Source organism: Lolium rigidum, chromosome 7, assembly GCF_022539505.1.
Source record: "Lolium rigidum isolate FL_2022 chromosome 7, APGP_CSIRO_Lrig_0.1, whole genome shotgun sequence".
Taxonomy (NCBI): domain Eukaryota; kingdom Viridiplantae; phylum Streptophyta; class Magnoliopsida; order Poales; family Poaceae; genus Lolium; species Lolium rigidum.
Genome location: NC_061514.1, coordinates 19,617,089 through 19,761,267, shown reverse-complemented (window position 1 = coordinate 19,761,267; position 144,179 = coordinate 19,617,089). Strand labels below are relative to the sequence as shown.

At 44.3% G+C, this 144,179-nt stretch overlaps 4 protein-coding genes and 1 long non-coding RNA gene across 5 annotated transcripts; 2 read left to right on the top strand and 3 right to left on the bottom strand.

Annotated features, from left to right (window-relative positions):
* Window positions 1-44,790: 44,790 nt before the first annotated feature.
* Window positions 44,791-50,398, bottom strand: LOC124670990 (probable inactive receptor kinase At5g67200). The gene is made up of 2 exons (XM_047207443.1): window positions 48,844-50,398; window positions 44,791-45,789 (listed from the first exon to the last, which is right to left on the bottom strand). The coding sequence occupies exons 1-2, from the start codon at window positions 50,396-50,398 to the stop codon at window positions 45,227-45,229; spliced, it is 2,118 nt and encodes a 705-aa protein (XP_047063399.1). The 3' UTR covers window positions 44,791-45,226.
* A 15,860-nt stretch (window positions 50,399-66,258) lies between these two features.
* On the top strand, window positions 66,259-67,503 carry LOC124677066 (protein IRX15-LIKE-like). The gene has a single exon (XM_047213062.1). The coding sequence runs from the start codon at window positions 66,266-66,268 to the stop codon at window positions 67,241-67,243; it is 978 nt and encodes a 325-aa protein (XP_047069018.1). The 5' UTR covers window positions 66,259-66,265; the 3' UTR covers window positions 67,244-67,503.
* Window positions 67,504-76,613: 9,110 nt separating this feature from the next.
* On the top strand, window positions 76,614-77,996 carry LOC124678664. The gene is made up of 3 exons (XR_006994570.1): window positions 76,614-76,724; window positions 77,757-77,815; window positions 77,895-77,996. It is a non-coding gene; the product is annotated as an uncharacterized LOC124678664 (long non-coding RNA).
* A 2,510-nt stretch (window positions 77,997-80,506) lies between these two features.
* Window positions 80,507-84,296, bottom strand: LOC124670397 (oryzain alpha chain-like). Its single transcript, XM_047206905.1, has 5 exons — window positions 83,809-84,296; window positions 82,480-82,715; window positions 82,249-82,389; window positions 81,012-81,470; window positions 80,507-80,886 (listed from the first exon to the last, which is right to left on the bottom strand). Exons 1-5 carry the CDS (start codon window positions 84,263-84,265, stop codon window positions 80,788-80,790), a joined length of 1,392 nt encoding a protein of 463 aa, XP_047062861.1. The 5' UTR covers window positions 84,266-84,296; the 3' UTR covers window positions 80,507-80,787.
* A 44,867-nt stretch (window positions 84,297-129,163) lies between these two features.
* LOC124670398 (oryzain alpha chain-like) lies at window positions 129,164-131,854 on the bottom strand. The gene is made up of 4 exons (XM_047206907.1): window positions 131,377-131,854; window positions 130,939-131,177; window positions 130,713-130,850; window positions 129,164-129,886 (listed from the first exon to the last, which is right to left on the bottom strand). Exons 1-4 carry the CDS (start codon window positions 131,825-131,827, stop codon window positions 129,581-129,583), a joined length of 1,134 nt encoding a protein of 377 aa, XP_047062863.1. The 5' UTR covers window positions 131,828-131,854; the 3' UTR covers window positions 129,164-129,580.
* Between the last annotated feature and the right edge of the window lie 12,325 nt (window positions 131,855-144,179).

Here is a 144,179-nt window from a genome sequence, read left to right as displayed (position 1 = left end):
ACACGACGTACCCAGCTTCGGGTCCCCTCGGTGGAGGATCCCTACGTGCTGCTAGCAATCCACTATATGATCATATGTATGTTTACAGGGTGCCGCCGTAGGCGGAGATGTGTTGTCTATATTCTGTCTATCTGTCTGTCCTCCTTATTTCGGGTGCCACCGGCTAGCTTTATATATGCAACCAGCCTAGGGTTTTACAAGAGTCCTAGTCGACTACTTCTTCGGGTTGCCTTGTTGGGCCTTCTCCATATTGAGTCTTCTCTATATTGGGCCGAGCCGGGTATACTAATAATGGGTACCCGAAGGGTATGCCCATGTCGATAGCCCCCGAGTTTATAGGGAAGTCGAAGACTTGCGTAGAAACTCCAAGCATAACCATCTCCGAAGTCGAAGAAAATACAAGGCGAGGTCCATGCCGTAGATCATGTGTAGCGTAGATGATGTCGACGATTCTCGAAGTTCATTTTCTATCGGGTGCGCGGCAGCGCTCCCGATGGGAGTAGCCCCGAGTCTATGGGCAAGTGCTTGCACTTGGGCATAGACTCAAGTTGTACTACTCGATGAAGAACTTAACTATATTTCTGGAAAACTTGATGAAATCCATGTGCTCCCGATGGGAGTAGGCTCCACTCGAGTCGTAGAATCGAGTTGAGTCTACAAACCTTAATTGTCGTAGATGCTGTCGAAGTTATCTTTCTATCGGGTGCGCGACCAGCGCTCCCGATGGGAGTAGCCCCCGAGGCTACATCCAAGTGTTTGGACTTGGGTGTAGGCTCAACTTGCTTTTAATCGATACCACAATTTTTCCTCTTTCTTGTATCTTATCGGGAGGGTGAACAATACTCTCGATAAGAGTAGCCCCCGAGCCCATGGGCAGGTGCTTGCACCTAGACATAGGCTCAAGTTGTACTACTCGATAAGGAACTTGACTATATTTCAGGCGCAGCCCTCTTTTTATCGACTCCGGGCCGTTGCTATTTTTATTTGACATCCATATCTATATTGTACAGGGATAATGGTAATTGGGGCTAGTTCATCCGACGGATCGGGTACTAGTTAATCTGCTCTAGTGGCAATCCGCAAAAACCTACTTCAAGATCACGTCCCTAGACATGATCTCGGGATACTGGTGTTAACTCGACAGGTGCCGCTTAAGGTCTTACCATTCTGTCGAGTCCCAGTCATGTTTTATCGGGTACCTAACGCGTCCGTTAGGATTTTTCTTCGTATCTGTTGATACGGAAAAAAGTAGCAGAGCGCAGTCTTTGGCGATGCCACGCCACACAGGACGGACCCGGGGTCTTACCTTCGCAGAGTGTTGCGGCATTCAGAGATTATTCGCGACTTTGGCGCTCTGAGAATATTTTTGTAAGTGCCTTGTTTGGCTGATGCAATGACCCATTTTGCGGGTTCTTCTATTTTTCTCTCGGACTTGATGAGACAGCCGAATATATTGGATTCTTCTATATTGTCGGGTTCATCACCGATGCTCTTGCTCGGATGAATATGACGAGTCAATGGACCCGAAGATTTGTCCATCTTTTTTTTTTTTTTTTTTGGTTCCTCCTTGATGAAAATTTCGTCGAGTTCCTCCTTCAGGAAAATTTCTTCGAGTCCTCTTTGAGGATAATTCTTCGGGTCCTCCCTGAGGACAATTCTTCGGGTCCTCTTTGAAGATAATTCTTCGAGACCTCCTTGAGGATAATTCTTCGGGACCTCCTTGAAGATAATTTTTCGGGACCTCCTTGAAGATAATTCTTCGGCACCTCCTTGAAGATAATTTTTTGGCACCTCCTAGAGGATAATTCTTCGGCACCTCCTTGAAGATAATTCTTCGGCACCTCCTTGAGGATAATTCTTCGGCACCTCCTTGAGGATAATTCTTCGGCACCTCCTTGAAGATAATTCTTTGGCACCTCCTTGAAGATAATTTTTCGGCACCTCCTTGAGGATAATTCTTCGGCACCTCCTTGAATAAGATTTCGTCGGGTTCTCTTTTGAAGACAATTTCGTCGGGTTCTCTCAAGATTTCGTCGGGTTCTCTTTTGAAGACAATTTCGTCGGGTTCTCTCAAGATTTCGTCGGGTTCCTTCCTGAAGAAGATTTCGTCGGGTTCTCTTTTGATTTCGTCGGGTTCCTCCCTGAAGAAGATTTCGTCGGGTTCATCCTTGAAGACAATTTTGTAGGCACAATTATTCTTTCTGTCGACCTGAGACGTAAAGTGAAGAAGTATGGCGCAGCCCCCGAATGTCGGGTGCGGCGGAAGTGAACGATAATCAACTTTGTGCAAAATAAAAGAACACTTAGCTTATTGGACACGATGAAGTCGATGAGTCGAGTGTAGATAAGAAGTCTAGCCAAAGTAGAAACCACCAAATAGCAAAAAATGGATGCCGCCAAATTGTTGATGAAGAAATAGCTGAGCCCCCGAGCGTTGCTAGGGTGATATCATGATTGTTGCTTAGACACGGTACCGCAGTTATAACCCAGGGCAAAGTCATTGTCGAGCCCCCGAGTGTTAGCCTTGATGTCGGAAGAGGTTGATGGAGTCGCGGCGTCATATTTGGTAAAGCCATTTAGGATGAAGTCATAGACAATAATATACGAAGATGAATCCCAGATGAAGTATTTGAGATGAATCCATATTGAAGATTATGCCATTAAATATAGAGCATATATTGAAGATAAATCCGTCGATATCATAGAGGATGAATTCATTGGCCCGAAGAATCCAGTAATAGTCATAGAAGATGAATCCGCTGATATCATAAAAGATGAATCCATTGATCCGAAGAAAATAGTTCTAGTAATAACCATAGAAGATGAATCCATTGACCCGGAAAAGCATCGGGTAATATTGTATAAGTGAACCAATAATAGCCCAAAGAAAACCGATCCAGTAATCCGAAGAAAATAAATCCACTGAGTCGAAGAAGATAAATCCACTAAGTCGAAGAAAATGATTCCACTAAGCCGAAGAAAATAGTTTCACTGAGACGGAGAAGATATTTCCAGAGCCGAAGAAAATCCATTGGTGTATTTGCGGTAATGATGTAATGACGCAGCTTCGAATATCGGGTGTATTTGCTGTAATGATGCAAAAGCAGAACCCCAAGTGTTCGGGTTTGGCGGAAGTAATTAGTAATTGACTTGGAAGAAAAACACTTAACTTTGAAGTAAGTCGTTCGTCAGACGGAGTCGGAGAAGAAGATGCAACCGATGCAGCGGAGCCGTGCGGCGTTTAGCCGAAAATATTCGACACGATGGAAGTACTCGGTTGGGAGGACAGAATCGTCGAATCCGCGGCGGTGAGCTCCCAGGCGAGGCGGGTGCGCATTATCGGGTTCATGGCAGGCGAGCGTGACAAGGGCACGATGTCGAGTGCGCGACGGCGGACGCGTGATGGCGGAAGTACTCGGACGCGTGATGTCGTGATGGCGACGGCGGACGCGTGATAGCAAAGTAGTCGAAGCTTAGTCCCAATCTGTAATTATATTACGGCGCAAAAAATTTCGCGCAAATAATAGCACAAACCGAAAAATATTTTGCAAAATAAATTTTACGTAATTGAAAATATAGCACCTGATGATCTTTGTGTCGAATGTCTGGTCCGCAACAAACGAGTCCGCGACCCGCGGGTGCACACTGAAGGATCCGTGTACCATGTAACATGTATCCACGCTCCAATATCTTCACGTGATGAAGACAATGATTTCCCATTCAGGATGTGACCGGATCCTCCACGCCTCAAGAAATCCCAATGTACACGCTATATGAATCATGAACCCGTACGCACTAGCCACGCACTCTTTTCCTTGTAGAACTTCAATTCGATTTGGTGACCTTCTTTCGTGTACCTCGTGGACACGAGACCTTCCTGCTTGGATTGGGTCGTTCCACGTTTTGTTTGCGCGACGTGCTTCTCCAGGCTATCTGTACTTTTTTCGATTGTCCGCAGCCGCGAACTACCGACGAATCGGCCGGCCAGACGAGATCTGATGATTGTTGATGACGCGAAAAAATCCGGCCCGCCGGCAGATGTAGTAGTTGATGACGAACCGAGAGTTATTGATGATGAACTCGACGGATCCCGCCCGGATGACAAAATCCAGTCGTCGCAGTTCCCACAGACGGCGCCAATTGACGAGGAATCACCTCGGCAATGCCTACGTATTGTAGACTTGGGTTTCGGGAGAGAGCGACGATGGAGATTCCGGGAGCGAGATTAGGCACACGACGTACCCAGCTTCGGGTCCCCTCGGTGGAGGATCCCTACGTGCTGCTAGCAATCCACTATATGATCATATGTATGTTTACAGGGTGCCGCCGTAGGCGGAGATGTGTTGTCTATATTCTGTCTATCTGCTGTCCTCCTTATTTCGGGTGCCCTGGCTAGCTTTATATATGCAACCAGCCTAGGGTTTTACAAGAGTCCTAGTCGACTACTTCTTCGGGTTGCCTTGTTGGGCCTTCTCCATATTGAGTCTTCTCTATATTGGGCCGAGCCAGGTATACTAATAATGGGTACCCGAAGGGTATGCCCATGTCAGCCACCAAGCTCAAGCACTATTTCGAGGAGCACCCCATGAAAGTGGTGAGTGAGGCACCCATTTCAGATATCATGGGCAACAAAGATGCCAGCGGCAGGATTGCAAAATGGGCAATTCAATTGTCACCATACGTGCCGGTATACGAAAGAAGAGATGCCATAAAATCACAGGCTTTAGTTGATTTCCTGGTTGATTGGGCAGAAATGCAGTACAAGCCGCCGGAACATAAAGTAGAGTACTGGAAGATGCACTTTGACGGATCCAAACTCAAAGAGGGTCTTGGTGCCGGTGTGGTACTTACCTGACCAAAGGGAGATCATCTCCGGTATGTTTTGCAAGTGCATTTCAGGGCATCAAATAATGTCGCTGAATATGAGGCTCTGATCCATGGGCTTAAGGTTGCAAAAGAAATCGGTGCACACCAGATCATTTGCTACGGCGATTCGGATCTTGTGGTGCAGCAGTGTTCCGGAGATTGGGACGCAAAAGATGCCAACATGGCCTCATACCGGTTTCATGTGCAAAAGATTGCCGACTTCTTCGAAGGGTGTGAGTTTCACCATGTGCCGCAGGCTGAAAATGAAGCCGCGGATGCTTTATCCAAGCTAGGTTCATCCAGGCAAGAAATTCCTCCCGGAATAGCCTTGGCACATGATGGCGTGTAACACACACGTTCGTTGGGAACCCCAAGAGGAAGGTATGATGCACACAGTAGCAAGTTTTCCCTCAGAAAGAAACCAAGGTTTATCGAACCAGGAGGAGCCAAGAAGCACGTTGAAGGTTGATGGCGGCGAGATGTAGTGCGGCGCAACACCAGGGATTCCAGCGCCAACGTGGAACCTGCACAACACAACCAAAGTACTTTGCCCCAACGAAACAGTGAGGTTGTCAATCTCACCGGCTTGTCTGTAACAAAGGATTAGATGTATAGTGTGGATGATGATTGTTTGCGAGAAAATAGTAAAGAACAAATATTGCGATAGATTGTATTCGATGTAAAGAATAGGACCGGGGTCCACAGTTCACTAGAGGTGTCTCTCCCATAAGATAAATAGCATGTTGGGTGAACAAATTACAGTCGGGCAATTGACAAATAGAGAGGGCATGACAATGCACATACATGATATGATAAGTATAGTGAGATTTAATTGGGCATTACGACAAAGTACATAGACCGCTATCCAGCATGCATCTATGCCTAAAAAGTCCACTTTCAGGTTATCATCTGAACCCCTTCCGGTATTAAGTTGCAAGCAACAGACAATTGCATTAAGTATGGTGCGTAATGTAATCAATAACTACATCCTCGGACATAGCATCAATGTTTTATCCCTAGTGGCAACAGCACATCCACAACCTTAGAACTTTCGTCACTCTGTCCCAGATTTAATGGAGGCATGAACCCACTATCGAGCATAAATACTCCCTCTTGGAGTTAAGAGCAAAAACTTGGCCGGAGCCTCTACTAATAACGGAGAGCATGCAAGATCATAAACAACACATAGGTAATAGATTGATAATCAACATAACATAGTATTCTCTATCCATCGGATCCCGACAAACACAACATATAGCATTACGGATAGATGATCTTGATCATGTTAGGCAGCTCACAAGATCCAACAATGAAGCACATAAGGAGAAGACGACCATCTAGCTACTGCTATGGACCCATAGTCCAGGGGTGAACTACTCACTCATCACTCCGGAGGCGACCATGGCGGTGAAGAGTCCTCCGGGAGATGATTCCCCTCTCCGGCAGGGTGCCGGAGGCGATCTCCTGAATCCCCCGAGATGGGATTGGCGGCGGCGGCGTCTCAGTAAGGTTTTCCGTATCGTGGCTCTCGGTACTGGGGGTTTCGCGACGGAGGCTTTAAGTAGGCGGAAGGGCAGGTCAGGGGGCCACACGAGGTGGCCACACAATAGGCCGGCGCGGCCCAAGCCCAGGCCACGCCGCCTTGTTGTGTCGTCGCCTCGTGGCCCCACTTCGTTTCCTCTTCGGTCTTCTGGAAGCTTCGTGGCAAAATAGGCCCCTGGGCGTTGATTTCGTCCAATTCCGAGAATATTTCCTTTGTAGGATTTCTGAAACCAAAAACAGCAGAAAACGAGCAAGCGGCTCTTCGGCATCTCGTTAATAGGTTAGTGCCGGAAAATGCATAAATATGACATAAAGTATGCATAAAACATGTAGATATCATCAATAATGTGGCATGGAACATAAGAAATTATCGATCCGTCGGAGACGTATCAGCATCCCCAAGCTTAGTTCCTGCTCGTCCCGAGCAGGTAAACGATAACAAAGATAATTTCTGGAGTGACATGCCATCATAACCTTGATCATACTATTGTAAGCATATGTAATGAATGCAGCGATCAAAACAATGGTAATGACATGAGTAAACAAATGAATCATAAAGCAAAGACTTTTCATGAATAGTACTTCAAGACAAGCATCAATAAGTCTTGCATAAGAGTTAACTCATAAAGCAATAAATCAAAGTAAAGGTATTGAAGCAACACAAAGGAAGATTAAGTTTCAGCGGTTGCTTTCAACTTATAACATGTATATCTCATGGATAGTGTCAATGTAAAGTAATATAACAAGTGCAATATGCAAGTATGTAGGAATCAATGCACAGTTCACACAAGTGTTTGCTTCTTGAGGTGGAGAGAAATAGGTGAACTGACTCAACATAAAAGTAAAAGAAAGGTCCTTCAAAGAGGAAAGCATCGATTGCTATATTTGTGCTAGAGCTTTTATTTTGAAAACATGAAACAATTTTGTCAACGGTAGTAATAAAGCATATGTATCATGTAAATTATATCTTACAAGTTGCAAGCCTCATGCATAGTGTACTAATAGTGCCCGCACCTTGTCCTAATTAGCTTGGGTTAACACGGATTATCATTGCATAACATATGTTTCAACCAAGTGTCACAAAGGGGTACCTCTATGCCGCCTGTACAAGGGTCTAAGGAGAAAGTTCGCATTGGATTTCGCGCTTTTGATCATTCTTCAACTTAGACACCCATACCGGGACAACATAGACAACAGATAATGGACTCCTCTTTTAATGCTTAAGCATTCAACAACGAGATAATATTCTCATAAGAGATTGAGGTTTTATGTCCAAACTGAAACTTCCACCATGATTCATGGCTTTAGTTAGCGGCCCAATGTTCTTCTCTAACAGTATGCATACTCAAACCATTTGATTGTGAAAACCGCCCTTACTTCCGACAAGACGAACATGCATAGCAACTCACATGATATTCAACAAAGGTAAAAGTTGATGGCGTCCCCAGAAACATGGTTATCGCACAACAAGCAACTTAATAAGAGATAAAGTGCATAAGTACATATTCAATACCACAATAGTTTTTAAGCTATTTTGTCCCATGAGCTATATATTGCAAAGGCGAATGATGGAAATTTAAAGGTAGCACTCAAGCAATTTACTTTGGAATGGCGGAGAAATACCATGTAGTAGGTAGGTATGGTGGACTCAAATGGCATAGTGGTTGGCTCAAGGATTTTGGATGCATGAGAAGTATTCCCTCTCGATACAAGGTTTAGGCTAGCAAGGTTATTTGAAACAAACACAAGGATGAACCGGTGCAGCAAAACTTACATAAAAGACATATTGTAAACATTATAAGACTCTACACCGTCTTCCTTGTTGTTCAAAACTCAATACTAGAAATTATCTAGACTTTAGAGAGACCAAATATGCAAACCAAATTTTAGCAAGCTCTATGTGTTTCTTCATTAATAGGTGCAAAGTATATGATGCAAGAGCTTAAACATGAGCACAACAATTGCCAAGTATCAAATTATTCAAGACATTTTAGAATTACTACATGTAGCATTTCCCGATTCCAACCATATAACAATTTAACGAAGAAGATTCAACCTTCGCCATGAATACTATGAGTAAAGCCTAAGGACATATTTGTCCATATGCAACAGAGGAGCGTGTCTCTCTCCCACACAATGAATGCTAGGATCCATTTTATTCAAACAAAAACAAAAACAAAAACAAACCGACGCTCCAAACAAAGCACATAAGATGTGACGGAATAAAAATATAGTTTCAGGGGAGGAACCTGATAATGTTGTCGATGAAGAAGGGGATGCCTTGGGCATCCCCAAGCTTAGACGCTTGAGTCTTCTTAAAATATGCAGGGTTGAACCACCGGGCATCCCCAAGCTTAGAGCTTTCACTCTCCTTGATCATATTGCATCATTTCCCTCTCTTGATCCTTGAAAACTTCCTCCACACCAAACTCGAAACAACTCATTAGAGGGTTAGTGCACAATAAAAATTTACATGTTCAGAGGTGACATAATCATACTTAACACTTCTGGACATTGCACAAAGCTACTTGGACATTAATGGATCAAAGAAATTCATCCAACATAGCAAAAGAGGCAATGCGAAATAAAAGGCAGAATCTGTCAAAACAGAACAGTTCGTAAAGACGAATTTTAAAGTGGCACCAGACTTGCTCAGATGAAAATGCCCAAATTGAATGAAAGTTGCGTACATATCTGAGGATCACTCACGTAAATTGGCATAATTTTCTGAGTTACCTACAGAGAATTAGGCCCAGATTCGTGACAGCAAAGAAATCATGTTTACTCGCGAGTAATCCAAATCTAGTATGAACCTTACTATCAACGACTTTACTTGGCACAACAATGCACAAAACTAAGATAAGGAGAGGTTTCTACAGTAGTAAACAACTTCCAAGACTCAAATATAAAATAAAGTACTGTAGTAAAAACATGGGTTGTCTCCCATAAGCGCTTTTCTTTAACGCCTTTCAGCTAGGCGCAGAAAGTGTGTATCAAGTGTTATCAAGAGATGAAGCATCAACATTCTTACCAGGGGTGTTGGGAGTTTTCTCAACTATGCATTTTATCTTATCTATGTGAGTTTCAGAGGCTCCCTTTTCATTATTCTTAGGTTTGCTATCATCGTCAAACAAATTTTCAGGAACAATCCAATCATAATTCTTTTCTAGTGCCTCGAACATTCCTGCGAGCTTGCAAGGTATTGATGTCTTAATATCCCCTGCATCATTCATATTATTAGTGTACTTTATTCTATCAATGTCCATCTTTTCAAGGATACTAGCAAAATTGGTATAAGAGCCAAGCATATTGTATTTAATAAAGACCTTTCTAGCCTCTCTTGCCACACCACCAAATACTTTAAGAAGGGTTTCTAAAACAAAATCTTTCTTTTCCCCTTCCTCCATATCACCGAGTGTGAGAAACATGTGTTGGATTATAGGATTGAGATTAATAAATTTAGTTTCCAACATGCGAACTAAAGAAGCAGCAGCAATTTCATAAGTAGGAGCAAGTTCTACCAAGTGTCTATCTTCAAAATCTTCAACTTTACTAACATGAGTGAAAAATGCTTCTATATTATCTCTTCCAATGATAGACCCACGTCCTACCGGTATGTCTTTTAGAGTGTAATTAGGAGGAAACATGGTGAAATAAACAAAAGGTAAATAAAGTAAATGCAAGTAACTAATTTTTTTGTGTTTTTGATATAGAGAACAAGACAAGTAAATAAAGTAAAGCTAACAACTAATTTTTTTGTGTTTTGTTTAAGTGCAGCAAACAAAGTAGTAAATAAAATAAAGCAAGACAAAAACAAAGTAAAGAGATTGGATTGTGGAGACTCCCCTTGCAGCGTGTCTTGATCTCCCGGCAACGGCGCCGGAAAAAGAGCTTGATGGCGTGTAACACACACGTTCGTTGGGAACCCCAAGAGGAAGGTATGATGCACACGGTAGCAAGTTTTCCCTCGGAAAGAAACCAAGGTTTATCGAACCGGGAGGAGCCAAGAAGCACGTTGAAGGTTGATGGCGGCGAGATGTAGTGCGGCGCAACACCGGGGATTCCGGCGCCAACGTGGAACCCGCACAACACAACCAAAGTACTTTGCCCCAACGAAACGAGTGAGGTTGTCAATCTCACCGGCTTGTCTGTAACAAAGGATTAGATGTATAGTGTGGATGATGATTGTTTGCGAGAAAATAGTAAAGAACAAATATTGCAGTAGATTGTATTCGATGTAAAGAATAGGACCGGGGTCCACAGTTCACTAGAGGTGTCTCTCCCATAAGATAAATAGCATGTTGGGTGAACAAATTAAAGTCGGGCAATTGACAAATAGAGAGGGCATGACAATGCACATACATGATATGATAAGTATAGTGAGATTTAATTGGGCATTACGACAAAGTACATAGACCGCTATCCAACATGCATCTATGCCTAAAAAGTCCACTTTCAGGTTATCATCCGAACCCCTTCCGGTATTAAGTTGCAAGCAACAGACAATTGCATTAAGTATGGTGCGTAATGTAATCAATAACTACATCCTCGGACATAGCATCAATGTTTTATCCCTAGTGGCAACAACACATCCACAACCTTAGAACTTTCTGTCACTGTCCCAGATTTAATGGAGGCATGAACCCACTATCGAGCATAAATACTCCCTCTTGGAGTTAAGAGCAAAAACTTGGCCGAGCCTCTACTAATAACGGAGAGCATGCAAGATCATAAACAACACATAGGTAATAGATTGATAATCAACATAACATAGTATTCTCTATCCATCGGATCCCGACAAACACAACATATAGCATTACGGATAGATGATCTTGATCATGTTAGGCAGCTCACAAGATCCAACAATGAAGCACATAAGGAGAAGACGACCATCTAGCTACTGCTATGGACCCATAGTCCGAGGGTGAACTACTCACTCATCACTCCGGAGGCGACCATGGCGGTGAAGAGTCCTCCGGGAGATGATTCCCCTCTCCCGGCGAGGTGCCGGAGGCGATCTCCTGAATCCCCGAGATGGGATTGGCGGCGGCAGCGTCTCGCATAGGTTTTCCGTATCGTGGCTCTCGGTACTGGGGTTTCGCGACGGAGGCTTTAAGTAGGCGGAAGGGCAGGTCGGGGGGCCACACGAGGTGGCCACACAATAGGCCGGCGCGGCCCAAGCCCGAGCCGCGCCGCCTTGTTGTGTCGTCGCCTCGTGGCCCCACTTCGTTTCCTCTTCGGTCTTCCGGAAGCTTCGTGGCAAAATAGGCCCTCGGGCGTTGATTTCGTCCAATTCCGAGAATATTTCCTTTGTAGGATTTCTGAAACCAAAAACAGCGAAAAACAAGCAATCGGCTCTTCGGCATCTCGTTAATAGGTTAGTGCCGGAAAATGCATAAATATGACATAAAGTATGCATAAAACATGTAGATATCATCAATAATATGGCATGGAACATAAGAAATTATCGATACGTCGGAGACGTATCAGCACACTTAAGAGTTCCATCAATCAAGCCAAGTCCGGAGTCGGAGTCAATTTTCGTACCGGAATCACATGTGGTGCCAATGGATATTGATGAAGGAAACCCGGGGACTGCTCCGGCAAACTCGGGGACTGCTCCGGCAAACCCGGGAACTGCGACGTCCATACCGGAGGAAGCAATGCTTGCGGATAGCATGGAGATAGACGTACCGGTGTTTGTAGTTAGAGAGGCACCATCTTGGGTTAAACCTATTAAGGAATTCCTGATCAACGGAGCCTTGCCGGTTGACGAAACTGAGTCAAGAAGGATCCAGCGGAGAGCCAAAGTATACACCTTCATCAATGGCGAGGTGTACAAAAGAAGTGTTTCCGGTGTCCTTCAAAGATGTGTGGAACCGGAAGAAGGAAAAGAGATGCTGGCAGAGATTCACCCAGGGGAATGTGGGCACCACGCTTCGTCGAGGGCGTTGGTAGCAAAAGTATTCCGGCATGGGTTCTATTGGCCCACTGCTTTGGAAAATGCAGAGGATTTGGTAAGAAAATGCAACGGGTGCCAGAGGTACGCCAAGCAAAATCATACCCCAGCATCCGGTCTAAAGACTATACCGCTAACTTGGCCGTTTGCTGTTTGGTGCCTTGACATGGTTGGCCCATTCAAAACTGCAAGGAGCAGCATGACACACATTCTAGTAATGGTGGATAAGTTCACTAAATGGCTCGAGGTGAAACCTATCGCAAAGTGTGATGGACGCACAGCGGTGAAATTCCTAAAAGATGTCATCTTGCGGTATGGGTACCCGCACAGTATCATAACTGACAATGGCTCGAACTTCGCTCAAGGTGAGTTCAAAAGATTTTGTGAGGATAACAACATCTGGTTGGATTTGTGCTCAGTGGCACACCCACGGGGCAATGGCCAAGTGGAAAGAACAAATGCTTTGGTGCTTTCCGGTATCAAACCAAGACTCATCGATGCGGTGGAAAAGACACGGGATGTTGGCTCGATGAGCTACCATCGCATCGTGGAGCATAAGAACGACTCCAAACCGGTCTACCGGGTACACTCCATTCTTCATGGTTTACAGAGCAGAAGCGGTCATACCAACCGACATTCTCCATGACTCACCATGGGTGCAACTCTATACCGAACAAGAGGTAAAAGAGGCCCGATAAAACGATGTGGACTTGCTAGAAGAAGCAAGAGAGCTGGCGTTGGCAAGAACAGCCATTTACCAGCAAAACCTCAGACGCTATCACAGCCGGAAGGTCAACCCGAGGGTATTCCGGGAAGGAGATCTGGTGTTACGCTTAGTGCAACGCACTGAAGGCCGGCACAAGCTTTCACCTCCATGGGAAGGACCTTTCATTGTGAGCAAAGCTCTCCACAATGATGCCTACTACCTAATTGATGCACAGGAATGGAAAGAAGGAAAGGCGGACAAATCCGGAGATGAGACCAAGCGTCCATGGAACATAGCTTTGTTGTGTCCTTTCTACTCCTGAAGTTGTGGTGTAAGAAGTTCCTTTTTGTACCTTATTTATTATGAATAAAAGATGTCGGAACCTCGAATGAATCTCGGGGACTGCCCCACTAAGTTGCATGCAATATGTTTATTTTTTCAGTTTGCCGGTTGCTTGTGAACATTTTTTCTTTCCGGTTTAGTAACGTGCTAAACCTACCGGAGTCTTCGACTCTGCTGCTGTCCGCAACCCGGCTTCATGGCAAGCAAGATCAACCGGTAGGAATTAAGCACGTGAACCACGAAGAGAGGGAGTGGGAATAGGCAATCCAGAAAAATTTAACTAACCCCGGTTATACCGGTTTTTTGTGGAAAATTTCGAGTTTTTTCCTAAGTTCAAGAAAGTGTTCGCTTGGCAACAGAACTTTGTAACTCGTACGCCAAAACACCCAAAGAGGTAGGCAGAGGCAAAGGGAAAGAACCAAGTGTGCATCAAATTGGATGCAGAAACAATTCCGGAATCTTCACAGTGCAAGATAAAGGCAAACAATGAGCAAAATGCTAAGTCAACAAACAAACACAAATTAATAAGCTACCGGCATAACATACCGGCAAATAACATAGTAGCACAACCAAAAGGATAAGTTATATTTTTACATCATATGACCCCGGCATACCGGGTAGAATTTAACGAGCATTGTTTTGAAGTAAGCAAGAGCAGGCAAACATGTTACAGCAAGTACTTAAGCAGCAGGGGCTTCGGGAGGAGCAGCACCGGCCTCTGGACCTTCCGGAACGGCGTCGCCTTCTCCGGCGTCCTCATCTTCCTCATCCTCTCCTTCCTCTTCGTCACTGAGGTAGTCCCTGACATCGGAGGGAGGGGGGATGAAGGTGCGGACCGAGGCGTACTCAGCAATCCGATAGGCGCGATCCTGCCGCTTCGCGGTGAGGACCGGATCCGTATCGGTGGAAGCATTTTCGCGCACGCCGTGGAGGGCATCCAAGTCCAAGTCCGGGTACCAGGAGCACGCGACGCGCAGCGCTGCATCGGCTCCGGCACGAGCTGCGGAACACTGCCGCTCACGGATTCTCTGGCCGGCACCCTTCAGGCAGTCGGAGGTAAGCGTCAAGCTTGCCGGCACCTCCTCTTCAGGCCATAACACCTTGAAGAGATGGATCGCCACGTCGGGAAGATCCGCGAGGTTCCGGTCCACCACGCGCATGTGGGCGACCCGCGCAGAAAGTGCGACCAGATGGTCATAAGGGTCCCAGGGCGCATCAAGGTTCTTGAATGCTTGCTGAACCCGGCGCTCGGCCACCTTCTTCTGCGCGTGAGGCTGCGAATCCGGGAAGAGCCCTACGAGGCAAAGAAAAAAGATAAGGAAATGCTACCGGAAAATATAAGCTCATAAGCGAAAACCGGAAAAGAAAAGAGAAAAACTTACGGAAGGCAAGCGCGTCAGTTTGCATGACCAGTTGGTCATACTCCTTTTGCTCTGCCTCTAGGCGGGCGGCCCAATCCTCGGCTGCTTGCCGCGCTTTGGCTCCCTCCTCCAGCTCGGTCCGCAGCACCACGGTGGAGTTGTTGGCATCCTGTGGTGACCCAGCGTACCACTGCATGGTGTAGTACACAAGTCGTTGACATAACACAAGTGAAACACCGTTCCACTCATATTACATCCCTCAGAGTGGTACAACAGAAACATATGCGAGTCCAAGGTATGTCTATAGAAGGATACACAAGCTGTTTACGGAAGATCAACACAGCCTCCTACTTTACGGTGAGGTAAAACTTCAAATAAAGCTCCGGAAGAACGACTCGTCATCTAACTTATTGCTAACACTCGTCTCCGGAGATACTTGGGCTTGCTATAGAATTCTAGCTACTTAGGTTCTAAGATTAGGGAAAGGCTCCCTTCTATTACTAGTCTAAGTTTCCACTTAAGTTGTCTGCAGCAGATTGACTTCATTGACTTCTTTGCTTGGATTCTCCATCTTGTTGCGAGTTGACTCCTTTGTCTTCGAGTTCCACGGTAGTTCATCCTCCGGTGCCTCCATAGCTAAGCGGGGATTTAAGAGTGGGATGAGTACGAGCGTACTCGGCAAGTTCATATTAGGGAATAGGTGTATCATGCACTAGCTACAGCCACGGACCGGAAAGTCATAGGCGAATGCAAGTTTTCATAATCATTTCTTCAAAAGGTTTATTTTATTCCGAAAACTATGCCGTCGGTCTTCACAGAGTTGACTAGAACTTCATGGAGTTCCTTTCTGCTGCGTTCGCAGTTCCCTTCCCGAACGAGGAGTGACAGTCACAATTCGGTATCCTCCGCAGAGGTGCGTTACTTTTCCCATAAGAGAACTTATCCTTGATACCTTACCGAGACGCGTTTCTCGTCCACACTTCCTTGGTGTGGGGCCGGGTGTAAGATCCAAGCCAATCACCTGCCTTCTCCGCGACCCCGCGGACCCACCCTTTTGTAAGTCCTGTCCTCTCCTATATCTATGGGTAGACTAACACAGGCACTTGTTCTCTCCTATATCTAATGGTAGACTGTGCGGGACCACATGTCCCCACCTTTACCAAAGATAGACCGATCCGAACAACTTATGTGCCCTGTTCTATACACCATAGATAGATCGATCCGGACAACCCTTACAATCCTTCATAGACCGATAATAAGTCTACCCTCTCCTATATCTAATGGTAGACTGTGCAGGACCACATGTCCCCACCTTTACCAAAGATAGACCGATACGGGCAACCCTTATTACCAGTCCGTTGGCATGCGAGAGGGAAAAGATACAGCTGACTTCCCCAGAGCCATTATAGATCTTATGGTCAACGCGGTATGTACGGCGCTAGAATCATTGGACGGCATTGGTACTTAGTCCTAGATGAATAGTACCCGTGCAATGGAACCTCCACCAATCAACACATACCATGGTTCCATTGCCCACCACATAGTCATATTCATAATTGTAAAATAATATTTGCTTTTCAATGCAAGAGTGATAAGTATAGTACTTTGCATATAATTTGATAAAAATAATCAAATGACATGAGCAAGCGATGAACTTGCCTTTCTTGACTGCAAGATTATGCGAGGCAAAAGCTTCGATACGTGAGAACTCCAAATTCTGAAATACCATCATTGTCCGGTAAGGACAATGTTTAAAGAATTGGCAAAGATGCTATAATGCATAGTATGAGATGCAATCGTCCCGAGCGTAACCTAACCTCGATGATTTAGGATGAATAAATTGTAAAGATTTCTTTAGTGTGTGTTGCACTTTTATGATGGTTCTCAAACAAGGTTCTTATTAGGGTTGGTGATATTAATAGCATAAACAAGTGATATAATGCATCCTAACAATCATACACATAAAGAATAGTGGTGGAACAATATGTAAAGAACAGCTTGTCAATTTTTAAGTTCTATGATACATGGTTGAGGATTATATGTATTATACTTTAAAAGAATAACTTTTGAAGAACATGTTGATTAAGAAATAATAAGTATTTCAAATAAGAACTATGGCTTCTATGGTTTGATTGACATCCGTACTTCAAAAGAATAACTTTCGAAGATCAGGCTAAACAAGAACAAGAATTACTACGAATAGGAGCTATGGGCTTCTAGGGATTACTAATGGGTTTATTTAGTTTACTAATAGGAACTAGTTGGTTCTTAACTTGGCATGGGTCTATATGTAGCAAATATTGGTAGGGTTATTATTATGGTTTCCCATATACATCATATCTAAGGATGGTTATTAAGATGGTTCCATAGGTTTGTTATTAGGTTTACTATGGTTTCACATCTGCTTCATTAAGTGATCTCTAATTGCTTATAAACTAAATGGTTTATAATTTCTTTAATAGGGTTTAGTTGGATAGGAGCATGTAATGTGAATTACTACACAAGGTTGATACTAGGGTTCATCATTATAGTTCTACTAGGTTTTGATAGTTGAGATTGATCCTAATGGTATGATCTATAGGATAGTGGTCAATGGTACTAATTCAATAAACAAGTTAGGGTTTATACCTAGGTGGCACTAGTGGGTCATATAGGTTTTAAATAGGGACATGAAATGATAATCTCATGTGACTTGGTTTTATGCTAGTGGATCATAAGCATGCATTCAATTGTTACTTATTCAGGTTCTATATGCATAGATGAATCTTACATGATCACATGTGACACATAACTAGGGTTTTAGAATTACTACTAAAGTGGAATGATCACATGGTTAAACCTTTAGGGTTTTTAGAATTGAAACAATTTGAGATGAGCACATGAAATAATGGAATCCAGATTCTAACTTATATTGAAATTAGGGTTTCTAAATTATGATACAATTCTTAAAATAATAGTTGGTACTAGAATTAATGTGATTAAGTAATTTTAACAAAATTAATATTAGCCTTAGCATTTAATTATTTCAAAAGGTTTAGAAATTAAGACATATATTATTAGGGTTTAATTTCCGAGTTAGGGTTTTATAATTATGATTAGGTTTTAGAAATAATAATTTGCTAATTAAAAATGTTTGAGTTCACAATATTTAAGCTACCAAATTAATATTGGTTTTTAATATTTTCTTGATTTATTATTATAGAAATTTAGAATTTTCAAATTAGGGTTTATGAATTACCACTAATAATTAAGTTAATGCAAATATGATAAATAAAATTAATCTTAACATTTTACTTAGTTACTGAATAGTTAAAATTTAATTTTTAAACTTAACTATTTATTGAATTCAAATTGTATTTTAAATATTTGAAATGGCATAATTAATAAAGAAACTAAAAATAAATGAATTTTTATTTTGACACACATTTTTGTTTTATATTTTATTTGAATAGAGTTTATTTTTGTGAGCATCTTGATATATTATTTATATTTTTCTGAGTTGAAATGAAATTTCTATGATTTTGCAAAGTTTCATCTATTTACTGGTTTTTTTGAAATTAAAACGAAAACACTAAACGTACTTGGTTCACTTCTAGTCCCGGACAACGACGAGTGGGACCAAGTTACACGTCAGGTGCCACGTCGGCAAGGTCTGGTCAAAATTGACCGTGGCCTTTGACCTCACCGGCGTTTAAACGCCGGCGGCCAGAGCACGGTGGCGCCGCCGATTTAGGGTTCCCCGGGACGCGTGGTTGGTACCAATCGAACGAGAACGTCGAAACAAAGCTACTGGTGGTGATGGTTTGTGCGGGGACTCACCGGAGCTACGCCGGCGACCATGTCCCGCGGCGGTGCTCTCCGGCGAAACGGCTAAACGAGAGCTACGAGAGAGATCTAGGAAGCGAAACTTGGTTCATTAGATGCGCGAGCTCACCGTGAAGATTATGGTGTGGTCGGCGACGTCGATTGCTGACGGAGACGACGACGATTGACCATTACCCGGCGAACCCGACGGAAAGGGAACGCCAAAATTCTTCCTCGAATGGACTCCCCTTGATGCTCTGCTCCTCCAGGGTGATCTACGCGGCCAGGCGCGTCGACTGAGCCACGCCATGGGCTCCGGGATGGCTTATATCTTCGAGTTCATCATCGACGCCGGCGACAGTACGTGGAAGATAGCGAGAGATAGAGAGGGATAGAGAAGAAATGGTTGGGCGGTGAAGCTTTAGGGTTTCCAGGAGATGCTCAAGACATATTTATAGAGCTGGATAGGGGCTAGTTCGTCATCTCACCGCCGGTGACGACGGAGATGCTGCGGCTATTTTGACACGGCCAACGGCACGAATCGGGATGCATTTAGGAGTAGACGGACGTGAAGAGGATTGGACACGGTTCTGAGATGATGGGCGATGTCCGGGCCATCCTTATCGTCGGCGAGGACGTGGCCGACGCTCTCCTGCTCGCGCTGTCGACGTTGAGGAAGAAGACGAGAGGGGTGACTCTCTTCGCACGATTTCTAAAGCAACGAAACGGTAAGGGTTGGGCTGCCTTCGTTCACGGTCTGGGCTGCTCCTAGGCCTTGGTTTTGGGCTGCTGCGGCCTGCCAGGTAGGTTTCCCTCTCTTTTCTTTTTTCAAATTTCTGTTTTCTTTTCTGTTTTCTATTTTGCTGTTTGAATTCAAATTTGAATTCTGTTTTGTTTTGCAGGTTATAAAGTATTTGAATGTCAAAACAATTTGATAATGCTACCTACTGTATTGTTTTGTTTATAAACAACCATTTTATAATTGGTTAATTTGGGGTTCTTATGAGGCACAAGTTAAAATTAAAAATAGATATAAATTTTAGGGTTCAACCCAATTGCTTTTAATTTTAGAATCAAATCTGTTTAAATGATTTGAAATTTAGAACATGTGCATGGTGAACATATTATACTTTTATATTTCTTAACCATAGTGATTACTCACATATAGTTAAATTATGGCTAGGGTTTAACAAATGGAAAAGGTATGAAATTGGTTCATGATTTTATGTGTATGATAGTTCTTAGGGTTTAAGAAGATAGTTTGATAAACTCTATCTTTAATAATCTTGCTTAGCAAATTCTAGCTTGGATTACTTAAGCTAAATCCTATGCTCATCATGGTTAACTTACTTGTTTAAATGGTGTTTCTTCTTTATAAAATACTATTTCCTTTGGTTCACTAAACAACTTACTTGGAAGGTAAAATATAATTGGATATTGGTTTCACTCTTCTCACCAAATGACATTTAGTTCTAAAGTATATATGGATTGGTTTATTACTTGTGATCCATGATACACAAGTTAGAGCATAATATTTTATGTAGATTAGTTCCATATGACAAGGTTTATGGTTTTGGTAATACTTCACTAATTGAAGTATTAAATAGGCATGAGGCATGGCAGGGTTCTACTTATGATCCAAAGTAATACTTGGATTGGAATTCAAATATGGTCTAGGGTTTAAGTAGTGATCACCAATGTGATACACCACTAAGATCGGTATGAGCATAAGCTTTGGTTATGTTTCACTAATAGAACATGGCTCTCACCTCCAAGATTAAAGGTTGTTTTGAACCAGTAGGATTTAATACTACTCTAATATTCTCTAGGATAGACATGGATATGGTTAGCATCTATAATCTCTCTCACTTCTAAATGTCTTTTAATAGCCTAAGGTTCTACTCAAGAGATGATGATATGATCCTATAAATATATGGTTTGCCTAGGAATTCTACCTTGGTATCTTATGTAGCTTGTTCTTCTGGAAATCTGATAAACCTGCATCTTGTGGTATGCCTCCACCTCCTAGCTTCTTCATCTTGATCCTAGCTAATTCATATGGAAGGTCTCAAGTGTTTGGTTTCCTTGTATCATTCTACAAGGTGATCATATGGATGAAGGGTGTGGCTCCTTTTATAGGCTTGGGCAAGCTCTAGTATCATGGCACATAGGTGGTGACTCTTGTGTTGGTTTGATGAGTAAGGTGCTTGGGTGTCATGCCCTCATCCATAGCAATCCTTTGAGCATGAGGTGGCATAGCTTGGAAAGCAAGTCATGTAGATATTTTCATCCTATGTGGCAAGATCATTATCTTCTCATATGAATTATACTTAGATAGCCAAGTGGCATTTGTTACTAAATATCTTGTGGATGGTTTTATTATTGTGGATGAGTCACTATATCATATTTGATTGGATTTATATTATAATATTGGTCAAAAGTCAAGGTTGAAGGTTATTCCTCAATTTTGAATAGTTGGTGTTTGATTGCACCAAGGCATGATCATATGAGTTTCCAAATACTCCTGAGTAGTTTTATTCAAATAGTTTGAACTATAACTTGTAATGTAAATGGATTCAGTTTTATGATATTCCATATATTTAATAAGTTATGATTTAAATAAGAATGTGTGGCCTTTATGCACTTTAGACCTCGTGGTTTACCTTATTTGGTAATAAGTTTAGAAGTGAATTAATTTACACACAAAGGTAGTTGCTAGCTTTTAAGTGTTAATAAGTTAGGGTTTGATTCTTAAAGAATGTGTTGTTGTAAATATAATTCCATTTGATCTAATCCATAGATCAAATCATCTCTACCCAAAACAAGGTTTTAACAAAGATCACAAGTGAAGTTTATAGCGCTTGACTTGATGATCTACTTCAATTCCAGCAAGTCAAGTGAAACTTCGATTCATTGTGGTAAGTTTTATTTGAAAGCGCGAAAATTCCCCGGATTTTCTATGCATGAATGCAATGCACACTTTGGTGTTCTCTCATTTTATTGCCTCTAAACCTGGGATATTACAGCCTCTCCCCCTTAAACCGAACTTCGTCCCGAAGTTCGAACGCTCTCATGTTTCGGAACGTGGAACTGACTTGAACAGATCACAATCCTTTCAAACGCCATGGTGATCTCATTAGATATAATTGGATATATCCCTTGTCCAGATCCTTCCTGCAGTCTTCTGATGTCTGGCACTGATACTATCTTATATTCTATGATTTCTTCCAACACTCTAAGCTTATAGTCCCGTTCTCCAAAGATTCTTGGATTAGGACATCTTCTTATGCTAATGGACTTTACTAATGGTTGTGGTGACATCTTCCTATTTGGGTACTCAAAGCTTGGTTCTACCAGCTGCGGTAATCCAGCTGCGGTGCCCAAACCTTAAGTCTAAAGGATTGGTTTAAAGTAAGGTATTGTTTTTCCCTTACTACCATAACGAATGTAATGGTACTTCGTAAGGTATTTATGATAGGCATGGTCCTGGTTGTTTAGTCCTACGAATGGATTAGACTCATTTAGTCCATCCAATCATGGCTTCTAGTTCATACTAGTTATCTTCCTTTTGGTTTCTTTAGGTTCCATGAAAGGAATCTTTCTAATTAACATTAGTTTTGGTTTGGTCAAACCCTTCGGTATTTGAGCTTCTCAAGCTTTGATTGTCCTCCGACATCTTCTTCATCCAACTTCATTATCTTAGACTTACTTGAATTCTTCTGCTTCTGAGTAATTATTAATTACCACTCAAGTTAAGGTCTAACCCCTTACTTCTTCGAGATATGAACCTCGGCTTCTGATCTGACATCCTCCTGAGAGTACTATTATATGGATACTTTCCAACAACCTTATGAAAATAAGATCGGACTTCCTCTCAGTTCAGACCTTCTACTTCGTCTATTATTCTCCAAATATTATATCTAGATACTTCTCCTTCAGCCTTCCTCTCCCCCTTGGAGTTTACTAATGATCTTTAAGCTCCTTTTCTTCTAATCATTAAACTCCAAGGTTAGATAGTTGGTCTAAGTCTAGTTTAGGTTTGTACTTTTCTAGAGTCTCACGAAGAATTCCTTGCGGTGTATCCACACAGTTGTGGGTATCCGATGTGAATCCTCCGACTAAATGTTTACCCGCTATGGAATACCAGCTGTGGAATACCAATTTGCGGAATCCCTCTTTCTTTTAGAACAAAGGAATGTTCAAGCTCGCTGGACTATCCGGTACCAACTTGCAGACTAACTAGCACTCGGATGTGACTTATTTGATACTAGCTGTGGTTATGTTATGGTTCTAATTAAGATATACCTCACTTTACATACTTTCTCATCATGATTATCCTATATCAGCTGCGGTCTTATTATACCAGTTGCGACTTTACTGGTCCATTTTCCTTCTTCTAAGGTTTGTTTTGCAATATAACCACTTGTTGACACTATGAAAATAGTATTGTAAGTGACTTCACTTGCATTCCCTTCTTCCATAATGAATATAGCTCCACTTCTACTGCTCATATTCACTATTTTTCTCACTTCCATGGTACTTCCATGTTGAAGTACTCCTCAATTGAGGATAAAAGTGAGTTTTGATTGGTCCTTACTTTGAAGTATTTTGGTGACTTCCCACAACTTTACTTCCTTCTTCTAGTGAACCTTCATCTTGTCTTCAAAATCTTCAGAGTTCGTCACTTCCTCACACGAATACCTTTCCCCTCTAGATCTATAACATCAAGTAAGAGCTTGATATTGCAACATGCATTTGCATATCAAAGTCAAACTTCATGTATGGATCTAGTCAATCAATGAAGATTCAAGAAAATCCAAGAAAATCCAGCTTTGTGCATACAATACACATCTTTATATGCCTGACTATAATAGTTGGGTAAGACATCCCTAAACATCAAGCTCAGATGTGTAGTATATACACCACATAAGATAGGTTTAGGTTGTGATACTTAGCACAAATACGTGAATTTCTACTATTTGTCTCAACATTTATCTTAATTGCACATTTGCAATGAGACAAACTTGAAACAAAATGGCTTGGGATAGTTGAAGTTAACCTAGTTTCTTTGGAAGTACTAACAAAATAGGATACCATATATATGTGCTATTGAGGACTACTTCCTGTAATACAATTAGTTCTAACATGTCTACTCTAAACACATGATTGTTTAGAATATACCACCTATAACTCTAGGATTTTTCTATGTGATATGCTCTAAATAAGCCTTCTTTAAATTAAAGACTATGGTTCTAACATACTTAGTACCGTTATTAGGATTTTAAGGCCTAAGCTTTCAAACTATTCCTTAAATCCTACTCCTCATCATACTTCTGTTAACTCACTTATGATGTTCTACTCCCTCACATCATGATTCTCAAGGAAATCATATATGATTACCAACTTTACCATGAAAAATAGACTTAAATACTCCTATCACTCTTCCTTAGCTCCTATGATTGACTCATCATAGACATATACTACCTTATATAACTTATCGCCCTTACTTAACATCAGTCAGTTGACGTTTTAAATGACTCTTACTTAACTATAACTTACATTGGTATACTTCTTCCAATAGGATATCTTCCTTATGGTTGTATCCTCTCTTTGGACTACCAAGTATTGTATACCAACTGTGGTCTACTACCACCCAATTATCTTAAGCTCCAATGGTGTTCTAGTTATTTGGAATGAAGCAAGATAACTAATCAACTGTACTTAAGAAAGATAGATAAGAAAGATTGACTCAAGTGTGTCAGGATTATTCTCAAGTGAATACCCATCTCAAGTCAAAATAATAGTTGGTTTAGCATAGTTGGCTTAACTAATTGACTTCCTATAGACACTACCAAACCTATAGGTCTCCTTTAAAGGGTTTTAATCCTAGGGTCAAAGCATTTGCTCCGATACCAGACTGTGGTGACCCAGCAGTACCACTCGCATGGTGTAGTACACAAGTCGTTGACATAACACAAGTGAAACACCGTTCGACTCATATTACATCCCTCGGAGTGGTACAACAGAAACATATGCGAGTCCAAGGTATGTCTATAGAAGGATACACAAGCTGTTTACAGAAGATCAACACAGCCTCCTACTTTACAGTGAGGTAAAACTTCAAATAAAGCTCCAGAAGAACGACTCGTCATCTAACTTATTGCTAACACTGTCTCCAGAGATACTGGGCTTGCTATAGAATTCTAGCTACTTAGGTTCTAAGATTAGGGAAAGGCTCCCTTCTATTACTAGTCTAAGTTTCCACTTAAGTTGCTGCAGCTAGCTTGACTTCATTGACTTCTTTGCTTGGATTCTCCATCTTGTTGCAGTTGACTCCTTTGTCTTCGAGTTCCACGGTAGTTCATCCTCCGGTGCCTCCATAGCTAAGCGGGGATTTAAGAGTGGGATGAGTACGAGCGTACTCGGCAAGTTCATATTAGGGAATAGGTGTATCATGCACTAGCTACGGCCACGGACCGGAAAGTCATAGGCGAATGCAAGTTTTCATAATCATTTCTTCAAAAGGTTTATTTTATTCTGAAAACTATGCCCGTCAGTCTTCACAGAGTTGACTAGAACTTCATGGAGTTCCTTTCCTGCTGCGTTCGCAGTTCCCTTCCCGGAACAGGGAGTGACAGTCACAATTCAGTATCCTCTGCAGAGGTGCGTTACTTTTCCCATAAGAGAACTTATCCTTGATACCTTACCGAGACGCGTTTCTCGTCCACACTTCCTTGGTGTGGGGCCAGGTGTAAGATCCAAGCCAATCACTGCCTTCTCCGCGACCCCGCGTACTCCACCCTTTTGTAAGTCCTGTCCTCTCCTATATCTATGGGTAGACTAACACAGGCACTTGTTCTCTCCTATATCTAATGGTAGACCGTGCAGGACCACATGTCCCCACCTTTACCAAAGATAGACCGATCCGAACAACTTATGTGCCCTGTTCTATACACCATAGATAGACTGATACGGACAACCCTTACAATCCTTCATAGACCAATAATAAGTCTACCCTCTCCTATATCTAATGGTAGACCGTGCAGGACCACATGTCCCCACCTTTACCAAAGATAGACCGATACGGGCAACCCCTATTACCAGTCCGTTGGCATGCGAGAGGGAAAAGATACAACTGGCTTCCCCAGAGCCATTATAGATCTTATGGTCAACGCGGTATGTACGGCGCTAGAATCACTGGACGGCATTGGTACTTAGTCCTAGATGAATAGTACCCGTGCAATGGAACCTCCACCAATCAACACATACCATGGTTCCATTGCCCACCACATAGTCATATTCATAATTGTAAAATAATATTTGCTTTTCAATGCAAGAGTGATAAGTATAGTACTTTGCATATAATTTGATAAAAATAATCAAATGACATGAGCAAGCGATGAACTTGCCTTTCTTGATCTGCAAGATTATGCAGGCAAAAGCTTCGATACGTGAGAACTCCAAATTCTGAAATACCATCATTGTCCGGTAAGGACAATGTTTAAAGAATTGGCAAAGATGCTATAATGCATAGTATGAGATGCAATCGTCCCGAGCGTAACCTAACCTCGATGATTTAGGATGAATAAATTGTAAAGATTTCTTTAGTGTGTGTTGCACTTTTATGATGGTTCTCAAACAAGGTTCTTATTAGGGTTGGTGATATTAATAGCATAAACAAGTGATATAATGCATCCTAACAATCATACACATAAAGAATAGTGGTGGAACAATATGTAAAGAACAGTTGTCAATTTTTAAGTTCTATGATACATGGTTGAGGATTATATGTATTATACTTTAAAAGAATAACTTTTGAAGAACATGTTGATTAAGAAATAATAAGTATTTCAAATAAGAACTATGGCTTCTATGGTTTGATTGACATCTGTACTTCAAAAGAATAACTTTCGAAGATCAGGCTAAACAAGAACAAGAATTACTACGAATAGGAGCTATGGGCTTCTAGGGATTACTAATGGGTTTATTTAGTTTACTAATAGGAACTAGTTGGTTCTTAACTTGGCATGGGTCTATATGTAGCAAATATTGGTAGGGTTATTATTATGGTTTCCCATATACATCATATCTAAGGATGGTTATTAAGATGGTTCCATAGGTTTGTTATTAGGTTTACTATGGTTTCACATCTGCTTCATTAAGTGATCTCTAATTGCTTATAAACTAAATGGTTTATAATTTCTTTAATAGGGTTTAGTTGGATAGGAGCATGTAATGTGAATTACTACACAAGGTTGATACTAGGGTTCATCATTATAGTTCTACTAGGTTTTGATAGTTGAGATTGATCCTAATGGTATGATCTATAGGATAGTGGTCAATGGTACTAATTCAATAAACAAGTTAGGGTTTATACCTAGGTGGCACTAGTGGGTCATATAGGTTTTAAATAGGGACATGAAATGATAATCTCATGTGACTTGGTTTTATGCTAGTGGATCATAAGCATGCATTCAATTGTTACTTATTCAGGTTCTATATGCATAGATGAATCTTACATGATCACATGTGACACATAACTAGGGTTTTAGAATTACTACTAAAGTGGAATGATCACATGGTTAAACCTTTAGGGTTTTTAGAATTGAAACAATTTGAGATGAGCACATGAAATAATGGAATCCAGATTCTAACTTATATTGAAATTAGGGTTTCTAAATTATGATACAATTCTTAAAATAATAGTTGGTACTAGAATTAATGTGATTAAGTAATTTTAACAAAATTAATATTAGCCTTAGCATTTAATTATTTCAAAAGGTTTAGAAATTAAGACATATATTATTAGGGTTTAATTTCCGGAGTTAGGGTTTTATAATTATGATTAGGTTTTAGAAATAATAATTTGCTAATTAAAAATGTTTGAGTTCACAATATTTAAGCTACCAAATTAATATTGGTTTTTAATATTTTCTTGATTTATTATTATAGAAATTTAGAATTTTCAAATTAGGGTTTATGAATTACCACTAATAATTAAGTTAATGCAAATATGATAAATAAAATTAATCTTAACATTTTACTTAGTTACTGAATAGTTAAAATTTAATTTTTAAACTTAACTATTTATTGAATTCAAATTGTATTTTAAATATTTGAAATGGCATAATTAATAAAGAAACTAAAAATAAATGAATTTTTATTTTGACACACATTTTTGTTTTATATTTTATTTGAATAGAGTTTATTTTTGTGAGCATCTTGATATATTATTTATATTTTTCTGAGTTGAAATGAAATTTCTATGATTTTGCAAAGTTTCATCTATTTACTGGTTTTTTTGAAATTAAAACGAAAACACTAAACGTACCGGTTCACTTCTAGTCCCAGACACTGACGAGTGGGACCAAGTTACACGTCAGGTGCCACGTCGGCAAGGTCTGGTCAAAATTGACCGTGGCCTTTGACCTCACCGGCGTTTAAACGCCGGCGGCCAGAGCACGGTGGCGCCGCCGATTTAGGGTTCCCCGGGACGCGTGGTTGGTACCAATCGAACGAGAACGTCGAAACAAAGCTACTGGTGGTGATGGTTTGTGCGGGGACTCACCGGAGCTACGCCGGCGACCATGTCCCGCGGCGGTGCTCTCCGGCGAAACGGCTAAACAGAGCTACAGAGAGATCTAGGAAGCGAAACTTGGTTCATTAGATGCGCGAGCTCACCGTGAAGATTATGGTGTGGTCGGCGACGTCGATTGCTGACGGAGACGACGACGATTGACCATTACCCGGCGAACCCGACGGAAAGGGAACGCCAAAATTCTTCCTCGAATGGACTCCCCTTGATGCTCGCTCCTCCAGGGTGATCTACGCGGCCGAGCGCGTCGACCGAGCCACGCCATGGGCTCCGGGATGGCTTATATCTTCGAGTTCATCATCGACGCCGGCGACGATGACGTGGAAGATAGCGAGAGATAGAGAGGGATAGAGAAGAAATGGTTGGGCGGTGAAGCTTTAGGGTTTCCAGGAGATGCTCAAGACATATTTATAGAGCTGGATAGGGGCTAGTTCGTCATCTCACCGCCGGTGACGACGGAGATGCTGCGGCTATTTTGACACGGCCAACGGCACGAATCGGGATGCATTTAGGAGTAGACGGACGTGAAGAGGATTGGACACGGTTCTGAGATGATGGGCGATGTCCAGGCCATCCTTATCGTCGGCGAGGACGTGGCCGACGCTCTCCTCTGCGCTGTCGACGTTGAGGAAGAAGACGAGAGGGGTGACTCTCTTCGCACGATTTCTAAAGCAACGAAACGGTAAGGGTTGGGCTGCCTTCGTTCACGGTCTGGGCTGCTCCTAGGCCTTGGTTTTGGGCTGCTGCGCCTGCCGTGTAGGTTTCCTCTCTTTTCTTTTTTCAAATTTCTGTTTTCTTTTCTCGTTTTCTATTTTGTCTGTTTGAATTCAAATTTGAATTCTGTTTTGTTTTGCAGAGTTATAAAGTATTTGAATGTCAAAACAATTTGATAATGCTACCTACTCGTATTGTTTTGTTTATAAACAACCATTTTATAATTGGTTAATTTGGGGTTCTTATGAGGCACAAGTTAAAATTAAAAATAGATATAAATTTTAGGGTTCAACCCAATTGCTTTTAATTTTAGAATCAAATCTGTTTAAATGATTTGAAATTTAGAACATGTGCATGGTGAACATATTATACTTTTCTATTTCTTAACCATAGTGATTACTCACATATAGTTAAATTATGGCTAGGGTTTAACAAATGGAAAAGGTATGAAATTGGTTCATGATTTTATGTGTATGATAGTTCTTAGGGTTTAAGAAGATAGTTTGATAAACTCTATCTTTAATAATCTTGCTTAGCAAATTCTAGCTTGGATTACTTAAGCTAAATCCTATGCTCATCATGGTTAACTTACTTGTTTAAATGGTGTTTCTTCTTTATAAAATACTATTTCCTTTGGTTCACTAAACAACTTACTTGGAAGGTAAAATATAATTGGATATTGGTTTCACTCTTCTCACCAAATGACATTTAGTTCTAAAGTATATATGGATTGGTTTATTACTTGTGATCCATGATACACAAGTTAGAGCATAATATTTTATGTAGATTAGTTCCATATGACAAGGTTTATGGTTTTGGTAATACTTCACTAATTGAAGTATTAAATAGGCATGAGGCATGGCGAGGGTTCTACTTATGATCCAAAGTAATACTTGGATTGGAATTCAAATATGGTCTAGGGTTTAAGTAGTGATCACCAATGTGATACACCACTAAGATCAGGTATGAGCATAAGCTTTGGTTATGTTTCACTAATAGAACATGGCTCTCACCTCCAAGATTAAAGGTTGTTTTGAACCAGTAGGATTTAATACTACTCTAATATTCTCTAGGATAGACATGGATATGGTTAGCATCTATAATCTCTCTCACTTCTAAATGTCTTTTAATAGCCTAAGGTTCTACTCAAGAGATGATGATATGATCCTATAAATATATGGTTTGCCTAGGAATTCTACCTTGGTATCTTATGTAGCTTGTTCTTCTCGGAAATCTGATAAACCTGCATCTTGTGGTATGCCTCCACCTCCTAGCTTCTTCATCTTGATCCTAGCTAATTCATATGGAAGGTCTCAAGTGTTTGGTTTCCTTGTATCATTCTACAAGGTGATCATATGGATGAAGGGTGTGGCTCCTTTTATAGGCTTGGGCAAGCTCTAGTATCATGGCACATAGGTGGTGACTCTTGTGTTGGTTTGATGAGTAAGGTGCTTGGGTGTCATGCCCTCATCCATAGCAATCCTTTGAGCATGAGGTGGCATAGCTTGGAAAGCAAGTCATGTAGATATTTTCATCCTATGTGGCAAGATCATTATCTTCTCATATGAATTATACTTAGATAGCCAAGTGGCATTTGTTACTAAATATCTTGTGGATGGTTTTATTATTGTGGATGAGTCACTATATCATATTTGATTGGATTTATATTATAATATTGGTCAAAAGTCAAGGTTGAAGGTTATTCCTCAATTTTGAATAGTTGGTGTTTGATTGCACCAAGGCATGATCATATGAGTTTCCAAATACTCCTGAGTAGTTTTATTCAAATAGTTTGAACTATAACTTGTAATGTAAATGGATTCAGTTTTATGATATTCCATATATTTAATAAGTTATGATTTAAATAAGAATGTGTGGCCTTTATGCACTTTAGACCCTGTGGTTTACCTTATTTGGTAATAAGTTTAGAAGTGAATTAATTTACACACAAAGGTAGTTGCTAGCTTTTAAGTGTTAATAAGTTAGGGTTTGATTCTTAAAGAATGTGTTGTTGTAAATATAATTCCATTTGATCTAATCCATAGATCAAATCATCTCTACCCAAAACAAGGTTTTAACAAAGATCACAGTGAAGTTTATAGCGCTTGACTTGATGATCTACTTCAATTCCAACAAGTCAAGTGAAACTTCAGTTACTGTGGTAAGTTTTATTTGAAAGCGCGAAAATTCCCCGGATTTTCTATGCATGAATGCAATGCACACTTTGGTGTTCTCTCATTTTATTGCCTCTAAACCTGGGATATTACACATCCTCAAGGGCGTCGTTCAGCCTAGCCTCAGCGGCAGCGTGGGCAGCCTTCATCTCCTCGTTGTGCTTGAGCCCAAGTTGGATGAGCTAGTCCTTCAGCCCCCTGGAAACGAGTTTCTGGGCGTCCAGAGCCTCGCGATGCTCCTGGATAAGCTGCTCCTTCTCACCTAGAATCCGGGAAAGAAATCTTAGCAAAACCATAGTTGGTGCAACGCAGAAAAGCAAGTTAACCGAAAAAGAGAGAGTACCTTGGAGTGCGGCGAGCTGAGTCTTGAGGGCTTCGAGGGAAGCTTCCGGGATAGCTGTTATGCAAAAAATTGTAAGTACTAGAAGAGAGAAGCTTCCGGTAAGAGGATGCCGGAGGCAGGAAAGCTTACCTTGGCACTTGCTGTGCGCCTCAGAAAGGTCCCGATGCTCCCACAGAAGCTCCTCGAAGAGGCGCTTCCGGGCGTCCGCCGTGCTCTGTTCAAAGGAAAATAATTATGAGAAAGGTGCCGGTTTCGAGAATTTTGGAGGAAGTTTCGCGCTCAGAGCTACGCTCTCAGCCTGAAACTCGGGGACTGGGAGGATATATGTAAATCCGGAAAGAATAAAACCTGCATCAATTGAAAAGTTGCAAAGAACTTGGTGAAACTTACCACCACGTTGTTGGTGGTGTCGTGCCACGCGTTGTCAAATTCCTTCACTGCGCGCCGGAGCCACATGAAGTGCTCTTCCGTGCACCGGGGGCCAGCGGGGTCGATGGCAGGAAGCCGGTCCTTCCCCAGGCCGCGCGTAGCCGCGGACACATCTGCCTGATTCCACTTTTCAGCGTAATCAAGCAAGTGCCCCAACTCGCGGCCATCGCGCTTCAGCTCCGTGATCCGGCCTAGCAGGCCGGTAGCTTTTTCTCCAGCCACGGTAGCGGCGGGGCCGACGTGCAGCACCATGGACTGCGGGCCGGCGGCTGAAGTGCCGGAAGCCGTGGCCTTCCCCTTGAAAGGTTCCGACACGCGGAGCTTGGCGCCTTCTGGCGGCGGCGTCGGCTTAGCCGCAGAGGGTCCTTGGCTTGGCGGCGGCGTTGGCGCGGCCCCGGTGGGCTTGGCGGTAGGAGCTTCTGGCGGAGGCACATGCGAGGCCTTGGGCGATGAGTGGGCGTCAGGAGCGTCCTGGCCCGGAGTGGAGCTTCCCGGCGCGGAAGAGTCCGGCACGGGCTTGGAGGGGGAAGAGTGTGAGGTCGTCTTCTTCTTCTTTCTTTTCAGGGCGGGAGGAACCTGAGGTTCCGCCCGCCCGGCAGCTTCAGAATCGGTGCCGGTGTTGCTGGCGCCAGTGTCTTGTGTGTCTGGAGGGGGGACGAGGTCCTCCTCCGCGCGGTGATCAGGAGGTGTAGGGGCCGCGCGCCCCGCACTTGGTGTGCCTCCCAGAGGGGAGGCAGAAGGGTTGCCGGTACCAGGAGGTACCGGGCTTGATCGAGGAGGAGGTGAGGTCCTGGCTGTTCCCTCGGAGCTCTCCGGAATCATGCCGGTAGCGCTCTTGGAAAGCTTAAGCGCAGGGCTGAAAGAGAAAAAGATAGAAAGGATAAGAAAAAACAACCAGAAGGGAAAGTTTGTGAAACGAAGCAAATAGAAAAACAAAAACTCACCCGGAAGAAACCGGCATTGTTTTCCCCTTGTAGCGCCTCTGGCCTACTTCTTTTCCCCCAAGGACTTCCGTCCGGGAGCGTTTGGCGGGAGGGGCCTGGCTTGAACCGGCATCTGGTGCCGGGGCCTTGTTCTTCTTGCCCTGGGAAGCAAGCTTCTCCAGGAACTCGTGGCCAACCTCGGCCTGCAGAGGAGCCACATGCTCATGAACCTGTGGTTTGGGACCAGCTGAGGGAGCATCTACAGAAGGAAAATAACAATAAAGCATGAGAGACCGGAAGAGAAAACTACCTCAAGCACAGTGAGATCATCACTGGGACCGGGAGCTTCAGACGAAAAGTTACCGGGGCGCGAGGTGTGCGTGCGGCCAATCTTGAGCTCGGTCCAATGGATATAAGGGTCAGGGTCCACCTTATCTAGAGGGCGCTTCCGGCAAGGGCCTCGCTGATCCGCTGTGATGCAAGGGAAGCGCTGCTTAGCCTGATAAGAAACAAAAAAATAATTAGCCGCAGCGCAAAAGTTACCGGTACAGCAACCCAGGTTGCGCAATCTCTTACTTCTTCAGTCGGAGGGTTGGTGGAGCTGAGAGGCAGGAAGCCCCACTCCCAGTCCATAGGCATAGCAGTCTGGCAGATCTGCCTTGCGTTAAGAACTATGTCCTCTTTGCTTAGAGGGAGGCCGGTGATCTTGGTGGGATCGCCAGGGCCATACATTTCGCTCATCTTGTGAGCCCGCCGCTTGAGGGGAAGTACCCGGCGTGAGATGAAAGTGCGAATGATGTCGTCGGAGAAAATGTTGGTTTCTTTCATCAACTTCTCCATGAAGCGCACAACCCGGTTCGTCTCGATGTGATTCGTCCCAGGAAAGAAGCTCTAGTTGACCTTCGTGGGCGGCGCCGGATTGAAAGCCGGAAGATTAATGAGATCTGGGGCGCCGGTGTTCTTCACGTAGAAGAAGGTCTCTTGCCATAACCGGCATGATTCGAGACCGGAAAACTTGAAAAAGGGGCTCCCTTGGCGGGAGCCGATGATGCAAGACCCGCATTGAATGGGGGGTTTGGGCCTAGGAATTTCCTTTCCCTGAACGGAATTAATTCGAAGGGAGAAGAAGCGAGCGAAGGTCTCGCGAGTGGGACGGACGCCGATATATCCCTCCATGAAGGTAGCATAGCAAGAAAGGTAGAAAACGGCATTGCCGGGAAGATGGTGAGGCTGGAGTTGGTAAAAATCCAAGAATTGGTGGAAGAAGTCAGAGGCAGGAAGGCCGAAGCCACGCTCGAAGTGAGCAAGGAAGACAACGAACTCACCGGGTTCAAGCACCGGTTCGATCTCGTCGCCAGGAAGCCGGCAAGATACACCTTCCGGTATCCTTCTAGACCGGTAGAGCCAATAGATCTCGTGCTGCGTGACATCGGAGCCTTTCCAGGCTCCGCGGGTAATACCGGACAAATCTGCTCCGGGAGCTTGGCTAGAGCTGCCGGCCTCTTGATCTTTGCCGGTGTCGGCTTCCATCCAGGCAAGATCTGCTGAAAGTCCGTCGGATGCTTCACTCCGGTGGCTACTGGAGGGTGACTCGGAAAGAGACTCTTCACTAGACATACGAATCTACCCAAAAAACAGATTTCCCAAAGAGCTACCCTTGCGCGAAGATCTACGAGTAAGAGAAAAAGCAAAAGAAAAGAGAAAGTAAATGCCCTACCGGTTCAAGATCTGAAGAGCAAAGAGGAGAGAGGTAAAAGCGCATTGAGCCTAACCTGAGGCGGCGGAGAAGCTGAAGGAGAAGGTCGCCGGTGGCGCGGCGATCTCACGGTCGTTGAGGAAGTCCGGCGACGAAGAAGGAGAAACGAGGTCGCCGGAGGACGAACGGCGCGGCAGCAGCGGGCGCACTGCGATGAATCTCCGCGCAGCGAAGCTTGTCGAGGCTTGGCGAAGTAGCGGCGGAGGTTCACCGGGCGGCTAAGCTCTGGCGGCGAACGGAGACGGCGAGGGCGCAAGAGGGCTAAGAGCTCTGTGCGCGCGAGGAAGTTGAGAGTGCGAAGAAAGGAGGAAGAAGGAACCGCTCCCCCTTATATAGGAAGAAGAGATAATGGGCCGGCAACCGCTGGGCCGCGGCGGTTCAGTTCGTGGGCCGCCACGTGGCACAATGATACACGCGCGGAAAGTAACATGCCACAGGGAGGCCACACGGATCCGGAACGGCAGCAGGGATCCGGTGCGGCGCCATAAATGTTGGCGCAGAAGCCGAAGGGAAGTGACCCCTGACACTGGCGCGTCAGGCACAGTGCGCATGTCACTGACAGGCACTGTACCCGAGAAATTCTCGACTTCGCCGAGGAGGGATTTAATGTCAATGGTGCCGGAAGAAAAGACACCGGGGACACTTTGTAAAGAAAGGAAGATGTGAATTCGACAAAGATACCGGAAGAATCCGGAAGCTAACAGAAAAAAGCTAAGGCAAAGACGCCGGAAGAGCTGAGCAGGGTGCCGGAATGATTAAACCGGTACCTTGCAATATGGGAAACTGGCATGGTCCGTCGGATGAGATCCACCAGACTATACCAGCTTCGGGGACCAATGTTGGGGGGATGACCCCCGGTATGCCAAAGGCATGCCAAACCGGATGGTTTGAGCCATCAAGATACCGGTTTGATATTCATTCCGGAAAGCAAAGTTAAGCGTTTGGCTAAGTAAGTCTATACCGGTATCCCCAAAGAGAGGCATACCGGTATGGGCTAAGAAGACACCGGGCTGCCGGTAAGAAGTGCACTGTAGCACGTTGGCAGGACTGGTCAAAGATTCTCTCAAGAGCTAGAGGACAAGGATGACCTAAGCAAAGTAACTTTAAACGAAGCCCTGGCGCCAAAGAAGAAGGTGACGCCGAAAGCAACCGGAGGACGTCAGCCTCCCCGATTCAAGAAGATACTCGCGTCACCTATGATAAAAGTAGCTTTGTAAAGTAGCTTTGTAAAGTAATTTGTCTGTTCAAAGATGCCATTAGGGTTTCTTCCCCTGTAAGCCACCCTCTCCCTTATATAAGGAGGGGGGCACACCCCCATCGCGGGTACGTAGAGTTCATAAGCTACCTTGTATCCAAAAAAACCTGTATCCTGTTGAAGTTAATAAAGAGAAAGATCTAGAGCAGAGTTCTTCCTTGTGTCTCTCTTCTTCTACCTCTGGCTTAGGCCAAGTTCTTGAGTAAAGCACCCGGAAGTTCGTCCAATCTAATCCAAAAACCCTCCCCCGAATCCTCTAGCGTCCAACTCGGCCCCAACTTAAGCCATCCTATGGCATCTGTCTGTTAACCATGACGACAGTACCTCCCCCCAAGCTTAGGCTTTTGGCCTAAGTGGAGATCAACCCCAGCGAGGGTCAGGGTTCCACGCCGGTGGATCATACATGGCGTGGTCGTAATAAGATCCCTGTGCAGAAGAAGAGGATGAAGGTTCCACATGCCCAAAATACTGATGTGAAGAACTTGCTGCGTCGGATCACAAGTCGAGGGGGTCCTCGGCCTCCTCCATGCCGTCCCCTGTGTGATGGCCGCACCTCTCTATGTATGCATCAAGTTCATCTTCTGTGACCGACCAACTTTTCCTGGAATCAAGGTTAAACAAAGCAGGTGCATGCAGTCCAACTAGTCTTTCAGATTTAATTACACTCCACTTTTTCTTGAAAAAGGTTATCTCATAGGAAAAGTTATTCAAGTTAGACCAATTAGAAACAAAGTCATGTTTTATCATGGAAACAATATCAAGTTTCTCTACAGAGAGCTGAACATCAAGAGAGTGAGGTTCTACACCATGCATAGCTAGCAAACGAGAGGCAATGAGACCTCCACAAATTCCTCCTTTATCACGGTTAGTAGCAAGCCTAAAAGCTATCAAAGCACCCAAATTATAAGTTCTATCACGTTGCAATGCAGCAGCTAAGAAAACCAAGTCATGGATGGATAACTTATTTGCATTCTTTCTAGCAAGAACGTACTTGGTGATAAATTAAAGTAAGCAAAATAGCGAATAGATGGGAGTTGAATACTACGAATTTTACCACTCTCATCCGAGAAGCTTCTCCCTTGACAGATCATCTCGTATAGATTCAAGAGTTGCGGTGGCAGCCCCCTAATCTTCTCACGTGATCCCCGTTGTGGCACTTTAATAGCTGCACAAAAATCATCAAAGGGCAAGTTGATAGTTTTATTGTAGATTTTATATTGAACCATGGGGTTAGGTTGGGACCAATGGTATTCAAAATCCTGCACCACTGACATGGTTAGTTTTGCATATTGGTAAGGTTCAGCAACAACAAAATCTTCTAACCCTGCATTAGAAATTAGATTTTGAACATCCTGAAAAATTCCTGCACTCTTCATGAAATCGGTGCATGGGTAGTAGGAGGGGAATACCCCCTCTTCACGGTGGACTCTCATAACTTCATGCACCTCCAATTCATGTTGGTTGAGTTGGTGTCTATTCCACTCCATTTTCTGAAATTTTTCAACAATCATTATAAAAGTTGATTTTGAGACATATAAATGAGGGAGACTACTATAGGAACTTGATAGAGTACTAAACATGCATCAAAACTAATTTTTACAACTTAGAACAAGCATGCAAACTCACTTAACATGTCACCTACAACAGCAAAATACTCAAGATATACTCAACTAAACAAAATTATATTTGGATAATCGGAGGAGTCACATACCGGAGAACAAATGCTCCAAATCTCAGCAGCAAAGATGGGCTGAGCAAGGAGATCAAAAATCTCGAGCAAGAACAGCAAGAAACTCGGGTTTGAACAATGGTGTTGTGTTTTCCCGTGTAAGAGAGTGGAGTGGTAGGTGGATGAGTGAGTGGGGGGCCAGGTGGGGCCCACACCACAGGGCGGCGCGCCCCCCATGCTGGCCGCGCCAGCACATGGGGTGCAGCCTTGGGGTGACCCACTGGTCAGCCCCAGGCACTCCCAGGTTGCAATTTAAAAAATAGGACCAGTGGTATAATTTTTGTAAATTTTTTAAAACTTCGAAAAATGCACATTTCTGGGTGTTAAAATAAGCTAGTTTCGGAGCGGAAAAAGATTTTCAAAATTTTAAACAACTAAAGCATCTTGCAAAACAAGTAGTACTACAGAAAGTAAAACAAGTGTGGAGAAAGAAAGAAATGTTGTTTAGCTCTTCCATGCATTTAAAATGTACTTGTTGCCAAGGTTGATCAAGTCTTGCCACCAAATAAATTTTACATGACATAAGAAGAAATAAACCTCAAATCAATCATGTTACCTTATATTGTATTGATATGGATCCAATCATAATATTTTGATATCCTTCTTTAGGCTCATATATAGGACAATCAATAACTCCCACTTTGATAGTTCTCAAATTAGAAATTGTATTAACTCCATATACTTTATCAATCTTCTTGGGAAAATAAATAGTATGCTCCTTGTCATCAACATTGAAAGTAACTTTTCCTTTATTGCAATCAATAACAGCCCCTGCAGTGTTAAGAAAAGGTCTTCCAAGAATAATAGACATATTATCATCTTCAGTCATTTCCAACACAACAAAATCAGTTAATATTAAGCAATTATTAGCAACTTGAACAGGAACATCCTCACATATACCAACAGGAACAGCAGTAGATTTATCAGCCATTTGCAAAGATATATCAGTTGGTATCAACTTATCTAAATAAAGTCTCTTGTAAAGAGAAAAAGGCACAACACTAACTCCTGCTCCCAAATCACATAGAGCAGTTCTAACATAATTATTCTTGATGGAACAAGGGATAGTCGGTATACCTGGGTCTCCCAGCTTCTTTGGAACCTTGCCATTGAAAGAGTAATTAGCAAGCATAGAGGAAATCTCCTCATTAGGAATTTTCCTTTTGTTAGATACAATATCTTTCATATACTTTGAATAAGGAGGCAATTTAATAGCATCAGTCAAAGGGATTTGCAAGAACAAAGGTTTCATCCAATCACAAAATTTATTATAGTGTTCTTCCTCCTTTGATTTTAGTTTCTTAACAGGAAAAGGCATTTGCTTTTGAACCCAAGGTTCTCTTTCATTACCATGTTTCTTAGCAATGAAATCTTCTTTAGTGTACTTTTTATTTTTAGCATGCTTTTCGGGTTCATCTTCAACCTCTTCTTTATCGAAACATCATTCTTATCATTATCTTTATCATGTTCATTACCACTTTCAGTTTCAGCATCACAAATAGAAATACTATTAGGATCATTAACAGGTTCAGAAGATTCTACAACAGTTTTATGTTTCTTCTTCTTTTTCTTATAAGGAGCACTAGTTTCTTCAGTTCGTTGAGAATCTTGTTCAACTCTTTTGGGATGCCCCTCAGGATATAGAGGATCCTGAGTAGAAACACCACCTCTAGTTGTTACTTCATAAGCATGTTTTTCTTTAGAAGTATTTTTTAACAAGTCATTTTGCACTTTAGTGAGTTGATCAATTTGAGTTTGAACCATATGAAAATGTTTAACAAGCATCTTAACATCATTGGAGGTTCTCTCCACAATATCATGCAATTTACTAATAGCTTGAGAATTTTCCATTAAATGATTCTCTACTCTCATATTAAAGTTATCTTGCTTAACAACATAATTATGAAATTCATCTAAACATTGATCAGGAGGTTTTGAGTAAGGAATGTCTCCTTTATCAAAGCGTTGAAGAGAATGTACCTCAATTGTGGATGAAGGGGGAGTTATCTTACATAAATCTTCTATGGGAGGTAAATTCTTCACATCTTCAGATTTAATACCTTTCTCTTTAAGAGATTTCTTTGCTTCCCTCATATCTTCATCATTTAGTTCAATCATACCCCTCTTCTTCAATATTGGTGTTGGGGTTGGTTCAGGTGTAGTCCAATCATCATGATTTTGGCGTATTCTAGCCATTAATTCTTCAGCTTCGTCTGGATTTCTTTTCCTGAAAACACAACCAGCACAACTATCCAGGTATGCCCTAGACTCAATGGTTAGTCCACTATAAAATATATCAAGTAAGTCATGCTTTTCCAAATCATGTCTAGGCCGAGCTCTAAGAAGAGAGCAAAACCTTGCCCAAGCTTTAGGCAATTTCTCTCCATCTTCCTGGTCAAAACTATAAATTTTCTGCAAAGCAATATGTTGAGCACTAGCAGGAAAATATTTTCAAAAGAAAACATCAAGCAAACCAATTGGACTATCAATAGAATCAGGAGGCAAACTATTATACCAAGTTTTAGCATCATCCTTTAATGAGAAAAGAAAAATTTTAGCAACAAAATAAGTACGCTTCTTGATATCATCAGAAAACAAGCTACTCAAAGTAGAAAGCTCATTCATGTGCTCTACGGCACTTTCTTTTTCAGTACCACAAAAAGGTGTTTTCTCAACAATAGATATATGAGATAAATCAAGAAAAAAATCATAATCCTTATCCTTAATGTTTATAGGAGATGTGGCAAATTTACGATCAGGAGACAGTTTATATCTACCAGCATGTTGTGCAAGAAGCTTTTTAATGTTACTTGCACCAGTAGTAGCATTACATTTATCAATAAAATCATCATCAAGTTCCACATAATCTTCATCAGGATCATCACTAGAGTGTTCAACAGACTCAGGTGGATTAACGAGTGTAACAGTATTTTCATTAGGAATTTCAGTATTTTCAATTTGTCTAGACCTAGCAATTGTAGCATCTAGAAAAGGACCTAATGAACCATTATCATCAAGCACAGTAGAAGCATCATCAAAATTATAAGAGGAATTTTCAGATTCAGCGAAGTACCAACACGTGAAGCTTGTGGTGGTGAAACAAGTTGACTTATCACAGATGGTGAATCAAGAGCAGCAGAGGTACTCAGAGTTGTACCTTTTCTTGTAGTGGATGGTAATATGGCGACTTTAGCATCGCGAGGTTTACCCATGATGGAGGATTTGCAGTGAACAATATCAATTCAGGTGAACTTGCAAATAAAGCTATGCTTCCCGACAACGGCGCCAGAAAATAGTCTTGATGACCCACAAGTATAGGGGATCGCAATAGTCTTCAAGGGAAGTAAAACCCAATTTATTGATTCGACACAAGGGGAGCCAAAGAATATTTGTAAGCCTTAACAGCGGAGTTGTCAATTCAGCTGCACCTGGAAACAGACTTGCTCGCAATAGTTTATCAGTAGCAACAGTTTTATAGCAGTAGCAGTAGTGAAATATAAGCAGCAGTGTAATAAAGACAGCAATAGTGATTATAGTAAACAGCAGGATTAAAATACTGTAGGCATAGGGATGGATGAACGGGCGCTGCATGGATAAGATAACTCATATAATAATCAAGACTAGGCATTTGCAGATAATAATAAAACAGTATCCAAGTACTAAATAACCATAGGCATGTGTTCCGTATATAGTCGTACGTGCTCGCAATGAGAAACTTTCACAACATCTTTTGTCCTACAGCCGGTGGCAGCCGGGCCTCTAGGGAAACTACTGGTAATTAAGGTACTCCTTTTAATAGAGTATCGGAGCAAAGCATTAACACTCCGTGAACACATGTGATCCTCATATCACAGCCTTCCCCTCCGGTTGTCCCAATTTCCGTCACTTTGGGGCCTCGGGTTCCGGACAGCAATATGTGTATACAACTTGCAGGTAAGATCATAAAACAATGAATATTATCATGAATCAATAACATGTTCAGATCTGAAATCATGGCACTTGGGCCCTAACTGATAAGCATTAAGCATAACAAGTTACAACAATATCATAAAAGTACCAACAACGGATACTAGGCATCATGCCCTAACAATCTTATGGCTATTACATGAACAATCTCATCCAATCCCTACCATCCCCTTCAGCCTACAGCGGGGATTTACTCACACATGGATGGGGAAACATGGATGGTCGATGGAGAGGCGTCGGTGGCGATGATGGCGATGATCTCCTCCAATTCCCCGTCCCGGCAGGGTGCCAGAACGGAGTTTCTGATCCCGAAATAGGGTTTTCGATGGCGGCGGAGTTTTGGATGTCTTCTGGAAAATTGGTCGAACCCCCGTGCGTTTTTAGGTCAAGGGCTTTAAGTAGTCCATAGGGGAGCGCCGGGGGCTGGCCGAGGTGGCGTCCCCATGTGGCGGCGCGGCCATGGGCCCACCGCGCCGCCACGTGGTGTGCGCGCCTCGTGGCCCCCCTTCATCACGTCTTCTGGCTCCGTGGGTCTTCTGTAAAAATAGGCCCATTGCAATTATTTCCGGGGATTTTCCTGAAAGTTGATTTTCGCACAAAAATAAGACACCGGGGCAATTCGCTCGAAAACAGCGTTAGTCCGTGTTAGTTCTATCCAAAATACACAAATTAGAGGCAAAACAATAGCAAAAGTGTTCGGGAAAGTAGATACGTTTTGGACGTATCACTTGGCAAGGTAGTTCCTTAGCCAAAGGATGCGGTCTAGGTCGTTCATGCCCACAAAGCTTGAACCCTAGGCCTTGTGGTCGACAAGGTGGCCCAGTGCCACCATGAGATCCTCTTCGGTGAAGCCAACCATGTCCATGACCGTCTGGTACAGCTGAGGGTGCATGTCTATGAGCTTTGTCCCGGATGGCCTGTGTGACGTCCTTCACAGCAAAACTCATGTTGGTCAAGGCCACCAGCTCGTCGACGACGAAGGCACCTCTCTTCCTCTTGCCGGTGTTCGCCTTATCAGGCGCGTCAGCAGCCTTGTCAGGTGGCCCGTCGAGGATGGCCGTGTTAGACTCCTGAGTGTCATCATCCTCAGCTGAAGGCGCAGCTGGAGCCGTGCCTAGGAGCCACTTGATTCCATGGCGTACTTGCCGGTGGCGAGGCCAAAGGAAAGGACGGCATGCGCATCTCGTCATAGTTCGCAATGGGCACATTCGGGAACTCCGCGTCCCTTGGGTGATCCTACCATATGAAGGGCAATGTTACTTGTGCAGGTTTGTGATGAAAAAAGTTAGTGAGGTGGACAAAGCATGCTCTGTGACGTGCCCGTGGTAGTGCTCAGCCTCAAGGATGATGCATTTGCTCTCGTCGCACCACTGAGCTCCGCTTAGATCGTGAAGCCTGTTGACGATGAGCCACCTCTGCCGCCACTTCCTCAGGTGGTTGTACACCTGAGTGGAGCTAATGTTGACACCACAGTATTCAAAGAGGGCCTTCGCCACAACAGTCAGATGGACTTACTTGAATCCTTTGTCAGCTGTCACTCCGCTCTTGATCAAGGCGCACATCTTCTCAAAGACGAAGCTATACATGAAGGGGGCAATTTCATGGTCACGTTCCCCTTATGTGAGGCCTTCACGGCCTTGTCCGATCAGTGTGGTTCTTGCCATTGTTCCTCTTTGTGGCTGCCATCCTAACCGCCACCTCTGCCACTACATGAGCCACGAGATCAGCCACAGGCCCATTGCCGGTCGGCAAAGGGGTGACCGACACCTTGGCCTCATAGGGGAATGTGAATCGGCAACTTGTGACGGGATCCGGGAGTCCCCGATGCAGACAAGAGACTGGCTAAAGTCATCACATAAGGATTCCTACACAGATCGTAGTACACAGCACAAATCCTAGCAAAATCATGATAATTCACCCCATTTGGGACAAACAAGGAATGGAAAATGTGGCCAACACAAACCCTAGCAAGATCATGATAAATCGCCTTATTTAGGACTAACCCTAGCAACAAGATCAAACCCTAGACAAGATCTAACAACTCCTAACCAAGATCTAAGCATAACCGAGTAACCGGGGTGAGGGATTCCTAACAGTCATCGCCGGAGGTGAAGAAGTGTTGCACGAGGAAGAACATGAAGTCGAGATGCAGTCGCCGATGCCGCCGTCGCCCACCGGACATCTGTGTGCCACTTACCTGCTAGCCGACGGGAGGTGGAGCTCGAAATTTGGGGGGAGAGTGGAGGATGGGGTAGAAATAGACGATGGGGAGCGTCGGGAGATGTCAGAATCCTTCCCGCCCCCCTTTTTCGCTTTTCTCCGATGCACGCCGCAGCTCGCACCATCTCCCTCCTCGTCCACGCTCGTGCATCAGCTCCATGCGATATTTGGGTGGTTTGCTGGAAACGGCCGATTCGGGCGTTTCTGCCGGGTTTTGTCCAACGGTATTTTAAGAACCGTGCGATGCAACAACGCGGAGGAGCTCAGTAAATCAAACAGGCCAAAAACTACATTCCACATACAAGCCAATTGGAACCCAGATTACCAAACAGACCCTAATATGCATGTCATGTACCTACCAACTAGTACAACCAGATCTTAGAATATGTAGACACATTTAGCACAACTTAGCCAGTAGTACAGTATTGGTGCATAAATAAAGATCTTTTTTGAACGAGCATAAATAGAGATCGAGGAGTTATATAATAAAGCAAATCAAAGTTAACAAGCCCAAGAAATGAAAGTCAAACAATTCTACGAAAGTCGTATGTCTCTCGATCTATGGATGTTCTGGTATAGTAACGGGTAACGACGTAACGTATGTAGGATTGAGAAGCATCGGTAATCAGGTGATTGCAGTATTGTGATCCTTCATAATCTTCAGCCCCGACGAGGGAACCTCGAAGGGTCTCAAATTCTCTTCTCAATAGGGGCAAGGTCGTGGTGGTGTGCCGTGATAATCTGAGCGACGGCCTTTTTTGGGCGTTGATGTTTGAAGGCCTCATTGATCTGGCGTCATTTGAAGCCTTGGCTCGTAGAGAGGCTCTAAAGCTCAAAGATCAGTTGCAGCATAATGTCACCTGTTGCTCCTAGCACCACATGAAGAATTTTGTATCCCACAAAACGGCGTGAATGGAGAGCGGAATCTTCAATAACAAAATGTGTGGTGGGCAATTCTTGCAACGGTGCAGGACAACTCTGCAGCGTGACTGGGCAACTACATGGTGCCCAGAAGACACTTTCCGAGTAACCTTGGCACCATGCAACTAAAATATCTGAAACAAAACTGGCAATAGAGTTGATCAATACTCCCTCCGTAACATATGATGTACTGATGCAGAACAAGAGCTAATTCTTAACACACTACATTACTTTGGTCTTTACCTTTCTATTAATCCCCGCATAGAAGACTGGTGCTAAAAAAACAAATACAACTGGCTAATTGTTAACACACTATTACTTTGGTCTTTAATCACTATTACTAACATAAGCATTATAGATGTCCACACTTAAGATTGGTGCTAAAAAAACAACAGCATGATCACAACATCCATAAACTAGGAAAAAAACCTAACATATGTTACAGATTTTGGAGCTCAAAAGATACCAGTCAGAGAGATCATGACCCACATCCATGCTCTTACACCATTGACACTCTTCCATTAGCTTTTCTAGGCAGAGGAAAACTGCATTTAGCTACTATTCATGCTTGGGATGATGCATCCACCGCTCTGGACATGGTCGATTTTATCCATAACATGACTAGGAGTTGCTAGTAAGATCACTGTCCTCATTGTCAACAGTTGTATCTGCTTCCTTCACCTCCTGAATCATCTTGAGGACCTGCCATGCAGTTGGCCGACTCTCTGGTGAGGACCGAACACAAGCAGATGCAATGTCAACAATCATGGAGAGGCGCTCGCTATCCACTCCTTCGTCTTCCCTCGCCGACAAGGCATAGGTCTGGAGATTGGTTGCCACCATGACCGAGTGCTCAAGCGGTGTCTTGCCGCTAAGGAGCTCGAGGAGAAGGACGCCAAAAGCATAGACATCTGATTTGGGGGTTAGCCTTCTGTTGGAATTCATATTTTCAGGTGCTCTGTAAGCAGCGTCGTCTTTGACTTCTGATGATTCCAGCAGGAATGACAAGCAGTTGTCAGTAAGGCAAGCCTCAAAGTCTGAACCAAGCAGGACATTGGAGGACTTGATGTTTCCGTGAACAAGTCGAGATGCCTGATGAATGTAAGCAAGGCCTTGTGCAACATCTTCAGCTATCTTTAGGCATGAAGTCCAATGAAGTGGTTTTGCCCGGGATGACCTGGAACCTGCAATTGATTTGAGCTTGTTGAGATAATAAGCACCACTGGATATTTTCTAGTCCCACTAGCTACGACATTACTACTTACTATCCTATGAATGTGTAAGCGACATGTTGATAATATCTTGATATCTTAACCTGTGAAGAGTTATGCATGACATGCTTACCTGGAGTATAGATAGCATGTTACATAAGTGTATGGATGTTCATAACCAAAGCAACCAGCATATCAGACGACTAAACCTACTATATCACTACATCGAAAAACATTTACACAATTTTACTGCTATAGAAAAAGGGACTAGTGCCTTTTTGTTTTTTTTTCTGTTTGCTCGACTTGTTTCGGATGTGTGCATCTTAGTTATGCAGAGGCAGGGTGTAATGCTTAAACCTATTAAGTCATAAAGAACCCATTATCCACACAAAAAAAGAAAAGGCATAAAACTGTTTCCATTATGCTCTTAATGGTGACTGCAAGTTCAGTAAACAAACCCATGTTCTCCAAATTTACTTTTCTGAAATCAAATTTGTTATCTCCATTACCTTTACAGACGTGTGCATCATCATGATGCAGAAGCCGGGGTCTTAATCCCCATTTCGAGAAAAAAAAAATACCTTTACAGAGTTTGTGAAGTTAAAACATTACTACTTACTGTCGCAAGAATGGGTAAAGGTTATACTAATATCCTGATATGTACTAGCTTGTGAAGATTTGTGCAACATGCTTATAAGAAATTGTGTTATTTGGGCATAGTATGCATGGCACGTTCATGTTTCGATAAAGGAAATATATTAATATCTAGAAGGTACCAATTACATAGCACGTTCATAACTGGATGAAGGTTCAAAGACAGAGCAACCTACACAGCCAAAGAATAAAACTGCTTTCACTGCATTTTGAAACACTAGTGCTAATTTCTACTGCTGTAAGAAAAGAGAAAACCGCCACAAGTACGTACTATGTTGGTCCCAAGAACCAGCACACATTGCAACCGCCACAAGTATGAAGCATGTACTCGTACTCTATTGTTCCCTAAAACCAGTATTGTGGAAGATCAACTCGTCAATTTGTGCATTTCTGTCTGCACCAAATTCAACAATTAGTATATAGTTTACTATTATGCTCTTCATGGTGATTCCAAGTTCAGTAAAGCCTGTAAAACATCACACAAGGAGTTACCAATTGCTATTTGGTATCGCATGTTCTTCCAACTGCCCTTTCTCAAATCAATGTCGGTGAAACTACAAATACCCTGCTTTGTTATCCCTCCACTTGACATTACATAGGTGCTCTGTATTCATTGCTTCCCTCTACTGAATTTAAACCAATGTTTAGTTTACAACTGTTATGACATGTTACTAAGAGAGGCCCATTCCATACACAAGATGAGGCCCCTACTAATATTCAAGCCCACCCCGCTTGATCATGTGCTAGATTGGTGAACACTTAATGGATGTTTAATTATTTCGTTTAATAGCTTCAAACAAAAAACCGTGGCAATGAACCCATAAAGCACGAAGCTAGCAAATCATAAATAGGTCCACCCAAGGTACACTCATTGTGCTGCAGAATTTTCACATGGCCAGTCTTTTGAATCTCAATTCGTGCCATGTAAATGTTAGGATGAACACTGTGTAGTCTAAAAGTAATGACAGCCTAGCCCACTCTAGCAGTAATCCACTAGAATTGCATATTCAAACATAATTGCAGCAACCCGTTCCAATGAAATTATGAGGTAGCATGCTAAATATTAATAAGATTCAGAGGAGCAACAAGTGAAGCAAACCAGCTTAATGGCTTTATTATGAAACGAAGAGAGTAGGATAGTAACAAAAATAAGTGAGTTCACAAAATAAAAAATGATTTAAAATGTTTCCCTGTTTAATCTACCATACATACGATAATCAAATTAGGGATTCAATAGTTCCATATCATGACAACGACAAGCTTGGTTTACCTGAATTTAAACTTCAGCCAGTATCTTTGTATCTCAATCACAAATACTAATAAAATTAAGATGTTGCCCTCGCATTTGCGAGGGCCACACTGCTAGTTGTTCCCTAAAACCAGTATTGTGGATGATCAACTCGTCAACTTGTGCATTTCTGTTTGCACCAAATTCAATAATTAGTATATAATATATCATCTAAACCCACTAGGTTGTAGTTCTTTCTGCTGCAGGGGTCTTCTCTCAAGTTTATGGGATGATGACACAGGGCTCCGGAGATCTTCATGGGTTATGGTGGTCTTAGGGTGTTCTAGGTGTTCTTGGTCCTTTGTGTTTGTGTTTCTCTGTGCTTGTAAGGGTCAACAACTTTGTATTTTTTCGTGATATGAATGCAGAGAAATTCTCAAAAAAAAAAAAAGCAATTGCTACTATTATGCTCTTCATGGTGATTCCAAGTTCAGCATTGAGCCTGTAAAACATCAGACGAGCTGTTACCAATTGCTATTTGGTAATCAGATGTTGTTCTAATTTCATTTTCTCAAACCAATGTTGGTGAAATCGCAGATATTTCGCTTTGTTATCCCTCCACTTGACATTATATAGGTGCTCTGTATTCATTGTTACCCTTTACCGAATTTAAACCAATGTTTGGTCTACAACTGTGATCACATGTTACTAAGAGGGGCCCATTCCATAGACAGGATGAGGCCCCTACCAATGTTCAATCCCACACGACTTGGTCGTGTGCTAGATCGGTGAACACTTAATGGCTGTTTAATTATTTCGTCCAATAGCTTCGAACAAAAAAGCGTGGCAATGAACCCATAAAGCACAAAGCTAGCAAATCATACATAGGTCCACCCGGTACACTCATTCTGCTGCAGAATTTTCACGTGGCCAGTCTTGTGAATCTCAATTCGTTGCCATGTTAGGATGAACAATGTCTAGTCTAAAAGTAATGACAGTCTAGCCCACTCTAACAGTAATAATCCACTGGTAGAATTGCGTATCAAACATAATTGCATCAATCTAGTCCAATGCAACTACGAGCTAGCAGGCTAAATACTTATCAGATTCAGAGGAGCAACAAGAAGTAAAGCAAAGTAGCTTACCATGGATGAGAGAGTGCAGACTGCCATTGGGCTGGTAGTCGTACACCAGCAGCCGCTCCTCCTTGGCCTGGAAGAAGGACCGCAGCGGCACGAGGTTAGGATGCCGCAGCCGCCCAATCACATCCATGTTCTGCTCGAAGGTCTCCGGCTCGGAAGCCGCCGGGCCAATCTTGGCGGCGTCCAGCCTCTTGACGATGACCACGAGCCGGCCATCGAGCACGGCCTTGTACGTGGTGCCGACGCTCCCGCGGCCGAGCACCTCGGCGGACGCGCGCATGAGCTGCTCGAGGTTGTAGCTGGTGGCCTCGCCCGCGCAGAAGGTGAGGCAGCCGCTTCGGCCGAGGCGGCGCGCCTTCTCCTCCGGCATCATCATGGCCGCCGCCTGGTCGTCGTCGTCCCGCACGCACTCCACGTAGCCGATGTCGGCGTTGTCCAGCTCCCGGCTCACCTGCGACGCCGCCGCCGCCGCGCTCTTCTTGGGGCTCGGGTACGGTGCCGAGCTCGGCCGCCTGTGCTTCCGCCTGCCCCTCCTCCTCGCGGCGATTACGGCGCAGACGAGGAGCGCGGCCACGAGGGATGACAGGGCAGCCGCGAGAGCCAGTGCGGTGGTCCTTTTGACTCTGTGTGGGCGTGGCGCGGATGAGTCTGGCTCCGGCAGGCTGTTGCCATCGTGCGGCGGGGTTTGGTCGGTGGTCTGGCCCGGGGTGGTGGTGGTGGAGCCGTCGGCGTGGAAGAAGAGGAGGTGGCACTCGCGGCGTACGACCTCGCCGCAGAGGCCCGGGTTGCCGGCGAAGGCGGCGGCGCCCATGGTGGCCATGGAGGCGGTGACGGGCACGGGGCCGGAGAAGTTGTTGTAGGAGACGTTGAGGAGCTTGAGGGAGGACTGGTTCCATGCCGGGACGGGGCCGCTGAAGTGGTTGGCGTCGAGGCGGAGGGCGGTGAGATGCGGGAACGCGGCCTCGATGCCGGGCGGGAGCGCGCCGGCGAGGCGGTTGCCGGAGAGGTCGATGGAGCGGAGGCGGCGCAGGGCGGCGAGCGAGGGCGGGAAGGGGCCGGAGAAGCGGTTGGCGGCGAGGAAGAGCGCCTTGAGGTTGGCGAGCGCGGAGAGGTCCGGGATGGGCCCGTGCAGCGCGTTGGACTTGAGGCTGAGCACGCGGAGCTCCGCGAGGGCTGAGAGGGTGGCCGGCGGGAAGGTGCCGTTGAGGCCCGCCTGCTCGAGGACGAGGTGGGTGATCTGGCCGCCGCCGCCGTCGCAGGTGACGCCGGGGTGGGCGCAGGGGGTGGCGGCGAGCGGGAAGCGCAGGTGGGAGGTCGGGTCGGCTTTGGCGAGGAAGGCGGCCAGGAGCGCGGCTTGCGGCGGCGGGGCTGAGGCTAGTGTGGCGGACGGGGGCGCGGCGTGGCCGGCGGGTATCGTGGGCTGTGAGTGGGACGCGGGCACGCCCCCTTTGGCGGCGGAGGAGGGTGCCGGCGCAGGCAACGTGGGCTGCGAGTGCGATGCGGCGGATGCGGTGGCGACGGCGGCGAGCAGGAGGAGGAGGGGGAGCGGCGGCGGCATGGTTGGTTTGGGGTTTTGGGGGTTGGGGAGGTGCTGGATTTCAGTGGAGTGTGGGAGAGTGGAGTGGAGTGAGGAGGTGCGGGGCGGTCGGGTGGGTGGGTCAGAGAGCAGAGCAGTCGCCGTGGCACGTGGTGGTCAGTGTCTGTTTCCTCCAGAATTAACGTACGGACACAATGAAAATTCACCTCCTTTCCAGTTTAAACGCGATTCCACCGAGAAGAACGTCGTGATCGAATCATCGTCGCGAGGTAGTACATCGTAGAGTACAATGTTGTACACCTAAAGAAAAACCTGTCGAGTGCAGTGCACGTGAAGCTGGGATACACCCAAAACATTCTACCTGCTGCGCTTCGGGCGCTGGCTTTGACACAACGTACCACCAGCGAATTTTCGAAATCAGCACACTAAGAGCATCTCCACCACCGGCCCTCAAATAGGCGCCAGCAGGTGCGACGACATAACCGTTTGGGGTGCCGTCACAGCATCCTCCAATTGGGGAACGAGTTTTCACACCGACGTCCTCCAAATCGGCGCCCCCATAATATTTTATTTTCCTTTCACAATATTTTTAAACAATATTTCAATCAGATAAAGTTATTCATACAATAATTTAACATAGTTTAACACAAATATAAAGGAAATTATCCGTATAATAATTCAAACTAAATCATGCGTTGTTGGTGGCTCTTCTCCTTGCTTACAAATGTGCAGGCAGATCTGCCAGAAGTTGAACATGAACATCTGCATCTCGGATTTCTTAGTGCATGTGAAGAAAAGCGTCAAATTATTAGGGTACATGCTCTACTTCAGCAAGAGGCCCCTCATAATCAAATAATTGATCATCATGCATAGGTTCGTCGCGCTCGCTCTCAATGATCATGTTGTGCATGATCACACATGCATTCAGCAACTTCCACATCTGAGACTCAGACCAAGTGAGAGCAGAGTACCTGACAACGGTGAAACGCCGCTGAAGCACCCCAAAAGCACGCTCAACATCCTTGTGAGCTGCTTCCTGGCATATCGCAAAATAAGCATCTATCTCCGAAGCTGGAGTCGGGATTGTCTTCACAAATGTAGCATACATTGGATAGATACTATCAGCTAGATAGTACCCCCTGTTGTATGCATGGCTGTTTACCTCAATGTTCACGGCAGGAGCTTCTCCCTCAGCCAGCCTGGAAAACACCGAAGAGCGCTGCAGCACGTTGATATCATTGCCAAAGAAAGCATGCCAAATCCACAGGTCATAGTCTGCCACCGCCTCAAGAATGACACGGCACTCACCGGTATGCCCCTTGTAGATCTCTTGCCAAGGAAGAGGGCAATTCTTCCAAACCAATGCATATAGTCGATGCTTCCTAGCATCCGAGGAAACCCTTGGGCTGCATTTTGTTCAAGGATTCGGGCTGTATCATCTGCCCTTAGTGCTCTCAAATAATCTCCACCAACCACCGCTATGACCGCTCGGCAAAACCTGTAGACAGTTTCTGAACATGTCGACTCCACCATGCGCAGGTAGTCATTGGTTGTATCTGGAGGAGCTCCGTATGCAAGACAGCGCATTGCAGCAGTGCATTTTTGGATTAAGGAGAAGCCCCACAAACATGTGCAATCTTGCTTGCTCATGAAGTAGTCGTCCTACTCCCTGACGCTGAAGATAATCTTCATGAACAGATCCTTGTTCATCCTAAATCGGTGCCAAAATTCCTTCGGCGAATGAGTAGCATCGTCGGCGAAATAGTCGAACTGAAGCAGCATGGCGCCGACTTGACGATGCCGGTCAACGTTCCTCCTCTTGCATGTCCTTGAATCACCACGTCGAGGCACGACCATGAAGGGCTGGCGAACGCGGAGGAAACTTGTCAAAATCAGGTGTTGCTGCCGCCGCCGGACAGCGGTAGTGCTCTCCTCCTCCATGAACAGGTGCACCAACATCTCGTCGTCGATGTTCATTGCGGCGATCCGATGAACACCTTGCGAGCGGGCCAGTTGGGCGTTTGGGCGGCGGTGGTGGCGGTCTCTATTCCGGCAGAAACAGCGGTGGCCGATCGAGGAAGTGGCGGCGGTGTCGATGGAAGGCGGCTCCGGACAGGCGAGGTGGAAGGCTAGCACGGGGGACGCGATGACGATAGGTGGGAGTAGGCTCAGGCAGGGGTGGGAGGAGGGGGAAACCGGCGAGTCTTGCTGGCAGAAGGGCCCCGCGGGTGTTTTCTTACGTGGACGAGGGTGCTGGCGCGCTCGATTCGTGCCCTTTGAGAAGGGGCCGGCACGGGGTTGCCGGTGTTTCTATTGGGCTCGGATCCGTGCTGATGTTTTTTGAGGCGCCGGTGTGAGCCCAAAAACCGCGCCGGCCCCCAAATAGCTATCGGGGACGTCGGTGGAGATGCTATAAACTCTTTGATCAAAGTCTATTTTGAACCTTGGTGCTTTGAGCTCGGAATTGTTGACGTGGCAACTAGAGATCCTTCATTGTGCACTAGGTGGTTCTAAGGTAGTTCGGCATCACCATTTTTTTGTTCCGTTTTTCACTTATTTTTTTCCTGCTCTTTCTCCTCAAATCCCACCGCGGTGACCCTGAATCCTCTCACTAGTCCAGTCATCGACGTCGTTCGTCCTCCTTCTAAAGTGGCGACAAAACAAGTGTGTGCCTCTTGCTTCAAGTCAACAACGAAGAGGACCGTTCACTCCACCCAACCATCAGCGCATTGTACTCGTCCGCTGATGCCGGCGTCGTCATCCAGTACCGCTGCTACCAGCGAAGGAGGGCACCGAGCGCAACGCCGCGAGGAGTACCTCGTTAGGGGCGATGTCGCCACAGAAGAGGGTGATGCTTTGGCCATGAGATCGTCGATCACGTTGATTTTCCAATCGGTCAACGGCGCTAGTTCGATTTGGATGGTCACGTCGATTTGCCAATGGATCAACCAAAGCCAACAATCCTAGGTTTGACAATCCTTGTTCGAATAAAAACTGTCAAGCTTTAGAATAGACCGGAATCAGAGAGTTCTAACTTCGGAGCTTAGAAGGGCTTGTTTTGAACTTTTTATCGGGAGAGCAAGTGAGGGTTGAGTACCATTACGGGCACGAGGAGTGTTTGAAAAAGTAGCCGTTGATGCTGGACTGGACTGTACACGACGGTGGGGTGACGTAGCAGGTTACTCCTAACCGTTAATCGTTGTTGAGCTTTACAGCTGCTATACTGGTCTTGTGGGTGGGGCCGGGTCGTCGAGAAATACGAAACTCGATCGGACTGCGTGGCCCAACGTGTCTCCGTCCGTTGCGGTAAAACCATCGGCGCACTTTCGTCCGCAGGCGGCCAGCGTCTGCTCGCTTTCTCCTTTTGATTTCGTGTCTTGTTGTGTCACGCATGCTTGACCGGAGCCGAGCGCGACCATCTGGACCTCGAATCCTCTGTTCTGGGCTACTGGAGGCCCACCCGTTTCTCTGTTCTAGGCTCGGCTGCATGGTTTCTCCACGGGAAGAAAAAGTCCGTAGAAAGAACCACGCTGCTGGACGGCGACCAAGAGGGTGATGCTGCTACTACAAGATTTGGTTCATTCTTCCCATCTGAATACTGAATTCGGTGAACAGTTCTACTCATCGCGACGAGTGCAGGAACCGAGGACTGCGCGTGCACCACCGTGAACTGTAAAGTCATGTCCTGCCACCCTGGAAAGAAGCGTCGCGTCACGTGTGATGCCCTCACCAAATTATAATCCTGCCGGGGGCCAATCGTCAGGGAGCGCCCAATAGTTCAATGTTTTTATCTGAATCTTATTTCAGAGGAGAAGAGAGAACATTTTTACCTGAAACTAGAGTTTGTTTTACTTGCGTAGATTGTATGCTAGTCAAGTGTCCGGGCATTATTGCTCCCGTATATAGCCAAATCCTACCTCCAACAATCACTCATTGTGCTAATGTGGGTCAGAAAAGAAAAGAAAATGTTACGACCGATATTGAATAATAAAGCATGGATACGAAAAATCTTAATACATGTATCTGTAAAATTACCACATTACTAGTTGAATGCCCGTGCGTTGCACTCCATTAAATTTTTTACTAAATGTTTTATATATCTACTCGTCGATGCTCTTTACATATTATCGTACAATATCGGGGATATTTTCTTCTGCTTCATTTTATGGTACTTGAGAAAGAATTCCAAAAAAATTCTTCCACAACTTGTAAACATATTGCATAACGATATCGGAAAATAGAAAAAAAAAAACAGGGACACTTAAGTAGTGGGGTATGCATGTTACAAGCTTCCGTGATCCAAAAGACAAAATGAAAGGGTATTGTCTAGCTCGACTTGATGCCAAGTTAAAATGCAATAGAAGGCTGCCTCGGAGCAGATCGAGCCATTATTTAATCTATCATGAGTTAAAATGCAGATCAAAATAAATACGTCAAACCGTACTGCATAGGAGAAAATATAGCAAAGGAGCCTATAGGTTTCGACACGTACACAATTGCACAATTTTCTGCACTTGTCGCGTAGAGTGGATAGTTGCATTTTCAAGGTTGAGAAAAGTGGATACTGGGCTGGGCTACGAACTGAATATTGTGAGAGGGAAAATATTACTACCAAAATAAGCAATGAAGGAAGCATACCACTGTGCACTGGCGGAGCTATGTGCAAGTCAGAGGGGGCCACCGCCCTCCCAGACTTTGCATTTTTTCTGAAGGAAATTTTTTTAGGGACCTAAATGAGAAGAAAATAGAGCCATTTGCCCCCCCAAACTTTGCATACTATCTGTGCCCCCCCCCCCAAATTCTGGGCTAGCTCCGCCACTGCCACTGTGCAAACGCATAATGCAGAGAAATAAATCATAGAAACATCTACATCGCTGGTACAATTTGAACTTTGTTTGGAAGGCCAAAGCTAAATAGAAAGTGAGATTTTTCATTTGGGTGTGGAGTATGGACGGCTGAAAGGGTGCAAAATCGTGGATCCCATACCCAGCCTCTATAGCTTTGTTGTAATTGCGATCTTGTTGTACCTGACAAGCTCGGAGTCGTCATCCGTGCACTACATCCATCGCTAATTCGCCACCTCCCCGAGGTTGTCATGATCATCTCCGTGTTAGCCATCTGGCAGCAGTGCGCCGGCTTCTTCCCGAGATAAAACCACCTCGAGCAGACCCTGGGAGGGAGGCATGCGCGAATTCTTACCTAGGGTCCGGCACACAGCTTTGCGGTCTCCACACCAAGTTCCATTCGTACTTCATTCCCTACACCCCTCCGTGGTGCCCGCCATTGAGGTGCCGCATTCCAGCACGAGCCATGAGGTTTTTAGCATGGATTGATTTGCCGTAGATTTTGTTAGGGCGGAAAGAGGACGAGGCGAATGGGCGAATTACCCGTGGAGCGGGCAAGCCGCGTCTTTGGGGCGAGATTGAGAGTAAGGAGAACATCTCCGCCTGATTTGCACAAAATTATTAGGAAGGAGATATCCCGGCCTGATTTTTACTCTTAGACATGGGGTAAGTTGAAAAGGCGAGATAAGAGAAGGAAAGGGAACTAAGTCCTGATTTTTCATGTGTTCGTTGACATGAAAATTATTGATACGCAGTTGATATGTTTCTATTCTCTGAGTGATGGAATTAAGTCCTGATTATTTTTCCAAACGACGGAATTAAGTCCTGATTTTTTGTGTATGGTTGATTTGGAAAGGATTGATAGACATTAAATATGTTTCTATCTTTTCAGAGCGACGTGAAATATCTTTTTGAGCGACGTGAAAGGATTGATAGACACTAATAGGGTGATCAACGGTTAGGATTGCTCCAATGTTTAATGTTAAAGTGCACACCATCCCTAACTGCAATATAATAGTAAAGAAATTACACACAGAATGATATGAATCTTAGATGGTAAGCAAGAGGCAGCGTTGCAATTACAAATGTGCATAGCACTTACATGTGCAAGTTCGTGCACACCATCAATATTTGTGAATGTTGACATTTTAGTCAATCTTACTACTCCTTTCATGTATGAGAGGTAGCAGTTCGCACTCGATCGATCCATTTCAAAATGACTGTGAGCCTACGCATATATCTTACTACTCCTTCCATAGTTAATCAGCATCATTTCCAAACAATCACTCTTGCCACTAATCCACCATATGTCGAATTGCGACACATTGGGCAAACTCGCGTGTTGAAAATATAGCAACTATATTGTATAGGCTACAATTAGACGTGTCTTGCGCTACAGGCTAGATGTTCATGTCAAAAAATTGTAATATGTATCTAATATATAAAGCATCGTGATTAGCAAAAATATACTAGATGAAAATGATAGGCCAAAGATAAAATTCCAAGGGGATAGTCCGATGCTCAGGAAAGGGGTGACGGGACCGGCTTGGCATGGTGATCGTGATGTGTCTGGTGGTTCTCCGCGGGCTTTTCGTCGTATGCACTATGTTGATTAGTACGTGGGGAGGAGAGCTTGTGAAGCATGCCCTAGATATGTAGGCGTTGATTACTGAACCTCGTTAACAAATATCATCTCCCTTGTACATTGTGCAATTATTTGATCACGTATAATGCTAACAAGTGGTAATAGAGTGAGTTTGCAGATTGGATAAAGGTGTGAATGATCTAGTTGAAGAGGTGATATTGTTGTGAGGAAAGTAGGAGCCAGCGGAGCAGAGCGAAGGTCCGAGCGGACGCGCCATTGATGATAGTGGAACACGTTCGACAAACAACGACATTAATCTCGGGCGCGACGGCGCGGGAATGTAATATGGTGACACCATCGGAGGAGCTATTGAGACATGTTGAGGAAGTACGATCCACTACACTGATTCATGTGATCATGTCCTTCATGTTTCAATCATGGGTGTGTATCTGATTCACTAGTGCATATATTTTGTATGGTAAAGACTGAACACCCATGAAAATAGGATGAAAGGGTAAGTAAATCTGTAAATGTGAGTTGAGGCACATTGTACGCATGAACCTTTTTTTTTGTGGTAACACAAATGGAAGAACTTCTTTTCCTATGATTCCTGCCTCTATATAATCTCAGAGAGATACGTTCTCGCCATAGAAATTAAATGAATTGCCTGGAGAGAAGAACTATAGTGTTGTACTTGAGACGTTGGAACAAACCAAATCAAGCAATACACAGTTTTCTACCTATCTTGAAGTACACACTTTTTTTATATAATGGACGCTTTTTATTACTCGAAACAAGCAATTACATCCGGCCTCTGCATAACCAAGATGCACACAGCTATCCAGGTCTGATAGTCCACAAGTTCTAAAAAGATAGAAAGGCGTTGTACATATCAATATTGAGCAATTGTGCAAGCGCCTATGTAACCACTCGTGACCCGATCCGTAGATTATGCTACCACCCATGTTGGGAAAAAGTATTCCTCGCCGTAGCTTTCAATTGTGTATGTACAGACCTCCATAAACAGGTCTCGATTCGTCACCTTCTGTAGCGCAGACCACGAACATAGAGTACCGGTACATCTGTAGATAACCTGCAAGAGAGAACAATTCTTATCATTAAAAACTTTGTCATTTCTACACATCCAAAGCGACCATATAACGCCAAGCGCTCCCACCCTAATAAGAATTCTAAACCTGTGATCGATACCATGAAGCTAATTTTCAAAGACATAGGCTACACTAGTCGGAGGATACATATCCGAAGCTACTTGGATTTGCATGATCATATAGACCTGGCAAAACGACATTGAAGAACAAGTGTTTGATTGTCTCATCTGTCTGCTTCCATGCCAGTTACGTTTAACAAGATTATTTTTTGGTTAGGATAACCCCTCAACGTAAGTACCAACAGAAAACTTTAGTTTTAAGTGGTATTTTCATCTTCCAAATTTTCTTGTTATTATCGACTGGAATATCAGGATGTATAATCGCATTGTATAATGAACTTACTAAAAAAATTCCATTAGGATGTAAGAGCATCTCCAGTGCCATCCCCCAAACGTTTGGGGGACGGCGGACAAGAAATGGAGAAAATCGCGTCCCAGTCGTGTCCCCCAAAGCTATAGAGTCTCTACCGGGGACGCCGGACACAAAATGAGAGCCCATATGCATGCATGCAGCCCCTAGTCCCCACATGCCATTCTCTTTCCCCACACTTTCTCTCACCTACTTTTCCCACATGGGGTGGTCCCTTCTATTAAAATGCATGCATCCGGACGCTGTTTGAGGGACGCGGCTGGAAAGGGTCTCTTTTCTGTACAGATTTTTGATCTCTTTTTGTCCGGCGCGGTCCTAAACGTGCCCCAAATCATTTGTGCCGGACGTTTTTTGAGGGACGCGACTGGAGATGCTCTAAGTTCCAACGAAATTCATCGGTGCCTTCCGAAAGGTGAATGGATTCCAAACGTAGAAGTAAGGCATTCTATGCAGCCAATCTCGGACCCAGTAAATCTCGTCTACACGTCACAGACGGATGTGAGGTCACCATTAGTACCGCAATGGTATCACTTTTGCGACGTACAATACTATATAACACAGGATATTGTTCCCTAAGAGGTCTATGTGCGATTCATCCTTTATCAAGAAAGTACCATATTGAAAGAAAAAAAATTCTCTGTAGCCATTAGACCGGCCCAGAAATGCGAGTCACCAGGTTTCCATAGGACTTGAGATAGCGCTTTTTCTCCAATATACTTTCTCTTAAGGAGTGTCTGCCAAACCCCATTTCGGTAAGAAGCTATGCTTTAGATTATGGCTTGCATTTCAGCAGTCTCTTTGTGTACATCAACACATTTTCTCATGGTCCAGCCAGAGCCATTTAGTTCTAAAGGGAATTGAGCTCACGCCATCCTTGTACATTATGGATGCAAGATGCAATAGTTCTTGCTATTCTGGTTCAATGAATCTGAGTTTTTGAATTATAAGACTATTTTTAAACAATTGAGGGTAGTTTATTACTTGTATTTTTGAACTTAACTGATTTTATGTAATTCCCTGTGAATTGTGAATACTTATTGCATGTTGGTTGAATGAACTAAAGGACAAAATTGAAAGAGTGTTTTGTGCTAGTTTGCATAGCATCATGACTTTTTAACACATGGGAAGTCGGAAACTTTATGCTGACTGCATTTCGGAAACTTTAAGGCTGGTCATAGTGGGGAGTAACTTAGACTAGTAACATATGCCATGTTACTAGTCTAGGTTACTACCTTCATAGTGGGTAGTAACTATATGTGGTGTCATGCATTATATCATTTATTATGTTGTAGACTCATCTTGCCTTGAGATGTGTGATGTTATGGTAACATAGCTAGTTACCACCTCACTCTTTTTCTTCATTTATTAGCATGCCATGTCACCAAAATGCCTTGAAATATGTGATGTTACTAGCTATGTTATTTCCACTATGAGCAGTCTAACACAGGGAAGTCTGGTTGGTCTCCAACTATTCAGCGCCATTCATTTGCGCAATAGTAAAATTAAAAAAATGTTGCATTATTCAAATCTAGATGCTACTGTTTCAACACTACAATTTGTGATCGGCAAACACAAGTTCTAAAAAAGTGTTGCATGATCACTGTATTGAATACAATTCCCTAGCCGTCCTTCATCAGATCGGGTTTTTTTTTTCTTAAACTGACTAGAGCATGCAATTTCACATGGTATCAGAGCTACAAAGTCATGGGTTTAAATCCTAGCCAAGGCACTATTAAGAATAAATATTTACGGTCTTCCTAAAAAAATCCAAAAAAAAAACTGGCTAAATCATGCAATTCCACAAATTGAAATTATCCTTGTTGATACAAAGCATACAAAAGTTGGACTGGCTCCTGACACTTCTAGCGAAAGTCAACTTGCATTTACTCAGTAACAGATTACAACTAACTAACAGATCAACCAACAGAAGAAGGAACAGGCAGGTCGCGTGTGCTCTCTCAGTCCGATGGCGCGCTATGTACCGTCTTGCTTTGGCCGGCATCGGATCGAGGTTGTAGGCTTCCCAGGGCGTGACCTTTCGTAACTCGTGCGTTTTGAACTTACTTAGAGCATCTCCACCACGCGTCTTCGATAGCGTTCCCCGGGGCCGGCGCGGTTTTTGGCTCACACCGGCGTCTCAAAAAGCATCAGCGTGGTTTCGCGCCCAATAAAAGCACCGACAACCCCGTGTCGGCCCCTTCACAAATGACGCGAATCGAGCGTGCCGGCACTCTCGTCAATGTAAGAAAGCACACGCGTGGCCCTTCTCTCAGGCAGACGCACCGGTTTCTCCCTCCTCCCACCCCCGCCCGAGCCGACTTTCACCCATCGCTGATGCCGTCGTCGCGTCCCCCATGCTAGCCTTCTACCCCACTTGTACATAGCCGCCCGCCATCGACACCGCCGCTAGTCCCTCGACCGGCCACCGTTGTTTCGGCCGGAATAGAGGCCGTCGCCACCGCCGCCCAAACACCCAACCGCCCCGCCTGCAAGGTGTTCGTCGGATTGCTGCAATGGACAGCGACGACGATGCGTTGGTGCAGTTGTTCATGGAGGAGGAGAGCATTGCCGCTGTCCGGCGGCGGCAGCAGCAGCAACTGATTTTGATGAGCTTCGTTCGCCAGCCCTTCGTAGCCGTGTCTCGACGCGGCGGTTCAAGGCCAGGCAAGAGGAGGAACGTCGACCAGCATCGTCATGTCGGCGCCATGCTTCTTGAGTGCGAGTACTTCGCCGTTGATGCTACTCATTCGCTGAAGGAATTTCGGCGCCGATTTAGAATGAACAAATATCTGTTCATGAAGATTGTCTTTGGCGTCAGGCAGTACGGCGATTAAATCATAAGAAAGAAAGATTGCACTGGTTTGTGGGGCTTATCCTCAATCCAGAAATGCACTGCTGCAATGCGTTGTCTTGCATACGGAGCACCTCCAGATACAAACAATGACTACCTGCGCATGGCGGAGTCGACATGTTCAGAGATCGTCTACAGGTTTTGCCGAGCATTCATAGCGGTGTTTAGTGGGGATTATTTGAGGGCACCAAGGGCAGATGATATAGCTCGAATCCTAGAATAAAATGCGGCCCGAGGGTTTCCTGGGATGCTAGGAAGCATTGAGTGTATGCATTGGGTTGGAAGAATTGCCCTTTTGCATGGCAAGGGATCTACAAGGGGCATACCAGTGAGTGCAGTGTTATTCTTGAGACGGTGGGAAACTATGACTTCTGAATTTGGCATGCTTTCTTTGGCATGCTCTCCGTTGTTTTTCAGGCTAGTTGAGGGAGAAGCTCATGCCGTGAACTTTGAGGTAAACGGCCATATATACAACAAGAGGTACTATCTAGCTGATGGTATCTATTCAACATATGCTACATTTGTGAAGACAATTCCGGCTTCAGCTTCAGAGATGGACGCTTACTTTGAGACATGCTAGGAAGCAGCTCACAAGGATGTTGAGTGTGCTTTTGGGGTGCTTCAGCAACGTTTCACCGTTGTCATACCCTGCTCTCACTTGGTATGAGTCTCAGATGTGGAAGGTGATGAACGTCTATGTGATCATGTCATTGAGAGCGAGCGTGACGAACCTGTGCATGATGATCAACCATTTGATTATCAGGAACCTCTTGCTCAATTAGAGCATGTACCCAACAATTTCCCGTTTTTCTTCACATGCACCAAGAAATCTGAGATGCAGGTGTTCATGTTCAAATTCAGGCAGATCTTGACGCGCATTTGTGGGCAAGGAGAGGAGCCGCCAACAACGCATGATTTAATTAGAATTATTATTCGAATAATTTCTTTGTATTTGTGTTAAACTATGTTAAATTACTGTATGAATAATTTTATGTGATTGAAATATTGTTCCAAAATATTGTAAAAAAAAAATTAGGGGGGTGCCGGTTTGGAGGATGCTAGTGTGGAAAATAGTTCTTCAATTAAAGGATTTTGTGCCGACGTCCCCCAAACGGCTGTGTCGGTGCACCTGTCGGCGCCTATTTGAGATCCGCTGGTGGAGATGCTCTTATGAAGAGTCATTGAGAACTTTAGTTCAAGATCCAAGCCCTCGTGCCCGGATCTTAGAACCCAAAGAAGAAAAAAAATCGAGAAGTGCTTCCACCATGTCAGTTTACAGGGACCTACGTGCCTGTTGGCGACATACTATAAGGATATGTTGAGTGTCGTCTTAGTATGTTACTTTTTCAAAGGTTGATTTTTGTATCAATCCTTGATGTTGCGTGAGTTGTAAAACATTGTTACTTGGATTTTAATAAAAGGCCGTGTGCATCATCATGATGCAGAAGCCAGGGAATACCCCCATTTCAAAAAAACAGGGACCTACATGCCTGTTACTCGGCCGCCCATTCAAATTTGAAAACCTGGGACGAATCTAGTGCTGCCAATGGGCAAGCCAGAGTCAGACGGCAAGAGGGACATGTCACGGCCGTACTTTTGGCAGCATTCCATTTGTTATCTGAAGCTCACCAAGCAGTGCAACTGAAGAAGATCCAACGATTCTAAAAGAAAAAAGGATCCAACGCTGTCTCAAGCTTGAATACTGCTAGTCTAGCTGAAGTCCATATCAATTTGAAAATGGTTGACATGTCTTCTACTGTCTAGGGGTTATTAAGTAATTTGGGATTAATTTTGGGCCAAGAGGTCTTAAATTGTGCTTAATTAAATCCAAAGCGCCTGTTGTTAGACCAGGAAAGCCGTCACTATCCTTTAAGCACTGACTTGTTAGATGCGGATTCCGCTGCGTGCAGACAGAGCAGCAGGGCTGCTGCTACGATTTTTTTTCTTTTTGAGACAGGCTGCTGCTACGAATAAACAACCAGATCAAAGGAGCCGACATAAGTCGTTGCACATGGGGGCCCAGTGGGGTGGCTAAGTGGGCTATTTGTGCTTACAGGCCGACTTTCATTTTTCCATGTGTTGTCTCTGACCTTCCTGAAAAACAAATGTAATCTCTGAGGCGTTCCTTATCTGTTTATTGTTTTCTCACGACATGTGTGCAGCAGTTCAGCAGCTGTGGTCACCACAGATTCCTCTGAAAAAAAAAAAGACATCTACCCTTGATTAGGCGACACCTGACACTGTATTATACAACAAATTAGAGAGCGATATCGGTGCACACTGTATTATACACCGGGCGTAAAGCGTTGGGATCTTGCAATCGAGCCATCGTCGGTGGAATGTGAGTACTAGTATACTATACTGTTCCGGCGAACAATGTGCAAACGTCAAGAACATCAAAATATACGCGCGCGTGGAGGTGTTGCTTGATTTTAATTCTTTATTTAGATAGTTCTACCGACTGTCGTGTTTTGGAATCCAAGCTACATGTAGCTTTTTATTTTAGAAAACTTAAAATTCGTATTGTAAAGTTTTTTTACAAATCTGATATAAAATCTTAGAGGTAGCCAATGGTGTACAATCTGAACGCAAATTGAACTTTATTCTATGCTACACGAAATTGATAAAATTTGACAAATTTAGTAGTTCTGGAATGTGCACTATTTTCTATAAAATTTGTCAGAATTTGTTTTTTTTTCGTAGCCTAGGATATGATGTAGTTTGTATTGAGATTTTACACCAATGTAGTATACATCATTAGCTATCTCTTGAATTTTTAATTCGGATTTTTTTTAAAATTTTGAAGTACAAATTATGAGTGTTTGCAAATAAAGGGCTACGTTAGCTCGACTTTCGTTTTAAGTTTTCCTAGTTCTACCATCTTATTTAGCATGGTGAGGCGGTGGCCACATTCTAGAAGCATAATATCCTCGCTTCGGTCATAGGGTGGGTTGTGGCCTACCCTGAATTTTTAGAACCATGTTTTCACCTTCTACCTCAAGTTCATCCCGCCACCGGTCTCCTCTCATTGGCCATTCGCTTGTCACTGCTCGGCCTAGTGGTGTAGCCACATTGAGATCTCTATGGTCAATTGATCACACAACTTTTTGGCAAATACTTTGTATGCTAGTATAAATAAAGTAAAAAAAAAGAAAAAAAAGACATGTATTTGACATCACATATTTTAAAATGACTTCAAGTTCTTGCTTCCAGGGACGGAGACAAGGGGGGACGGGGGGGTGATTTTAGCTAGTTCTGCCCCTTCATACTGAGGGACGGAGACAAGGGGGGACGGGGGGGGGTGATTTTAGCTAGTTCTGCCCCTTCATACTGAGATTGCCCCTCTTATACTTCATTCCTGGCTCCGTCTTGCTTCTCCACTGACTCAGCCCCACAAGAAGAGGAGATTCAACTGTGAGCAGCGTGCAAGCAGGAGAGGGAATATTCCGCAACTACCTGCTGAGTGCCTTGCTTTGCTTGAGTACTTTTTCATGTTGTATTGTTGTGTCCGGATGGTTACCCTTTTTTGATCTAACCTTAAATCCCCCAACGCAATGTACTAATATTTTCGAAATCCTCAAATCATTCAGTTTCCACTTGTTGTAATTGTAGAATCGACTATAAAGAGGAATAGTCACGTTGCTTCGATTTTCCATAACCATGAAGCAAACAAGCTTGCATTTTTTTTTTCATTACTATTTGTGGGAGATGATGAACAAACCAGAGATGCTGGATATCGACGGCGTACCTTGATGTCGACATCCAATTCAATGTGATATCGATAGTGAGACCGAAATTGAACATGCAACATCACTCCTGGGCTTGCCTATAATTTCTTTTATATGCACCAACTCTTTAATTTTTTTTTTGCGTCCACCACTACCTTCGGTGGTGCGCTAGTGCTGGAGGCGGTGGCTTGTGGAGTTATGTGTCCGGTGGATCTTATGTCATCCGGTTATCTTCATGTTCATCGATGTGGTTAAAGGTTTCCGATCTATAATTATCGTCATTGTTGACAATTGTTGCTTTGGTGCGCTGATCTTTTGGGGACTTAGCATGACAGTTTTGCCCGGTTCCAGTGATCGAGGAGTGACGACAGCGGTCTATTTGTAATTTTTATAAGTTTACTTGTTATTTATACTAGATATAATGATTATTAACAATTAATCGGTGGCACTTTTTGCAAATAATTTTTGCAAATAAATTATATATAGGTGCGTACTGCGGTGTTCCCTTCTGAGATAGCCAATCAGTAAAGCCGTTTTCAGTTTTAGAGCAGGTGGCTCGTAATGCACCAATCGAAGCTTGTACGTACCAACATCGTGTGTGTAGAGGCTACTCTAGTGATGCGCATTTCACGATATCCTTTATTCCTTTTACAACACGGTCTCTGCCACCTCGGATCTTCATCATGAGCAGAGTACATGAGATCAAACTTTTTTTTTGAGGGAGAGTACGTGATCAAACTTTAGGGCACGAGCAATGGAGGCAGCTGTCCAACTAGGATTGGATAAAACTTTTGACATATGCATGGCATGTTATGGTCCCATTAATACATCTTTCTCTCAAAAGCTGATTTGGTTTTTCTTTTTCTCTCTCACATTTTCACCTTTATGGCTGAAGAGGCTGCCTCCTCATCCGAACCTATTTTGAACTGACCCGAGCACAGTTAAAGGTGTGAAGCGATATGCTAAGTGCAGTCAGTTGGACATGTCCTGGGCTCCGCCACCAGTATTCCGTACCGAGGCACCCGCCAGAAATCATAAGAAACCAAGCCACCCGCCAAAAAATTACTCTGTCCGCACGAACAACGTGCCCCGACCTGACGATTTTGAAACGCGGCGAGACTGCGCACCAACTCTCGCCACCCTCCACTCACTGCCCGCTACCGCTAGCTACTTGAACCCAAGAAAAAATCCGACTTCTCTAACCCCAAGCCAGCCAATCCAGCTGGGTCGAGCACGACACGAGCGAGCTGACCTTTCCCCACCATTCCAGCCATCCCCACGCTGATCGATTCTCCAATCCTCTCCTCCGACGACCAACGCGGCGGCGACCGATAGCAGAGCGATGAAGTCTTTGGGCAGCCGCGACAAGCTCCAGGCGGCGGCGGCGGCGTCGGGCCACCGGCGCGTGCTGCTGCTGGTCTTCGCCTCCTGCTTCGCCTTCGCCACCTTCCTCACCTTCCTCTACAGCTCCTCCAGCTTCGCCTCCGCCACCACCTCCACCTCCCGCTACGGCTCCTCCGCGGCCTCCACCACCTCGTCCTCCCTCGCCGGCTCAGGCCCCGGCGGCGCGCTGCCGCTGCCGGTCTTCGACGCGCTGGTCCACTACGCGTCCTTCTCCAACGCGACGCACCGCATGACGGACACGGACATCCGGGCCATCTCCGCCATCCTCCGCGCGCGCGGCCCCTGCAACCTCCTCGTCTTCGGCCTGGGCGCCGAGTCGCCGCTCTGGCTCGCGCTCAACCACGGCGGCCGCACCGTGTACCTGGACGAGAACGAGTTCTACGTCAAGTACCTGGAGCCGCGCCACCCGGGGCTCGAGGCCTACGACGTCTCCTACACCACGAAAGTCCGCGACTTCAAGGACCTGCTGGAGGCGGCGCGGTCCACGCGCGCCGCCGAGTGCCGGCCGGTGCAGAACCTGCTCTTCTCCGAGTGCCGCCTCGCCATCAACGACCTGCCCAACGAGCTCTACGACGTGCCCTGGGACGTCGTCCTCATCGACGGGCCGTCCGGGTGGAACCCCAACTCGCCGGGGCGCATGCCGTCGATCTTTACCACGGCGGTGCTGGCGAGGTCGGGCGCCACGGCGGCGAAGGGCCCCACGGACGTGCTGGTGCACGACTACAACTTCGAGCTGGAGCAGGTGCTCAGCAAGGAGTTCCTCTGCGACGAGAACCGCGTCGCCGGCAGCGGCACGCCCTCGCTCGCGCACTACGTCATCCACCCGGGCTCCGCTGGCGCCGGGTTCTGCTCCGCCGGCCAGGACGGCGCGGCGGCTAGCGGCGGCCAGACGGCCGGGGAGAAGACGCGCAAGTGATCTAATCTCGTCGAGAAACCATTACTTCAGTAGGGATCCTCGTCTTCTCCGGCTAATTCTTCCCCCTCGATCTTGCCCTGTTACTACGATTTTTCTTCTTCTTTTGTCACATATTATAAGTTTGTTATTTTTTGGGAACAATAATTGTAACTAGCAGCAGCTTCATGATCAGAGTGTAAAGAATCGATCTTGATGATATGATTGCCTCGAGAAAGAGAAATAGAGGCCAATTTACACTAAACAAATCGTTCCAGCCTCGAGCATGATCCGTCTGGTGAGGCATTTGTGCTGGTGGGTGGTTGGATCCATCCTATCCCATCCGATCGCTTTCTTGCGTTGCTTCAGTAGTGAAAAAAGTGGATCAGCTGCTCGTCCTCCTCGTCGTATCACCCGTTAATGAGCGGGCCTCGATTGATCAGATCAGCCATCAACCAGATCATCGTCGAGTCACCGTCGGGCTTATGAGCTGACGTTCACTTCTGCCCCCGCTAGATTTGCTGCTAAAAAAGTTAGCCGTCTTCTGCAGCAACGTCCGACGGCTCAACAAATTTCGGGTGATCCTCAGCTCAGCCTTTTTCTGGTATGGTGAGATGGGCAGCATGTGTCGCCTACGTGGGAATGACCAGGCACACTCACCTGACATGAGTATGCATGTTTGATACCCTGATCTGATCTCTGCAATTGCAAGATCAAAAGATCACCAACTTGGACCATGTCAGCTGTCACTGCAAATCACGCATCGACCTGACTCTCCAGATCAAAACACAACTTTTCTTGTCAGCTTGATTGACCATGTAGTATGTCGCCAGCCACCGTTGCAGCATCGTTGTCTCCGGTCGGTGACACCCGCTGCTGCGGTTAGTGGTCAGCTCAGATGCGCTGCTTGCTTTGCTTGTCCCTAACCTGTGCGCGATCCACCAGCTCACAGGACGACCATGAATCGGATTTGGTTCGTCCCATGGTGGTACGAAGAAGGCAGGAACGAACGTTGGCACTACAGCCTGCCCCACGTGCCGTCCGCGTCATGCATGGACTTTTTTTTAGTCGACTGTGGTGACGTGCCAACCACCTCCTTCGCCGGACACGAAACATGAGCACTACGACGTACTACTGGTTTTTCCGGTGGCGACCAACCGATTATATATTAGAATAGCAGAATTTGGAGCGGAACGGTACAGCGGTTAGAGGGTGATATGTGTTGTCGAGCTTGCTTTATCATTTTTCTTTTCTGCTGCTGGGGAATGTTCATCCTGTCACGTCGGGGTTTGGACAGCGATTAGTAGGATTAGTAGGGGTTGAACTTGCATTGACGGGTTCTCACGCCAAGGAATCTAACTCTGCTGGACGCGGTCAGAGTTAGTAGGTAGAAATTTACTGGGTCAGTAGATTTTGTAGGAATACCAACGCGTTTCACCGCCGTCAGTTTGTCAATTTGTTACCCAGTTTGCGATTAAAGTAGTAGTAGGACACAGTTCGTCGGTTTTTGAACAGAGCTCAACTCTGTACACATTTTTGTTGCTGCAAACATTCCCACGGTTTGGCGAATTCAGTTAAAACCCAGTCTGAATCCATTCGACGTATCGATCCACCCACACGGAAAGGATTTTTCCTTCTTCTTTTGCTTCCTGGGTCAGCGAGTTTCGTTCGAGATTCGTCTGGGAGCGACCCTTTGGAGGTATTGAACTTATCGAGTAAGCTAGTGTTGACTTGGGTGTGTTTGGTTTGAGCCCAGGTTAGCCCAACCAAAATTTTGGCATGACCAAAATGAGGGCACGACCAAAAAATTGGTCAGCTCTTGCCGTTTGGATCATGGCCATTGTACCTGCCAAAACTTTGGCAAAAATTGGTCAGCTCTATTTGGTTTGCGACCTACAGAAATGCTCTGTTGACTGCCATCAGGTTGTGCTAAACATGATTAGTATAGGGCAGTTTAGACCAACCGTCATGTAACAAGGAAAGGAAAATCACACCTACATGTTCTACTCCTAACTGACATAAACACTTAATTAATCGGCTGCAGTGCACAAAGTTCATGGAACCCACCAAAACTTGCAGGCGGGAGCCTTGCCAATTATTAGGCGGAGAATTTCCACGCCCTCAGGTGGCCAGCGTGCGGACGAAAATTGCACAGGCATGCCGACGGCCGCGTGGGCTAGCCAAAATCCTGTACCAATCCAAACAGTAGCCAAATAGCATGGGCTAGCCAAAAAAAAATTGGTTTGGTTGCCATTGGTTGCAAACCAAACACACCCTTAAGATTTGCTCATTTTCTATTCAAACTATAAAAGACACTCATACTTCGCTTTTTTTTAGCCAGCAAAAATAAACAATCGATTTCAAGCTAGTCTCGGGTTTTTCTTGTGCCCTAAATGTAAATTTGCTTGGACGCGGTCAGGATTAGCTAGAAACTCAAACTGACGGCAGACGATTTCTGCACGTACTACTCTCTCTATTTTTATTTTGTTCGCATTCTGTGTTTAGTAAAAGTCAAACTTTACAAAATTTGAACAGAAATATAAGGAGAAATATCAATATCTATAATGCTCCTTTCGTCTGGAATGAACTGACTCACATATGTCTAGATTCACATGTATCTACAGGGGTTTTAGTATCTAGATACATCCGAATCTAGATAAATGTAAGCTAGTTAATTTTGGGCGAACGAAATATCAAATACATATAATATGAAAATACGTTTTATGACTATACTAACACAATAACTTTTATATTATAAATTTTGATATTTTTTGTAAATATTTAATCAAAGTTTATAAAGTTTGACTTCACGGAAATTCAATTTGGCTCCTGTTTCACGATAAAAACATATTTTTCGTTGTTAAAATATCCAATTAAAAAATCGTATGTAAATCTCGATAATTTATGTGTGTTCGTACAGTTTCGTGAATAAAAAATATTTTTATGGTCATGCAAAAAAAAACAAAAAAACATGTCTCACAAAAACCTTATTTTTAACACTAAATTTTGTCTTTTTCGCAATCCGAACGACATGGAAAAACTTTGTGCGTACGTAGCATTTTAAGATGTACACGTAATTTTTTCGTTTGTAATTTTTTGACATTGCAAAATATATCAAAAAAATATTTTAAATTAAAGAAGCATATACACACAAGAGCCAAAACATGGTTAGCCGGCGCGATCTTCGTATTGGTCTTTCAACACCATATGATCTTTACAATGTCGATGAGCTATTGTAATGTGCCATAGTTTTGTGTCTGGTTTTGGATTTGAGTGGCTGTGGTTATCAAGTAATTAAATGTTCTTTGTCGAAAAAAATATGCATCCAAAAGCCAAAATACCACTCCCCTTATCAAACCGAGAATGTGAAGTGATTGTGAACGGGGGAGTAAGTTCACGCGTTTTGCCGCTGGCAGATTGTTATTGTGTCAGTCAGTTGTTTGAGATTAAAGTTGTAGAACAAAACTTGGTCGGTTCTTGAACAAAGCTGAACTCTGTACACATTGGTGTGCTGCAAACATTTCAACAGTTTGGCGAATTCAGTTAAAATCTGGTCTGAATCCATTCGACGCAGCGATCAACAGACAAGAGCTTCTGTGCGTTCGTTGCTACCTTGGTCAACGATCTACTCCGATCCATCACGTTCTGGGAAGGGATGAGTTCCGATCGGGATTCGTCTGGGAGTGAGCCTGTGAGCTGTATTTTAACCTGCTTCCCGTGTGTACAGGTTTGATAATGTAGGACTACTACGATCTACGATGTCCTACATCTTGGAGAAAAGGTTAGGCCGACATGGACCGACCGAATTTGACGTGACACTCGACTCCATTGACGCCTCACCCCCTTGATTCCGTTCCGTTTCTTGCGCGAGACTCTCCAATAATTTAAGCACCTGTACACCTGAAGTGAAGTCGAACCCAAGGCACCTGGATCAGCAGGACGTACTAGCTGTTCTGCGTTTGTAGTTCAACCTCACTTGAACGATCGATCATAACCACAATATCAAACGTTGTGGGAGGGCAAGCAAGTAAATTAAACCTGCCGCGATATCTAAGAGCATCTCCAGGCCGTTGGAGGCCCCGGGGCACAATCTGGATGGAAATTGGTTCGGATTAGACATATTTTTGGCATGGAGAGCAACGATTTTCAAGCCGTCCCGGAGAATTTGACTAGAGCGCGGAATCTTCACTGACATGTGGGCCAGAGCGCGAAATTTGCTCCATCCGAAGTCCCCGGTAGTACCCCGGGAAACCGATGATGGCCTGGGGAGTCCGGACGGATTTATGCCAAAATCCGGACGAAAACAAGAAACCGAGGACGTGATTGGGCCGTTTTCATCCGTCCAGATGAAAAGAAGAGGTCATGAGGGCCTTCTCGGGGACATGGCTGAAGATGCTCTAAGTACGTAGGTCCATGCATCCTGAGTTGGTTTGGGGATTTTGATGCGTTTTGGCATTGTGATGAAATTTTAACCTAGCAAGCAGTCAAAAAGACTCAGGCCATCTCCAACGAATCACTACAGGAAAATGACCGTGTGCCGATAGTGATTGCCGTCGGTGTAGCCCCGACTATCGTCGGCAACGCTGCCCGCCGGCACAGCCAAAGCCCCATCGGCGTAAGTTCACACCGTCGGCACAGGTCGATGAACTGGCGGGGGATCCTGGCCATGATCATTGGCGCACCATCGCTAACGGAGCAGGGCTAACGGCGGAGGAGCTATGCCGACCGTTAAACCGTCAACATAGCCCGGGCATGTGTCCGCTTCTTGTCGCTCCCACCAGCCGGCGCAGCACATGAAGCTATGCCAACGGTTAAACCGTATGCATAACCTAGACACATGCCCGCTTCTCGTGTCTCTCAACCGACGCAACAACACGGAGCTATGTCGACGGTTATACCATCGACGTAGCTCGGGGACCAAACGGCCGATAGCCTGGACTCACAGGGGCAGGTCGAAGCCCGACGGTGCAAGCTGCGCCGACGGCCACCGTCGACATCTACGATGCTATATTGATAGTGAAGTTATGCCAACGGTGACCCTGAGCGTAGCTGGAGCTATGCCAACGGTCTTCCTGGAGCCCTCGGCGCTCGTGGACTACGTCGACGGCCCCGACCTTTGGCCGTCGGCATAGCTCCAGGCCATTGGCAGAGTAATGTTTTCCTGTAGTGAATGGATATAGCCCAAGGCGGCCACTCAATTTCTGAACTTTATTTTAACATGGGTTGTGTAAGAACAAGTACAATAAGGTACAATCAACTGGCTATAAGAGATAAAATATTATAAATTTACTTAGTTGGAGGAGAGAGATTAGGAGAGAAGAGAAGTGGGCTCTTATCTAATAGCCAGCTCTAGCACGTGCTCCTAAGCACTACTACCTCCGTCCAGGACCTACGCGTATCGCTAGGTTGTCAATTTAACAAACGTAACGCAAGATATATAGTGCAAAACATATATCACTAGTTGAATGCCCGTGCGTTGCTACGGTTCGATAATTTTGTTTCTTTGTCATCCATGTTAAATATAATGCCAGATTACGAGTGTGCAAAAAAAAGTTATTTGCAATTCTTTGCAAGGAGATGAAAATTCATGACCATAAGCAGTAACGATGAGGACTGGCAGAGGCTACGTGCTCAATTCACCGGCGTTAGCCAACACATATCTCTTCCTATTCGAGCACGGCAGCATCGCCTATTTCTTCCACCATGGCATGTATGCTCACCATAATTTTTTTACTTTATCCGTTTCAGATAAAGAGGTCCTGGGCTGTTTTGTTAATACTTTGAAAACATCACAGTTTGTGGAAACTGCAATATTAAAACCACAGTTTCTAGTCATTGCCAAACACATAAAAGTATTTTTTAACTATGGTATTGTGAAAATACTTAAAATTATGACTTTACTCCAAATGTCGTCGTTACCAGTAAAACATACATGAATAGAATTTCTTTTCATAAGGTAAGCAAAGGTGACGTTGAAGCACACCTAAAATATCATCAAGTGCAGCACCAATACAATCAAACGTATTCGTCAATACCATGTCGGGGTACAGAAATCCAAGAGGAGACTACTTCTCCTTCTATTGTGTACATAGGTGTTGTACAACTACCCACAGCGCCCATTGTATGAATGCAGCTAGGTTTATGAAAATAGATAATAAACAGAGCAAGCAGGACCGCTAGAAATGGTTTAGTAGAATTACCAATACCAGGACGACCTGCACAAAATTGTAACTGAGAAAAAAATACAAAGCAAAAAAGTAAGAAGAAACATGTTAACATCACGCTCAGATCCAACATGCTGGTCAAACAAAAACATCTGCATTCATACAACAGGTATATATATGCATGTAAAGTGGCTGTTGATTTTGTGATATCACAGGCGGTAGCTCATATTAGGAATTGATTGCATTTAAGTTCCACATAATAAAAAGAAAATAAATGCATAATTGAGTTGCTAAATTATCTACAGTTGTTCTACATCGAATGGACTAATCCTCATATGTAGTCTAACAATAACCATCTAGTTGAAACTCTCTCAAGAGTCAAGACCCTTTAGCATCTGCATCATCAACCAAACGAATATGCATTAAATATATGGAAATGGTACAAAACTGATATGAAAGTGAAGTAAAATAAAGTTCCTGGAAACAAAAGGCTTTGTGTTATTCTTTGCTCATCCTTTTCTATTATTTTCTTGTTACCATGTTGTCTTCTCATCTGACAAGGACTCCCTAGCCACGGCTATCCATGATTCCATGCCCTTCGCCACGACACCTCCTCGCTAGCCACATGTCTCCCTTGCCGATCGGATCTGCAGTGCTTGGTGGTGAAGTATAGCAGAGTAGATTTTAACGTGCAAACAATGATGCAAAAGGAAGGAGATGGGATGCCGCGTCACACAATGAAAATATCCTTACGAGTTCCTTTTTTGGTGCGCCCATGGGCAGATGAGAAAGTTGTAGTCTTTAGGATATGAGCTCAGGTCTAAGAAGTGGTTGGACATAATCAGTACATGGATTCAGTTAAAAAGGAAAGATATATAAGGTTAATGTATTTGGGACAACATTATTAACCAATAATACTTTGTACTCAAGACATCATTAATTCCACAAACTTGGTATAAAATCAAATTATCCCGACAAGGCAAATAAGCCAAACTCCTTGTCCATACAGTAACTTGCTTTCAGAGCGAACTTTGTATATCAGGACAATGCATCTTAATTAAGGCAGTCATTAAATATACATTGCAAAAGAGAAATTACAAAATATGGTGTGTGGTTGATTGTACGTGAAAATGAGAAATGATAATAAAGAGAAAGTGAGAGGTCATTTTACCACACCTTGGATATGCTCCAAGCCATAAACGTTATGAACACAAATGGATGGCCATGAACCTGTAGTTGGCATAAAAAAGCTAACTAAAACTCAGAAGAGCTGAAATATAACAATTTACATAGAATTTTCGTATTTGTCACAAAGTCAAGCTGCGATTTCCTGTTCTTGACAAAGCATCCGACCTCACGTATTTTACTGGAGAAGGGCGGGAACAAAATAAGTTCTCCCATTGAAGGGAAGCGAGAAACTACGAGGTGGGCACCAACCCGAAAAACCAAAATGACTTACGAGGTGCCAATTCACATCGGGCAAAATCTAGGTTTCTTTACGCATCATCAGTTCTTATGATCCCTATCGTTAGTGGTGTTTCAAACATATGGCATGCATGTCATATAAAAATCGAACTTGGTGATAGATAAATACGAGAGTAATTCATTCATTGCTCTCCATCACCAATGCTAGATCAGCCATGGAAAATAGAGAAAAGAGATGAAGAGTACACAAGTTATGTATATTGGTTCAACTCCTTGTCCGGGTGAACAGACGTGGTACCGACCAGCGGACATCGCAGTGCTAGTCATGCCCCTCCTCGTCCTACTCTTGTTCCTAGGAGAAGAACCTGCGGTAGAAAGAACATATAAACTTCCTTCATGATTTGGAAGGAAAAAATCATTGGCCCCTCAATCAACGCTCGAGAGAGATCGCCGACATTTTTTTTGGGAAGTATTATGGCATCGTCGTTCCGAATGGAGAAAACGGCGTGGCGTAACCGATCTTTCGATCTCCTCTACACAGAAGCGAAGCCACGGCACCCGGCCAGCACGGACGGGACATGGCAAACCCTGCAATATGCATCTCGCTGGACGGGGTGGCGGGATGGAACAAGAAGCCATGCGCGGTCGTGGCGAACTGCGCAATCCGCCTCTCACTCGGACAAGACGGCGGGGTGGAAAAAGCCATGGTGCGCTCGAGACGAGAGAAGACTGCAACATACAAAAGGAAGCCGTGCAGGATCTATAGAGAGGGAGGTGTACGCGGAGCCGATACACAAGAGACAGGCGGTGAAGTCGAACTCGGTGTAGGATAAGCGGATGGAGAAGAGCAAAAAAGGAAACCGGATGGATTTTGGGAATTGATTTGATATGGTCTTTAATGAGACAAAGGAACCTGACTCACGCCAAAAGTGATCAGAGAAATTATCCTGTATTCATTAGGTGATTGTGATTGATTACCATGTATTAATTACCGTACCTTCCAACTATGAAGATTTCTTGATTGATGGATCGGTCTGTTTCCTTGTGAAAGAAATTTGGACGTCATTGACGCCGGACATGTTTCCTTACAGGTGTGTTTACTCATTTCCTTGTGAAAGCAATTTAAATTCGATTTGCTATAAATGTTCTTCCTTACGTGTGTTTCATTATTTGATGCGGACGTGATTGATGCTAAAAAGGAACAAATGTTTGATGGACGATTTTGAGATGATGGACGGCTGAGATCTTCTGAATGTTTGATGTCAAAGTGGCACCATCCCCAACTCCAATTTAATAGTAAAGATTTGAAAGTTCAGATGTTGTACTTTCTAATCGTATAATTTTTATAGTATAAAATTTATATTATATTAGTCAAATTAGCGATCTTGGGAGACGCGTAGGCCTGTAAACCGGGACGGAGGGAGTATGTGAGACTAAAAAGTGGATCATGTATTATAAAAATACTACACTTTTATAGTTTACTATTGTACATGCTAGGTATTGTTTACTTCTTGCTCTAATCGAATCGACTCATTGCCGGTTGGTTCCCGTTAAAAAAAAATGACTCATTACCGGTTGCCGCGTGGCGCCGTGGGCCAGCTGAGACCTCGCTAAGCCCAAATTAGCCTAAGCCAACAGGCCCAGATTATAGATCAGTCGGTACCGTCCTCTCTGAAACAAGCACAGACCGGTTCCCCGACGACGCTGCCGCACCAGTGAGCCGCCACGCAGCGGGCAACCCCCGCGCCGCCACACCGCGCGCGAGCCGGCAAGAGGGCGGCCAAGGGTCAAGCAGGTCCGCAGCGCGGCACGCGACCCGGCAAGGGAAGGGCCGGCGACCTTGAGCGGGCGAGCAGCAGCTGCCGGAGCGTGGGGCTCTCCGGCTCTGCGGGCCGCACGAGGTCCAGCGCCAGCAGGTTGGATTGTGGGCTGACAAAGTCACTGAAGCACAATCCCAGCAGGTTTGCCCCCTTCAAGAACCTCAACCTTAGCCTAATTATTTTATTCAATTTCAGTGCGATCTTTGTTTTGTTTCTCTTTTAGAGTAATATATGATTGGCGAGATTCAAGAATTATCCGAGAACCCGTTAGCCGGCAAATAAAAACAGTGCGATTTGGTTTTTAACCTCTTTATCCATCTAAAGCCATATTTGGAGCATCTCAAAGACTCAAATGAGCTGCCACCGTAAAGTTCATTCAGATACCTAAAACAAACTTTGCGGCACAGTCCTTGAAGCAGCGGTATATATGGAGGATTTTGTGGTGGCGCCTCCAGTTCTCTGTATGCTGACTGCATTCTTTAGATAACACATTACTTGCATAACATGTGTCACACGGGTAGTGCCTGTCTCATGGACAAGTCTAGCTAATTGTGTGTGTGGAATGTATCTCTACTAGCATACATCAACTTTCATCCGTTTGTAAGCATATGGAGGACATATTCTAGCTTCATTTGAAATGACTATCTAATACGTCAAGTAATTTTAATTAGGTGTTTGTTTTATTTAGATAACAAAACTTGCTATATATGTGTCATGCATTTGTAGATTCGGCTACAAATCATACACTGGAAAATCTGCTAGCTGGATCTGTTGATTGTATTAGATAATTCATCTTACTTCCTGAACATTCTCGAAAAAAAATCTTACTTCCTGAAGTACCCAGGTACTAGTAATGATAATTTAATTGCTACAGATATGTATAGCAGTGACTATCTAATTGATTGAGTATGAAATTTATTTCTAGTACTAGCATACATTATTTGTCATGTGTTCTTGCTTCTTTTGCTATATCGTAAGCATGAGACTCGATCACCATACTACTATGTAATTTTGCTATGTTTATTTCACAACTTGATAGCAGACACAGCTGGTCAAAACCTGGTACTGATCCTCGTTTATTTCTAGCTTGATTTGAAATGTTTATCTAATAGGGCAAGTTGTCTGCAGGAAGCAGTGTAAAGTTGTTTGGTGATAATGGAACCAAAGCATTCCGGTGAAATGTCCAGGTACAACATCACGACTATCCTTTAGCAACAAATGCATCGTAAGGATTTACGTTCATTGTATAACAAAAATGATCTGCAGGCATTTGGACAAGCAAAATCATGTCCTTATGGAAACATATCGAGCAATGTCCCATGAGTTGCATACACTACAAGTGAGCCTCAGATACTACGAATCTTCTATGTTAAGAAGGATTCTCAGGGGTTAAGTTTTGTAGTGATCTTGTTATTATTTTATATGTAGGTTGAAGAGGAAACAATCATGCAGAAGTTGTATGAGCTGATGTCTGTGGAAGGGCTTCTTCCAAAGGTACATAACTGGTGCTATATTTCTGAACTTGGATTGTTTTGTTGGAGCTGTTGAGCTTGGTATCATTTACCATTAAATTAATTGTCAATTTTATGTATATACAGTACAATAGAGGGCTCGGGCAACTGTTGAAATCACTAATTACTGAAATATACAGTGCAGAAAATAGATGATAAATTGAGAAGAGAATGAGGAATGGTAGGAGGAAATAACCTGTTATACTGCTCAGAATTCCATGTTATAGATAAATGGTGCAGTTACTTGTTTCCCTATATCGCTTGAGCCTTTTTATTGTAAGTTGGAAAAATAACTATAGCAGAATAAGGGTCATCTGATTTTTTTTAGAATCTATTGTTACTGAACGTTAAGTGATATAACTAAGGATACTGAACTAGAATTGCTATCAGCCATTTTTTTGAGTTTGCATCTTCTGCTGTTCAAACAATTTGGCATCCATGTCTTTGACTAAAAGAAATGCTGGCAGAACTACCATATTCTCACATGACTTTTCCACGGGTTGAAGCAGAAGTAGTATTTGTTACAAGCCATTATAGATGTAAATTGAGCTAATCTCAGAACTCTGTACATGTATGTGTGTTCACTCTGCAAAGAAAATTGCTGATTTGTTAAGCAAACCTCACCTTCTCCACTTATTTTATGCATTCATGAACTTAGGCCATGAGAAACTTTTTTCGTGTATGTTGTTTAATATCTTGTTCTTCTTATTTTTGCTTACTGTGCTCATACTTCTTATTTAGTCCACTTTACCGTCTTCGGCACCTCAGACATTAGGCAATCAACTTCATTGCATGCTGCTCTGCCTCCTTTAACCTCTCTCCTAATTATTAATGCAGCGCAAGAAGGAAAGTCAGCCAGAGAAAGCAGGGGAATCAACACAGGAAAACGAAGAACAGTAACAATAGAATGTCAATGGTGAATCTGTGATATGATATTACATGCGGTGCAAGTTCGGCTGAGCAGCCATGGCCAAACCTTGCAAACACTGCTTTTGGATATCCTCTCTGATAGATATACAGTAGATAAAATGTGTCTGGATTCCCACAGTTAGTGTGCTCCGTAATCGTCCAGACTGCACCTTTGAATCTGAATATTGTTTTTTGAGGAATCGGCAAACAAACCATGTCAAAGAAACATGTTATATTTTATGATTCATCTCAACGTTTTGTGTTCTGAGATGGGTTTCCTGTCGAGCTAGTCGTTTTATTCCTAAATGCTTTGGAAAACTTGGAGCGTGACTAACAAATGAATTTCGGGGATGACTCAATATTAGACTGGCATGGTTTCTTTGACAGCGAGCATCATGTCAAACGTTTAACTGACCAGGGCACAACGTCAAATGTTTAACAGAACAGGGCAATTTTTATTGTGAAAATAGCCACAAGAGGCCAAGCTTGGGCAGAGGAGGAGCATCGCACGAGGAGGGACATGGGCAGAGGATGAGGATGAGACACGCACAGATTTCCATTAATTCATACAGGCCACTTGCATCAAAGCCTCTCACATCCCAGCGAGTTCTTATCAATGCCCCAGCCAGCTAAAGTTGCTAATATCCTGCCGACGGATGCGATGCTCCTCCTCTGCCCAAGCTCCGAGGCCGTGAGTTGCTCCGGCCGAGCAAGGTTGCTCCGGCCGCCGTGTCAAGTTTCTCCGAGTGAGCTCCAAGGCAGCGAGCTCCTCAGGCTACCTTGCTCCTACACCTGAGCTCCAAGGCAGCTAGCGAGCTCCTCTGGTCGTCTTATTCCCTGCGCGAGCTTCTCTGGTTGCCGTGCTCCTCCGGCCCACGATGGGCCGCGTATGGTAAACCTCACTGTTGCTTCCTCGCCATTCGCTCAAATTACAAAAACTAGGTTGTCAGTTTTTTTTTTCTTTTTTTGCGTGGTAACTAGGTTGTCAGTTTGCTAAGGAAAAGATACAGTACCGAAGGTTGTCCATGCCGCAGTCTGAGCTGTGTCATACCCAATGGTGAAAAATGGACAAGTGTATATAGGTTGTCAATTTGCTAGAAAAAGAAGAATGCAGGTTGTCAATGGCAAGGCCTGGAGAGTGTGATACTGATACCAATGATGAAAAACTGAGGTGTTCCCCGCACATTGCAATCCAACCTGTTCGCGCTGAACCTTAAGCTCTTGCTAGGAGAAAAGACACCTTGTGGCACAAGGTAAATCACACAAAACATACCCGTCAAAGAAAAATTAGACAAATGATCCCGCTGAAGGTGAGACCAAGACAAGAAAGAGCAGTTCCACATAGCTACCTAAGCCATTCTGGAACAAAGAAAACTCACAGAAGGCAGCCAGCCAAGGGCAGATCATCAGCGCACAACACAGGCAAACATACATAGAAACCATCCAGATCCCAGAAGATATTGAAATCTGCTTATCGTGTTGCTTGATCAATTGTGTAATAAATTGGCAGCTTCAAACTGCGTGGGAAAGGAGCTGAATATTACATATACATATGCGGAAGCAAATGTGGCGGTTCTGTGAACAACAGAAACCGAATTTCAAGTTTATGTACACGAGCATCTGTAATAAAGGAGATACTTGAGAGCACGCCACACCACGCCATCAGGGATCACCAGGTGATCGTTGGCAGAAGTTGATCACCGTGGTGGGTTTCGGGTGCAATGTCATGATGGAAGTCTTTACGCGCTGCTCTTCATGCCATCTTCTGCCCTGCGAGCCCCGGTGCGCGTCGCCATGATACGCTTCAGAGCCTTCACTGACAGCGGGCTGTCCTTGGTCTGTTCATCAAGCAACAAAACCAGTTAGAGACGGGTAATCAAGACTTTAAATTAACCTGAGCTAGGCGTTAATTTAGATGATGTTGTAACCACATTGAAGAAAACATAGCGAAATGAGGTATTACCGCGCTGCAGGTTCCACGCCTAGTGTTGCACACGGGGTAGTCATGAGGGCAGCAGCTGTAGTGATCATCGCAGCAGCTAGCGCCCTCCAGCGGGCAGCAACCCCAGGCGAAGCACTCCTTTCCATACTCGAAGATGCAACAGCAGGTCGTGCTGGCAGGGCACGTGTAGTAGCTGTCACAGACGGAGGATGGTGGGGTGGGAGGAACGGGAGCCGGCGGCGTGGGGCCGGGGTTTGGGGGGTTCGCGCCAGTCTTCAACGGGTAAGAAGGCTCGATGGCGATGCCACATTTGCCGTCGGTTGACTGGATGTTACGCTCCATCCTGATGTAGCCGGACTCGCCCCAGCTGCTACCCCAGGAATTCCTGACAATCCAGTAGTCCTTGCCATCCTCTGTACCATAACCAACAGCTGCGACACCATGGTCAAGCGCTGTTCCACATGTTCCGGTAAAGATACCCTGAGATATTAGAAGCGATAATCAGTATTGAGCGAATGCTTCATTCAAAAATGCAGTTCTATGATTTTAAAAGTGCAGGTTTGACCTCAGGATTTTATTACTTGATAATAAGAATTGTTAAGTGTTTTGCCTAGTTGAATTTCCTCTTCCTCTGTTTGATCAAGATGGATAGTAGAAAGAATATCAATCATCTTCAGAATCTGATTTTTTTTCCTCACAAAACAGTATCTGATGCTCTACTTTGTGCATTTCCAGCAGAAGTGGATGATAGCTCACCCCACTTAATCCACTATGTTATAGATGGGGACACATAAAAGTGACAATGCACTGAAAATGCTTCGCAAAGGAGGGACACAAGCATGATTATGCTAAAAAAAATTGATAAAGATGATTATGCTAAATGGTAGACACAAAGGAACTAATACTTACAGAAATAAAAAAGAGCCAGGGACACATAAGTATTGAACTATGCAAGAGTCAGGACTGTTTTCAGAGAATGCTATAGTTAGGACTGCATCAGAAGAAAATCGTAGTTTAGCTGTACCAATTGCAACTGGGTGACAACGAAATTGTTTCTTTTATTTAAGGAGACAATAAAAGCAATTAGGTGTGTGGATTGTGGACCTAACATATTTGGAGTGTTTAGAGAAAATGCTCACAAACTGTCTCAGTCATAAGGATACTATATATATTTTGGAAATAAAGGGGTAGCAGTAACCATTGGCGCCTACTCATTGATCAAAACTACTACAGACCGGTAAAGGTTTAAGAAGCTCACCGAGCTGTAGAGTTGGAATGCCCGGCCACCAGCCTCAATCGCAACACTGATGGGCTGGTTTGAAACTGCCTTCTGCAGACTCTTCTCACTGTTCACAGGTACATCCTCGTACCCATCAATTGTAACAACCTTGGCATTTTTCTGCAAATTCCCCCAAACACAGAAGGAAGAGCATATGAATATCATGCCCATCCTTTTAAGTCAAAAGGGACATAAGACGGCGGACTATACCTTGTTAGCATCACAACGGCCATCCTTCTCTGTGTAAGGGTAGTCCTCCTCGGAGTCGATTCCACCATTGTTAATGATGAACTCAAATGCATAGTCCATCAGACCTCCATTGCATCCCTCATTGTATGAAGTGTCACAGTCAACAAGCTCTTGCTCAGAGAGAGCGATCAAGTTGCCTGTAGCAATTGCGTTGATGCCTTCAACAGCTGCTATTGCTGAGAAAGCCCAGCAACTCCCTGGAAAAGAGAAACAGGCATGAGATTCTAATATCTCTATGCAAAGAATTTAGTTTATGTTCATTGCCAGCTGATAGCAATAAACAAAGGAACATTACATACACTATTTTTTATGAAAAATAAAATAAGGGAGACACAATATTTTTTGTAGCAAATAAAATGAGGGAGACATTGGCTGGTGACTACAATGCAGAGGAAGACCTACTACCAATCAGAGAGCGAAACGTTCGAGTAAGAGTCCTGAATGAAATGTGTTTCTAAGAGCCTATTTGGAATCATGTGAAATAATAGCAGATGGTGGGACCATCCAGAAAAAAAAAGGATAGGTGTGTCCATCAGCTAATCAACTAGACAATGACCACTAGCGCACTATGATATCTTCTAATGTATAAAGGAACTTGATGTACATGTTCCATGAACCTACTTCTATAATATATCCTGCTTTTGTAAAGAACTGATCATTGTCATGCAAACCCAACTCTCCCAAGCTTACATATTTGTAATCATTCAGCACTACCACTGAATTCCCCAAGTGAGGCCAGATGTGCTGATAAAATCAGAGACGATACTATAAGGTGTCCTGACTACGGACTCCCAGTGGCTGAAGCCTAAATAATTGGTGTATAGACTCATAAACAAAACAAAGAATTTTGTTTAGTCAATAAACACAGCCTGTCAATATATTTTTATTCTAAGGATCAGATCTCTGATTAGTGTACTATTCACTACCCAAATCGTGTAGATGAAGCCTCTGGAAGGCGCCCACCAATTATTGGAAGCTAAAATCCCCTGCTTTCTATCTCATGTGGATACTGAAGTGAAACTATTGCACGTTGACCAAAAAAAGATGATGAACTATCGTCACGGATGACGCTGTCATACCACGAGGGGAATATACTAGTCACAAAGAATCTTCTAGGAATAGATGGAATCTACCGATGGGGATTTATAGGAGAGGTGGGCTGAATAGTAGAGTAAAAAAGACAGATTTTTAACAGCAAGCAAACAATAGAAGCAGCAGCCGAAATTAGTCGAGGACGGTGGTTCCAAAACGGAAGATTTTAGTGAGACAAGAAGGAGGATGCGGGCTCACCACAGCCGCCCTGGTCCTTGACCGCAGGGACCGCGCCCTTGGTCCTCCAGTCGACGGACTCCGGCAGGTCCTCGTTGACGGCGGCCTGGTACCTGGAGCTGAGCTTCTGCTTCCTCTCCGGCTTGGTCCGGACGCCGAGGTAGGTGCTCCGGTACTCCTCGTTGGTGAGGTCGGCGAAGCGGTTGAGGCCGAGGCGGAAGGAGTGGACCCCGGCGTCGGCGGCGGCGTTGTGCTCGTCGATGTAGCGGAGGTTGTCCCTGAAGACCGCGAACCGGAGCTCGTCCTCTCCGCCGATGGCGTTGGAGTTCCGGCCGTGCTCCGCCTTCCACTCGGCGTACATCCGGCGCGCCTCCTCCTCGCTCCTCTCCCCGTAGGACACGATCGACATGTCCGCCGCCGCCGCCAGCGACAGCAGCAGCGCCGCCGCCGCGGCCAGGAGAGCCGTGGAGGTCCTCATCTTGGCGACCACTGAGCAAGAACACGAGGCGACGGGAGGGGAGTGGTAGATGGGATTGGATGGTAGCCTTGCTTTTGGTCTCCATGGAGGCCCGGTATCGAGGTCGCTTTATAGGAGAGGTGGAGATGGGGAGTGGTGGGCCCAGATTCCCCCTATCGTTTTGTTTCTTGTTCTTAACCAAGACTGCTGGACCAATGGGATATTTTGCTCCCATTTTGATGAGATTTTATTTCTTGGGATGGTTGAGGTGTTACGGACGTGGACAGGTTGGGTTAGTTTAAAGGTGATTCTTTTGACGTGTTCATTTGGAAATGGTTTAATGGGATTTATCACACAGTATTATGATTAAAATTAATATGTCTGATTATGTTGAGGATAAGGTGCCGTGTGATTGGAGATGATCGGGAAGGATGGTGGAAAGATTTGACTCGGGTGATTTTTTAACTTATCCTGTAGATTTTTCTTCCTCTTTGAGCTGTGCTACTTTATTCATTTTGTGAACAGTAAAGAAGGAAAATGAGAAAGATTACTCGGTGTCTATGTGCAAAACAATGATATTTATGTTCACACTTAATTAAATTTAGGATAATAGCCATACCATTTCTTCACGTCTTTGCATATGAAGACGTCCATGGTACAATTTATTTCACTATCACGAAGTTTGGAACATCGCACTACTAGAAAAAGATCACCCGTGGCGCATGTCTCGTGTGCCACGCTAGTGCGCCAGTGTTAACATACAGTCATGGCGCACGCAGATAGCCGTGGTGCATCGGGTGATGCGCCGCAGGTAAGGAAACCCGGTGCCATGGATATACTTTAATTTTTTTTTTGCCATTTTTGCGATTTTTTCCTTTTGTTTTGCTCGTTTGTTTAGTTCCATGGTGAATTGGTGATGGCTCCACGTCATGGACTTCCCGGTACACGTGTGGAGGTGGAGGTCTATGTGCAAGAAAATGTTATTTGTGTTCGCACTTGATTAAAATTTGGGAAATAGCCATAACGTTTCTTCGCGTCTTTGTATATGAAGAAGCGCATGGTACAATTTACTCCGATGTCACAAAGTTTGGAATATCCTAGTGCTACATCGTTGCCAACATTGGGACATGGGGCCATGGTAATGGTTGCATGTATCTATTTTACCGCTTCAGGGGGTGGGAGTGGGGGGAGACGGCTAGGTTCTAGGGCATACCCCGTCCAAAACAAGCTCTGAGCGATGATCTGCACTTCGTTTGGTACCTTGCAAAGCCACTAGTTGCATGGAGTGTATAAGTGTTCCCTTTTTGTTTGCTACACTGCATTCAAGTGATTTTGGTACACACAAGGTTGATATGGTAACCTCTTACATTGGAGTGGTGAGGTTACCAATACTCATCACTCAATATATATAGTAGAAATTTAGATAACATTCCATTAAAAGGTGTGGTAATAGTAAGCATAACCCTAACTAACTATATATTGCCCTAATGGTTGATGCACCACAGACAAAGCAACTATACCTAGTGACACATCACAACTTCATCATCAGAGGGGTGAGTATATACCTCCTCCAAGCATAGTAAAGACAAGGGATCATTTTTAATAAAGTACTACGATCCTAGAAAAATAGTTATAGGTAGGTGGCTTAACCGTGGTGCATAGAAAACCTGGTGCATCGCGCAGGTCCTGGCACCACGGGTATACAAAGAGGGCATCATGGATGGTAACTTACCCATGGCGCACCATAAAAAGTCGTGCGCCACAGGTATTCCTGGGCCGGGCTGGCAGGGGTGGCCCTCTAACTCGTGGCATGTGTGATACGTCTCAAACGTATCTATAATTCGTACGTTCCATGCTAGTTTTATGACAATTCTCACATGTTTTATATACACTTTATATCATTTTGATGCATTTTCCGGCACTAACCTATTAACAAGATACCGAAGCGCCAGTTCCTGTTTTCTGCTGTTTTTGGTTTCAGAAATCCTACACAGGAAATATTCTCGGAAATGGACGAACCAAAAGCCCACGGTCTTATTTTCCACGGAGCCTTCCAGAAGTCCGAAGAGGACACGAAGAGGGGCGACGAGGCGGCCACACCCTAGGGGCGCGGCCCCACCCCCGGCCGCGCCGCCCTATGGGGTGGGCCCCTCGAGCGTCCCCGACTCGCGCCCTTCGCCTATTTAATCTCTCCGTCGCGAAAACCCTAGTACCGAGAGCCACGATACGAGAAAACATATTGAGACACCGCCGCCGTCAACCTCATCTCGGGAGGTTCAGGAGATCGCCTTGGGCACCCTGCCGGAGAGGGCAACTTAATACTGGAAGGGGTGCGGATGCTAACCCGAAGATTGACTTTTTAGGCATAGATGCATGCTGGATAGCGGTCTATGTTCTTTGTCGTAATGCCTAAGTAAAACTCATAGTAGTCATCATGATATGTATGTGCATTTTTATGCCCTCTCTATTTGTCAATTGCCCAACTGTAATTTGTTCACCCAACATGCTATTTATCTTATTGGAGAGACACCACTAGTGAACTGTGGACCTCGGTCCATTCTTTTACATCTGAAATACAATCTACTGCAATCAATGTTCTCTGCTGTTCTTTGCAAACAAACATCATTCTCCACACCATACGTTTAATCCTTTGTTTACAGCAAGCCGGTGAGATTGGCAACCTCACTGTTAAGTTGGGGCAAAGTATTTTGATTGTGTTGTGCAGGTTCCACGTTGGCGCCGGAATCCCTGGTGTTGCGCCGCACTACACTCCTTCACCAACAACCTTCACGTGGCCTTCATCTCCTACTGGTTCGATAACCTTGGTTTCTTACTGAGGAAAAACTTGCTACTGTATGCATCACACCTTCCTCTTGGGGTTCCCAACGGACATGTGCTTCACGCGTTATCAAGCTCTTTTTCTGGCGCTGTTGTCTGGGACCTGAAGAAAAAAGTTACACCACAGAGATTGCTAACTCCCACGGCAACAGACACTTTTTCTGGCGCCGTTGCCGGGGAGATCAAGACACGCTGCAAGGGGAGTCTCTCACACCCAATCTCTTTACTTTGTTTATTGTCTTGCTTTACTTTATTTTATTTTATGTCTTGTTTGCTTTCTTTATATCAAAAACACAAAAAAATTAGTTACTTGCATTTACTTTATTTTGTTATCATATCTAGTCTTGTACTTGTTACTCTGTCACCTGAGGAATTGATCTTTACTTTTAAACAAGGGGATGAGGAGAGTTTTAAAGAAGCTTGGTCTAGAATTTTTTATTCTTATGGTAAAACTGAACCTAAAATAACTCTAAGCCTGCTTCGTAGTAACTTTTATTTTGGGTTTATTCTTCGCTACAGATATGCCTTGGATGCTGTAGTGGGAGGAGATTTCCTTTACTGCGATGGGGATCAAGATTTTAATGCCATAAAAAAATTGGTTACATCATCTAGCTCTGCTAATAATTTTGATTCATCTCTTGCTAGTATTTATAATAGATTAAACACTCTCGAGACAAATATATCTTGTTTAAAAGAAGGGTATAGTCAGATTCGTGAGCATTTTGATTATGTCCCAGTAAACTTTGAACCTTCAATGTGGGACCCTACCATTAATGTTGCTATTTGTGGTGAAACTTTTTATGCCCGTTGTGATATTATGTCTGAGTTTTGCCTTATGCCTAAAAGTATTTATGAATCTTTGACACTTTGGGGACTTACTGAAGGAGGAGAAGGAATAACTCTTATCGATAACTCGTTATAATTCCTAAGGGAATAGCTGAAGGCGTGTTCACAACCTTTCTTGGAAGAACGGTATCCATCGATTATCTCGTTATTGAATGTGTAGGGACAGGACAAATCACACTTGGAAGATCCTCGCTGAAACTCTTGGGAGCAACCATAGATGTGGGGAAAGGCACTCTAAATTTTACTTCTACACCCAGATGCGGTCATATATTCCCTAAACCAAAGAGTAAGAATAAGAGTAAGAAGGGTAGGCGCAAAGCCCCTGGTAATAATGTTAATGCTTCCTCTTTTGATAATACTTGATTTACACTTTCTGAGCCTAGCTGAAAGGCGTTAAAGACAAGCGCTTATGGGAGACAACCCATTATTTTACTTCTGCAATTTTTGTTTTATATTTGAGTCAAGGTGCTTGTTACTACTGTAGCAATACCTTTGTATCTTTACTTTATTGCATTGTTGTGCCAAGTAAAGTCTTTGATAGTAAGGTTGATACTAGATTTGTATTTCTGCGCAGAAACAGATTTCTAGCTGTCACGAATTTGAGTAGATCTCTCTGTAGGAAACTCAGAAAAATCTGCGAAAATTCATGAGTAATCCTCAGATATGTACGCAACTTTCATTAAATTTGAGATTCTTCATCTGAGCATGTTAAGTGCCTCTAAAATATTCGTCTTTACGGACTATTCTGTTTTGACAGATTCTGCCTTTTATTTCACATTGCCTCTTTTACTGTGTTTGAGTGGATTTCTTTGCTCCATTAACTTTCAGTAGCCTTGGGTAATGTCCAGAAGTGTTGGGAATGATTGTGTCCTCTGTGAACATGTGAATTTTTGATTATGCACTAACCCTCTAATGAGATTGTTTTGAGTTTGGTGTGAAGGAAGATTTCAAGGGTCAAGAGAGGAGGATGATATAATACGATCAAGAAGAGTGAAAAGTCTAAGCTTGGGGATGCCCCCGTGGATCATCCCTGCATATTTCAAGAAGACTCAAGCATCTAAGCTTGGGGATGCCCAAGGCATCCCCTTCTTCATCAACAACTTATCGAGTCACCTCTAGTGAAACTATATTTTTATTCCGTCACATCTTATGTGCTTTACTTGGAGCGTTTGTATGTTTTTATTTTTGTTTTTGTTTGAATAAATTCGGATCCTAGCATTCCTTGTGTGGGAGAAAGACACGCTCCGCTTTTTCACATTGAACACTGGTGTTCTTAGCTTTACTTTTAATGTTCATGGCGAAGGTTGAAAACCGCTTCGTTTATTGCTATTTGGTTGGAAACAGAAAATGCTCCATGTGGTAATTGGTATATGGTCTTGAATAATTTGATACTTGGTAATTGTTTTGTGCTCTCAAATAGATCATGTTTAAGCTCTTGCATCATGTAGTTTAAACCTATTAGTGGAGAACTACCATAGAGCTTGTTGAAATTTGGTTTGCATGATTGGTCTCTCTAAAGTCTAGATATTTTCACGGTAAAAGTGTTTGAACAACAAGGAAGACGAGTGTAGAGTCTTATAATGCTTGCAATATGTTCTTATGTAAGTTTTGTTGTACCGGTTCATACTTGTGTTTGCTTCAAACAACCTTGCTAGCCAAAGCCTTGTACCGAGAGGGAATGCTTCTCGTGCATCCAAAACCTTGAGCCAAAACATATGCCATTTGTGTCCACCATAACTACCTACTATGTGGTATTTTTCTGCCATTCCAAAGTAAATTGCTTGCGTGCTACCTTTAAAAATTTCATTCCTTGCCTTTGCAATACATAGCTCATGGGAAAGTAGCCTAAAAACTATTGTGGTAAAAAAAATGTCGCTTATGTATCTTATTTCTTATAAGTTGCTTGTTGAGCGGTAACCATGTTTCTGGGAACGCCATCAACTGTTACACTTTTGTTGAATATCATGTGAGTTGCTATGTATGTTCGTCTTGTCTGAAGTAAGGGTGATTTGCCATGAGTTGAATGGTTTGAGTATGCATATTGTTAGAGAAGAACATTGGGCCGCTAACCAAAGCCATGTATCATGGTGGAAGTTTCAGCTTGGACATTAATCCTCAATCTCTTATGAGAATATTATCTGTTGTTGAATGCTTAAGCATTAAAGAGGAGTCCATTATCTGTTTTCTATGTTGTCCCGGTATGGATGTACTCAAGTTGAGATCTATCAAAATCGAGAAATCAAATGCGAACTATCTCCTTGGACCTTTGTACAGGTGACATAGAGGTACCCCTTTGTGACACTTGGTTGAAACATATGTAATGCAATGATAATCCATGGAAATCCGAGCTAATGAGGACAAGGTGCGAGCACTATTGGTATTCGATGCATGAGGCTTGCAACTTATAGGAGGTTTTATGCATAACACATATGAATTATTACTACCGTTGACAAAATTGTTTCCATGTTTTCAAAATAAAAAGCTCTAGCACATGAGTAATCCCTGCTTCCCTCTGCGAAGGGCCTTTCTTTTACTTTATGTTGAATCAGTTTACCTACTTCTTTCTATCTTAGAAGCAAACACTTGTGTCAACTGTGTGCATTGATTCTTACATACTTGCTTATTTGCATTCATCATATTACTTTGTGTTGACAATTATCCATGAGATATACATGTTGACAGCTGAAAGCAACTGCTGAAACTTATATCTTCCTTTGTGTTGCTTCAAAACCTTCTATTAAGAATCTATTGCTTTATGAGTTAACTCTTATGCAAGACTTATTGATGCTTGTCTTGAAAGTACTATTCATGAAAAGTCTTTGCTATATGATTCAGCTTGTTTAGTCATTATCTTTACCATTGCTTTGAATCACTTCATTCATCTCATATGCTTTACAATAGTATTGATCAAGATTATGATAGTAGCATGTCACTTCAGAAATTATCCTTGTTATCGTTTACCTACTCGAGGGCGAGTAGGAACTAAGCTTGGGGATGCTTCATACGTCTCAAACATATCTATAATTTCTTATGTTCCATGCTAGTTTTATGACAATACTCACATGTTTTATATACACTTTATATCATTTTGATGCATTTTCCAGCACTAACCTATTAACAAGATGTCGAAGCGCAGTTCCTGTTTTCTGCTGTTTTTGGTTTCAGAAATCCTACACGGGAAATATTCTCGGAATTGGACGAAACAAAAGCCCACGGTCTTATTTTCCACGGAGCCTTCCAGAAGTCCGAAGAGGAGACGAAGAGGGGCGACGAGGCGGCCACACCCTAGGGGGCACGGCCCCACCCCTGGCCGCGCCGCCCTATGGGGTGGGCCCCTCGAGCGTCCCCCGACTTTGCCCCTTCGCCTATTTAATCTCTCCGCCGCGAAAACCCTAGTACCGAGAGCCACGATATGAGAAAACATACTGAGACACCGCCGCCATCAACCTCATCTCGGGAGGTTCAGGAGATCGCCTCCGGCACCCTGCCGGAGAGGGGAATCATCACCGGAGGGCTCTACATCACCATGCCCGCCTCCGGACTGATGCGTGAGTAGTTCATCCTTGGACTATGGGTCCATAGCAGTAGCTAGATGGTTTTCTTCTCCTCTTGTGCTATCATGTTTAGATCTTGTGAGCTGCCTATCATGATCAAGATCATCTATATGTAATGCTACATGTTGTGTTTGTTGGGATCCGATGAATATGGAATACTATGTCAAGTTGATTATTGATCTATCATATATGTGTTGTTTATGATCTTGCATGCTCTCCGTTGCTAGTAGATGCTCGGCCAAGTTGATACTTGTGACTCCAAGAGGGAGTATTTATGCTCGATAGTGGGTTCATGCCTCCATTGAATCTGGGACAGTGACAGAAAGTTCTAAGGTTATGGATGTGCTGTTGCCACTAGGGATAAAACATCAATGCTTTGTCTAAGGATATTTGTATTGTTTAAATTACTGATAACCCACAAGTATAGGGGATCGCAACAGTCTTCGAGGGAAGTAAAACCCAATTTATTGATTCGACACAAGGGGAGACAAAGAATACTTGAAAGCCTTAACAGCGGAGTTGTCAATTCAGCTGCACTCGGAAACAGACTTGCTCGCAAGAGTTTATCGAGTAACGAGTTTTATAGCGATAGCGAGTAGTGAAATAACAACGAGCGAGTAACAAAGACAACGAGTAGTGATTATAGTAAACAGCGAGGATTAAAATATCGTAGGCACGGGGATGGATGAATGGGCGTTGCATGGATGAGAGAAACTCATGTAACAATCAAAGCGGGGCATTTGCGAGATAATAATAAAACGGTATCCAAGTACTAATCAATCAATAGGCATGTGTTCCATATATAGTCGTACGTGCTCGCAATGAGAAACTTGCACAACATCTTTTGTCCTACCAGCCGGTGGCAGCAGGGCCTCTAGGGAATCTACTGGAAATTAAGGCACTCCTTTTAATAGAGCACCGGAGCAAAGCATTAACACTCGGTGAACACATGTGATCCTCATATCATCGCCATCCCCTTCGGTTGTCCCAATTTCTGTCACTTTGGGGCCTCGGGTTCCGGACAGCAATACGTGTATACAACTTGCAGGTAAGATCATAAAGCAATGAATATCATCATGAATCGATAACATGTTCAGATCTGAAATCATGACACTCGGGCCCTAGTGACAAGCATTAAGCATAACAAGTTGCAACAATATCATAAAAGTACCAATTACGGACACTAGGCACTATGCCCTAACAATCTTATGCTATTACATGACCAATCTCATCCAATCCCTACCATCCCCTTCAGCCTACGAGCGGGAAATTACTCACACATGGATGGGGGAAACATGGCTCGGTCGATGGAGAGGCGTCGGTGATGATGATGGCGATGATCTCCTCCAATTCCCCGTCCCGGCGGAGTGCCGGAACGAGTTTCGGTCCCGAGACGGAGTTTCGCGACGGTGGCGGCGTCTTGGATGGTTTACGGCGATTTCGACTTCCTCCCGTGCGTTTTTAGGTCGAAGGCAATAAGTAGTCCGAAGGAGGGCGTCGGGGGCCAGCCGAGGCCACCACACACTAGGGCCGCGCGCCCCCCTCCTGGGCCGCGCCGGCCTAGCGTGTGGGGGCCCTCGGGCCCCCACCAGGCTTGCCCTTCTGGCTCCGTCAGTATTCTAGGAAAATAGGACCTTTCGCATAAATTCCGAGGATTTTCCTGAAAGTTGGATTTCTGCACAAAAACGAGACACCAGAGCAGTTCTGCTGAAAACAGCGTTAGTCCGTGTTAGTTGCATCCAAAATACACAAATTAGAGGCAAAACAATAGCAAAAGTGTTCGGGAAAGTAGATACGATTTGGACGTATCAATTACGCACAGTACTTAATGCAATTGTCTGTTGTTTGCAACTTAATACTGGAAGGGGTGCGGATGCTAACCCGAAGATGGACTTTTTAGGCATAGATGTGATGTCTACGGGAGCTTCTATTCTTGTAGACAGTGTTGGGCCTCCAAGAGCAGAGGTTTGTAGAACAGCAGCAAGTTTCCCTTAAGTGGATCACCCAAGGTTTATCGAACTCAGGGAGGAAGAGGTCAAAGATATCCCTCTCATGCAACCCCGCAACCACAAAGCAAGAAGTCTCTTGTGTCCCCAACACACCTAATAGGTGCACTAGTTCGGCGAAGAGATAGTGAAATACAAGTGGTATGAATGAATATGAGCGAGTAGTAACGGCGCCAGAAAAGTGCTTGCTGGCGTGCGGTTGATGGTAGTAATATTGCGGGAAGTAAAGATGCGGTAAAACGGTAAACAAGCAGTGATAGCGAGTATTTAGGAACAAGGCCTAGGGATCATACTTTCACTAGTGGACACTCTCAACATTGATCACATAACGAGAATAAATAGATAGATGCTAGACTCTACACCCTCTTGTTGGATGATGAACACCACTAACCGTGTAGGATTACACGAACCCTCAATGCCGGAGTTAACAAGCTCCACAATATTCAATGTTCATATTTAAATAACCTTAGAGTGCATGACAGATCAACATAACCAAACCAAGTACTAACATAGCATGCACACTGTCACCTTCACACTACGAAAGGAGGCATGATACGTCTCCAACGTATCTATAATTTCTGATGTTCCATGCTTGTTTTATGACAATACCAACATGTTTTGTTCACACTTTATATCATTTTTATGTGTTTTTCGGAACTAACCTATTGACGAGATGCCGAAAGGCCGATTCGCTGTTTTCTGCTGTTTTTGGTTTCAGAAATCCTAGTAAAGAAATATTTTCGGAATCGGACGAAATCAAGACCGAAGGCCTTATAATTCCCGGAAGCTTCCGGAGCACCGGAGAAGAGTCGGAGGGGTGCCGGGGGGGCCCACACCACCTGGCCCGCGGCCCAAGGGGGGGGCGCCCCTATGGTGGCACCACCCCGTGGCCCCTCCGACTCCGATTCTTCGCCTATTTAAGCCGTCGTGACCTAAAAACATCGACGGAAAAGACGAACCTCCGAGAAAGACTCCGGGGCGCCGCCACATCGCGAAACTCCAATTCGGGGGATAGAAGTCTCGTTCCGGCACCTGCTCGGGACGGGGAGTGCCCCGGAGCCGTCTCCACCGCCGTCTTCACCGCCATCTTCACCGCCATCGCTGCCTCCATGATGAGGAGGGAGTAATCCACCCCGAGGCTGAGGGCTCCGCTGTAGCTATGTGGTTCATCTCTCTCCCATGTACCTCAATACAATAATCTCATGAGCTGCTTTACATGATTGAGATTCATATGAGTTTTGTATCACCACTATTCTATGTGCTACTCTAGCAAAGTTATTAAAGTAGTTCTATTCCTCCTGCACGTGTGCAAAGGTAACGATGTGTGCACCGTGTTAGTACTTGGTTTATGCTATGATCATGATCTCTTGTAGATTGCGAAGTTAACTATTGCTATGATAATATTGATGTGATCTATTCCTCCTACATATGCATGAAGGTAACGAGTGTGCATGCTATGCTAGTACTTGGTTTAGTCTTTTGATCTATCTTACACTAAAGGTTACTAAAATATGAGCATTATTGTGGAGCTTGTTAACTACGGCATTGAGGGTTCGTGTAATCCTACGCAATGTGTTCATCATCCAACAAAAGTGTAGAGTATGCATTTATCTATTCCGTTATGTGATCAATGTTGAGAGTGTCCACTAGTGAAAGTGTAATCCCTAGGCCTTGTTCCTAAATATCGCTATCGCTACTTGTTTACTTGTTTTCTTGCGTTACTACTGCTCGCGTTACTACTACTTGTTTACTTGTCCCGGGCAAAGCACTTTTCACGGTGCCGTTGCTACTACTTATTCATACCACCCGTATTTCACTATCTCTTCGCCGAACTAGTGCACCTATTAGGTGTGTTGGGGACACAAGAGACTTCTTGCTTTGTGGTTGCGGGGTTGCATGAGAGGGATATCTTTGACCTCTTCCTCCCCGAGTTCGATAAACCTTGGGTATCCACTTAAGGGAAACTTCTTGCTTCGTTCTACAAACCTCGCTCTTGGAGGCCCAACACTGTCTACAAGAATAGAAGCTCCCGTAGACATCAAGCACTTTTCTAGGCGCCGTTGCCGGGAGGAAAGGTAAAAAGGCACTCATACTTCGGTTCCAGTGTAACGATACTTTTACGGCGCCATTGTGTTTGTGCTCGAAGCTATTTCCTTTAGATCCTGCAATTGCATCTTTTTGTTTCTTGTTTACACTAGTTTGGCATAATGGACAACAATGAGCTTCTTATTCTATTTCCTGATTTAAAACATGGATTGTTTGATGCAAAAATTAAAAAACCTATGGAATCATATTTGCATGCTTGGTAGTAATATTAGTATGAACGCTTTGAACACCATTGTTGATAATGATATAGAAAGTTCTAAGCTTGGGGAAGCTGGTTTTCATGATCTTTTTAGTCCCCCAAGCATTGAGGAGAAAATTTTCTTTGATGATACTTTGCCTCCTATTTATGATGATTATAATGATAGTGGTCTTTTGGTAGAACCTACTATGGAGAGTAAATTTTATTGTGATTATACTATGCCTCCTACACTTGATGAGAATAATAATGATAGCTACTTTGTTGAATTCTCTCCCGCTACAACTAATAAAATTGATTATGCCTATGTGGAGAGTAATAATTTTATGCATGAGACTCATGATAAGAATGCTTTATGTGATAGTTATATTGTTGAGTTTGCTCATGTTGCTACTGAAAGTTATTATGAGAGAGGAAAATATGGTTGTAGAAATTTTCATGTTACTAAAATGCCTCTCTATGTGCTGAAATTTTTGAAGCTACACTTGTTTTATCTTCCTATGCTTGTCACTTTACTCTTCATGAACTTGTTTATTTACAAGATTCCTATGCATAGGAAGCATGTTAGACTTAAATGTGTTTTGAATTTGCCTCTTGATGCTCTCTTTTGCTTCAAATACTATTTCTTGCGAGTGCATCATTAAAACTGCTGAGCCCATCTTAATGGCTATAAAAGAAAGAACTTCTTGGGAGATAACCCATGTGTTATTTTGCTACAGTACTTTGTTTTATATTTGTGTCTTGGAAGTTGTTTACTACTGTAGCAACATCTCCTTATCTTAGTTTTATGTTTTGTTGTGCCAAGTAAAGTCTTTGATAGTAAAGTAAATACTAGATTTGGATTACTGCGCAGTTCCAGCTTTCTTTGCTGTCACGAATCTGGGTCTAATTCTCTGTAGGTAACTCAGAAAATTATGCCAATTTACGTGAGTGATCCTCAGATATGTACGCAACTTTCATTCAATTTGAGCATTTTCATTTGAGCAAGTCTGGTGGCCTAATAAAATCCATCTTTACGGACTGTTCTGTTTTGACAGATTCTGCCTTTTATTTCGCATTGCCTCTTTTGCTATGTTGGATGAATTTCTTTGATCCATTAATGTCCAGTAGCTTTATGCAATGTCCAGAAGTGTTAAGAATGATTGTGTCACCTCTGAACATGTGAGTTTTTGATTATGCACTAACCCTCTAATGAGTTTGTTTCGAGTTTGGTGTGGAGGAAGTTTTCAAGGGTCAAGAGAGGAGGATGATATACTATGATCAAGGAGAGTGAAAGCTCTAAGCTTGGGGATGCCCCGGTGGTTCACCCCTGCATATTCTAAGAAGACTCAAGCGTCTAAGCTTGGGGATGCCCAAGGCATCCCCTTCTTCATCGACAAATTATCAGGTTCCTTCTCTTGAAACTATATTTTTATTCGGCCACATCTTATGTACTTTGCTTGGAGCGTCGGTTTGTTTTTGTTTTTTGTTTTGTTTGAATAAAATGGATCCTAGCATTCACTTTGTGGGAGAGAGACACGCTCCTCTGTAGCATATGGACAAATATGTCCTTAGGCTCTACTCATAGTATTCATGGCGAAGTTTCTTCTTCGTTAAATTGTTATATGGTTGGAATTGGAAAATGTTACATGTAGTAATTCTAAAATGTTTTGGATAATTTGATACTTGGCAATTGTTGTGCTCATGTTTAAGCTCTTGCATCATATACTTTGTACCCATTAATGAAGAAACACTTAGAGCTTGCTAATTTGGTTTGCATATTTGGTTTCTCTAGAGTCTAGATAACATCTAGTATTGAGTTTTGAACAACAAGGAAGACGGTGTGGAGTCTTATAATGTTTACAATATGTCTTTTATGTGAGTTTTGCTGCACCTGTTCATCCTTGTGTTTGTTTCAAATAACCTTGCTAGCCTAAACCTTGTATCGAGAGGGAATACTTCTCATGCATCCAAAATACTTGAGCCAACCACTATGCCATTTGTGTCCACCATACCTACCTACTACATGGTATTTATCCGCCATTCCAAAGTAAATTGCTTGAGTGCTACCTTTAAAATTTCATCATTCACCTTTGCAATATATAGCTCATGGGACAAATAGCTTAAAAACTATTGTGGTATTGAATATGTACTTATGCACTTTATCTCTTATTAAGTTGCTTGTTGTGCGATAACCATGCTTACGGGGACGCCATCAACTATTCTTTGTTGAATATCATGTGAGTTGCTATGCATGTCCGTCTTGTCTGAAGTAAGAGAGATCTACCACCTTTATGGTTGGAGCATGCATATTGTTAGAGAAGAACATTGGGCCGCTAACTAAAGCCATGATCCATGGTGGAAGTTTCAGTTTGGACATATATCCTCAATCTCATATGAGAATAATAATTGTTGCCACATGCTTATGCATTAAAGAGGAGTCTATTATCTGTTGTCCATGTTGTCCCGGTATGGATGTCTAAGTTGAGAATAATCAAAAGCGAGAAATCCAAAATGCGAGCTTTCTCCTTAGACCTTTGTACGAGCGGCATGGAGGTACCCCATTGTGACACTTGGTTAAAACATGTGCATTGCAAAGATCCGGTAGTCCAAGTTAATTAGGACAAGGTGCGGGCACTATTAGTATACTATGCATGAGACTTGCAACTTGTAAGATATAATGTACATAACTCATATGCTTTATTACTACCGTTGACAAAATTGTTTCATGTTTTCAAAATAAAAGCTCTAGCACAAATATAGCAATCGATGCTTTCCTCTTTGAAGGACCATTCTTTTACCTTTTATGTTGAGTCAGTTCACCTATCTCTCTCCACCTCAAGAAGCAAACACTTGTGTTAAGCTGTGCATTGATTCTTACATACTTGCTTATTGCACTTGTTATATTGCTTTGCATTGACAACTATCCATGAGATATACATGTTACAAGTTGAAAGCAACTGCTGAAACTTTATCTTCCGTTGTGTTGCTTCAATGTCTTTACTTTGAATTTATTGCTTTATGAGTAACTCTTATGCAAGACTTATTGATGCTTGTCTTGAAAGTACTATTCATGAAAAGTCTTTGCTATATGATTTAATTGTTTACTCATTGCATTAATATTGTTTTGAATCGTTGCATTCATCTCATATGCTTTACAATAGTATGATTAAGATTATGTTGGTAGCATGTCACCTCGGAAATTATCTTTTATCGTTTACCTACTCGAGGACGAGTAGGAACTAAGCTTGGGGATGCTGATACGTCTCCAACGTATCTATAATTTCTGATGTTCCATGCTTGTTTTATGACAATACCAACATGTTTTGTTCACACTTTATATCATTTTTATGTGTTTTTCGGAACTAACCTATTGACGAGATGCCGAAAGGCCGGTTCTTGTTTTACTGCTGTTTTTGGTTTCGGAAATCCTAGTAAAGAAATATTTTCGGAATCGGACGAAATCAAGACCGAAGGCCTTATAATTCCCGGAAGCTTCCGGAGCACCGGAGAAGAGTCGGAGGGGTGCCAGGGGGGCCCACACCACCTGGCCGCGCGGCCCAAGGGGGCGCGCCCCCTATGGTGGCACCACCCCGTGGCCCCTCCGACTCCGATTCTTCGCCTATTTAAGCCGTCGTGACCTAAAAACATCGACGGAAAAGACGAACCTCCGAGAAAGACTCCGGGGCGCCGCCACATCGCGAAACTCCAATTCGGGGACGAAGTCTCGTTCCGGCACCCTGCCGGGACGGGGAATTGCCCCCGGAGCCGTCTCCACCGCCGTCTTCACCGCCATCTTCACCGCCATCGCTGCCTCCATGATGAGGAGGAGTAATCCACCCCCGAGGCTGAGGGCTCCGTCGTAGCTATGTGGTTCATCTCTCTCCCATGTACCTCAATACAATAATCTCATGAGCTGCTTTACATGATTGAGATTCATATGAGTTTTGTATCACCACTATTCTATGTGCTACTCTAGCAAAGTTATTAAAGTAGTTCTATTCCCCCTGCACGTGTGCAAAGGTAACGAGTGTGTGCACCGTGTTAGTACTTGGTTTATGCTATGATCATGATCTCTTGTAGATTGCGAAGTTAACTATTGCTATGATAATATTGATGTGATCTATTCCTCCTACATATGCATGAAGGTAACAGGTGTGCATGCTATGCTAGTACTTGGTTTAGTCTTTTGATCTATCTTACACTAAAGGTTACTAAAATATGAGCATTATTGTGGAGCTTGTTAACTCCGGCATTGAGGGTTCGTGTAATCCTACGCAATGTGTTCATCATCCAACAAAAGTGTAGAGTATGCATTTATCTATTCTGTTATGTGATCAATGTTGAGAGTGTCCACTAGTGAAAGTGTAATCCCTAGGCCTTGTTCCTAAATATCGCTATCGCTACTTGTTTACTTGTTTCTATCGCGTTACTACTGCTGCGTTACTACTGCTTGTTTACTGTCCCGGGCAAAGCACTTTTACGAGTGCCGTTGCTACTACTTATTCATACCACCTGTATTTCACTATCTCTTCGCCGAACTAGTGCACCTATTAGGTGTGTTGGGGACACAAGAGACTTCTTGCTTTGTGGTTGCGGGGTTGCATGAGAGGGATATCTTTGACCTCTTCCTCCCTGAGTTCGATAAACCTTGGGTATCCACTTAAGGGAAACTTGCTGCTGTTCTACAAACCTCTGCTCTTGGAGGCCCAACACTGTCTACAAGAATAGAAGCTCCCGTAGACATCAAGGCATAGATCACATCAATACCATCATAGCAATAGTTAACTTCATAATCTACAAGAGATCACAATCATAGCCTACGCCAAGTACTAACACGATGCACACACTGTCACCATTACACCGTGCAGGAGGAATAAACTACTTTAATAACATCACTAGAGTAGCACACGGATAAATTGTGATACAAAACACATTGCAATCATAAAGAGATATAAATAAGCACTTCACTATGTCATTCATAACAGTGAATAAGTATTCTGTGAAATATAGCCTAAGAGACCCACACGGTGCACACACTCGTCACCTTTACACACGTGGGACAAGGAGTCTCCGGAGATCACATAAGTAAAACCCACTTGACTAGCATAATGACATCTAGATTACAAGCATCATCATATGAATCTCAATCATGTAAGGCAGCTCATGAGATTATTGTATTGAAGCACACCGTCTTCCTTGTTGTTCAAAACTCAATACTAGAAATTATCTAGACTTTAGAGAGACCAAATATGCAAACCAAATTTAGCAAGCTCTAGGTGTTTCTTCATTAATAGGTGCAAAGTATATGATGCAAGAGCTTAAACATGAGCACAACAATTGCCAAGTATCACATTATCCAAGACATTTTATTAATTACTACATGTAGCATTTTCAGTTTCCAACCATATAAAAATGAACGAAGCAGTTTCAACCTTCGCCATGAACATTAAAAGCTAAGAACACATGTGTTCATACGAACCAGCGGAGCGTGTCTCTCTCCCACACAAGCATGTATTTATTCAGAGAATGAAAATAACAAAACAAAAATAAAAGCACACGAGACGCTCCAAGTAAAGTACATAAGATGTGACCGAATAAAAATATAGTTTCAAGAGAAGGAACCCGATAAGTTGTCGATGAAGAAGGGGATGCCTTGGGCATCCCCAAGCTTAGACGCTTGAGTCTTCTTGAAATATGCAGGGGTGAACCACCGGGGCATCCCCAAGCTTAGACTTTTCACTCTTCTTGATCATAGTATATCATCCTCCTCTCTTGACCCTTGAAAACTTTCTTCACACCAAACTCGAAACAAACTCATTAGAGGGTTAGTGCATAATCAAAAACTCACATGTTCAGAGGTGACGCAATCATTCTTAACACTTCTGGACATTGCTCAAAGCTACTGGAAGGTAATGGAACAAAGAAATCCACCCAACACAGCGAAAGAAGCAATGCGAAATAAAAGGCAGAATCTGTCAAAATAGAACAGATCCAGTAAAGACGAATTTTATTGAGGCACCAGACTTGCTCAGATGAAAATGCCCAAATTGAATGAAAGTTGCGTACATATCTGAGGATCACTCAGGTAAATTGGCATAATTTTCTGAGTTACCTACAGAGAATTAGGCCCAGATTCGTGACAGCAAGAAATCTGTTTCTGCGCAGTAATCCAAATCTAGTATTGACTTTACTATCAAAGACTTTACTTGGCACAGCAAATGCAATAAAATAAGATAAGGAGAGGTTGCTACAGTAGTAACAACTTCCAAGACACAAATATAAAATAAAGTACTGTAGCAAAATAAACACATGGGTTATCTCCCAAGAAGTTCTTTCTTTATAGCCATTAAGATGGGCTCGACGAGTTTTTATGACGTACTCGCAAGAAATAGTAGTTGAAGCAAAAGAGAGCATCAAGAAGCAAATTCAAAACACATTTAAGTCTAACATGCTTCCTATGCATAGGAGTCTTGTAAATAAACAAGTTCATGAAGAGCAAAGTAACAAGCATAGGAAGATAAAACAAGTGTAGCTTCAAAAATTTCAGCACATAGAGAGGCATTTTAGTAACATGAAAATTTCTACAACCATATTTTCCTCTCTCATAATAACTTTCAGTAGCATCATGAGCAAACTCAACAATATAACTATCACATAAAGCATTCTTATCATGAGTCTCATGCATAAAATTATTACTCTCCACATAGGCATAATCAATTTTATTAGTTGTAGTGGGAGCAAATTCAACAAAGTAGCTATCATTATTATTCTCATCAAGTGTAGGAGGCATAGTATAATCACAACAAAATTTACTCTCCATAGTAGGTGGCACCAAAAGACCACTATCATTATAATCATCATAAATAGGAGGCAAAGTATCATCAAAGAAAATTTTCTCCTCAATGCTTGGGGGACTAAAAAGATCATGAAAACCAGCTTCCCCAAGCTTAAAACTTTCTATATCATTATCAACAATGGTGTTCAAAGCGTTCATACTAATATTACTACCAAGCATGCAAATAAGATTTCATAGGTTTTTTAATTTTCGCATCAAACAATCCATGTTTTAAATCAGGAAATAGAATAAGAAGCTCATTCTTGTCCATTATGCCAAACTAGTGTAAACAAGAAACAAAAAGATGCAATTGCAGGATCTAAAGGAAATAGCTTCGAGTACTTACAACGGCGAAAATAGCTTAGTAGCCGAGATCCGGAGTGTGAGTACCTTTTACCTTTCCTCCCGAGCAACGGCGCCGGAAAATAGCTTGATGTCTACGGGAGCTTCTATTCTTGTAGACAGGTGTTGGGCCTCCAAGAGCGAGAGGTTTATAGAACAGCAGCAAGTTTCCCTTAAGTGGATCACCCAAGGTTTATCGAACTCGGGGAGGAAGAGGTCAAAGATATCCCTCTCATGCAACCCCGCAACCACAAAGCAAGAAGTCTCTTGTGTCCCCAACACACCTAATAGGTGCACTAGTTCGGCGAAGAGATAGTGAAATACAAGTGGTATGAATGAATATGAGCAAGAGGTAACGGCGCCGGAAAAGTGCTTGTCGGCGTGCGATTGATGGTAGTAATATTGCGGGAAGTAAAGATGCGATAAAACGATAAACAAGCGAGTGATAGCAGTATTTAGGAACAAGGCCTAGGGATCATACTTTCACTAGTGGACACTCTCAACATTGATCACATAACAGAATAAATAGATAGATGCTAGACTCTACACCCTCTTGTTGGATGATGAACACCACTAACTGTGTAGGATTACACGAACCCTCAATGCCGGAGTTAACAAGCTCCACAATATTCAATGTTCATATTTAAATAACCTTAGAGTGCATGACAGATCAACATAACCAAACCAAGTACTAACATAGTATGCACACTGTCACCTTCACACTACGAAAGGAGGCATAGATCACATCAATACCATCATAGCAATAGTTAACTTCATAATCTACAAGAGATCACAATCATAGCCTACGCCAAGTACTAACACGATGCACACACCTGTCACCATTACACCGTGCAGGAGGAATAAACTACTTTAATAACATCACTAGAGTAGCACGCGGATAAATTGTGATACAAAACACATTGCAATCATAAAGAGATATAAATAAGCACTTCACTATGCCATTCATAACGAGTGAATAAGTATTACGTGAAATATAGCCTAAGAGACCCACACGGTGCACACACTCGTCACCTTTACACACGTGGGACAAGGAGTCTCCGGAGATCACATAAGTAAAACCCACTTGACTAGCATAATGACATCTAGATTACAAGCATCATCATATGAATCTCAATCATGTAAGGCAGCTCATGAGATTATTGTATTGAAGCACATAGGAGAGAGATTAACCACATAGCTACCGGTACAGCCCCGAGCCTCGATGGAGAACTACTCCCTCATCATGGGAGACAGCAGCGTTGATGGAGATGGCGGTGGTGTCGATGGAGGAGCCTTCCGGGGGCACTTCCCCGTCCCGGCGGCGTGCCGGAACAGAGACTCCTGTCCCCCAGATCTTGGCTTCGCGATGGCGGCGGCTCTGGAAGGTTTCTCGTACCGTGACTTTTCCGTATCGAGTTTTTAGGTCAGGGACCTTTTTATAGGCGAAGAGGCGGAGTCGGAGGGGCGACGAGGCGGTGACACAATAGGGGGGCGCGGCCAGGGCCTGGGCCGCGCCGCCCTGTCATCTGGGGCCTGTGTGGCCCCCCTCTGGCGACTCTCGGGTGTTCTGGATGCTTCCGGGAAAAATAGGAACCTGGGCGTTGATTTCGTCCAATTCCGAGAATATTTCGTTACTAGGATTTACGAAACCAAAAACAGCAGAAAACAGAACCGGCCCTTCGGCATCTCGTCAATAGGTTAGTTCCAGAAAACGCATAAATATGACATAAAATGTGCATATAACATGTAGATATCATCAATAATGTGGCATGGAACATAAGAAATTATCGATACGTCGGAGACGTATCAAGATGCATGCTGGATAGCGGTCTATGTTCTTTGTCATAATGCTCTAAGTAAAACTCATAGTAGTCATCATGATATGTATGTGCATTGTTATGCCCTCTCTATTTGTCAATTGTCCAACTGTAATTTGTTCACCCAACATGCTATTTATCTTTTTGGAGAGACACCACTAGTGAACTGTGGACCCCGGTCCATTCTTTTAGATCTGAAATACAATCTACTGCAATCATTGTTCTCCGCTCTTCTTTGCAAACAAACATCATTCTCCACACCATACGTTTAACCCTTTGTTTACAACAAGCCGGTGAGATTGACAACCTCATTGTTAAGTTGGGGCAAAATATTTTGATTGTGTTGTGCAGGTTCCACGTTGGCGCCGGAATCCCTGGTGTTGCGCCGCACTACACTCCTTCACCAACAACCTTCACGTGGCCTTCATCTCCTACTGGTTCGATAATCTTGGTTTCTTACTGAGGGAAAAACTTGTTGTTGTACGCATCACACCTTCCTTTTGGGGTTCCCAACTGACGTGTGCTTCACGCGTTATCAATGTGTCACGGCTATATTTGCTATGTGGGCTGGGCAGGGACACATTTTGGTCCCCACTTACCCATGGCGGGCGCACCACAAAATTGGTGCGCCACGGGTATGTGTTGTCCCCTTCCCCTATTGGATTGTCTTTTTAATTTTGGAAAAAATAAATTTAAATGATAAAAAATAGAATTTTAAAATTCTTTGAGATGTAGCTATGCTACGTAATCTAGTTGTTACGAAAATAACAAACATGAATTTCAACATATTTTACAGAAAAATCTATGTTCCGAAAACGATTCTAGATTATGCATATGACATTGGATCAAAATATTTTATATGAAAAAGTATCTACACAAAAGGTTACATCAAAATTATAGAATCCTAAAATTAGAAAGGAAAATAGAGTTTTCAAACGTTTTAGATTTTACTGCAATCTTTTTAAAGGGGCAAGACTTACCCGTGGTGCATCGTAAGTTGTGGTGCACCACGGGTATTTTTCGAAACGGCCACCTACCCAAGTCCACCCATCCCTTATCCATCGCACCTCTCTCTCACTCTCACTCTCCCTCTCCCTCTCCCTCTATCTCTCCCCCCATCTCTCTCTCTCTCTCTCTCTCTCTCTCTCTCTCTCTCTCTCTCTCTCTCTCTCCGACACCGAGATCCTCCACCGCACATGGAGGTCTGCAGCGCCCCTTCCCTGTCTGCCTTGACCGCCGTACTAGGGCTCCTCCTCAAACTCATCATCCTCTCATGCGCAACGGAAGCACCCCTTCCGCGCCTGCCTTGGCTACTATCATAGGGCTTCTCCTCGACCTCATCCTCCTCTCTTGCGCGATGGAAGCGCCTCCAGGCGCCCTGCCCTGACCCGACAACCTCTGCCTCCACACACCTGAGGTCAACCTCCAACACCTCTGCCTCTTCTTGCACGTGCGCGACCGCGCCTACCTGTCGACAGGCACGTCCATGATGCAGACCCACGCCATGATGCGGAGCAGGAGCGTAATAAAAAAATTGAAAGTAAAAAATTGAAAGTAAAAAACTATTCGTAAAAAATTGCGACCAAAAAATCATATTAGATTTTTTCCAAAACTATGCCCGTGGCGCACCAAGTAGCAAAAAAGTTGTTCTAGATTTTTTCAAAAATATACCCATGGCGCACCACTTGGTGCGTCACAGGTATATGCACTACTAGTGGTGCACCACGCGTAACTATTATCAGTGTTGCGCTTGTCGTGGCACATGGGAGTGCTCCACAGGTAGTGAAAACCGGTGCACCACATGTAGTTGTTGTTCTAGTAGTACTAGCTACTAGAAGGATATGAGACCACCTTCCTAAATATACATGATCTCGTCACCATATCATGACCACCATCGATAGAAGAAGAGCACCAAAAAAACATCACTACTCAAAGTGGGTGTGTAGCCAGGTCCTAAGACAAACCCTCCTCTCTCATGTTGTCATACCATAGTGATACGTGTATTTTGCATCATCATTATTGCTACATATAGGGTTAGTTTTCATTATTATTTGTCTTCATACATTGTTATTATGCATTTTTAGATGATTTTCAGGATTTTCCTACAAAGTTCGCTTCTTTGGTATTTAATTTCTGGGAGGCAGAAAACCTCCTTTTCGTATTTTATTTGTTTCAGGACTTTCTGGATCGCAAAAATCGAGGGAAAAATATCTGATCAGTTTTTCACCCGAAGAAAGGACGTGAGCGAAAGAATCACGCGAGAGGGGCCACGAGGTGCGAATGGCACCACATGGCGCGAACAGACAGGGAGGCCGCGCCACCCATGCCTGTTTGCACCTCGGGCATCGTTTCAGCCCTCCTTTTATTCCACACGCTCCGTTTTGCCTAAAGACCTAAGCCATATTTTACCGAGATTTATTGAGGCGGCGGCGGAGGCGAAAGTCCTCTCCTACTCCGCGAGAGGGCAGATCCAGCTGCACCAGTGCCTCCGGTGAAGGAGAAATCGACGCCATCGACATCCCCACTCCTCCTTTGGCTTGGGAGGTGGCATCTCCATCGACATCTCCACCAGCACCATCATCACCATCTCCATCTACGAGATCGACGTCATCCCCCTCGTAGTTTGTGTTGAATTGAACCCCGGATATTATTTTTAGTGCTATTGCATGTTCGTGATTGGTACTTTGTCATTATTTGGTGGGATATTATGTATTCAGATTGTTTTGGAACCATTATTCCTCTGGTCCATATCATGTTTGACACTTGTGAGTAGTTCTCCACATTCCTGAGGGCATAGGATGATCTGGCTATGATTGTATATGATGTGCAATGAGTATTTGATCAAGTTTTCTATCTTTTATGTTGTTCTATGATGGTTTTATGCGGACATCGACTGCATATTACTTCACCTATATGGGCTCATAGGGATACACTTTGATTTAATGCATTAGTGTTGGACGGGTCAGAATGAAAAAAATCGTCTTCCAACACTATGGGTTGTATTAGAGGGGTTTATGTCGGGGACCCTAAATCTTATGGCTATGATGGAACATTTGTATCTTAATGATTCCTATACTTGCACATGAAAATGGCTCTTGGACCCATCATAAGGGGTATATTTGCACATGCTTATGGCTGCACCTAATAAGGCATCCACCCCTAATTGATTAAAACTTGACAAGATATTTACCATGTTGTTTAGAACTCAGATGCTAGTGAATCCATGCCATCCTCGGAAACTTTAGTCTCATATAAGCACACACACCCTGGAGATTGTCCTCTTGCTGCATTGAGGATTGGGCTTTTCTCTCATCGAGAGCATTTACTTATTTGTTATTTACTTTCCGTACTTTATTTTTATTGCAAACTATATACTCAAAACACCAAAACCGTTACTTTACTATTGTTGCTTTCTTGTTATTTCTGCTAACCAATACCTTTAGCTCCTCGTGGGTTCGACAACCTTTCTATTTGAAAAGTATTACTCCCTCCGTTCCATTATATAGTGCCTATATTTTTTGGCATGGAAATTAGCGCAAGAGTATTCTTTACATAAGACCCCCTGGCTTAACGATTTGAGATCAGAGTAAAATGAGGGAAATTGATAACTTCCTAAATTAACATAACAAATCCCACAAATCTCTCTGGTTGACTCTCCATATATGTGCAGCCAGGTTCTACTATTAAGGAAAGAAAAACAATGCTTCCTAAATCTAAAAAATCGTTGGGATCATGCATTAGGAATCTCAATTAGTTGTTTCCCTTTTGTATGGATTTTTTCATGCATGTCATGTGGGAGCTGACCGGTAGAGGGGGTAATTAAAAAATCCAAGCTACAACCTTATATTCTGAAACAAATGCCAAAAATTTATAGGCATTATAAAAAGGAACGGAGGGAGTACAATTGATCTCCTGCACTTGGGAGCTATCACAAGTCGCTACCTTTAACTTTGTTGTCAGTGAGGTAGTCTGTTGCCTTGATCAGCAAGCGTGGGTCGAAGAGTTGTCTCTCATTAATAAGCCTGTAAGTAAAGATTGCCTTCATGTGAGCATAGTTCACTATGGGTTGTCACCAAGTCAACATGCTTCGGGCTAGCCGAAGATTGATAAGACGGTGTGCTAGTCCGGATCAACATGTATGTTATGAATAAGCCAAACAAAAATAGGGGCATGCTATCTTGCCATGAGGTGTTGCTTCATCATTGACCAGAAAGTATATGCTGACATTGTTCCATTTGATCTTTCCTTGTGCGCTTGCATATTTGACTCCACTTTGGTCTCCACTTCACGAGATCAACCATCCTAATGAAGACAAACTTTGACATAGAAGCTTCCCAAACCATGAAAGGTTTGCCATACATAGTAGGATCGTGTACAACATTGGGAGGCTCCATCCAATACATGTCAATGTTCTTCACCAAGGGAGCAGATGGATAGGGGGAGCTAACATGCATGCTATCCTACAGTATGTAATCAAGAACAATGTTAAGCATGATACACTTACAAACAATCTCTACCAATAAACTACACACATCTACATCTACCACATGCTTGCAGATCTAATCTTCAACAACAACGAGTAGAGGTTCTTACAGCGAGAGGAACAACATTCATAGATAGAAACATGGCCTACAAGCGTGATGTATTCCCTTTTCTTATCAAGGACAACATTTTTTCAACAAATCCACATTAACAAACCTGGAGGTTTATGTGTCCGCTTCATCGTCTCACCCAATCTGCAAGCACCTCATTGGTAGCAACCTTGTCCCTTTTCGTGGTCATATGGCTACTATCCGAAGAGTCGGATCATGGGGTAACTGGTGTATCCATGTTGTGCCATTCTCTTCGGTGGTCAGCGGGCATGGGAATCGTGTAGGAAGTAGTGATGGAAGCTTCCACAACGACAAAGCAGAGATGCAAAAGAAATGTTGGTGTGGTGTAGATGATAGGGCAGCTAGCAACGATGTGGCAGATTGCAGTAGTTGAGAAAGAGCGAGGGAGGGGAATTGAAGGGCCTCATCAACTCGGTTGTGGTGGCATGTGTTTCGGGGCAATAAGTTTTTTCATTAGAAGCTAGTATAATTGGATAAATCTGAATTCTACAACAACATAGATATCAGAGCATGCACGATGTATACTGCATACACAACTTCAACAACAACATATAACGCTAAAAACTCACAAAAGCAACAAAAGCTTAACAAATTGCATTGAAGGAGCAGGTGTAGCATGTTTCCAATACTAGTTGTAATCAGAAGACGTATTTGGTAGCAAATGTCCAGCCCTAAGATAGCCATTCTCCATGTTAAAAAAAAAGAGGGTCGGTTGTTTCAATGTTATGGAGTGGTCTCCAATACTACTTCATCCATCCCGAAAAAAGATATCGCAGATTTTTCTAAATTCAGATGTATCTAGTAAGCAGTTGTAATCCAAGACATGATCTGTCACACATGCCCACACCCTAAGGCATTCATTCTCCATGTAAAAAAATATGATGGTCCGACGTTTGGAAAATACAAATGCACATTATCTCTTTTTATTTAGAAGATGTCGTTTTTAGAGGAAATTGAGGCCAAATCTCACGGTCAAAGATGTATAGAAGTTGTTTCTTGTAAACATCAAATTGTGCATGGTCCTATGGCTAGTTGCAATTGCAAGGTGGGATATCCAACCGCAGGAGGGAATGGAGGAGAAGGCGGCTAAGTGGAGGGAGGAGAGCCGACCAAAATGGGCAAAACAATTCGCAGCTGCAAAACGACGTAGCCAAGTGACCAACCATGGCAGTTGAAGAATGGGACCCCATCGGAATCTGGTGGTAGGTTGTTGGGGTTGGGAACTTGAGAGATGGGAGGAGATCCCAGATCCCAGCCGAGCTACGTAGCTGCTGATCCTATCCTTTGTGCCCGTCTCGCGCGGCGTAAACACGATGTGCAGGGTCAAAGTGCACATGCCGCTCGTGTACGCTAGCCCGTCCTTATCTTCCGTGCTACACCACCGATGATTCGCCGGATTGTTTAGCGGAGGTGTCAGCGGTGTTCCCTCGATCGAGATCAAGCATCTGCTCCTGATATTATCTGACTTCCACTTGGAATAGTACTAATAATCCAGCGTCGAACTCAATCACAGGTTTTATCCACGTACATCGATCAGGTTGACTTTGTGAAGATCATTTGCGCGGCTTAGGATATATCTAGCCGTCCAACCTAAACGAATCAAAAGTGTCGTTTATGTCCGACTGGCCAAAATTTAGGTAAAATTCTAGCCAATGGCCGAACGCAAAATGATTGACATGTTCGCCAACGTATTCGTGGTCGAAATTTACGATCGATATGCGTCGGCACGAACGAGTCCGCGCGCTCTCCGCCTTGTACCTATAAGGTTCGCCTGCCAGCGGGCAGCGGCACAGAAGCCACTCCCACTCCCGCCACCTAAAAAACTCGTATTTCGTTGGCACCAAGCCCTAGCCTGCGATGGAACCCACCGTCGCCATGGATGTGGACCAAGCCGCTCCAAGTAGCGCCCCGGCAGTCCCATATCCCGCCCCAAAGCCAATTCCAAAGCGGGCCGCCACCATTGGCCCTGGGCGAAGACCAAGGTGCCGAATTCATAGTATACTTAACCAGCTCCGCTTCAAACACATAGTATGTGCAACCAATTGTCTCCCAAAAGAGGTGGGCATACATCCAACAAGAGACAAACAAGTTTTACCCGGCGGCCGATCATGTCATTTCGTGTAAAGTGAGCGGCCTCGGTGTTGTGGATGTAGTAAGTGCATGGCTAGCTTCGGTCGTGCAATGTAAATAAGTTGGCATATCACCAACGTTTAACAAATTGCGTATGTGCATGTGCCTTGGGCCTTGGATTGCTTCAACGTATCATGGGCAAGGGGTACCACATGGTCCACTGTTGGCATGTGGTGATGAACGTTCCAAAGTGGAAGCTAGGCTACGCGGCCTACATGAACATCGTCAGAATGGCGGTGGCCGTTGATGGTGAAGACGAAGCCCCGGGTCAAAATGCCCTCCCATCTCAGCCAAAGAGCCACAAGTCCACCAAGATCGATGTGGAACGTGATGCATCGGCCCTAGCATTGAGCGAGACCTTGAAGACGATGATGACCAAGACACACGAGGCCTTGGTCAACAGAAACGAGAAGCACCGCAGGGAGAAGGATGCGACCGCCGCCACCTTCATCGACCATACCAAGCAGGCCATCGAGGTCCAAAGGATGGAGTCCATTGCCAAGTTGTTTGCGGAGGAGAACCACATTATGTTTGCCAATTTAAGCATCATGGATCCAAATCAAAGGGCTTAGTTCTTGAAGAAGAGGGCCATCATCTGCGAACGTGACACCTGACCATCCAACTTTGCTCCATTGCATTCGATCCGTGTCCCTTTTTGCAACATGGTTAGCTACTTTTTTCTTGCCAATAAGTGGTCAGCTACTTATGTGCACTTCGTGATTGACTAAACTAGCTGTGTTATGAACTTCTATATCCATTGTATGTATGGCCAATTTGGCTCATGTATTAACTATTTTGGACGAATTTAGTTCAAAAATAAATCAGCCTGGCAGGTCCAAAAAAAGGTTGAACTGTTGGGTTACATAAGTACTATATTAAAAGGCAACTGACTTCATTTTTCTCATAATTTTGAGGCTTGGTCGGAATTAACGTGGAGCTTACACGTCATCTTTAAATTTCTGCTAGACTTTTTGTGTGTGCACTTACGGTGCTCTCTAGAAATTTTTAGAGGTACTTTGGGTCTATGCGGTGCCGTTTCGTGTGCGTTTGATCCTTTTCTTTATGTGTGTGTAGCAGCTTTAGGGTCTGGCACCGCTTTGACTGGGTGTAGAAAATTCTGTTGCTCTCTCCCATCCTCCATGGACATCTCATTCTCCACCTGCGTGAGCCCTCTCAATCTCCGCCACCGCGTAATCCCAGATAATTAGAGAGGGCGCCGCCTTGCGCACGTCCAATACATGGCCTGGGCGGTCGCTAGATGTGGACGCGAAGGCGTCGGAGTGGCGCTGGTGCTTGCGGAGGAGGCGCGCGGACGAGGTTACCTTCCGGCGGCAACGTCATGGCGGACGGAATCGTTACCAGAGGCGGCGGTGGTATTCTTCTAAGCCGCTTGTGCTCTCGCTCCCCCCTCCCCCGCGCTCCTTGGGCGCAAGCCCTAGCCTCCTCTACGTCAGTTCTTGCGGCCATTGCCCCGGGCATCGCGGTTCGACCTGAGGAGCAGTGAATCCAGGCTGCGATTGGCAAAGAGTACCGGGACGGAGGTGCTCGAGGAGTAGGACGGCGAGCGATGCCCCGCGCGCGCTAGAGTCCAGCCGCATCGTCCGAGCCCAGCCACGCTCGCGGGGACAATCACGCGATGGAGGTGTGTTTGTATTTCTGTTTGGTTGATTAGATTTTTGTTTGTTTTGTTCTTACATAAAAATGAGAACTTCAGTTTTGTTAATGTGAAATCGCTTACTGCAGAATTTTTCCGAATGGGCGATAAGATGATTTCAGTTGCATCTTGCTGTACCAAATCTGTGTGGTCTGGTCTTCAAGTAGAGGTCTCCTGGAGTGGCAATAGAGTACGTTCTTATGATCTTATCTTATGTTTTCTATGTTTCTTTTCAAGCGATCTGTATCAGAGTAGCTATAGTATTGATATGTTGTTTCTTCTGTGAAATTGTGTAGGACCATGGCCTCTCATGGTTTCGTTTCTCTTCACCATGCCCGCCATATTCTTCCGCACTTGGTTGATTCCACCTCCTGTGTCTAACTCGAGGTGACCAGCTCTGTCCTATCACACGGATGCTCCGCCGGCGTGTAGAGCTGGCCGGCTCGGCCGCGCTCTGCATTTGTGCCTCATCTGGTCGATTTCGCCTCTCGCGCAGCTGTTAGATTAATTGGTTTGGTTCAGTGGTTGCCTCTGCCCTGCGGCTGTTGCCGCACTTCACCTGGACGGTCCAATGTCTGTTCGTCGTTCTTGCCGCCTTGACAGTCATTTTCTTTGCATCGGGTTGCTTCCTTGCCCGTCCTTTTCTTTGCATCAGGTTGCTTCCTTGCCTGTCGTTTGCATCAGGTTGAACCATTGAGGTGTTTTTTGGCAGCCCACTCTGTTTTGATTGTCAACATCACTGTCTGTTAATGCTCCGCATCAGCCAGCAGGTACTGCTTTCAGTTTATAAACAATTACTTATCATGTTGTTGTAACATAATGATGGTAAACACTAAACAATACGTTGGAAATTCTTGATCGACACTTTGCCTGCTGATTACAAAAATAACATTCCTAATATTAATGGAAAAGGCCGATTAGAAAATTACAATAAGATAATACAGGCTTTAACAAAATCAGGACAGTTGTTTCTATGCAAAATTCAATCCCTTTCCCAATTAATTATTTACTTTTATTTTCCCCGTAGCAGTTTTAATATGTGCATGCAATTTCAGTGTGCAGATAGTTTGTATGTTTTTTATCCACCAATGTGTCAAGTTGTTAAGGAAACCTTCCTCTGGTTTTCTGTAGATTCTTTTAAATGAAAATGCTGACTCTATTGACATACAAACATGTACATTAGATCAAACATGAACACATTTAATTCCTTTCCTAATATACAAATATGCAAAAAAGATCAACAGGAGGTGCAGTAGATGTTCTTTTATTCAGTTAGTTTTTTTTAAAATAAGGAATTGAGAGAAATGGGTTTTTGCAGATGGTCCATTTGTTTCAGTTTGTGAGTTGTTCCTACATTGTGTAACCGAGATTCATGGCTCACAATTTATATGTGAAAGAAGCATCCATGTGATATGAATGCCATACAAGGTCATGTGTGTCATGACTCAAATGACAAAATAACAGGTGTACTGAACAACTTTAGGCCGCAACTGTGGTTTTTTCCCAGTACATCATAGAGGTGCCCTTGCAAGAGTAAAAGAAAATTCTACTGGCTTTTCCCATGCCCCTTGGTTAGCTATAAGAAACAAATTTTGATTTATACTTCCTAAATTGAACATATGTACTATTTTCTCCAATTACTTTTGGCCCAATTCTACCATACCCAAGGAAAGCATGTTGTCATTTTCAGTGAGAAGCTAATTTAACTACTGTTAAGTGTCTTATAATGCTAAAGGAACACATAATGCCTCAGAATCTGATCTCCTAGCATTTGTTCAACTTGTGTTGTTATTTTTATTGTTTACCTGAGCTAACCATGTTCCACAAAAATGCATTAGTAAAGTTAAAAAAGTGCACCTGCCTACACTAAATTTCTTAGAGAACTGTGTTCTCTCAAGTGTTCTAAGGCGAGCAACACATGCATTAATGATGAACCATTTGGACTGCAACTAAACATGTTTCTATGGTTCAGCCCATTCATTTTTCTTCTTGATTGATTTTCTTAGTTAACTAATTTGTACAGTTTCGAGGTGTTACAACACGTCAGGAAATGCTAATGTCGGTGCCTAATGCCTCGGCATAGAATTTGGCATTTCCTAGCTTATTTTAGCCGTTTCATTTTTTTGGATTTTTTGTAAGATGTTTACTACTCTTGCTTTAACAGTATGCAATCAGTATCAATCCAATGGCATGTGAGCTATCATTTTGTTCTTTATGGTTCTTTGTGCTTGACAACATGTACTTTCTGATAAAGTAATAATAATGCAAGTGAATTGATGCATTAATAATAATGCAAGTGAATTGATGCATTTTTGAGCATTTGCAGTTTGGCCATTTATATTTTCATGAAGAAACATTCATTATTTTTAGTGCATATTTTGTTGCCGTTTTTCCCCACCAAGGGATGTGTGGAAATAATATTGTTTCCACATGGAGGAATCATTTCGTAAACTTGAGGTATTGTTCTTAACTGGACTTTATATTTGCTAAGCCTTCTGCTCAGATTATTTGCATTTCCACTATGTTGGATTTAATCTGTGTCTTCCAATACGCGCCTTTCTATACTAAAAAATCATACTTGCGAACAAGTGAAAAGTGCAAACATGGGGATTTCATCGATCAAGGATGTGTCGGGCCCAAGCTACCAGTGCAAAGCCCTTTTGCTCATTGCATGCATCTAGGAATAAAAGGATCAAGAAACACATCAAAATTTATATGAGTTGGACTTCACTTTGCTGGCCGTGAGGTATTCCTACACAAATCCAAACATTTGATTTACTTGATCTCATTTACCAATGAGTTCATAACGCTGCCTCAACTTATTTACTCCTCTCTCTACATAAATTGCTTGAATTATCAGAAACAATGGGTGGCCCATCCTTTGCCTGCAAATACACTGTAATCCAGATTTGATGGACCACAACTTCGTCCATGTTATCCTCTGATTTATATCACTATAATTTCAGGTTTGACAACATTATCATAGAAAAATTAAAGCAAATAATTTCTGCACCACAAAGATAATGCAAGATATTGATTTACCGAAGCTTATGTTTCCCCCAGTCCACACGATTCAGATCTAGCATTAACCAATATAGTCAAGGTATTTTCATTTTCATATGTTTATGCTTAATGATCAGCACCCATTAAAAAATAAAATTCGTTTTCATATGTTTATGCTTAATGATCAGCACCCATTAAAAAATAAAATTCTACTGCTATTCTACAACTCTTTGCTAGCAAGCTCAATTGTGAAAGTCAGGCTGCTAAATTTCATCCGAGACATGGAATACCTCCCAAGGATATTCGCCGGAATAGAGGAGGTGAAGCAGAGAAAAGGTAGGCAAGAAAGAAGGATAATTTAGTAGATAATTATCCCCAACTAAATTTGGTCATCCTCAAGCAAGCTAGGTAAATCTATGTCCAAGGGCACAAATAATTGATTCTCTGAACTAAAATCGACACTTATTTTTTTCTGGTGTCATGATTTTATTTCAAAAAGGGGAAACATAAAATTAGAAGGGGAAAGAAAAGAACCTCAAATTTATGCTATATGGATGAAGTTAAGAACTCATGTAGCTACCGTTGTTCTCTATAGTAACATTTTCCTTACATATGTGTTGAAGAATGAATAGTTCAGAAATGAAGTAGAACATACTATTTTGAGATCAACCAAGAGGAAGTTGTAGCTTTAGTTTCAGCTATAGTAGTGGGGGTGTATGATCTGAGCTTATTACATGCTAATTAACAATTTTTCTTCCATACTAATATCTGAAAATATAATAAGCGTGCTCTGAATTTAGAACTGATGTGGTGCTCCTGTATAGTGAAATGCTTGCATATATGGTGTTGGTTTTGGTGTTTTGAATCTGGGCTTTGTAGGTTCAGTCGTCCCCGTGGCAGTTGTGGTCGACGGACCACGATGAAGGCGACAACGTCTTCCCGGCCGCGGTGAATGGGCATGGTTTTGTCCTCCTCGGTGCCTGTCATAAGTCGAGTTCTCTATCCTGGCGACGAGGAGGGGCGCCCGAGCTGCGGATGGCCAGGAGCAGTGTGTTGCTAGATAGTATTCCGTTATGTATAGCCAGAGGACCACGAAAGATACATAAGATTGCACACTAGAAGGTATAATCACCCCTTCTATATTTCTTACTTATGCTAATTTATTCAGTAGAGATTTTGACCAGATATAAAGTACCTGCCAGCAACATACTATGCTGATGTGTAATTAAATTTGCAGAGCTTGCATTGGCATTGTAGAAGACGATTCTTTGGTCTTTGACTATATAGTAGATTCAACGCTGAAACAGAGCTTGCATTGACATTGTAGAAGACGATTCTTTGGTCTTTGACTATATAGTAGATTCAACGCTGAAAGTGACCATCTTCAGGTACAATGGATGCGAGTAGATCCAGGACCATCGTGCTTAGAGATCAACGTGAAATAATCTTTTGTTCATCGGTATAGCAATATCATGCTAGGACTTAAGTTCCATATATATGGTAGTTCTTTTGTGATTACCAATTGATCATCCATTGCAGTACGATGATCAATATGCAGTACCAATTATTATTATGAGACTAATTTTCTGTGTCTCTCTTATGCTCGCTCATTTACTTGATCCTCAAGATCAACTTTTTATGTACATAATTTGAGTGTACGTTGTATCAGATTTCATTACCAACCATCTTAAAACCCAATGTTTAAACCAGAGAATCTTCGTTACTTCTATGGATTCAAGTGTGGTTTTAAAATTATTACAGCCATCGTATTAAACAGTTGGCGCGGCGTGCCGCCGCGCCCATCTATGCTAGTGATCTCAATAGACAAACGTAACCGAACAACCATTTATGTATCTATGGTCCAATCCAAACGAATATTTTTCATGTTCGAACATAAATAGGTCGGGTCGCTGGAGATACCCTTGCCATCCTAGCCGTCCAACAGGTAAGTTTGTAATCTTGTCCGAGACGGGCATTATTGATCCGGTGGGAAATGTGACATTTGCAGTGAGATCCGCACCTTCATTGTCTGATCAGGTCTTGGCACAGCAGTTGATGGAGCTCGGTTGGGATTAGCATCCAAAACACTCGGTGAAACAAAACAATGAAACGTATGTCCAGATGAGATGTATACTGCTTGTCGCGTAGGTTCAGTGAACTAGATAGATGTTTTTTTGCTTACATTTTGCCTAACTCCGAGGAGTGAAATGGGAGATACAGAGGTAGTGGCAAGTTGAGCTACAGAGTATAGCGCCGCATCGTGGTGTAGGATGGGCGGGTGGGATACCGCCATACCGGCACCGGACAAGAGCGTAGGGGAATCTCCGTGTGACGGGTGACCTCGCGGCGGCCGTCGGTTGGCTGGTTGGCGTGGAGCCCTGCGACACCGTATCCGTATAGAAAAAAATGTTCCACGGCGGAAACGAGGGTGGGGTGCGTGGAAAACGCGGCATGCTGGGCTCATCCGTGGAGCAGTAGACCACGCTACCCAACTTGATCGAGTACCCCAGTAATTTCATAGGGAACTCCATAATTTCAGAGCTATAGGCACATGCTCTGACGCGGGACTTTGGCGAGTTATTGTGGTAATTTTATTGGAATCTCATGCGCACCTTACATTAGAGCCAGTATCTCCACTAATAGTAACTTCTATAGCGGTCCCCCAAACAGTCATATGAAATCCGCATCATTACAAGCTCAAGCATCGACGACCGCTAAGTAAACCCTGTACAAAGAGAGCTATCGGACTTTACCGGCAACACAAGCAACAATACTCCACGCCGGATTCTCTCTCCCTTCTCTGGCATGGCCCACTCGTCACTCTCTCATCTCCGCCGCCTACCTCTCTTTCTCCCTCTCAGTTCTTTCTCTCCCCACTTTGGTTCCCACCTACCACACCGTCCTTCCAAAATCGATGCATATCTCCTCCTCAAAGTGGTGCGGAGTGGCTACCGACGGTGTGAACGTCTCGACCATGTTTAGTTCCTACGTTAGGGGCAAGGACGTGGGGCGGCGAGGCGAGCTCGAGAAGGCGTGCTAGGGTCACTGCTGATGGGCTTCTCCGCCGCCGTCCGCCCGCGTGCATCGATGATGGTGTGGCCCTATACCAGGACCCCAACCTCTTCCGTCCCCTTCCCCCGCTGCTACGTGTTAGGAAAGAGGTCGACCTCCTCCGCCCCTACCTCCGCTATTGCGCGTCAGGGACAAGGTCAACCTCAGCTAGAGCATGCTCACCCGCAGCCATGCACCGGGGGAGGGAGAGTGGACCTCGGGCCGGCCACTGCCAAATCCCCCGTGAGTCCGCCGCAGCAAGGGTATGGTGCGCCCGAGCGCCATCGAGGGTTGCCTCCTGGTCTCATTACACTCCCGTGCGCATGGTGCCGCTCACCGCCAGTGTCCGATTTGCTTGAAGACATGTCGATGTGCGCTTTGCTTTTTCTCTTCTTCTTTTCCCTATTAGGACGTGGTTTAGACTACTCATAGTGGGGGTAACTTCACTAGTAACCAAGTGTCCAACTCACCAAATTTATTTATGTGGCAATGAGTTAATGAGGAGAGATGAGGATATAGTAACATATCTAGTTACTGTAACATCACACTTCCCAATATACAATGAGTCTACAAGCTAATTAATGAAGACATCTATGATAGTACTTTGATGCTAGAGCAAGTATAATAAGTCCTAGTCAGCTGACTATAAGGGTTAAAATAATATATTCATGCTTAGTTGGAGGAGAGAGAAGAGGAGTGGACTCTCATGCAAGAGCCAGCTCTAGCACGTGCTCCTAGGCACTTTGTGAGAGTGAAATGTGGGTCATCCATCGATAAAGTAGTACATGATTATAGCTCACTATTATACATGTTGGCTCTATGTTAGCTACAAATGACATGGCACATAACTTATAGCCAGCAGCTGGCTATACTATTAAACTTGCTCTTACTAGCCACTATGAATGTAGTAATATACTCCCTCCGTCCCATGGATTAAGACGTATAATTTTTTTACAACTTTCGTCAAAAGATAAGGCGTGGCTGTAGATTTGGTGTGATTCTTCCGAACCTGCCCCTTCATGCTTTAATGTGCATGCAGTGCATGCAGATTTTTTTTTTTGTTTTGAAAAAACTAATGCATGCAACTTCAATTGGCTACAGCCAGCACGCACGGAATTAATGCGAGGGAAACGAGGGGGCGGGGGACGCGGATGTGGGCAGTTAATCCGGGATCTGAATCACTGGTGGAGATGTTCTCTTATGGACTCAATTCTCTAAAGTTTCCGCAAACATATGTAGCAGGATATCTTCACACTTGCAGACTTGCAGTTCAGGGTGCGATAAGAGCAAGTACAATAGGGTCCAGTCAGCCGACTATAAGACATTAAATAATATATTTTAGATGAGTTGGAGGAGAGAGAAGAGGAGAGAGAAGGGAGGTGGGCTACTTATCACGATATAGAACTTCTTGACGCGTCTCCTGAAAGCACTCATGAGAGTGAAAGGTGGCTATATATTAGTAAAGTACTACATTCTTATAGCCAACTATTGTACATATTAGCTATATGATGACTACAAATGATATGACACCTTATTATAGCCAACAGTTGGCTATACTATTGAAATTGCTCTAAGCCGATAGCAGCTACTGCATGGCTTATCAGTACAGTTACCGGTGGCTGAATTCTGTACGTTTCCATTTGCGTACGTACACATCGCTTTCAGCATTCAGAGACAAAGCTACCGCTGGGAAGTGGGAACACTTTGCACCTCAACCGTACGCGCAAGGCTTGTTGTGGCTTGCGGAATGCAAAGGTGAGCAGTAATACTCGATCCACATCAAATCGCTCAAGTAATGGCCGTCACGATAGCTATCACCTCCCCTGTGCCCACATACAGGTGCGGTGCGGTAGAGAGTTGACAAGGCAAATATAAATTGTCGACCCATGTGGACCCGCTCACTTGATGCAACTGCACATCTGGTTGCGGTAGCACTAGCGTGGAGATCAGAGCGAGCCCTCTAAAAAATTGAGGAGCAGGCGATGCCAACAAGCATCTAATAGTCTAATACCAACAACAAACTTGAGTCGTTGGAGAATGTAACGATAAAAACTTCATTTGAGGAGGAGCTAACATGGATTCCCTGAGCATATCGAGCCGTCACACGCAAATGATCGACTGTGTTCGCTTTGATCTACGCCGATCAAAGGACATAAAAACCACATACTTCCTCCATCCTCAAATAAGTGATATCTAGCTCTAAACTTTATTCACAAAAGAATATACACCTATCTTTTCAATGCACTTTAATAGCTTTTATCGCATGGAAATCAAACCCAATGACATTAATCACATGTTCTTCTTATTTTCTACATGCATTTAGCTTATTGGAGATGAAATAATTAAAGAGGAGAGATGTATATTTTTAATTTATTTTTCGCTTCACTTTATAATTTATCTTGGAAATCCCGCATGTACACTTATTTGTGGACGGAGGGATACTAGCGGCCCGATGCAAACAGTTTGAGGTGTGCAGATATACAATTCTCAACCTAAATTTGAGCTGAAATTGCGCCATTGCAGACAACACTCATGTCCGCGCGCGTTCTTCTCCTCTGCTTCCAAGGCCCGCTAGATTTTTGGTCGGCGCGAAGTTGTCAAAGCCCTAGACTGCGATGGAGAAAGCTACCGACACCATGGTCCTGACCACTAGCCCCTCCCCCTCCCTGACCACCGCCTTCGGCCGCACGATCAAGACCAAGGTGGTAGAAGCAGAACTGGCGCCCACAGAGAGGGTGCTCGAGATCAAGAAGGTCGAGGATATTATGCGTTGTCCAATATGTTACGGCGCTCCTATCAGCGGTCATGTGCCTAGTTATTTAGGTCAGAGGCCACAAACGATACTGCCGAAGAACATGCTCGTGCCCCACAAGTTTTTCGATGGAATGCCAGGGCCAACGGTCGACCGACTCGGTATGGTTGCAACCTCTATTTTCTTCGTCCATTTGCATTTGAGAATGGCTTTGTGAAGTCCAATTATGCGTAGGCCTACTATGTCGAGGACGCCGAGGCCTACATGCAATGGTTGATCAATGGTGACAGCCAAATGGACGATGATCTGGGGACCGAGCAAGAAACCCAACAAGAGGGCTTTGATATCGTTGGGGAGCCATTTTTGGGAAAGATGACAACCCCATGGATGACGCCACGACCGTGTTCTATGATGTCGTCGATGAGGTGATGCGGTTATGGATGACGCCGAAGGTGCCACCGAGGGCGTCACCAGAAAAAAAGACAAGGGATGAAGGATACACGAGCAAGGATGACCGGTTCCTTTGTTGGTCTTGAATGGAAATTAGCTAAGATCTTATTTGCGATGCTGAGCGAAAAAATTAATTCATATTGGAGGAAGGTCACCCAAGATTTCCCTCAGGGTAGACAGTTAGCTCCCTTTGAAATTCAAGTGATCGCGGCTAAGTGTCAGTCCGAAAGAGATGCGGTTTCATCCAACAAGAGTGCAAAAAATTTGTGGTGCAATAATGATTGTCCTAGGGCGCCCCGTGAGCGGACTAGGCGTTGTTGACACGGTAAGGCTTCAGACATTGTTAAATTGACACTTTCTACCATTAGCTTTGAACTTATTCAAGCAAGTCCAAAAGAAGTCCTTCACGTTGTGTCATTGTTGGAGGGAGATCAAGGACTTTGCCAAGTGAAAACTTGGCTATGCTACATACAAAAATGGTCTCGTGAATGGTGGGATCATTGTATCAGCGGTCATTGATCTCGAAGAGGGTGTCCCAAGCAATAGAAATGGTAGCCTTACATCTTAGGCAAGGGGACACCAAGGATGATCTCAAACATGATGATCTGCATTTGCATTGAGTGAGACCTTAAATGGGGTTGATGGATGAGAAGGAGGAGGCAAATGCCAAGAGGGATGAGAAGCGACGTCGGGAGAAAGAGGTCGTATGTGCTACTGCTTGTATATAGTGATTAGGTTCGAACATGCAGATGGTAGGTGTAATTGGTATTTGTGCGATATTAATATAGTCCTTTTGTTAAAAAAAAATATATCCTCTTGATGGCAATTTCCTAGCACCTGCGGTTGCCGGTTGACAGCTAGCCAACCCTCGGTCATGTGCAAATGTTCCAACAAGAAACTTTTCTTTTGAATTAAACTCCAACTGTTAGACTGTAAGAAAAACCTTGAGGTAACGTGGTTCATTTATCCGTTTGGTTCCAAGCACTTTGCATCCATAGTTTAGAGTCAACACAGTACAGGCATGGGCAATCGTAAGTCACCGTGTCCCGTGTACTTACATATACCCAAAGATCGAAAGGCATGTTACTTGGATTAATCTTATTATGCGGAGCAGAGCACGTAACCCACGTGAGCACGACTCCATGAGGCAGAGTCGTAAATCATGGGCACAGCCATGTCACTTGTCACATGCTGCAGGGGTACTTCCCCTCCGGCCCCTTCCACTACTCTTCCAGTGCTTCGTCTACTCCTTATGCACGTGCACAGCGCCGCCCACATCTTTCGTCTAGCTACCGCGCAAAGTTCACAGCATCTCCAGCGGACGATGCATTTGGGACGGCAAAATGAACCCGAAATGTCCATTTGTGTCGGCTTCCGTTCATTTTTGTTGGGCCGAATGGTTGAAATTGACTGCACGTCTGTTCGTGTCTAGGGGTATCCGTTTGGATCTCCAGATCCCAAGCCAGCTCGTCATCGTCGTGGTCAGTGTATCCGCCTTGGAGATGGCCGTCCGATGAGGTCTCGCACTCGGCCTCGGCGGCGTCGTCCTCCTCGTCCACGTCGCCGTACCCGCCCTCGTCGTCGTTGTTGTCTTCTTCCGCGGCGAGCTTGCGGTCGAAGTAGTCGAGGTCGCCGAGGTATCCCGCTTGGTGGCGTGCGTCGAACTCCACGTCCCGAACGAGATCCAGTTGTACGAGTTGAGCGCGTACGGCGGATCTTCTCGGAGATCGGCCGGCAAGATGGCTCGGCAGCGGCGCACCTCGTCACGGAGCTCTCGGCTCTCGCATCGAACGGGAGGGACCGGTACGCGCCTGGAGTTGAGATACCAGCCTCCTCCAGGCAGGCTAGCATCCGGCCATGGCACCAGCCGGTTTTCCTCCCAGAGGCGGCGCGCAAACTCGATGCGGACGTACCGCCTGACTCATGACTTCTTGCCGAACTGCGAGCTGCTAGCCTCGTTGTTGTTCTTGGTTTTGCGGAATGGCCAAAATTTCTTCCCCATGATGTCGGTCAAGGACTGCGGACTCTGGCAATGGCGTGGTCGAGAAAATAGGCGCCGCCAGCGAACCTTAAAAAGACTCGGACGCCACCTCATCTTCGATGTCCTGCCATTGCGACGCCACCCACCAGCGCACGCGAGCGGAAGGCGAGGCGCGCCATTAACGCGGCCCTGAAAAGCTGCAGCGCGCCGTCTGTAAGTTATGGCGCGCTGATAATGAAGCATCTGTGCCCTGTCAGGCGCGACCGTGCGAGAAGCGTGCAAACGACCGCGATGTACGCTAGATGCAAATCGTGCCGCAAATTTGGGCCGCCTTTGCGTCTCGGTGGACGAATCGGACACTATGGTCGGCCCGCTGGAATGGGGGTACAAACACAATTTTGATTCACGCGGTCACAGTTCGTTTCCATCACCCGGTTGAAGATGCCCTCACCCTAGATCGTTCGGCGTCCGTTTAGGTCACCTTGTTGTTGGAGATGCCTCCACCCTAGATCGTGAAGAAAGCCATGTGTGTCCCCGACCTGCACTGCACTTTGAGCATTTTACCCCTTTTATCTAAAAAAGAAAGCCAGTCTGCCCGCACGCACGCAAAGATCTACCGCTCCACCGGATGACCCCAACACGTCGACGCCAGTTATCCAGTTCCGCACACTTCGTCTTCCTCGGGTGAAAATTTAGGTTCTGACGGCGCCCGAAGTGAATCGAACGAAATTCCTTCTTGGCGTCAGGGAAATGAATATCCCAAGGGCCGCCGGGGAACTTCCGGTTCCGATGGCTACTGGCTAGGCTAGGCGTCACGGGATCTGGACAGTGATCGCTCTCATGGATTGTTGCTGATGTACGGTCGTTACGCTTGCTTGAGCTGTGATGAAACGTACGGGGCGTGCGTGCCTTTCGCCAAGCAACCAGCCCCGGTTCACGGTCAAAATAGAAGCCCGCAAGAGCATGGACAGGACCAATCTAGACCAGAAAACAATGCTCGATCCCGTGCCTAAGTAAAATCCAGAGCATAGATTAGATCGAAACAGCATAGCCACTTTATATATGTGCCCAAGTTCATATGGGGATTGTCTTGACATCACAAATACTACTCTCTCCGCTGCAATGAATAAGGACTGTATATTTCTGTAAAAAAAGTTAAGATAAGTAAAGTTTGACCAAATCTTTAGAAAAACTATCAAGGACTATGATATTGTACAGATATCATATGAAAACTTCTCTAATACTAGTGTTGATTATGTATTGAACATAATAATGATTTTTTCAAAAAAATTTGGTCAAACTTTAATTAGTTTGAATTCTGTTAAAAAAATCCTTATTAATTGGAACTGAGGTGGTAGTAAGATTGAGATGGCACGCTACATGCATATGCTTCAAGCATCTTTGCCAGAAAACAATATGAACCAGCAAGTAAATTCAACCCAAAACCAGCTCCCAGGCCGGCGTGGCTAATCGGGAATCCGGTGCTACCGATTTAGGTTAACAAAGACAGGCGTTGTTGTGGTGTGTGAACCCACATGGTTATCTAAAGATTCTGGCATTACGTACGGCTAAAAGAAAGCCAGCCAAGAGTGGGAGAGAAAGAAAATCTACTACCTCTCCAACAAGAAAGAAAACGTCTAATCAAGCGAGCCTTTCTTTCCGTGTTGCTTTCGTTTTGGAACGCGGTTCTGCTGTTGCTTTCATCCATTTTACTTGTTATAGGATAATGCACGCACATATTATCAGAACCGGTCCTGGTCAGGTATAACACGATGTCATGCATGCTGGGGAGCATTTGTCCCATGGATATCAGATTATCTGTGATATTGTGGGGCGCCTGGGTTGACTTCATGGGCTGAAAAGGAGGGAGTAAAGTACGTGATGAACTCACTAAAAGGCGTCTATTTTTTTTATTTTTTTGACCAAACGATCAGATCGAATTTATAAATTAGCAAAGTACACAGAAGATAAAACAAACCATGAAACAAATACAAGCGACAAAGATATGTGAACAAACCACAAAGGACAGGGTATTTTTGCACTTGGGTGCATATGCTCCCTATATTCAAAATGCATTTTAAACATATTAAATAATGTTAAAATATTTTAAAAGAAAATGTTGAGCATCCATCTCTACATCGTACGTGTTCACAAAGTTGTTTCATAAAAAACCGAATTGATATGTGGCTTGTGCAAAAAAAGACGAAATTATGTGCTAAAATAAGGCACTTTGAGAGGCATTTGTTTGTCTTTTTTGCACAGGCCACGAAAAATGTTGGTTTATTATGAAACTACAAATGAGCACATAGAATGTGGAGATATAAGAGCATCTCCACTCGTTGGAGCTCCCCGGGGCCAAATTTCCGTCCGGATGAACCTAATCCGGATGAATTTTTGCACTGGGGAGGAGGGTTTTGCTAGCCGTGCCTCGCCGGGGAGGGGGGCGGGAGAGGAGGAGGAGGCGGCGGCTAGGTGAGATACTGAGCAACAAACAAATAGCTGGCCTAGTAAAATCCAAAATAAGCAGCCATTTTCACATCGGGCTTATCTTGACATTTGACATCTCAAGTAGTATAGAAAGATTGAGATGACGCCAGAAAACAATATGAGCAATCAAACAAATTCAACAAAAAAAAAACCAGCTCCGCTGCTGCCGATTTATATATTTAGCTTAAGAAAAAGGGGCAGACGTTCTGTGGTGTGTGAACCCACAGGGTTATACAAGATTCCGGCACTACGCACGTACGGCTAAAAGAAAGCCAACCAATAAACATGAGAGAAAGAAAATCTCCCTTCTCGCCAAGAAAATGTCTAAATCAGACTAGGAGTAGCTTTGTTTCCGTGTTGCTTTCATTTAGGAACGCCGTTCTGCTGTTGCTTTCATCTATTTACCTTGTTAGGATAATGCACGTTAGAACTCGTTCTGGTTATATATAATGCGATGTCGTGCTGTGGATACCAGATTATCTGCTGTATTTGTGCGCGTCTGTGTTGACCTTACTGGCTGAAATAGGAGAGGATAAAATGTGTGATGATCCCACTGAAAAGCTTAAAATTGTTTTTGAGCAAATGACCCGAGTCTAAAATAAATTAGCAAAGTACTACTAGTACATATGATAAGAAGAAAAAACCGTGAAAGAAAGGTTAGTGCAGTTAACATCAAATAGAAGGGTTCAGCTACAGTTTGGAAGGTTCAGTGAGAGAAGTAATTCACATCTCATGCATTTTGTGCTGTGCTCATCAGAAGAAGAAAATCGCGTTGCCAGCCTATACATTAAGACCAATGAAACAGTACAAGCTATATTCTGAAGAAAAAAAATGCAGAGGCTTGAGGTGTTATTGGTCTTTGCTCTGTATATAAATGTCTTGTTGCATGGCTGTCTAAATAAAAGGCAAAGGCTGGAAGTGCTGGACCTCAAAACCAGAGAACATGCGGCTGTTGCTTTGATTTTCAGTTAATAGGAGCTGTACTATGTTAGCACAGCTATGAGATTATAGTAAACATGCTTGTTTAAATGAAGCTCAGAACTGCTGTTGTAGCTAGCATCCTTTTGTTTATGAACACCACCTTAGTTGATGTGTGAAGTTGGTTACTGCAACCCTGTGTTTAGTCTGCTAACTGTACATGCCTAAAGCTTGCTATTTAGGCAAGCAAGATTTACCATTAGGCTACACAATATTCAGCAGGAGTAATGTTATTATCGACTGGCAAGCATAGAAACAATCAAAACAAGGTACATCTCGTGAATCTGCAGCACATAAATCATAATTTGTTGCAACACTAGAACAATATCAAAGGGAACTGATCACACAGAGAGATAATCCTCAATTCTTCATTCAAATCTATCTCCAATACTACAACAGAACCACATGAAGCTTCAAAATAATGAACCACAATCAAATGAGAACACGCATGTCTTCTGCTTCTTTACTTGTACGGTCATGCAAAGGGAAAACCCATCAGACAGACTACAGTTATGAGTAATGTTCAGCAAAGGGAAAACGCATCAGAAAAACAATCATCAATTTTGCACCATACTGTGCGGCAAGTAATTGTAATTCAGTAGTCACTGTTTAAGAATTTTAAACTTCACAGCACAAGTTAAAAGTAATACCTGCTGGACAACTTTTGAAGACCCTCTATAAACATTGAGCAGCTGCCAAAGAAGAATGGGTTTCTGGAACAAGGCAAAATGGTTTTACTACATCTACAGGAAAACAAATACAAGAGATAGTTAAGTACTATCATGTGGAAACCTTTGTGCAAAGTGCAAAAAACAATGAAATATGGCGCTTGATCTTGGATACAGATATTGATGATTGTTTGCGTGAAATCAAAGAGGTCATGGTAGATCCACTTTCAGAAGGTCAAGCATCCACAACCTGGGAGTGACTGAAGTTTTTTGGCTGCTACTTCAGTCTGCTTCCATTCTAGACATGAAGCCCACCCAGGCCAGTAGCAACATGAGGCAACAACCAGCGGAAGGACCATGTACTGTTGGCCTAATCATAAACAATCTTTGGTGTGCCTGTTTGTGATTACATGTCTAGAATGACCATTCTTAAGCAAGTTCAAAGCCAATGGGAGAGCAAACAACAAGGGAATATATAGCAGTGCCACGATGGGAGCAACAAAAGAATCTAATGTAGTTCAAAGTGAAGCCAACTCAGCCGGTAGGGAGAGAGTAAATCATTAGTACTACTACCGAGGAAATACCAAAAACACAGAGTATGCATAAATGATGCAATCTGCTTATGGCATTCCTTTTATTAATCGTTTTTTGTAGATTAAAGGGGCCACACGGTCCACAATTTCATGAAGAAATTGGAGTATGTTTTTACACCACACACATACACCCACTGACTCACATCGGCGTCAGCATTCTAACATCAACAAACGTAAAATAGCACAGGCCCTCTCTAGCTACTCCAGCCTGATAGTGAACTTAACTGTTTTGGATCTCGAAAAGACGACTGAATATAAACCCTGTTCTTGGACACAAGTTGGAAGTCATTCCCAGCGACACCATGGCATATTTTGGACTCCTCATTTTTCAGAAGATAACCTCAACCGCCGCAGAACCTCCTTGTCCAGGGGGCCCAACCATGATCTCCACAATAATAATTGGACGCACACACAGTTTCGAACAATGGCAGGGCTGATGTCACGATGTAGATCTTCACACGCTGCTCTTCTTGCCCATAGCTGCACCGGCAGAGAAAGCTCGGTGCGGCTTGCCAAGGGTATGCTTAGGGCCAGTGTTCAGGGGCTTTGTCTGGTTCTTGATTGGGTAACACGGCCAAAAGGTGATTCCACATGTGCCACTGATTGTCTTGACGTTACGCTCCATCCGGACATAGCCAGACTCACCCCAGCCGGTGCCCAACGACTCCTTCACGATCCAGTAGTCCTTGCCATTTTCCGAACCATAACCAACAACAGTGGCTGCACGGTCAACGTCTGATCCGCAGGTTGATAAGATACCCTAGAAAGATCAGTATGTGGTAATCAGTACAGAGCGAATTGGCAATGTGAATCTTGGAACACAAAGCTGAGGGTAAGCTTGCGGTTGTATCGCATGGTACAACATTGTAACATACACAGCTTTCATCAATGGAAAGAAAGTTAGTACAACGCAAATGCTTCATAGAATGAGTACCAATGCAGTGGATCCGAAAGTGCTATTTTCACTTCAGCAGAAGAGTTCTTACTGATGTCCTACTTTGCTGATTTCCACAAGTGGAAGGTACCAATAGGAACACATAAAAGTGGCTCGCTTATCAAACATGCTCGAAATGGGGACCAGATCAGCAAAAAGTTCTAAATTATCTGAATAATATCAAATATCAACTTATGAGGAAGTCGGGACTGTGTTGAAATTAGTCACTGCTTGCTTGTAGCTGTTGCAACTTGCAACCAGATGACACCATTTCTATTTCTTTTGTTATATAATAAAATACTTATTAATTACGCCTATTGTAGCTGTCAGTCATCTTTGATCAGTTGCACACAACTAAAAGTCTACAGTTCTCTCTTTTTATTCTAAGAAAATAATTGTCCAATTTGGCGGATGAGCAAATGAAAGCAATTATGTGGGAGGACCTAGCATATTCATACCTTGCTCAGATACTACTGAGCACTCTAATTGAGTTTTTGTTCGAAAAGGGGAAGCCCCAGCCTCATTGATTGATGCATATAGCCTAGCTCTCTAATTGAGTAGATAAAACATCTATTTGAAACAAAGAGGTACCAATAGTGAACCTTGTGTTGCCTAGTCAGGGAGAATCAGAATTCTAGAAAAAATAGCTTACCGACTCATAGAGTTGGAATTCTCTGCCCCTGCCGTCAATTGCAACACTGATTGGCTGGTTTGAAACTGCCTTTTGCAGGCTCTTTTCACTATACATGGGCACATCATTGCAGTCATCAATCGTAACAGCCGTCTTATTCTGCAAATGCCACAATACAATAAGGCGATATGGTGCATGTTCTTGTAAAAGTTAGAAGGAAACTAAGTGAGAAGCAAGAGATATACACCTTGTTAGCAGCACAATAATGGTTGCCCTTGGCAATGTAAGGGTAGTCCTGTGTCGTGCCGATCCCATTATTGTTCATGATGAACACGAATGCATCATCCATTAGACCTCCATCACACCCGGCATTGTATAAAGTGTCACAGTCAACCAGCTCTTGCTCGGACAAAGAAATGAGCTGGCCCGTAACAATCTGGTTGATTCCTTCAACGGCTGCTATTGCTGAAAAAGCCCAGCTGCTCCCTGGAATAGAGGAACTGAGATCGGATCCTCATATCTCTGTCTCAAGATTTTAGTTTGTGTTCATTACATACTGGTACAAATAGCAAGTGGCCAGATTTTGGCTTGTGGTGACAATGCCAATATAGTTGCAACAAATTTTATAATCTGGGGAAAAAAAAGAGAACAAGCAGTAGCAACAGATTAAGTCGAGGATGCTCACCACAATCGCCCTGGTCCTTGACCTCGACAACCGCTCCCTTGTCCCTCCAATCGAACGACTCCGGCAGCTCCTCGCTGTCCTCGGCCTGGTACCTGGTGCTCAGCTTCCTCTGCCTCTCCGGCTTGCTCCGAACACCGAGGTACCTAGCACGGTACTCCTGGTTGGTGATGTCGGCGAAGCGGTTGAGCCCCAGGCGGAAGGAGTGGAGGCCGGCGTCAGCGGCGGTGTTGTGCTGGTCGATGTACCGCAGGTTCTCCCTGAACACCTGGAACCGGCGCTCCTCCTCGCCGGCAGTCCTACCGTGCTGCGCCATCCACTCCGCGTACACCCGCCGGGTCTCCTCCTCGCTCCTCTCCTCGTACGACACGATCGACATGTCCGCCGCAGCCGCCAGCGACAGCAGCAGCAGCACCGCCGCTGCCGAGGCCAGGAGAGATCTCGAGCTCCTCATTTCGGCAACGAGGAGACTATTTTTTTCTTTTCTTTTGGACTACTGAGGAAAAAGATCAGGCGTGGAGATCTGCGGCTGTGGGAGACTCACTGGGCTGTGCTCTTGTTTCCCCGTGGAGAGTGAAGGCCCGGATTTTCCCTCGTCTGATTTCTTGTTTGAGAAGAGCGCACAGGACTCGTGTGTTGAATTTTTTTGGCTATATCCAATGTCTCAAGTAAGTCCTAAAATCGTATACATTTTGAACACATTCTATCATACCTTACTTTTCCTCTCAAAGAACTCTACAAGCATTTATATAGTGCCACTGTCGCATACACTTTGTCAATTAATCAGTTTTTCATCACACATTTGTAAGGTACTATACTATAGGAAGTCGGTGCAAACACATAAGGAAATGATGATTCAATTGTTTTAGTTGGGTCACATCAAATAAGTGTTCTCAAAGGATAACCTCCACTCACACTTACTAGTTATGTCTACGGAACACACTAATTAGCAATTCAAAGTTTCATGTCTAAGAAGATCAAGTGTGAGTTTGTGATCCACATAATGATCCACATCCTTGGTATCATTATCAACACTATAATTATTTTCATAGTTAAGCGTCCATATAGAACTACACGCTACTGTAATGGCTACCTCACATCCGAATGTGACGTTCAGACGGGTTTTACTTGGACAAAGACTTGTGGCATGGAATACCCTAATTCAACGGCTCGGAGATATTCATTTATCACCTGAACCAGACGAATTTAGATGGAACCTTCATGTAGATGGTATCTTTTCCGTAAAATCTTTCTACAATGCGATCCTTCTTTCTGACTTACCAGTTGACAACAATAAGAAGATTTGGAAGATGAAGATACCATTAAAAATTAAAAAATTTGGATGGTATCTTCGTCGTGGGGTTATTCTCACCAAAGACAATCTTGTTAAGCGTAATTGGCATGGAAGTACACGGTGTATTTTTTGTCATCAGGACGAAACAATCAAACACTTATTCTTCCGAAGGCCGGTTCGCGGGATCTATATGGTCTCGTCATCCAAGTAGCGTCTACCTTGTATCCTCCGACTAGTGTCGCCAATGTCTTTGGCAATTGGCTTCATGGTATAGATTCAAGGTTTAAGTTGCTTCTTAGGGTGGGGGCGCTAGCGATTATCCGGGCGCTTTGGCTATGTAGAAATGACAAGATCTTTAATGACAAAAATTGTTCTTTGTTGCAGGTCATCTACGGATGTACAAGTATTCTCCGTTCATGGTTACCTCTACAGTGAGTGGAGAACCGACAGCCTATTTACGGAGGTCCGTACACGGTTGGAGGCTACCGCGAGGGATACTTTTTCCCTACATGGGTGGCAGCATAGTCTACGGATAGATGCCCCACCTACACTTTAGGCGTTATATGATTCATCGTTCCGATATGTATCTCGCCTAGTTTTTATTATTTATCCTTTTGGACTTGAGACAACAAAACGGCTGTGTGCATCCTGGTTATGCAGAGGCTGGATGTAATTGCTTATTAAAGTAATAAAGCATCCTTTATCGAAAAAATATAGAACTACATATGTTTCTAATATGATGGAGATGGTTCCCCGTGTACGTCTTACACGGGTCCAAACAGTGACATGCAGATGGTTCCGCGGCGCGCTCGAGTCGAGCCAGTTTCTGAGGAGGGCGAGCCTGAGGTAGGTAGAGAGGAGACCGCTGCGGAGTTGGCGTTGCAGCAGGAGAGGCTTGCGCTCTGTCGCATCAAGACGTTATGCGCGTCTATCCTCAAGAAGTTGGCCCCACCCCTACTCAGGGAGGTGGAGAGTTTGTCGAGTCTGCGTGCTGAGGCACAGCCGTTCACGCCCAGACATCTGACTCGGAGTGCAGCGATGATGGTGGTTTAGAAGGAGAAGAAGGCGCCTAAAGCCTCGGCAGCAGAGTCGGTGCTACTAAAGGCGTTAGGCATCTGCCCGGAGGAGTTGTCCGTGGACGAGGAGCACCTTGCTAGCTTCAACGAGATCTTCGATTCCCCCCTCGGCGAGCGGCACGTGAGGTTCATGGCGTCCATCTTTGGGAAGATGATGCCCCAGAGCTTCGACCAGCAGGAGGGTTGTAGAGTTGTGCTAGCGGCGCACTAGGTGTTAGTGGGAGTGGAGTCTGTATCTTCTTTCTTATGGATTGTAATTTGGAGTTGTTGTTCTGGAACGTTCGCGACACGAATGATCCAGCGAAAAGGAGTGCTATTCGGGAGTTTTTGGAGGGTTTGCATGTGAGCATTGTGTGTATCTCGGAGACTAAGGTAGGGGAGGTGGATGAGTTCTACATCTCCCAATGTTTGGGGCCATCTTTCGATGGCTTCATGTTTTTGCCGGCGGATGATACAAGAGGAGGAGTGGTTATGGCATGGGACACCTCGGTGGTCCAAATCGCCAATGTGAGCTACGACACGTATGCCATCACGGGCGAGGTCACGACTAGGGATGAGTCTAAATGGTGGCTTACTACAGTTTATGGGCCACAAGGGGCGGAGGAGAAAATTTTGTTTCTACAGGAGTTGATGGAGAGAAGGGCACTTTGCCCGGGCCCGTGGATGGTGGCTGGAGATTTCAATATGATTCTGAATGCTTCTGAGAAGAATAATGAGAACCTTGATAGGAACATGATGCAGCGCTTCAGGGCGTTTGTGCATGCGCATGAGCTGAAGGATCTCTACATGCATGGGAGGATTTACACTTGGAGTAATGGTAGGGAGAGTGCTACTCTTACACGCATTGATAGGGTGCTTGTTTCGGTAGACTGGGACTTGCAGCATTGTGACTCTGTGCTGCAAGGGTTATCCTCGTCGGTCTCGGATCATGCGCCACTTCACTTGGCCCTTAATGCGGCTTTTCGTCCTAGGAGAAGGTTCAAGTTTGAGAACTTCTGGCTCAAGTTGGAGGGTTTTGATGAGGCGGTTAAGGAGGCCTGGGTTTGTGACCCCGGCATTGTGGATCCCTTCCGGAGGTTGGACGCGCTTTTCAGGAATGCGGCTGAGCGCCTGCAGTCATGGGGGCAAAAACGGGTTGGAAACGTCAAGCTAAATATTGCGATCGCTAACACCCTGATATTGCGCCTTGATGTGGCCCAGGAGAGACGGAGGTTGACCCCTATGGAGGTCTGGCTGAGGAGAACTCTCAAGCAATCTGTGCTTGGGCTTGCTTCGCTCGAGCGTACCATGGCGAGACAGAGATCGAGAGTGCGCTGGTTGAAAGAGGGGGATGACAACACAGCCCTTTTTCATGCGGTTGCCAATGGGAGAAGGGCGAAGAATCACATTGCCTCCGTGAGGATTGGAGAGGAGATTGTGACGGATCAGGAGAGGAAAGTGGAGGTTTTCACCGAGGCTTATTTTCAGCTGCTGGGGAAGGTGCAACCGAGAGAGTACTCGATTGATCTGGAAGAGCTTGAGATCCCTACAGCTCACCTACATGACCTTGATGACATGTTCACTGAAGAGGAGATCTGGAGGGTGGTTAAAGACCTCCACCCGGACCGGGCGCCGGGACCGGATGGTTTCACAGGAGCTTTCTACCAGAGGGCGTGGCCGATCATCAAAGGGGATGTCCTGGCTGGTTTGTTCAAATTGAGTGTTGGGGATGGGCGCGGCTTTGCCCACCTAAACCGAGCCCTCATCACTTTAATCCCTAAGAAGCAGGATGCCACAGAGGTCAAGTATTATCGCCCCATTAGCTTGGTGCATAGTTTTGCAAAACTTTTCTCCAAGATTATGGCGAATAGGCTTCGGAGCAGGTTGAGCGAGGTTGTGAGCACCAACCAATCGGCTTTTGTTAGAGGAAGGTCCCTACATGATAACTTCATCTTAGTGAGGCAAGTGGCACGGAAAATCAACCTACAGAGGCAGTCGGGTGTGCTCCTCAAGTTGGACCTCACGAGGGCCTTTGATTCTATTTCTTGGAGTTTCCGTTTTGAGGTTCTTCGACGCATGGGGTTTGGAGAGAGATTTTTAAAGTGGGTGTCCTTGCTGCTTAACATGGCAAACACTAGAGTGTTGGTGAATGGAGTTCCTGGAGGTAGGATTGTCCAAGTCAGAGGCCTCAGACAGGGTGATCCCACATCACCTATGTTGTTTGTGGCGGCTATGGAGGTACTGACTGCGGCAGTCAAGAAAGCCGCAGAGAGACAACTTTTTGCCGGGCTTGCAGGGATCACAGCGCTCCAGAGGATTTCGGTGTATGCAGATGATGTGGTTATCTTCTGCAAGCCGCTGGCCACAGAGTTGGAAGCGGTAAAGGCCATTCTGAGAATGTTTGGCGAAGCTTCTGGGCTCTGTGTGAACTACAGGAAAACCTTCAGCAACACTGATTAGAGAGCACGGAGGAGAAGCTGAGAGAGTGGTGGAGATCTTAGGTTGCGAGGTGGTGGGGTTTCCCATCAAGTATCTTGGTATGCAACTAGCCTTGAGGCCTCTGACAAAGGCAGAATGGCAGCCGATGATTGACCGGGTCATGCATTGCGTACCGGCCTGGCAGAGGGGGATGATCCAGAAATCGGGGAGGCTGGTTTTGGTTAAATCGGTGATAAGCGCGAGGCCTATACATCAACTGATGGTCGCGGAGGCGCCAGCTTGGGTGCTTGAAGAGTTGGCTCGGTGGATGAGAGCCTTTTTCTGGGTGGGGAAGAAGGAGATAAATGGAGGGCAATGCTTGGTGGCGTGGGACACCATATGCAAGCCAACACGGTTTGGAGGGTTGGGAGTTAAGGATCTGAGGTTGCAAGGGCTGGCCCTTAGAGCGCGTTGGTGCTGGCTGCGTCGCACAGACCCCTCGAGGCCGTGCAGGGGCTGCCGGCGATCAACGACCAGGAAGCCAATGATGTGTTTTAGAGTCAGGCCCAGTTTCGAGTGGGGGATGGGGAGAGTATCCTCTTTTGGAAAGATAGATGGATTAATGGGAGATATGCGGAGGAGATTGCGCCAGAGGCCGCGGCTCTAGTCCCAATGAGGAGGAAGAACACTAGGAAGGCGAGTGATGCTTTGGTCGAGGATTCCTGGCTCTCTGACGTTGTTGGGGAGTTGTCCATTGAGGGATGGATGCAATGTACCCGGCTTTGGGAAGACCTGGAGAGAGTGCCTCGGGATGGCAGCAGGCCGGATCAGATCTTATGGAAAGGCTCGCCATCTGGGGGCTATACCGCTAGAGCGACCTATAACATGATCTGCCAAGGAAGGGTCTCCTGGAGTATGGCTAAGCCGATTTGGAGGTCTTTTGCTCCCACTAAGTGCAAAATCTTTGGTTGGTTGGCTATTAGACGTAGGCTTTGGACATCGGACCGGAGGGCTCGGCATGGGCTGCAGGATCATCCGGATCCCTGCGCCACTTGCTTACAGGAGGAGGATAATGTGGATCATATCATGGCGTAGTGCCCGTATGCCAAGATGGTCTGGTTCGGCTGCTTGAGAAGGGTAGGATCACAGCTACAAGAACCGCAGGAGAATACAAATCTGGAGAGATGGTGGACGGAGTCCAGGAAGAGGTTGCGGAAGGAGGACAGGAGAGGTTTTGACACTTTCCTTTTGCTGATTGCCTGGACACTTTGGAAGCAAAAGAACGCCCGTGTGTTCGGGAACTTGGAGAGGCAGCTACCCACGGAGCAACTCATCGACATGATTCTTGAGGAGTTCAGCCTTTGGAGGGCTGCGAGGGGAGTGGAGTGGAGAGTCATGTTGCGAGAGTAGGACCTTAGTTTTTTTGTGGGGTGGCGTGTGTGGGTTGGCCAAGGGCAGATGTTCGCATCCCCCTTTTGGTCTCTTGTAAATCTAGTTGCTCTCTTCTATAAAGATATGGCACGCTTTTCGCGTGCCCGCGAAAAAAAAAATGATGGAGGAGAAACTGTGACGAATAACCCAACGCCATCTTCAGTTGACCAACCTAAGTATTCTTTATAAATCGATATTCATTGTGGAAAATTCTAGTAGCATGCATATTTTAGAGATCTTGTCTACCTTCCAATAAACATGAGTGATAGTTGCATGAATTTTAGGAATGTTATTATTTATCTAAAAGTTATATTACACTGCCACAAACTATTAATCATCATAATCGCTAGGCAAAGGGCGTCCTCCTTAGAAGGGCGAACAACATCGATCCTCCCGCCTATAAGTGGCGCAACCAAGTATGACAACTCCCGTCGATCCCCCTGCTTTGTAAGACAAAGGAGAAATTTTGGTGAATAAAGCGACCAACCTAAATATTACTTACAAATTTCTTCTAGACTAGCAATAACTTGAAATCAATGTAAAACTTTCTAAGATCTTCTTATTACCTCTAAAATAAATATGCTTTAGACTTATCCAAAATCAGCTAACTTTACAATCCACAACTTGGATTATTATGGTGGTTTGACCGCGGACTATTTAGCCTGGACAAAACATCCAATATGATGTACCCCATACATTTATTACTATGGTGTATTTTATACATCCATTAATCTTCAAACTTACACATCAATTTTGATCTCATCAGATTTGAATCTTGAAGGTCAAAAAAAATATTTTGAATCTTGCAAATTGATTTGCATTCACAACTTTGTTTTGACTAAAGAACTTGCCAGAAATTTCTAATCATCTACATCTCTACATAGTTTTCTAGAAACATCAATCCCCCCACTCAACTTGTTAAGGATTTCACAAGTTGTTATCAATCAATTATATCCTCATATAGTATCATGGAAATACTTGAGCTCCACTTGTTTTCTTGAAAAGGTAATTCCCTTCAACATTTTGATGAAGCAAATCTCTTTTTCTATTTCATCTAGATGTAAATCATAGATCTTTATGATGTTTCTTCATGGGACCATGAAATGGTTCTTCTGAATATTAAATCATTTACTAATATATCGACAACATCCTCAGACTTATATCAAATTCATGTATTCTATTCCTTTGGAATGCTACTTTGATATATCCTAGATGTATCATAATATGCAAGTGCTAGTAATATCTTTGCAGGTTTGAGCTATACGCATTTATCATTACTATCCCAAAAAATAATAGCCTTTATTTCTTCTTTAGTAATATACGGGAGGTTTCCAAATTCGACGCATCTTACGCCAAAATCTATGGACACAATTTATTGAGATCAACCCATGGAACAATTTCTAGTGATTTTGTCTGCCAATCATATTCACTAATCCTTTGCCTCGTATTGTTTTCCCACTCAATTTTCGTGGAAAACTATTCTTCATGAAAATATGATGACAAACCCTTTTATCATCGGTGAAAGAAATGCTTAAACTTGTTTGGATTAACTAACAAAATAATATGTATCTGATTTTGAATTTGAACTATTTAACATGTGAACCTTTCAGATACTCCCTCTGATTCATATTACTTGACACTAATATAGATGTATCAAGATAAATTTTTGGAGCAACCGGCAGGAGCTCTGCCTTTTCATTAAGAAGAGGGAAATTGGCCAATTTATAAGGAAAACTGGCCGAAAACTGATACAAACACAACACACGTATCCGGTTTATAGGGAAACCAGACAAGGAAAACCAACGGCACAGTTTTTCAAGGAGAACTGGCAAAAACCCAACACAAGGCCTCACTACCTAGGCTGAACTAGGTGCGGAGCGCCACCGGATGACACCAGCACGACGGCAACGGCGAGCACTACGACCGCCCGGTCTACGGCCCCGGAAAGGAAGTCAAAGCCGAAAGGAACGGCTAGGCCTTTCAAGCTTCGTAGGGTGAGGCATGCCGCAAGAAACAAGCCGGCGGCACTCGCACGCCGACAACACCCGAAGACGCCGACCCAACCAGTAGCACAAACCCAAGAGGGAAAGGCACCCAACACTCCAAAAAACAACGCCTCCAAGGAGGAGACGACGTCAAAAGACGCCGCCGTCGTCCAATCCGAGCAGGATTTGAGTTTTCACCCCGGAGTGAGGGTAGTAGGGTGTCGGGACTCCACAACAACGCCCCCAAGGAGGAAAACGGCGCCCGCAAGCGCCGCCGTTGTCGGCACTGACTAGGTCAGTGCAAGACTTTCGTCCGGAGGGCCACGACGGCCACCACCACTGGACCATCACGAAGACAGACCATGCCGCCCTGCGAGGAAGACCACGGGCGAGAGGGACGACGACCACGCCCACGGAAGCATGCCCTGCCACCCATGCGGCAAGAGGCATAGCAGCACAACCAAGAAGCTCCCGGAGCCGCCGCTCCGGCGCATGCACGCACGGCAAGGCGACCCCTCCGGTCGGCCTGCCACCGACCACGAGGCACCAGATCAGCAGGATCCAGCGCCCCGCCCACCGAAGCGGCGCCGCCGCGCCGCCATCCTCAACCATGGCTCACCGCCACCACCGCGGCCATCAACAATCGTGCAGCGCAGGCGCTACAGCACTGCAACAGGTCTTCGACGAGACAACCGTGCAAGCCCAGGGCCGCCGCCCGGCATCCTCTTCTCCGGCCAGCCGCCGGAGTTGCAGACCGGCCGCCCCTGCCGGCTGCACGCTGTCGGGGGCACCACCCCGACCCACCACGCCACCACGGCGTCCCAGGGCCGCCGCCACGGCCTCCTTGAGCGGCGGCGACCTTCACGCCCCAAATCGAGCGGATCTCGATCTGCGGGATGCGGACCGGGCCGCCACTGCAAGGCCCCGCGCCGAGGACGATCACCGCCAGCCCGAGCAGCCATGGCCACCCCGGCGCCGGCAAGCGGCCGCCACCGCAGCCCCCATCCGAGCCCGCCGGCTCGGCTTCCACATGCCCGAGCCGCGAACGCCCCCACGAGCCGGTCTCCACCACGCGCACAGGACCCCCCCCGACCACCTTCGGCAGCGGGGTGCCGCCACCGCCGCGGAGGAGTCCGGCGGCCGGCGGCGGCGGCAGGGTAGGCACAGGCGGAGAGGGTCGGCGGCGGCGCTAGGTTAGCCCCTGGCGTCGCCTGGGGAGCGACGCGAGGGGGATATCAAGATAAATTTTAGTTATAGATATATCAATTTTGGTGGCAAGTAATATGGATCAGAGGGAGTACAAGAATACAAATCACAAAATTTAATAAATAACCATAGCAAAAAAACTCACCCTTTTTTACTTTAGTTTGTGCCAAATTTTACCATAGGTACCCACTAGAGTTTAATACGTACTCCTATGCCGCGGACGAGAGTTTGAGGCGATCTCAGGAAAGGTCTCAATCTTGATCCGTTCCTGATATCAATACCCTTCCTTGTCTTCAGCCTTAAGAGTGGATCGAGGATCCTCTCGCCCTGGCAGGTTCTCACGAGGTATAGGGCTCAAGTTTGGTGTTTCCCATCATGTCGTAGACCAAAACATCTTCAAGCATGGTGGCGAGCCTAGCTAGTGGAGACGAGGTGGAGGGAGTAGTTTGTTTAGTAAAATTCGTCCACGACACCAGAAGTTGGAGAGTGAAATCGATACAGATATTAGAAATATGGCACGTACTATCACTAAATACTACTAACATTCATTTCGGTCACTAAATCATCATATAGAGACATATTGTATGATGTGGCAAGTGGTGGAGCTCGTTTGACAGCCTCCTAGAAGTTCAAAGGGAGTAGGATAATAAAAAAAAATCTAGGCTAAAGTAGAAAAGAAATAAGGAGGGACTAAATTGCTAAGTTGACTGAAGGGACAAGGACCTCAATCCCATTCACCGTGCGCGCCGCCATGGCTTACGGTAGCAGGATAACAAGGGCGTGGCGGTGGTGTTCGCGGGTGCACGTAGGTGTCGCCGCCAAGCACCGTACAACCTCGCCACCGACATGGTGGATTGGCGGTTTTTGTTGTTCCCTCGTTGGCTGCAGGGATGGGCCAGAGCAGGGACATCGACCAGCGTGAACGTGGGCATGCGTCCATATTGGGACGAGGATTTTCTGGCGGAGCCGGTTCCTACCGGTCACCATCCGACCGGTAGGGTGCCTCGTGATTCGTGCTAATTCCTCTTCAATTTCTTACCTATTTTACCATGATATGATATATGTGATATTTTTTAGATATAAATAAAAATGTAACAAAATTTTATTATTTTAACCATATTATACATAAATTCCACACATATTTGAATCATTATAGTTAATTTACACCTACAGTACTTTAAATCCTTGTTTATATAAAAAAGATACGAGATTTTACAAAAAATTCTTTTAGATTTCAGAGAAGTATCATATGGATATGATATACACTAGATATAGGAAAGGAACCTAGCGCGAATAACGAAGAGTTGGACGATGGATGTGTATCCGGTAGTTACCGGTTGCGTTTGAAAAGACTTTCCCATCCATATTGGCGTAGTCTTGCACACAGGGGCATGAACAAGGGAGAGGTGTGGGGCAAGGGCGTTGTCTCCCGGTGGTCACGTGCTCCGACCAGGACGACGACATTGGAAGACCCTCTCCGGTGCGGTGCGGCCCATGATCTCCTCTCTGAGGCCCTCAGAGATGATGCGCTCGAGCTCTACGATGTATGTGGCCTCCTTCTACTGCAGCTGCTGCAACACACGTGGTATTCAGCGTTGCCACGCTGGACCACGGAGGAAGCCACCAGGATTCATCATCGGCGCGAGCGCAGGTGGCCTAGGCGGCCGCTTGGCTGGCAAAAGTCAGGGCGCCGAGTTGGTGTGGTTGGCCGAGGCAACGGGGCTGGTTGGCCGGGGTAGGGCAGGTCTCCGTCGCGCACGAGCTACCTCGTTGAGAATGAGGAGGCCGAGCGGAGGAGGGCGCATGGACGCGGCGGATCGAGTCGGACCGGGGGTGCAACCGCGGCGATATCGACCGGAGATGGGGCCGAGGTCGCCCGGAGGTCCTCTGCATGGTGCAGGGTTGGTGGAGTGGACATATGTCGTATTTTTTTAACCAAAAAGTTTTTCTATAAAAAATCATAGCTGGAGACTGGTCAACTGAGTGCCACATCAGCTAATACAAAGCTCAACCGTAGCCTTGATCTAGATGAGCACAATATCATATTTAGTGATTGTAAGTGCCATATTTCTACGGTCGTGACCGTATCGATTTTGCTCTCTACCTTTCGATACTATGGATGCATTTTACTTCTTTTTTTCGAGAGGTGGAATCTCTGACTTTAGAGGAGCCGGTTCCAGTCATGCTGTAAGACTGATCTTGTTGCTGCTGCTGCCGTACTAGGGCACCGGTTACAGGACAATGCATGAAGATGTCGAGGTGCGGCAGCTAGCGATGACCTTGGCCGGCAGCAGCCAGCGAAGCCCAGCCACGACAGCAAGGACAGAGAGTGAATACTTTATCATAAATTAGGATTTCAGAGGCAGATAAGATTCATAACATCTTATTACCAGTCGGGATTACACATTACAGCTCTATAGATAGATAAAGATGTAAAACGAAGTGTTTGGAGAAACTGCTCAACACCCTAATACGAGTGTGGCTATCTTGTATATATATATGGGTACTAAGAGGTACAATACAAGACATATACAACGCTACATATATACAGTCTAACACCCTCTCTCGATCTTAACTATGGACTGAAGTACAAATCAATTTAAGATTGCGCCTACAACCTACAAACTGCGGTTGTGAAAGAGGCTTCGTGAAAATGTTAGCAAGTTGATCTTTGGAGGAGATGAACTTGATGCGGAGTATCTTCTGTGCAACGCGTTCCCTGATAAAGTGGTAATCAACTTCAATGTGTTTCGTTTGGGCATGTATGTAGCACCGATGTTGTCACATCAAAGGACTGGAGACTGACGTTGAGAGACTCTCAACTCTCTCAATAAGGACTGTACCCATATGAGCTCAGTTGTAGCATTAGCAACAGCCTTGTATTCAGCTTCAGTACTACTGCGAGTTACTGTAACTTGTTTGCGAGCATTCCAGGCAATCAAGTTAGGACCAAAGAATACTGCATAGCCCCCCGTGGATCGCCTGTCATCTAGATTACCAGCCCAATCCGCATCTGAGAAGGCTGAAAGCTCACAGGATGGTGCCGGCTGGAGGAGCAAACCATACGAGGCACTGAGACAGATATTGCGCAGAATACGCTTCACAGATGACCAATGAGACGTTCTGGGCGCATGAAGATACTGACACACACGATTGACTGCATAAGAAACATCTGGTCCGGTGATAGTGAGGTATTGCAGACCTCCAACGAGACTGTGGTACTCAGTAAGTCAGTAGCATCATCAGACGAAAGAATGTCTCCATCAATAGCAGACATCCGATCAGTAGCAGACATAGGAGTGGTAGCATGTTTTCACTTCAACATACCAGCACGATGCAACAAGTCCAGATAATACTTGTGTTGTGTGAGAGTCAAGCCAGAAGACCGTGAGATCTCCAAACCAAGGAAGTAGTGCA

Coding starts and splice junctions, on each gene's coding strand:
- LOC124670990 (XM_047207443.1), bottom strand. CDS start 50,398: ATGCCGCCGCCGCTCCCCCTCCTCCTCCTGCTCGCCGCCGTCGCCACC. Junction 45,790..48,843: donor TCTGCACTCTCTCATCCATG/GTAAGCTACTTT, acceptor AATCAATTGCAG/GTTCCAGGTCATCCCGGGCA.
- LOC124677066 (XM_047213062.1), top strand. CDS start 66,266: ATGAAGTCTTTGGGCAGCCGCGACAAGCTCCAGGCGGCGGCGGCGGCG.
- LOC124670397 (XM_047206905.1), bottom strand. CDS start 84,265: ATGAGGACCTCCACGGCTCTCCTGGCCGCGGCGGCGGCGCTGCTGCTG. Junction 82,716..83,808: donor CAAGGACCAGGGCGGCTGTG/GTGAGCCCGCAT, acceptor TCTCTTTTCCAG/GGAGTTGCTGGGCTTTCTCA. Junction 81,471..82,248: donor CATTCCAACTCTACAGCTCG/GTGAGCTTCTTA, acceptor CTAATATCTCAG/GGTATCTTTACCGGAACATG.
- LOC124670398 (XM_047206907.1), bottom strand. CDS start 131,827: ATGAGGAGCTCGAGATCTCTCCTGGCCTCGGCAGCGGCGGTGCTGCTG. Junction 131,178..131,376: donor CAAGGACCAGGGCGATTGTG/GTGAGCATCCTC, acceptor CCTCTATTCCAG/GGAGCAGCTGGGCTTTTTCA. Junction 130,851..130,938: donor ATTATTGTGCTGCTAACAAG/GTGTATATCTCT, acceptor TGGCATTTGCAG/AATAAGACGGCTGTTACGAT.